Source organism: Podarcis gaigeae (genome assembly GCF_964106915.1).
Source record: "Podarcis gaigeae genome assembly, chromosome: 8".
NCBI classification, from domain to species: domain Eukaryota; kingdom Metazoa; phylum Chordata; class Lepidosauria; order Squamata; family Lacertidae; genus Podarcis; species Podarcis gaigeae.
Genome location: NC_139684.1, coordinates 61861174 through 61983069, shown reverse-complemented (window position 1 = coordinate 61983069; position 121896 = coordinate 61861174). Strand labels below are relative to the sequence as shown.

At 44.8% G+C, this 121896-nt stretch overlaps 2 protein-coding genes and 1 long non-coding RNA gene across 6 annotated transcripts in view; 2 read left to right on the top strand and 1 right to left on the bottom strand.

Annotated features, from left to right (window-relative positions):
- Nucleotides 1-529: 529 nt before the first annotated feature.
- On the top strand, nucleotides 530-73445 carry TFAP2E (transcription factor AP-2 epsilon). 4 transcript variants are annotated; one of them, XM_083751805.1, is made up of 8 exons: nucleotides 530-1245; nucleotides 10763-11218; nucleotides 14556-14607; nucleotides 34014-34103; nucleotides 61159-61387; nucleotides 62596-62714; nucleotides 69960-70101; nucleotides 71894-73445. In XM_083751805.1, exons 1-8 carry the CDS (start codon nucleotides 1198-1200, stop codon nucleotides 72180-72182), a joined length of 1425 nt encoding a protein of 474 aa, XP_083607931.1. In that variant the 5' UTR covers nucleotides 530-1197; the 3' UTR covers nucleotides 72183-73445. The 4 variants fall into 4 exon arrangements, with proteins under 4 accessions (XP_083607931.1, XP_083607933.1, XP_083607932.1 ...); XM_083751806.1 differs by lacking the exon at nucleotides 530-1245 and adding an exon at nucleotides 9344-9671; XM_083751807.1 differs by lacking the exon at nucleotides 34014-34103 and having other exon boundaries at nucleotides 584-1245.
- Nucleotides 73446-84210: 10765 nt separating this feature from the next.
- Nucleotides 84211-113525, bottom strand: PSMB2 (proteasome 20S subunit beta 2). The gene is made up of 6 exons (XM_083751948.1): nucleotides 113308-113525; nucleotides 109076-109198; nucleotides 107286-107356; nucleotides 88450-88612; nucleotides 85570-85619; nucleotides 84211-84434 (listed from the first exon to the last, which is right to left on the bottom strand). The coding sequence occupies exons 1-6, from the start codon at nucleotides 113396-113398 to the stop codon at nucleotides 84327-84329; spliced, it is 606 nt and encodes a 201-aa protein (XP_083608074.1). The 5' UTR covers nucleotides 113399-113525; the 3' UTR covers nucleotides 84211-84326.
- Nucleotides 113526-121668: 8143 nt separating this feature from the next.
- The window catches only part of LOC310850453, a 5012-nt gene continuing 4784 nt past the window's right edge, over nucleotides 121669-121896 (top strand). Inside the window, exon 1 of the long non-coding RNA XR_014567329.1 lies at nucleotides 121669-121896. This exon is cut by the window's right edge and continues 1196 nt beyond it. This is a non-coding gene — a long non-coding RNA (uncharacterized lncRNA).

The following is a 121896-nucleotide window of genomic DNA, read 5'->3' as shown; positions in this document are numbered from 1 at the left end:
AGCCAAGCCTCTCCATCTAGCCCTCAGGACTCTGCCGAGGCCACTCCAGCTACAGAACTACATCCCTCCCCAGTCCTACCTTGCACCCTCCTTGAGCGTTGTTGCCTTGCTGCAATGTGTCCTAGGAGCCTGTGATACTCCTTGCGCAATTACCCCTGGAGTGTGTGAACATAACCAGCCTACTATACAAACATGAAAGGAGGAGAGGGGGAGGCTTTATGTTCGGTGGGTGGGGAGGAACAGAACCTCAGTTAGTTATTTTTATTTATTTACTTCATTTAGGAAGGGCAGCTGCTCCCCTTGGCTGCGCCCATGAGGCTTTCAATGGCTACCAGCCATGCATAGTGACTCTGCTCTACCTCCACAGCAACGGGTCTGAATACCAGTTGCTGGAATCCACAGAGGGGGAGAGAGGCTCTTGTGTTCGAATCCCGCTTGCGTGTTTCCCCACAGGCCACTGTGAGAACAGGACGCTGGATTGGATGGGCCATTGGCTTGATCCAGCAGCTCTTCTTATGCTCTTAGGGAACTCACATGTATTGCTCTGCTCGTTTTTACACAAGGCCCCTGGAAGGCACCTAAACCCACCCAAGCCCACCCTCCCACCCCTCAGACATCTACTCCTGGCCTCTTGGCTTCCTCTTGGCTTTGTTAGGGTTTGTTTTCAACTTCCACAGCAGCAGCCGCCGCCCAAGAGAAAGGGTGGTGTAAGGAGAGCGAGAAGTCTGGATTGCACGATCGCCACGAAGACCGATCCGTCTCTCTGCTCCTTGCAGCCAGAAATCTCTCTCGCAAGTGTTGCTCCGAATTTGGGGAGGGGGGCGGCTGGCTGGGCTGGAAGAGCCAATATCCCCCCGCAGCACCCAGGAAGAAGGGCTTAAGAAGAAGAGGCCTCCGAGGTGCCAGAGCAGCTGCCGCCCCCTCGGGGTTCCGCGCAGCCTCTTGGACTCTCAGCGTCTTTCGTGGGGGGCTGCTCCGAATCGCCTCCAAGGTGCAACTTTCCTGGCCACTCAGACACACACACACACACACAGAGAGAGAGAGAGAGAGAGAGAGAGAGAGAGAGAGAGAGAGAGAGAGAGAGGCTCTCCCGAATCTCACAGGAGTGGCAAGACGGAAGGAAGGAGGCAGAGGAGAGCTGGGCTTGGGGGTGTCCCGTCTCCACCGCTTTGCGCTTCGCACCTTTGCACCGCAGGGATGCATTGGAAGTCGGGCAACATCAAAGAGGAGCGCTACTACCTGCAGGTAAGCAAGCAGGACGCATCCTGGCTGGGTGCAAAGCCCCCCTCTGCCTAGCCCAGCAGCCAAGCTGGCTGGACGCGCCAGGCAAGCGCGCCTGCGGCCGGTGCGAGTGGTGAGCGGCTTCCTCGAAAAGAAGGGGCGCAAAGCCTCCGGTGCGCTTGCTTCCTCGGAAGTAAAGCGCCGCTGCACGCAAGTCGGCTTTGATCTGGGCTGTTAAGGCTGGCGGTTTTCGTTCTATTTGCAGCGGAACTCTCATTTAACGCTCGTTGTCCTCCCTGGGGTTTTGCTTGTGAGTCAGCTCCACGTATGTTCGCGGGGGTTATTTCCACGCAAGGGTGCCAGCGCGTAGGCACGGTCCCTCGGGAGTAAATTCCCTTGAGGTCAGACGGACTTACTTCCAAGGAAACATGCACAGTCTCGGGTTGCTGCTCCAGATCCTGTACACGATTCCTCGGAAGTAAGTCCACTGAGCTCAAGGGGACTTTCTCACACGCAAGTGGGCATAAGATGAAGGTTGGAGGCCCGGCAACCTGCCATGGATTTACTCGAGAGTCACTGGCGCTTAAATTTAAGTGAGCCCAAAGCATCGAGGGAGATATTGAATAGAGTTACAAAAAAAATGTATTTTATTGTATTTATTCGCAATTAATGTAAGTTGCTAAAACAGTGTTTTATTTTTATTTGCCTAATTAAAGTATTTCCATTCAACTAATAAGACAGCTGGTGTGCGTGGCGCTGTAAGTTGCCCAGGAGTGCCGGGCCAAACTCTCTCCGCTTCAGCCCCGCATCTGTAACATGGACATCATAATATTTGCAGGGCTAAGATGGTGAGATGGTGCGCGGGAAGTATGTGGGACGCTGGAGCTGAACTATGAAAATGCTGCAGCTATCAGACGCAAAACGGCGTCCCTTTAAAGGCCTCGATCCAGCACAAGTTAGGCACCAGCTCCACGGAGGGAGGAACCCCTTGCACGTCAGCTAGGAGCAAGCTCAGGGACGCTGAAAGCGAACCGGATGAGGACCCCTGAACTTTACTTTGCCTCTGGCGGTCCTTTTAAGACCTCTTAAGCCTCTTCCTTTTCGATATTTCATCTAAAAGCAACCGACTTCAATCAGGGCAGGATCCGTTTCCTCCTGACGGCCAACAACCTTCCGGATCGGTTTCCCACCCGCCCACCGCACGCCCTGGTAATCCGAATTATGAGTTCCTATGCAAAAAACGTTCCCCCCGCTGGTTGAGGGGTGTCGTTGTTCTTGTCGATATTAGTGGCCTCGTGACGCTAACCATTAATAATAATAAAAAGACTATAGGTTCTCTGTCGTGGCAGTCATCACCTTTAAAGCAATAGCCAAACGGCACATAAAATAAATAAAAAATAAAAAATCGAAAAATATTCCCCATACTGAAAAACCCTGATCGAAATGCTGAAAGAATGCATTGTATTTTTATTTATTATTTTTAGTTTAGTGTTTATTTAAAGTTGCACCTCTCCATTTAGCTTCCTTAAGGCTCCGAAGGCAGCACAGGCTCCTGGAACAAATATGGTTTTGTTTGTTTATTGCCGTTTCTTATCATTATTGGCCACGATCCAGCCAAAGTCCGGCTTCCTTTCCCCCATCCTGATCCTATCTTTGCTTACTTGGAAATAATTCCCTCCTGTGCTGAGTGCGTCCTAGTCCCCGGTAAGGATGCCTAAAATTGCAGCTTTTGAACCCCGTTGGTTTGCAGGCACGTGCTTAAAATTCTCCGGGAAAAATTCATGGGACCTGGTGCCTGAACCTAGCCTCGTGCACGAAAGCGAAAATCCCTGGGGGCTTCCACCTTTTCTAAGCAAGTTTGCTGAGCATTGCACCTTAGCTAGGAGTGTTTCTAAATTTGACTGGAGCCTGTTGTGGTGGTTGTTGTTATTTCTTCTTCCCTCCCCCCTTGAAGGCTCTCCCCCTGTCTCCCCCTCCCTTCCCCTGCACCTGCCCCTTTCTCTCCCCCACCCCCCCTCGCCCAAATAAAAGGAACCAGCTGTAAGAAATGCCACGCGACCATGTCCTAAGGCTTCGCAGTGATTTATTGAAACGGTCTCTAAGAGATTCAGAAGCCACATCAAATGAATGAAGCCCACTTTAAGTGGCGGGAGTGGCACTGGCAGAGGAAGAAGCGGGGAGGGTGTGTGTTGTGTTCCTGCTGCGGGAGCCGCTTGCTGTGTTTTTCTGTTTCTTTTCCCCGCCTCCCCCTTTTAAAGATACAAATAGGTATCTCCACTGAGTATGCGTGGGCGCAATTCAATCCATAGTGAAGCACGGGTTCGGCCCGATCCTGTACATGATTGCCAGGAAGTCGATATTAGATTATGCGCCTGCGGCCCCAGGGATATTCATTCATTCATTCATTCTCCCTCCTTCCCTCCCTCTCTCTCTCTCTCTCTCTCTCTCTCTCTCACACACACACACACACAGATGCTTTTTTGCAAACCGCTTGCGCCACCCACCCCCCAAATAAGCGGTATATAAATGTTATCAAATAAATATATTAAGCACCTTTGCAAATAAATAAATAACAGCAACCAAGGAGGAAGTTTCCTTCCGTTTGCACAGGACTTACTTCGAAGAAAGCGTGCAGGCGCTGCAAGGCGACCCCTTTCCCCCTTTCGCTCTGCTGCAGTTCCTTCGATGTGCAAAGACTCGCTCGCCTAGACAGCAGAATCTTCCCCGCGCTGTCCTGAGCAGGGACAGGGTTCTCCCTCCCTAGGCAGAAGCAAATCTTCGCATGGGTTCAACCGGAGGCTTACACCCAAGGAAACCTGTATCGCCAGCCACCGCTTCTCCCACCATGAAATGGTTGAGATTTCAAAGCGGTCGCCTTGGGATGGATCGTGTCCAGAGAAGTTTTGGAGAGAGCGAGTCTTCGCAGGGACATGAAGAGAACTGCGCGCCCCACTTCCTTTTTCCCTTTTGAAAAGTTGCTTTTCCCTGTCCAGCTTTAGGACAGTCATTGCTCTGTCCACGCTGGTGGCGGAAGACAAATCCGCAAATATAAACTGATCCGAAAATGCTATCCTTCCAACCCAGCTTGTCTTCGCAGACCTGAATAAAAAACGAATATCTGTCCAGTCTTCCTCCTCCAAACGGGCGACACACGGCCTGGTTATGCTCTCCTCTTTTCCTCTTTGAACTTCCAAATAAACGGCGGCAGTCCTTGCCTTCAGGTATTGTGTCCATTATGACTTTTTAGAGCTTTTGGCAAATCCATTCCTAGATGCCCCGGTTCTTCTTTCTCTGTTCCAGCTGAAAGTGAGGCGGGTGGAATCGACTCCAGGTCTTTTCGGATTACTTCCAACTATCCACAAATCCCGGGGTCCTCTTCACTTCGTTTTTGAAAGAAAGCAAAAAAAATAATAATAATAAAAAATAGAGACAGAGAGGATATTGTAGATCTTGAGGGAAAGTTCAGAAAAGGGGCGGGGAAGAAACGTCCAAAGGGTTGGAACACCGAGGAAAGACTTGCGTTTCAGATCGTCACGTCTGCAGCTTTTTCATTTAGTGGAAAGAAACGGGCGAGTCAACAGCGCCAACTTTTCAGCGTGCTTCCCAAGAAGCAAGTCCTGCTAGGTTCAATGAGACTTAGTCCCAGGGTAGTCTGCACATACTTAACCTGAGAAGCCGTGACTTATACAGAAGTCTTTCAAGGACTGTTCAGCTATGGTAGCTCAATGGAACCTGCATGTACAGGACCAGTATACCTCTGAATGTCGGAGGCTGCTGGAGCAAAAGGACAAGGAAGGCCACGACTCCCCATCACCTCCTTTGTGCACACACCATATCGCACATTAAAAGCATGCATCTCAAAATTATCCTGGGAAATGTAGTTTAAGGGTGCTCTGTGGAGAACAAACTATAGTTCCCATGAACTATGGTGCTTCACATGTATGGTGCGCCTGTGCCAGGAACGGGCCGCTCTTGTAACGTCCTTGCTTTTCCACTCAATGGGTCTTTGGTCTCATCCTGCGAAGGTGGCTCTTCGGCTTTCACGGGTGCTCGTACTTTTCAATGCGTGTGTTGAGGTATGTAAAGACTTGGTGCTGAAGGAGACTAACTTTCTGCGCCTCCTGGAGGCACCTATGGGTGCCTGGGCGGCCAGGCAGCAGGACGTGTGTTGATGGGGAGACTAAACGGAGAGAAAGGTGGATGGGCTTGAAGAAAGCGCTCGGCAGTTCTTCAGTGAAATGACACATCACTCAGCTTATAGATGGGTAGGTAAACAAATTGTGCGCACATCGGAACGGGATCTTGTTGCACGGAAAAGGAGACAGATCGTAGCGAGGGGGACCTTTGAAGGGCCAGGTCGCTGGGTTGGATATTTGCTCGTATATTTCAATTTCCTTCTGAATATAGCTTAATGTTGGCTCTCGCGCCCCTCTATAATGTCTGGTTAACCCTCTCATTACTACATAGACATACATAGTTTTTCTGGACAGAGGCGACACATTTGTGTCTCTTTGAAGTACATGTAAAGAGGGACCCCATTCACGTTTACTAAATGGTAAGCTCCTCTAACTTCGGTGGTGTTTCACTCAGGAGCCAGTGTGAGCTGGGGCGCTCGCCTCTTGGGTACGCTGTATTAGGCCGGCTGTTAACCAGCGAGTTACGCGTGCGTTCAGTTCCATACGCAGCGTGTTCGCACGTTACACTGAACACAGGTACAAGCTGTCTTTACCCATGTGCAGGCGCTTGTGTGAAATTGTACACTTGCACACTTAGCTATTAGGCACGCAGACTGTTCACGACACTTCTTGAACGCACAGGTACGCAGATTGCGCAGTCCTAAAACGTTAATCGTGAGCGTCCCTCGTGCATGTGTGTGTGTGTGTGTGTGTGTGTGTGTGTGTGTGTAAAAACACGTTTGTATCTAGCTGAAGCGTCATAGATTCTACAGCGGGTGGGATGTCTCCAAGGGTTCTGGGATTCGGGCCCCAGCTGCTCTGTGCGGAGATAATTTCTGCATGCTGAGATACGTCTTTGGTACTAGTGATATTTCAGGCAGACCCTATTAACCAGCGCGCAGGGAAATGCGCTGTTTGCTAGTTGTGCTTTCTCAGGTATTTGCAAGATTGAAAAATGAGCTGGCCAATCATGCCACCTGCGACAGAAGGCGGGGATCTACCGGGACTTCCTCCTGTTTTCTTTTGGTCCTTAAGAAATAATAATCGTGGGCCTTCCCCCAGATTTGGCCTCAGGAACTAAGGACGACCTTCGCCAGCGTGGCGGCCTCCAGATATTTTGGACTACAATTCACACCAGCAGGGGCGTAGCCAGGGTTTATGTGTGGTGGGGCAGGCTTCATATTAAGGGGAGCAGAACCTCAGTTAGTTAAGTATTTTTTATTGATTTGCTTGATTTGGGGAGGGGTAGCTGCCCCTCTTTCCCCCTTGGCTACGCCCATGCCCATCAGCCCCAGGCAACATCTGGAGGGCGCCCGGCTGGCGAAGGTCGTCCAGGGAACTGCACTCCAATGTTATTCTAGCATTGATTTTGTTCTTGAGGTCAGAAATGTAAGCACCGTTTCGTAACTCTCTGGATGCGCAGCTTTTCAAAACAACCTGCCTTTGTATATATGGCAAACACAGGGACAAAATCCGGACTCAATGAAGAGAATTCTTAAGGCTGCAGTCCAGAGCACACTCACCGGGGAGCAAGTGCCACTGAATTCAATGGGACTTCCTTCTGAGTGAAGACGTTGCACTGTAAGGGTGCCATCCTGCGGGCACAGATTCCAGAGGCAAACCTTACAGCACTTAAAGTGTCACAGTCGCTTTTTGTATTATTGTGCAAAGACTCCAGTCCCCCACCCCACCCCTTAACTGCCCCCTGGAAGTCGATGAGACTACAAGGCCTGCACACATCTGACCTGAGCCCTAAGACGTTCCCTTAACTCAGCCCTTGCTAGGATCTGCCTTTGGGCGAATTGCTGCACTTCAAACCACAACCACCACCACGCAGCCCAATCCTCCCCCTCACCCCTTTCCTTCGCACCCACCTGAATAAAAAACGATGTTAAAATTCATTTTCGACGGGGGAACGAGGCGCGCCGCTAGGATTAAACCCATCACAATCCTATAGCAGGCGCGTCTCAATATCCAAATTGGGGCCTTGAGTTGCGAGTGTATGGGTCGTTTCCCCGGGGGCTGACCCCGTGGGATTTACTTCCGAGGAAACTTGCTGCAAAGCTCCGATGCTAAATACCCCCAGCAGCTCCAGCCTTTGCTTAATAATCACACTGAACTCAGCGGATAGCACGCTTGAATCTGCGGGGCTGAAAACGCGCCACGTGAAAAACAGTGGCCTTGGCTCCCACGTGCAATGCAATTAAAACGGCGACGAGAATTAATTTTTCAAACTTTTGACTGCGGGGGGGACGACTGTGAAAGGGAATATGGCCTGATTAAAACACAACCACCCACCTAACAGCAGCAACTTCAGGATGAATCAAAAGTGGAGGCTAGCTCCCTTCTCTCTCCTAGGGATGCCGTTTATCCATCGCCCTTCGTTTTTTAAGAAGGAGCCAGCCTTCCTTAAATAAATAAAAGAAAGCTCCAACTCCCCCCCCCTCCCGCTACTACGCGTCCTAAACTGCAGCGCTTTTTCAAGCGCAGCAAAGCCCTTGTCCATTTCAGCAGCCGCGGAAGTCGCGCTTCGCTTGAGAGTTTCTGCGAGCTAGCTGGGCGGATCGATGTTTTTCCATCGCTGCGGGGCCTTCGCTTTCCTTGCTGTCTTTCATACGGAAGAAGCAGCAGGAAGGGAGCGGGGAGGTGGGGGCAGAATTATCACCTTGTTGGGCCTAATAAAATTAAAGCTAAGAGCGGCACGGAGAAAGCCGCCTCTCTCCCCACCCGTCCACCAACAGCCAGGAAAGAGAGTCAGAGTCTTGGGGACCCCGCTCTTCTGCCATGCGCGTTCCCCCAGATGTCGGCTCACCCGGGACACGGCAGGCACTAGTGGGGCTCGGGTCCTTCTCTCCCATTCACCCCGTTCTTTCACAAATTTAAGTCGCTCTTTTGAAGTTTAATGAGAAATCGCCAAAACCAAATCTACCCGCCCTTACAAACGCAGAAGAGGATTTGAAGTTGTAGCCAACCAAATATACTCAGAGGACAGCCACCGAAATTAATGGACCTAACTTAGTGATGCTCATTGATTTCAATGGGACCACTCTGGGTAGGATACAATCCGCAGTATTGTCATAAAAAAGTCAATAATAATATAAAATGCCCCTTCTCCTCGAGGATGAAACATTGGCCATTTGTGAAAGCGGCACTTCCACACATCCAGATGTTTTAGGTTGCATGAAGTGGGAATGGAAGGGATGTGTAGCGAGAACAGACCGCTACTGAAGTTTCACCTTTTATTAAATATAAATCTTTTTTTCCCCATGGAGGTGGGAATAAAAGCTAAGAACGACAATCAAAGCAGGGTTTGAATTTCTGGCAAACAGTTGTGCCCCAGAGATAGGCAGATCTACTAGCAGGGCAAGCCTATACAAGTCTACTCGGAAGCAAGCCCCACTGAGCTCCATGGGACATGCTCTCAAGGAAGATTGTCCACAGGATTGCAGCCTTAAGTGATAATTAACTTAGCTTTACTGCTAAGCGAAACGCTGCAACTCTAAAGCTACTCGCCCGGAAGATGCGTCCCGAATCAAAGTCTGTTTAGTGAGATTTACTTTTAAGTAATTATGCCTAGGAATACAGCCCTGCCCCTCGATCCTATGTCTGTTACACTCTGAATTAAATCCCACTATATTCAGTATGGATCTATGTGCGGGTAGGATCGCAGCCCGATCCTGAAATGATTCCTCTGAGATAAATCTACACTCGGTTCAGCTTGGCTTATTCCTCCGCGTGCTCCCTGCCACTTATTTCCTAGTCACCACATTTGAGCTGCCATGCGCTGGGTCTCTCTTCTTCCCCGACCCTGCGCTTTCAGACGCCGTTTTGAAGTCGCTGCGGAAGCCGAATCTATCCTCGAAACACCCAAGGCGACGGCCGTGCGCTCTGTCTCTTTAACGCGCGCTCCCGGCGCTCTGGGCGCGCTCCCGCCTCTATAACTGGAGTCCATGGAGCTGCATTGGGCTCAGAGGGAGCAAGAACTCGGGAGCATAGGCTGTTAAAGGGAAAGGCTCGCGGGGAAAGAAGCAGCCACCATCCCACCGCGCCGCTCGCTGGGCTACCGGCGGGGAAGGCCATACATGGGAGCGCAGATCACCACCAGATTTTGACGGATTCTTTCGCCTGGGTTGGGGGCTGCTTTCGTCGTTGTTATTCTCATCCACCTCCAACAACAAACACCCCCCCCCCCGTTTGGGGGCATTTTCCTAGAAGATTTTCGTTGTTGCTTTTTTGGCTGCTGTCCAGATGTTGGTTCACACTTATTCCGCCATGGTGAGTTGGACTTTGTGTGCGTGCGCGCATTTGCGGGGGGGGGGGGGCGGGAGCCGGACGGGGGACGGTGGGAAGGAGGAAAAAGAGAAGAAAATACGCTTTCCGCTTTCTCTATCAAGCTCATTCGAAGAGAAAGTTAATTGAAGGAACCCTATACCTCCAAATTAAGAGAGATTTCACCCTTTAATGTTGGCCAGATGTCAGGGCTCCGCAGCGTCCCCAGTTGATGGTTTAATTCTTTCCTTTGGAGGATTGGGAGGGGGGGGGGACACGCCGAGGCGGCGGAGTCGATTACAAAAGCAGGGGGAGAGAGGAGGAGAAGCCAAGGAGACCTTTCCGACGTGCTGCTTCTGCTAGTTTGCAACTAGCAAATAAAAGACCCGCTGTCTACAGAGAGAAGGCTTTTTAAAAATTAGTATTTATGCAACGGCTGCGCATTGTTGGTTCTCTTCCCCCTCCCCGTTCGGATTTCACTATTTTTCTCCTTGCTGAAAGCAAAACGAGATGCGGGCGGGAAGGGGTTCAGTTGCTATTTGGGGAGGGGGAGATTACAGTAAACAAAGCAAGGACGATCTCCCCAATCGGGAGCGAAAAGGGCCGGGGGTGCCTTTGCCGGGCACCCGCAACAAACTCTCGTGCTTTTGTTGTGTCTTGGGTGCTTTCCCCCTCACAGTTTAAAAAGTTTGTTTCTAAGCGGAAAAGTCAGACCAGCTGCAAAGCGGAGATTGTTAGACGGTGGTTTCCCGCCCCTCGCCGTCGAATGCCCAAAGCGGTGCGCTTTTTGTCGAAGGCAGGAGCTGCGTTTTGGCGCAGAGGCTGCTCGGCTTGCCCTGGGGTGCGGGGAGGAGGGCTCGGCTGGCCGGAGATGCGCCTTGCCTGCGGCTCAGGTGTTTCTGAGGCAGGGGGCCCTCGGGGAACTGCGATCTTAGGCCCGGTAACGCGCCCTTCCCTGGCGACGCTGCGTCCCCGGAGGAGCCGTGCGCTCCCGGCAAAGAGGGAGGGCAGGAGGAACAGAGTCCCCGGCAGCGTGGCTTTCTCCAGTGACCTTTCTTTCTTTCTTCCCTTCTTCCTTCCTCTGCTCGCGTGTCTAGGACCGCTCCGATGGGCTGAGCGGGAGCTCCACCGGAGGCCGCCTCTCCCAGCTGTCGTCGCTCAACCAGGCGGCGGCGTACTCGTCGGCTCCCCCTCTGTGCCACACGCCGGCCTCGGACTTCCAGCCGCCTTACTTCCCGCCGCCTTACCCGCAGCCGCCGCTGCCCTACTCACAGAGCCAGGAGACCGGCTACCCGCAGCTGGGCGACCCCTACACCGCCATCAACCCCATCCACCAGCACCAGCAGAGCAGCTGGCACTCCCAGCGGGCGCGCCAAGAGGAAGCGGCCGCCGGCCTCCTATCGCAGACGCACCGCGCGCTCGGCCTGGACCCGCGCAGGGACTACCCCGGCGTGCCGCGCTTGCTCCACGGCCTGGCCGACGGGGCGCACGCCCTGAGCGACGGGCCGCTGGGACTGCACGCCCTGGGCCACCACAGCATCGAGGACATCCAGGTAGGCACGCGGTTGGCTCGGGCGGCTCATCAAAGGGGGGAATATCCGGGAAGGGGAAGAAAATTCGGGTCCTTGTGGCGGGCGCTCTCGTCGAGGGGCGCACAGTAAAAGGGACAGTGGCAACCACCTGGAGGAGGGGGGCTTTCAAGCCCCTTCTCCAGCAAATATTGCGGGCTGCTCGGAGCCTGTCGGTTGACGCAGAAAGAAGTCCCACCGAGTTCAATGCTCTCCTCCGCCCCTTGGGAATCTAGTGTGTGTGTCTGCTTACGTCGGTGGTTGGCTTGTCACTGACTTGGGAAGCCCCCTGGGAGAAAGAAAGGCAGGAGAAAAGGATGGGGTACAAGCAACGGAGCCTTCCACTCCTCGTCACACAGTTCAGGCCCGCCGTCCTGTCCCCGCGCCTATCGACGTCGAATTTCGATGAAACCTATTTCGAGTGAAAATAAACAAACGCCTCTCCTCTGCTGAGACTTTCCCGAGACGAGCCTCTCCAACCGCCGGGAATTGTAAAACGGTGGCGAATATATCAAACGAGGGTTTGATGTCAGCTTTAAACTTTAAATGCCTCCTAGGTGATCCCCCTCTTCTCTCCACCCCCTTTAAAAATAATAATAATCGTATTACATTGCCCATTTCTTCCTCCCCAAATCACTGCCTGCTTCAAGAGAGGCTGCGCGTCTTTCACAGTTCCTTTCTTTGAAAGCCATTTTACTAAATACCCCAAATCGTTATTGTTCTTAAAAGATGCAAGCTTCACTCCTGTCTTTACCCAAAACCTGATCAGATGCGTTTTATTTATTTTAAAATGAAGTGATGGGACGTATATTTCCAACACTTTCCAGTAAGAAAACGGCGATAGTAACTGTAGTTGGCGAAGATGAAAACTAAACACGGGGGCGGGGGGAGGGACACACAGAGAGGGAAAAATACCTCCCCAATGCTGAAGTCCTACCGGATAAGTTGAAATCGGTGGGACTTACTTCCAATGAGATAATGGTCAGGATTTGTTAGCTTTGCGCGACTGGGCAGTTTTTCAGAATATTCGACTCTCTTCCTTCCCTGGGAAAAATGGTTTCGCTCTTCTAGAGTCAAACCCAGAAGCCTCTTGTTGGCCATTGCGAATCCTTCGCTCGCCTTAACTGATTTTCTTTCTTTCCGCCCGTCCCACCCTCGGATCTAAAACGGCCAAGAATCGTTGGAAAGGCTAACAAACAAAAGGTCTTGATCCGGTTTCAAGCAGAACACACCGCTGCAAAAACAACACAACACAAAACAAAAAATACCGTTTCGGATTAGGCTGGACGGGACACATTAGACTGAGGGAAGCGTAGAAAAGGGGAATCCCGTTTTGGATCACGCACGATCCCTGATTCAAGAAGTGCATTAAATTAATTTAATCCTTTCCACCCATATTTGCCCACCCCCAACTTACCTGGCAATGTTTGCTCCCAAGTAAGGGACTTTGGCTGCGAGCCTAACCATGTCTGCTCAGAAGTAAGTCATGCTGAATTCAGTGGGGTTTACTCGTAGGTAAGTGGAGTTAGGATTGTAGGCTCAGGGTTTTTCCTTACTTTGCATTGCTGCTCCTTCAGACCTAACAAAGGGCTCCATCTCTAGCCGGAGTTGTTTTGCATCCCGTGGATTTCCATAGGAGGTTTCAGTAAAAACTGGTTTTTGTTTTTCACTCTCTCCCGTTGAATTCAACTGGATTTTAAAACGCTTCATTCCGAATGGCTCACCCCTAGCAATAAGAATCTCCCCCCTGCATTTTAAAAATACGTTTAAGGCTGAGAAGTTACTAAGGAAGGAATCTCATTGAACTCGGTGGCACCTACTTCTGAGTAATCCTGTGCAGGATCGTGCTATTCCTGCGTATTCGTGTGTGTGGACCTGAGGTTTTTTGCTGCTGCTGCCAGTAAATTTTGTTGTCTCGGACTAACTTATACCTAGAGTAGACGCATTTAAATCAATGCATCGAAGTTAGTCATGCCCATTCATTTCAATGGCTCTAAAGCGGTACACAACCCATAGCTCCCTGATTTATTTATATTCTTTTAAATAAGTGAAACGCTTAAAAATAATCATGGACTTTTCCCAATCATATGGTCGTTTTTGTCATTCTTATTTTCAACAATCTTTTCTCCTCGGGGCATTTTGCCATCTTTTTGTTGGCTACCGACTGAATATCTCAAAACTATTTGCAAGGAGAGATGACAGTCAAGGACCCGCGCAATTACTGGGCCGTTTTGGGTACATATCTACAGGCGGGGTGGGGGGGAGTTGCTGGCTTAGCTGAGGACTTTCTCTGCTAGGAACCAGTTTGAACAACTTGTCCAGAACCAAAAATGGGAAAATGACATTGTGGGGTGGCTTCTTAGGAAACCAAAACAAAAAACCTTTTAGGTTTAAAAACCAAACAAACAAAAGCCATAATTGCCGTACTGATGTCTCGAAGCAATCACTTTCTGAGTTTTGAAACATACTCAGAAAGTGCAAGGAAGGGAACTCCCAGTAATAGTTAACTGGAAGTAAGATGCGGGGAGGGAGCTCCTACTTGGGTTTTTGTTTTCCTCCTGAACACAGCAGTAATTTGGCTCCTGGTTCCAGCAAAAAACAATAATAAGCAAATACAATTCAAATGCTCATAGTTACTCCTGAATTCAAGTTTATTCAAATAAGGGCTTGCTCCAAAGCTTGAATCGCAGGCTTGGGTCCCAGATGTTTCCACGGGAGCTAAACAGTTGCATAAATCTCTCCCAATAGGGGCTTAATGGGGGCTCAATGGGGTTTAGAAGTGTTTGCCTTTAGCTGAATTATGCCATGTATCTTGAAAGAGCAGTCCTGGATTCTCTTGAGGTTTATTTCCCTCTAGAAACATGGTCTTCTTGGTGTGTGTTTGTTTGTTTTGCTTGCTTTTGAGTAATAAAAGGGGAAGGGCCTGCCAGGGGTTTTTTTTTTCTTTCCTTCTCTCTCCCTCTGAATTATGGAATAAAGTTTCTCAAAATATGAAAAAGTTCTTTAACTATTCCAACGCCTCTTTAAAACTCCTGTTTGAGAGAGATGTTGTAAGGAGATAGTTTCGTTTCCTCTTACAGATTTTTTTTTTTTTAAAACCATGTTTAATTTCTCTAGGAAACCCCTATATTTGATGGAGATGTGGGTTGGCTTCTTAATATCCCCCTATCCCTCCCACCAAGCCCCACACAGCTTAAATTTTATATTCCCATCTAGTGTCTCAGATGTTGAAAACGCTTCATGTGGATACTTGCAGTAATCCTTGCACAACAACTCTGCATGCTGAGGCCACGTAAATAATCTTTGCCCATTCTTCTTTCAGGCTGTGGATGAAACTGGCATGAATCTCTTGGACCAGTCTGTGATCAAGAAAGGTAAGGAAACTTGTCTCATTCAGGGATGGTTTCATGGTTTTGTTGTTTTTAATTTTTGAAGGGGGTGGGCATGGAAAGCTTGAAAATGGGAATTGACATTCAGAACAGGACGGGGTGCTTTGGCATAGCCAATTCGTGTTTGTTTGTGTTTGGATGTAGTAGAATCCAGGCTATTGAGACCATCCCTAAGACTTTGGCTTCTCTTCACATTCCCCATCTTTGCTCTTAGACGTAAGCCCATCGGCTTAGCGCCGTTTTTCAGATCTGGGATTTGACTGAAGCTCTGCTTTTGTTGAGGGATACAGGGGGACCCTAGGACAGCTCAATACTTTTTGGCACCTGAGGCAAACTTCACAATGGTGCCCAAGGAAGAAAGGGGTCAAGGAAGATCGACACCAGGAGCAAAGGTTGTGGGTGGGGGAGAAAGAAAGATTGGCATTGAGATCTGCTGCCCTGGTGGACCCTGTCACCTGACGCAGTTGCCTCACCTTGCCTCATGGGCAGCCTGGCCCTGGGGGGCCCCAACTTCCCCGCCCCCTGAACATAAGTACTTAGTTCAGGGAGCCTTGACCTGTGGCCCAATACATTCTCTAATGCTGCTAGATGTATATAAAATAACACTAACATGTGGACTTGTAGTGGGGGAGAGAAGAGGGGTGTGAGAGAAAGTGTATAAAATCTCCCCCCTTTCTCTTCCCTCTGCCCAGGTTTCCAACTGTGTCATATCAATGCCAGTTTAGGCACTCCTAATGGGAATGCCAGTTTTCAGATTTGGGGGCACTCCAGAAGAGAACAGACCCTGAGAGCTATTGATTTACCCTTATCTCTGCTGCTGTGTGGGAGATAAGGGCTTTGTGGTGATGGTGGTGGCTTTTAAGGCTTGGGTCTCTCTGTTTCTTTACCCCCCTCAAGGCATTTTTGGCTGGCCTCTGTCTGAGTGTACCCACCACCACCAGAGCTAAATGCGCCATAGTTACTGAGGCAAAGACATTTGGATTTTGGAGTAGAAAGCAAGCGAGGAGGCAGAGCTTTCCCGTCTAGTCTGAGATTGTTTCCTTGGCTCTTCCTGAATGCTCCTCTCAGATATATTAAATATATTATTCCCTGAGCAAATTGTTGATTTTGTTTGTTTATGCAAAGGCTTGCTCATCTCCAAATTGCAGAAATAGCTGTAGACCTGAAATGGTTTTGGAGAAGTGAGAAAAGGACTTGTAAGACCACTGGGAAATTGTGTGTGTGTGTGTGTGTGTGTGTGTGTAAGTAAGTAAAGCTAGTGCATTTTGTACAGCACACCTGTACACTGTCAAAATGATCATCGGAACAGATGCCACTTAATATCTCATGCAATAGTCTTCAATGTTTTTCAGACCATGGGACCCCCATTAGCCCAAACATGCGTTTGGAGACCCACTTCCTACATTTATTTATTTTTATTTATCCTACCACACATTTGTATGGTGTTAATGCTGCTGTCGCAACCCACCTTAGATTCAGTAATGCACTAGTGAAAACCAAATATCAAGAGGATAAAATTTGGTGACTTAACGAGACAGGGCTAAGTCCACACCATGTGTTTAAAGCACATTAAAAGCATACACCTACCTCCAGAATTCTGGGAATTATAGTCTACCCTTAACAAACTACAGTTTCCAGGATTCTTGGAGTGTGGGATGTGTCTTAAATTTATGGTGTGCACAGAGCTCAGGATGGAACCTTTTGTATTTATTTCAGTCATAGTGACACCAGCCTTGGGATGAAGCCCGCAGGACAATAGAGGGACCTTTTGAGTAAACATGTCTGAAGTCAGGCTGCACAAACAACAAAACGAAAGAGGAAAGAGAGTGATAGGCTCAACATTTTCATCAGTAAATTTGAGTGTTGTTTGTTTGTTTTTTTCCCTGGGTGGTGAGGGGAATTTGAACACTTCCTTCTCTTGACTAGAAAGCTCATTATTAGATCAAGCCATTGTTTAATGTGCTCTGGTGCTTCTCTGAAGGCCTGAGATAAGGATCTGTTGTTCCTTACCTATAAACCCCTAGCACATGGCAGGGACAGAACATGGCATTGTGTGTTATATAGGCTGGAACGTTTTATGTTCTAGGAAAGCATGATTAGTAAGCATAGTGATCTATGCTGCTTCTTAAGGTAATCAAACTCCTGGAATGGTGTGGTTTGAGTGGGGTGGTGGGAGCAACAGTAGAGTGATCAGCTAACTCTCCAATTGAAATCTCATCAAAGCAGACCTGGAGTCGAGAAAAACTCTGCTCAGCTCTTCAGTAAAAGTGAGTAGGTATGAGAAAAAACACCTGTAAGATCAAAATAGAGCCTTCAGGAGGTAGAATCTGGGTCCATACTTACCCAGCTATTTGTCTTTATTAGTGAACAGTTGTAATGTTATTTCGCAAACTTCTCCCGAACCGTGTGTGTGTTTTTGTGTATTACTTCTTTTAATAACACTGATCCTTAGCTTGCTTTTTTATTTATCATTTGACCCCACAACTCTATGATCCTATGAATTCAAGCTGCTAAGAAGGCCAGCAATGCACAGATTTGCAGTAAAACAAATAGCGTAAGATTAAACCGGCAGACTACAGTGGTGTTGCAAATCACAAAAGGAGACACAGTGTTAAAGCTGACTTTACAGCCAAAGGGAGAAAGTCATTCCCATCTTCTGAACGCTCTGAAAAGATCCAAATAGTCAAGAAGCCAACCCCCCCAAAAGTCTTGGTTCTGGCAGGTGTCACTCTAAACTTCCTAGGTCAGGGTTTGCTAGGTTGGTGCTTTCCAGATGTGTTGGACTGTAACTCTCATCAGCCCCAGGCAGCTGGGAGCTGTAGTCGAAAACATTTGGAAATACCAGGTAGGGGAAAATGTTCTAGAATCTGAATGATGGCACAGTTGATGGTGTAGTATCATGGCTAAGAGAGCTAACTGGAAATCCCTTGTTCATACTGTATGTCTGCCACAAATCACAGGCAACAGTCCTTTTGTAATATTGGAATAATAATACCAGCCAACAGACACCAGTGTGGTGTGGTGTGTACAGAGGACTGCATTTGGATACAAATCCCCACTCACCTGTGAAATTCTCAGCGTATGCATTCGCCCATACTAACCTACCTCATAGGGTTGTTGTGAGGACAACATAAGGATAAGTCAACATATCATGCACTGAATGCATTGGCAGAAGGACAGGGAAAAGATGAGATAGTTTGTTCAATGTACATGGAGATTGGGGGGGGGGGAGAGAACACTCTATAATTATTTAAAATTATTATCACATTTTGATAGGAAGACCCTAGTATAAGATTCCTGCACGTGACATAAATTATGAAGGGCAGAGGTGTTTCCAGACCAGCTTTCCCTTTTAAAATACATGGAAGAAGTGGACTTATACATTTCCTATTCTGTATAGGGTTTGGTTCACACGTAACACTAAACAGTGGTTTGTTAAAGGCTAAGCCATGGTTTGTTGAACAAACCACGAGTTGTCCCACAGACAATAAAAGAAATCATGGACTGTTCATTTTCCAGTTGCTCTAGCCTTGTGCCTTTGTGGTATTGCGAGTATGTCAGGTGGAGTGGTCAGGCAAACCATGGTTAAGGAAGGGTGCTGGGTTCGTACATAATGTAAACCATAGTTTAATAGCTTTCACTGTGAATCAGGTCTGTGTATTTGAAAGCGGAAAGGTACGACCTTCATAATGTGGTTTATGCTACACAGATGTATTCTTATCTGTGTTCTAGTACAAAATAGCACAAGTCTCTTGTGTGTACATGTGTAGATAGCAGAAGGGAGACATTTTAAAAGCTGAATTCCCCAGTCCAGCTATTGTTGCGATTTCATGTGAATTGCAGCAACCCATGACTTTTGGTAATGGCGCAAGATTTAACAATTTAAGTCAGGCCGTTAATCAACTGTTAAGTTAGTTGGTTGATAGGTCAGAACCTTTTTGAATAAGTGGGGCTGAGAGGCATCCTTTGAAGATATTTGTTTTTGCATTACTGTAGCATAGTACAAGGAAATGGGGCGAGGGGAAGAACAGAAATGGACAATGTGCAGCGGTTTTTCTTAACTTTCTCACACAATTAGTATTTAGTGATAGCGAAATTCGTTTACATTTAATCAACGGATTTAAAGGTAGATGACTAAGCAACTAAAATGTAAATGGTGAAATGTTCCCCACTGCCCCCCCCCCAAAGGCCCTGGGCTGATCTAACAGATCTTGTTGAAATACAAGAGAAATGTATACAAGCCATGCAGAAAACTAGTCCTATACTTGAGAATGTACAAGTACTTCAGTCCAATGTCTTTCTTTCTCCCAATTGTACCTAGTTTCTAAACTCCTAAACTGAACTTTCAGCCTAAGCCAGAATGATGGCAAAACACAGACATTCATCCTGCTACGCCCCAATTAAATAGCAGGGAACTGGAACTAGGTCTGTTTCCCAAATAAGCCAATATTTGCTGATTGATTAATCAATTTGCTAAAGCTGCACACTAGTCAATACAATAAGTCTGGAGAATAAAATCATACTACTTCTGTTTTGGATAATGCACAAGGTATTTCCTCTCGGGGGAAGGTGAAGGCTGCAATGGCCATGTACAGCTTTCAGAAGCAGTTGTATTTTAAAATAACAATTAAACTGCAGCTCAATTAACCAGGGTACTTTTTTAGTGGGTTGAAAGTGTTTCCCCTGCATCAGTTCATCTAATTGATTCAATGCTGCAGCCCTAATTAAACCCATTTCCTGCCCAATCCGATTCTGCTATTGAAGAGTAGGCCAGGCATCTCCCAAAAGAATGACACGCAGTCCAGTCTGAATGAAGGAGAAACGCAATCCGTTGTCAAGAAGCAAATTATATTTTGGGGAGGGGGAGGCAGACGAAGTGTTCTCAGAAGAATATTGCCCACCAGAGATCTGAAGTCCAAGAAATGGAATGAGCTTGGCTTTAAAACGTTTCTTTGGGAAAACTCCAGTTAGCTTGGCTTTTGGCAGGCAGGCTCTAAACCAACGCCCTTTTTCCAAGCATGGGAGAAACTGTTTTCCCGCCCCTTTGGAGAGAAAATATGTTTCAGGCCTGAATAAGTAGAACCTGTGGCAGAGAAGGGGGAATCTCAGGTTTGGGGGCCAAATGCAGACTTCTCTGGCCCTCAGGACACTACACAGATGAGCCACACCCCTGACCAGCCCTGCTTTGCAGCCCCCTGGGGTGTTTTGATCTAGTGGAAGGTGTCCTTGCGCTCCAATAATGCTGCTTGCTTGCCTGATTGAAGCATGGGTAGGTGAGGCCTCTCTCTCTCTCTCTCTCTCTCTCTCTCTCTGTGTGTGTGTGTGTGTGTGTGTGTGTGTAGATACTACTAGCCTCTTGTAGAAAGGTTAAAATGGGCATTCCCTGCTCTGTCCGCTCCTGCCTCTGGCCCCTCCCATCACCGACACATGGCCCTCAAAAGGTTATCCAGAAAGGAGTGTGGCCCTTGGGATGAAACAAATTTTCTCATCTGGGTCTATGGGCCATCATAAGCCAGGCAGGTTCTTGAGGGAGAGGATCTGGAGCGAGCCAAGGCAAAGAAATTTGTCACTGATAAAAAAACCTTGGCCTAAACTGTGTTTTTGCCACTTAATTCAAATACAACCTGGGTGCACCGAGTGGTGCAGCCCACCCAAATCCTGTGGTATTTATCCATCACATTCATATCCCACCTTTCTTTCATGACTTCAAGGTGGCGCACATGGTTCTCTCCCTCCCCATCCCCACAGTAACCCTGGTTGGGCTGAGACCCAGGCCGCCCGGTGACTTTCCTCTCTGAGTGGGGATTCGAACCCGCGTCTCTGCGGTGGAGCTAGAAGCTCTTCCCCTCCGTTGCCTTCGCCAATTGGTTGTGCTGGTGAGAGACAAAGGCACTCTTTGCCTATGCCAGCCTCCCCCAACCTAGCGCCCTGGAGATGGCTTCCACTACAGCTCCCAGCACAGCTGTAGTCCGGCATATTTAGTCTGGACATGCTTAACACCTTCTCATCATGACATTACTTCAGGCAGAATCCTCATACTGAAAGGTTCCTGAAGTGACTTGGCTCCACTGGAAACCCAGCTTGGAGTTGGGACATCTGCCTTCAGGTTTCTTGCTCTGCCCTGACTTTCCCTGGTAGGCCTTGGTTCAGCTCCCTTTCTGTAAAATGAGTACGATGAGTGATGGACCTGATCAAACTGAGATTATATTGATTACCATCTCTGGAACACGATGCCTTACGCTTTATAGCACAAGCCTGCCTCAGGTCCCTATTCCCAAAGATTTGACAGAGCATGGGGTTCCAATGCTGCTGCCTCCATTTGGCTGGATCGCGCTGCATCTTGTACAACAGTCAGCGAGGAAGAAGAGGAACGAGGAGACTCACATTTCGTTGTGCTAGGCAGACAGGCAGGCAGGCAAACTGATCGATCGCAGGCGAGGGCCTCCTTGGATGGGATCGACTCATGGGACCCCCTCCCTCGCCCCCCCCCCCGCGCCCAGATTTTTGCTGTGGCTCTCCTCCCCCACACTTTTCAAAGTCCTAAAATGCCCCAGAAAAAAATGCATCTTCCCCCTCCCCAAAATCTGTGGAGCAATTTCCTTGGCACGTCCAGGTGTTCGCCAAGCATTTATAGCCGAAGGGGAGATGGGTTTCAAAAATAATAATCAAAGATGACAGGCAATGCCTTTTAAACGTCTTCACCGCGCCGGGAAAGGCGGGGGGAGATCCCCTCGCTTCTATAAATAAAAGTTAGGGTACACTCCAAAACGGTCTCTTTTCCTCCCCTTCTGCCCAAGCTTACTCACGAGTAAATGTGCCCAGGATCGTAGCCATTCGTTTTGAATGGGTGAGGTTTTGTTTTTTAAAAAAATGTTTGTATTAAAATATTTTAATGGATGAGAGTTTTAAAGTTTCAACCGTGGGCACGCTTACCTGAGAGTAAGACCTGTTGCACTTGTCAGGACTCAGATATGCGTAGGAATTGCGCGGTGAGGCTGCGATTCTATTGAATTTGACACGTGTGAGTCGCCAGAGTCGGAAGTGAAAAGCTCGATACTATATTGTATTGGTTTGCTTGCATTTTCAGGAAGTCCGAAACGATTCGACTTTCGAAAATGTTACGGAATTAAGCTGAAAACTCGCACCGGGTTTGGGGTTGTGTTGTTCTTTCTTTTTCTTTCTTTCTTTCTTTCTTTTTTTGCTGAGTGAAATAGTTGGAGAGGGTGTTTTCTCTTCTTTTCTTTTTACACAGGATGGTTGAAAAGATGACAGTTAAAAGTGTCATAGAGCATTTACATCTTTAGAGAAGTATTCGGAGTCCCCGGTAGAAAACTTAGTGAAGAGTCACCGATTAGTAGGAGACGCCCTGCAATCAAATGAGTGTCTTTTAGTTTAGTCATCTCAACGAGTCTACTCGGAGTAGGGCTTTAATGGTGGCTGACACCCTTAAGACAAGGAAGGAAAGGCAGAAATTGAGAAATGCCATCACCAAAATAGAAAATTCATAAAAAGTTCCGAGGTAACTATTATCTCGAAAGAAAAAGGAGAAAACGCACACATATTTTCCATAGAGAAACTGAACCTTTCGATTGCCCCCTAGACTGACAACCCATTTGGTCTTGAAGTATTGGTTTATTTATTAAATTTGTCAGTCGCTTTATCTCGCCTAGGGCAACTTGCCCAGCGACTTACAAGTGATTTCAGTGGAGAATTCGCCATGGGGAATGTCGAGGGGGTGTCAGGCAGCCTCTGAATCTCCCTGTCTCTCTCTGCTGTGGGTTGTTGGATCTGTTAGAAGGGAATCAAACAAACCAGAGAAAATGGTAGAAGTGGAACGGATTTAAACACAGGGTGAAATTTACCAGCAGTGTTCATAATCGTAGTGGCGAGAGGCGCAGAGCGGGCGACCTCGGGATTCTTCTCCTTGTATCTGAAGCTAAGCTGCTCTGCGTCTTTGAGCGCGCGGCGGCGGCGGCTGAGTCTCTTCTCCGCCTCTTCTCTGCCAGGAGAACCCCGATCGGATATATAATAGAATCGCAGATTTGCAGAGCTGGAAGGGACTCATGTGCGTAGCCAGCGGGGTGCGGTGGGAGCAACCGCCCCCCTAAATCAAGTAAATAAATACAAATACTTAACTAGCTGACCAACTGCATCACAGATAACTCGGTTCTGTCTCCCCCCAAACATAAAGCCTGCTCCGCTAAAATAAATCCTTGCTACGCCCAAAGGCCATCTATTGCAACCCCTTACAATGCAGGAATCACAGCCGAAGAATCCCTGGCAGATGGCCATCCAACTTCTTTTTAAAAACCTCCAAGGAAGGAGAGTCCCCGACCTTTCGAGGGAGGCCGTTCCTCTGTCTGATCAGGGCCATTTCCCCATCTCAACCGCCACTTTTACTCAGCCAGAGCGAAGTTCCACGGGGTTTACTCCCAAGGAAGTCTGCGATTTTTGCTCCGTTTATCTGGGATTAAGCCCCATGGAATGCAGTGGGGCTTTTCATAGACGTGACTAGGAGGATTGGGCTCTAAGCGTGCCTCGAGGGGTTGTTTCCAGCACTGTCATACTCGGAGTAGCCCCACTGAAATAAATGGATATCTTAGGTCCTTTCATTTCAATGGGTTGTATCTAAGTTTTACTCAGAGTAAGCCCACCGAAATTAATGAAACAAAGTCAAACGTGTCTGTTAATTGCAATGGATCTACTCTGAGAGGTCTTGCATTGGCTGCAACCCGTACAGTGTGTAACCCCTATACATGTGTTCTCAGGAGTAAGCCTCATTCAGTTTTTCATTGGATACAGAATCCCAGCCTGAGAAGTATTTCTTTCTTTGCATCAAATGCTTTCAAAGTCTCTCACTTTTCCAATCTGCATACCCAATTTGGGGTGGGGGTGGGGGACTCAGGATTAACTCTCCTGGGAACCAACCCCATGGATTATATGGATCCTGATTCTCTGCAGCTCTACTCTAAAGCAAGCTGTCCTATTGACTTAAGTGAGGGATCATTCCCATTTTATGATTGCACTGCCTACAAGTCTAGACACATTAACTTGGAATTTAAGTCCCAGTGAAACCAAGCAAGTTCACAGTTCTGTACACACATATATCTGAGTCTTCAACTAGCCCTCATCTGTGGATAGGATTTTACTGTAAATGTGGTTAAGCTCAGACTCCAGTACTTAGTTTGCATTAGTTTGGGGGTAAACTCAACTGAAGAAAATGAGGCTTGCTTGTGAGTAAACATGCTTTGACTATAGCTCAGGTAACTGTTTGTGGATTGGGAGCTGTGCTTTAGTTTCCTAACCCTCCAGTCAAAGCCAAGCCCCACCTCCCTTCTTGAATAAGCATTATTTTGCAGATGTAATCCCTGGATGTATTGAGAGACAACTGTGTTGCAATCTTCCTTTCATCATTTCTTACCCTGGCCTCTCTTCTACAGGGTGGTTGAAAGAAGTCTCAAATCATATACGGATCGATATCCTTGCTTTTTCAAAAAAAGAGAAAAAGATGCCACACACCCCAAAACTGCCCTACCGAGATTGGGTGCGGCATAAAATATCTGTCTTCCTGCCCCCCGCCCCCCGCAAATGGTAGTGAATAAACTGGGTGAGATGGGACGGAATGCGTGGGAAGATGAAAAGCTTCCAGAAAAGTTTACGATTGTTAATATTGTTTTAAATTTATGTCGTGTGAGTTGCCTCCAAAATTTTGGCTGAGAGATGTAACATAAATATATATTTAAAATATATATATTTAGGTGTGTGTGAGAAAGAGAGAGAGAAAGTTTGTCTTTTTAACTTGTTTGATGCTGTCTTCCTGCATCAATATAACCAAGAAACCCATCTTGGGGAAATATTAATTGAAAATGGCCTGGACGACTAAAAGGGATGCAACCCTCCAGTGGTTAACCATAAGAGGTTCATGTTTAATAGCTTTTTCCAAGCAGCTGGTTGCTTGACTCTTGGAAAGAAGCAATTCAGGGGTGTATCTCCAAGGCGGAGGAGGGTGCCTACATTTGCCATATGACAGGCCTAAGTGGTACTATTATTTTTTAAATTTAAAATGGACACAAGCAATATTTGTCTATTTGTGCTGTGTTTTAAAAATAACTTGCACGTGGGCAGTAAAAATTAGTCATGCTGTAGGACGGCCAGATTATAAAACTTGCAAAAAGCAGGGGGAGGGGGGAGAGAGAAAGTTCATGCTATTTCATCTGTTGCACATCAGAGAATGGGCTGCTCCCTCTTCTTGCTCATGAGATTCTGCAAAGCACCTTGTATACTGGGGGCACTACGTAGAATCAGAATTGTAGAATGGGAAGGCTTCCCAGGGGTCATCTAGCCCAACCCCTTTCAACGCAGGAATCACAGCTAACAAATCCCTGACAGATGACCATCCACCCTTTGTTTAAAACCCTCCAGTGAAGGAGAGGCTACCATGTTCTGAGGTCTTCTGTTCCATGTTGAGCAGCTCTTACCATCTGACAGTTCTCCCCTCTGTTTAGTCAGAACAATCTCCTTTCTTGTAATTTGAATCCATTGGTTTGGGTCCTACGTCCTGCAACACAGGAAGAATTTGGTTTTCTGCTGTTTGCAAAATGAATTGCAATTTGGGTTGTCAAGAATCATTGTGTAGTGATTTCTGTAAAAACATGAATTTTCAGTCCCACCTTAACCACATTAATATACACAAGTGGGACACGTGAAAATGACTGTTTTTTTATTCATTAAAAATATTTATATACCCCTATTCACCGACAGTTCATTAGCAGATATCCTTTTCAAAAATCTGGTCTGGGTGAGGCTCGCCTAAGGGGCATAATTTAGCAGATTTAGGCTTTGCATATGTACCATTCTCACACAGAATCCTGGGAACTGCAGTTTGCTTAGAGTGCTGGGAATTTAGATCAGTGAGGGGTAAACTACAGTTTCCAGGATTCTTTGGGGGAAGTCAGGTGCTTTAAATGTATGATGTATATGTAGCCCCAGAACCCTGGGCAACACATGTCTACCCATTGGTAAATAGCCTGATTTCAACAGGACTTACTCTCAGGTAAGTGTGTACAGGTCAGGCATCCAGCCCTAGGCATGCTATACAGCACTTGTGCACGTAATAGGGCGCCAGATCTTAGCCACTGGATAAATGAAACTAGAAATTGTAGCAAAAGAAAGGGGGCAGAATAGGTGAATGAAAACAGGCGTTGCAGGCTTGTGTGTCTGTGTGCATGAAACAATGTTCATGATGAAGAAAGTCTTTAAGCCTTTTTTGTCTTAAAAGATGACAGGAGAGACAGGACAAAGCATGTGTCATGCTTTGAACACTTGAAAGAGCACAAATGTTCAGAATTATTAATATTGGGTGGGTGGAGGTGCTCAAACACAGAATATTGAAATAGGTGGAGAACTAATAAGGACATAATATTAGTGGATTTAACTACAGAAGCACAAACATCACAAGCAAAACTCAGCATTAACTGGGCCTTTAAAACAGAGTTACTGACAGGTAAAACGTCAGTATTCTTTTTATGGAAACATTTATGTGTGGGGACGTAGATGGTAAACTGTCAACAAAATGCCAATCTACTCTATTAGTTCCCTAATCCTTTCAAAAGAGCACTTTATGCTAGCAGCCATCCCAATGCCTTGTGGCAGGAAGTTCCAGAGACTTAATTGCACAGCTCGTTAATCTATGCCTTCTGTCTGTCTTGAAGTTAAACCTGCTTACCTGTCCATTTCAGCCGCACATTAAAAAGAGGCAATGTGTGACTTCACTATCTCAACTGCACCTTTGAACCTGTAAGCCTTTATCTTGTCTTCCCAAATCCCAGACCTGGGAACTGCCTCTAGACAGCACCTTCATGTTATCAGTATGGGGGCTCTCATCTGGACAATTCCTGCTTCTAGGCACTGATCCACATACACATATCCTCTCCTGATTCAGGTGGAGTGGAGAGCAAGCGAGGTGGGAGCTACCTGCATAAATTGAAGACTCCATGCTCCAAATGCAAAGGGCACAGTGCTTGCACCTTCAAGCCCACAGAGAGCACTGCTGGGGCGGCGGCAGCAGCACTGAGCACTACTGAGAGGTTGAGCAGAATTCGTAGGGTAGCACTCCTCTTCTCTCCCACTTAAAGTAACCAGTCAGGGTGGCCAGTGCTCCAGACCAGAGAATCCAGGTGCATTTGCAGTTGATAGCATTTGATTATGCAGGGCCACCTCCTCCCTGGCTGCAATCGCTTGCACAATCCTTTTTACCACTGTTACTTCAGGCAGATTAAACAACAGCTGTTTCACATCACACAATTGGAAGATGTACAAAGGCTGCTAGTGAAACATCTCCCATTGTATAGAACAATGAAACTGGCATGTTAGGTGTATGTGCAATATCCGTACCTGTGCATGCCAGATTCCCACAGTCATCCCAGCTCCCTCCCCCTGCCCACCAAAAGTGTGGGAGGACCATAAGAATGAAGCATCCCTCTCATACAGGTGTGCACATCAAATGTGTGGATCAGAAGACAGAATGCACAGGCACATAAACCATCACATAAACAGGGTTGCATGCATCCCATGGTGTCTCTTGCATGAGCAGAAGAGATTTCCACTCATGCAATGAGAATTCGCCTTCCTTTCTTGCCCCCTCCAGTCACCTGCACACCCTCAAACTCTGCTCTAGGAGGCTGGGGAACTCTCCAGAGCATATTTTGGGGGTGCACACAAACTGCACCAAGAGGAGAGAAAGCTACAATTCAGTTGCACGACTGGAAGTTCTGCTCATGCATTGTTGGATTCTGTCCACCGTTTTTCTGGCCGTTTGGACCAGCATTAGGAAACTGAGGGCGGGTGGGGAGAAGCCGTGCTTGAGCATCTAACTGAGGTGGATTTCCAAGGCTGCATGCACACCAGACATTTTAAAAAACAAAGCACCCCTCTGCCAAATTGTGGAAATTGTAGTTAGTTAAGGGTGCTGGGAATTAAAGCTCTATGAGGGGTAAACCAGGATTTTGGGTGGGTGGGTGCTTTAAATGTATGGTGTGTACACAGACCAAGCAACATTAAAATAGAGTGTATCTAACAGTGTAAAAAGTGCTGCTTAATGTTCACTTAAATGAAATGGAAAGATAGTGTGTTTTGTTATATAGATGCAGCCCAGCACATTGCAATGAAAACACAAGAAATGCAACAAACAAAAAACAGGCATCAATAAAGCCCACACAAATAAAGCCCACTAATTGAAACAGAGAGCAAGGAGATGAAAGCACAGAGCCTGATCAGTTGGGAGGGGGGCATCCAGCTTATTCGTCCTTAGCATGAGAAAAGGGTTCTCTTTTAGGAAAGGTCAGGTGTATATCTCACCTACTCCACATGCAGATGGTCCCTGCCAGCATCTCCAAGGAGGGCTGGGGAAGACGTAGGGAGCTGCCCCCTGTTAGTGGTGTCACTTTAGTTGTATAACTTTGGCTATGATTTTATAGATTTTGGAATCTGTCTCTTGTATTTTCCCATGCCTTGCCTTGCTTTTCTGGTACAGCCTTCCCCAACCTGGTGCCCTCCAGAGATTTTGTGCTGCAACACTCATCAGCCTCCAGACTTTGGCCAGGCTGCCAGGGCCCAACAGGAACTGTAACCCCAAATATTTGGGGAGCACCAGTAGTGCCTTTAAGGAGTTATACTTGATATGCCCCCCGATGAGCAAAGACCAGGTGAAGAGGGTGGGAAGGCACATGGGCTAAGCGCACACCCCACCATGGACGGGCGCCACAGCCATGCCTCTCACTGCTGACACACATGGCAGAAACACTTTCCTGCCGTCCAAAGGTTTGGGTGTTGCGGGGAAAGGTGCTCTCAGAGTACTGAAATCTGTGGGGAGAGTTCCTTCATGGGTCCCTCCGTAGGTGAACAAGATGCTTTGACTCGGTATGAGGCAAGTTTCTCTGTTCCTCTGTTCTCTTATTCATTCACATCGCCCTCACTTGCCCTCAATGATATCCTCATTCAGATTGGCTACTTAGCACTGTGATGTCATCCTGTTCACTACGTGGTCCCTGTTGGGGTGGGATCAGCTAGGATGTGACGAAAACGAGCAGCACCTGGGATAAAATGACACTGACGCCACAACAGCAGCCCAGGACCAAAGTGGAGTGGGAGAAAAGTTGAGCATTTTACACAATCTCAGAAAATACTCTGTCCACAAGAACTGCTAGTTTCATCTCCCAAAAATGAAAACTGAGAATGATGAACATGTAGCTGTACAATCTCAAGTACACCCAGCATGCATTGCTTCTTTCATTTTGCTTTCTGAGAAGCTTGGGAAAACTGACAGCGATCTCCGTTTTCCAGTTAAGGGCAGGTTATAAATATTTGCTGCTGTGCAAGAATTCTGAGGGATGACAGTCTATATAGGCAGAGCAAGCAGGATGAACATCTGGGGCATGGCTGCATGCTCCTATTCACCCTCTGCTCTCTGCGGCTGCTTGTTTTGCAGCAATCTGCTTAAAGCGGTGCCCAGCCCCATCCTTGGAGTGGCTCACCTCTCTGTAAAATATTTACCCTATTTCTTAAAAAATACTTTTATTGAACCATCGTTGGGGAGGGAGTTAAGGTGGAGGATTGGTTTATGCTGCAGCACGAGGAGAATAGCAGGCATGAAATATTTGAGCCCTGCCTTGGGTTTCCCATCAGCGGTTTTGAAGATGGCAAATACACAAATATCTGCAGGGAGCCAGTGTGGTGTAGTGGTTAGAGGGCTGGACTCCAACCTGGGAGACCAGGGTTCAAATCCGCCCTCGACCATGAAGCCCCCTGGGTAACCTTGGGCCAGTCACTGTTTCTAACCCAATCTTGTAGGGTTCCTGTGAGGACGAAATGGAGAGAGGGAGCACCATGTCTGCCACTTGTGAGTTCATCAAGGGAAAGATGGGATATAAATGTGAGATACACACCCACACACTAGACTCTTAAAGCTTCAAACAACACTCCAGACAAGTTTGTGCTAGATCCCAGAAGGATGCCATTAATCACCACAACCATCTATTTATGCCGATGACTAACATAACAGAAATATTAAAGTCTTAAAGCAAAACAAAATGTTTTCCTCTGTGTCTTTACTTGCTATATCTCTCTTATGTTAGTCACTGTAATAAATACATGTGGGTAATATATATATGTAGCCACAGGCTGGCATAAATCACAGAACTGGGAACAATGTCCTGCAGATCACTTTGTGCCCCCCACAGGCTAACCAGTTCACACTTTGTACATTAGATGTGTCTGTTGCATGTAAGTGACATGTCTCCTAGTGAGAGGCATAATGTGTGAGGGGAAGAAGTGTGTGCAGTGGTAACTCAAGAGAACAGGTACATAGTGTGCTCAGGGGAGCCACCCTTAGTCACGGCTGCCTGGCATGGTATTGTTATAGATATGTGTCTTTCCCCCCTGCTGTTTATTGTGTCGAAACACTGGTGCATGTGCAGCAAAAATATTTGCCCCCTAAGTTGTAGGTTGTCTGCTTTCTCGGGTAAATGTCTGCTATCAGGGTGCTGCCTACTCCTTAAATCCCCCCCCCCCCGTAATTACAATGCCATGCCAAGAAATCCTGAATCCCATCAGTTGCACAGATTTTGAAATTTGATTTTATTTGCATCATTCTGAACAATTTATTCCAGTTTGGCTAGTTGGGTGGGAGCAGGTGAGCCAAGGAGCTATGCAGGCCACTCTTTGGACTACTGGATATCATGGTCAGGTGCCCCCTTTGACCTTGGAGGTTTCAGGCATACCTTGGCAGCCCTAAAGCCTAGAAACTTGTGCTTTTTGAAAGAAAGAAAATTGTTGAGGCTCTCAGAAGGGTGAAACCTGGGCATCTTTTCCCGCCCTCTTCCTGCAAGGTAGTGACACGCCTTCTACGAGGCTGTGTCTATGATAGAAGCAATTTTGTGACTTACCACAACAACCAGCTCCATTCTTGAACTGCTCTGCAGCTTGGAAGCTTCCACCTCCCCAACACTTAACCTCCCCAACACATCATCTTGTCATTTAAACCCCGGGCTCTGTGTCCTGCGATCCCCAGTGGATACCGTAAAAGATAGCCCTCCTCCTTCTTTCTGACATTCTTTTAAATATTTCATAGCTATCAACATGCCCCCTACCCAAATTCCACCCTCTCCCCGGGCTGAACAGACTGATTTCTTCTACATTTCCTCCTAGGACAATATCTTCCAGCCCTTTTAATCATCCTCCTTTGAGCGTTTTCCAATTTGTCTTAAGACTTAGCAATCTCAAAGTGGACACACAAGATCTCTCACAGGGAGTCTTGCCGAAGCTGAGTGAAATGGCTGTTTATCATAGCCAGAGGTTGGCTTTATTTTAAAATTTTCATGTAATAATATTCATATACTGTTTAGCATTAGTGAATCATCTCATAGAGGTCTACAAGATTAAAAATGGCAAAACTGATTCATAGGGGGAAAGGGGGGGGGGGAACCCTCATATTATTGCATTTATTAAACTTATACTGTACTGTACTCTTCTTCTTAAAGGAGCCCTATACAGGGCGATTGTGTTAGCGCTAATGGTCAGGGGAAGGCTGATCAAACAGGTGGTTCCCCCCCTTTTAATCATAAATTTTATTGACTTTTCCATATTTAATTACATTTCATTACACAGATCTACATCATAAAGCATTGCTCCAACAAGAGCATCGACTTCCCCCTCCCTCTTTCTGACTTCCCAACATCTTTTAACAAATTCTTCGTATTTCTATAGATACTTTTTTACCTTATATCTTCTTATTATTATTTTAAAATCACCTCCTTATATGTAAATCGGTTCCATATTTTCTCATTACAAAGCATTTCATTATTCAAATTAAGCTCAAAATAGTCCTTCAATGTCTTTTGTGCCTTTTCCAGTATTAGTTGATTGTCCAGTAATCCATCATTCATCCCCCACCTAAATATAGTCTCTTCTTTCCCTTTCAATTCCATTATTAACACATTATGGTCTGAAATACTTTTAGGAAGAATTTCTGTTTTTGTTACTCTTGTTGCCAACTCACAATGGCAATGCCCAATGGTTGGTTATGATGATTAAGTTCATGCTTATCAGCAGGAGTATTGTCCTTTCAACCATAGATGTCTGTATAAGGAGATTAGACAAAATCATGGAGGCTATTGATGACTACTAAGCATGGTGGCTATGTTGTACCTCTACTGTTGGAGGCAGTATGTATGCTTTGGAATACCAGTTGCATATCCCAAGCATATTCTGCATCCTGATTCAGATTCCAGAGTCCCAGGCCTTCAGCCTTCTCCACAGGGCAGGTGGGGTGGGGAAGGCGCCCTAGAGAAGGTTGGGGAATTTCATAGCAGAAGGACCTCAAGCTAATAGTGGTGAATGACGGGGAGTCATTGCGGAGGCTGCTCAGGTTCTGTGATCCTTGCGGAGGGAGAGAAAGATGAGTTTAATACTTTGGATGTTCCTCCAGGCAATAGAACTGGAGCGGGCCATACGTCACAAGTTCACGTGCAAGAGTGACAACTTGGGAGGGTTTCTTCAGGAACCTGAGGAGAGATTGGCAGCAGCGCAGCACTCTGTATGCCGGGGGGGAGGGGTACTTGGAGAGGAGGGGCTTCTCCTCACCCCTTTTCAGTCCCACCAGTGCCTGGAGTTGCCCTCTGGCCGACCTCAAAACAACGTGGTGGGGGATGCTAGAACAAGGCCCTTGGGAGCAGGGTGTCAACAACTCCTCCTGTTTGTGCAGTATCAAGCAATGCACTGGATTTCGTGGAGGAAAAGGCTATCCATGGCTACTAGCTTGGATGGCCATGTTGCACCTCATTGTTGGAGGCAGTAAGCCTCTCTGGATACAAGACAGTAATCAAAGTAGTGGACTGAACATGGATTAGAATCTACTGTAAATCTGATGTGACTAGTACAGTAGAAATAATAGTGTTCAGAATGAGAAGAAAAAGTAGTATTGGTCTGATAGTGGGCAGGCTGGCTTACCATAACTGATGTCCCTCCCTGTAAGGTAAAGGGACCCCTGACCATTAGGTCCAGTCATGGCCGACTCTGGGGTTGCGACACTCATCTCACTTTATTGGCCGAAGGAGCCGGTGAGCAGCTTCCGGGTCATGTGGCCAGCATGACTAAGGCGCTTCTGGCGAACCAGAGCAGCGCACGGAAACTCCATTTACCTTCCCGCCGGAGCGGTACCTATTTATCTACTTGCACTTTGACGTGCTTTTGAACTGCTAGGTTGGCAGGAGCAGGGACCGAGCAACGGGAGCTCACCCCATCATGGGGATTCAAACCGCCAATCTTCTGATCGGCAAGCCCTAGGCTCTGTGGTTTAATCCACAGCGCCACCCGCGTCCCGTCCCTTCCTGAGGAACCCCCATATAAGTTTCCAAAGAGCTGCATATTCCACGGAGCACAGCTTGAAAATCACAGTGTTCTGGTTGATTCAGGAAGGGAGTATAACAACATTCAAATTAGATTAATTTGCATAATTTAGACAGGATGCAGACATCAGCCTTTCCTGATGCAGAATCCACATGACTTTAGTGCAGGGGTTTGATGTCTGGGTTTTGTGGCACAAGAAGGCGCCCTTCCTGCTTCATGCCAACTCCTTTTTCCTAGTTTGCACTGCAATGTGCAAACTTGTTCCTCACCTGGAGTAAATTCATGAGCCCTCTAGGGGTTATGTGGAGCAGGGCTGTCTCACCTGGGGACTTCGCCTCAAACTTTGTTAGCAATGCTGATCAATCCATTGGCCTGCGAGGAGGAACCTTGCAGTAAAGGGAGTGTTCCAGAAAGTCCCAAGTTTATTGAGAACAGGATGGCAAATTTACAGGGCTAATTTTGTTCATTTTTCTAATTGTAGTGCATTCATACTTACACAAGCACGCTTCTTTGGGGGGGGGGGAGGGGAGCAGCCCCAAGTGTAGCTTCTTAGTCTTTGGTTGGGATGGAGTAGAAATCTTTTTATATTCTTCATAGCCTCAAATGGGTCATGTTGTTCTCTAGACCCAAAGTTCTTAGCAATCTTTATTCTGGGATTTTCTGTGGGTCAGGTTTCTGGGTTAGGAAATATCTTCCCATCCACTGAGTTCGTAAACCCCTCTAGCTGGTTTATCAGACAGATGGCTGCACCTTAACACATAGTTGTTTCCCTGTGGTCACCATTGGCTCCTATGGACCGTTTGTCTGTGGTGTCCATTATCCTTGCATTCTAGGTGATGTCGTTGGTTTCTTCACTGGCAGCGCAGCGACTCTTAACCTCTTTCCCTTTGGCCTTATTAAAGAAAAAAATGCCACAGACTTGCCAATTCATACTCTCACTCTGTTTCTTTAATGCTATAATCGTTTTTCATGTGTCAACATCATTCCAGACCAACACCCGCTGATGATGCAGGAAACTTGCTGCTGTTGCATCCCTGCTAGGTGGCCTTCCAGCCTCTGCTTAAAAACCTCCAAGGAAGGTAGGAGAGCCCACCACCTTCCCTGGCTGCCTGCTCCACTCTCAAACATGTCATGCCACCAGGAAGTTCCTCCTCCTAACATTTAGTCAAAATCCCCTTCCTTGTAATAGGAACCATTGCTTCCTGGTCCTCCTGCCCTCTGGAGCAACAGAAAAGAAATCTGCACCATCATTTTTGTGTAACAACCCTTCAGATATTTAGATGAGGACCTGGCTGGCTTCAAGCTAGCAGGTTCTAATTCACCACTGTTGTATTTATTAGAACCCACTGACTGGAGGCAGAGAAAAAAATGGTGGCTCAATGGGAAAGAGCCAGTTACCAGTAGATACTGCACCACATGAGTGATGTGCACTTGGGGTGACCAGCATATACCAGTATACCGTACATCTATGTGTGAGTTCCTAGAGGTCAGGGATTAAAATGAGACACTCTAAAGCTAGCCAAAGACTGAGGTTGTTGTGACCTGTTTATTGTGCATTATCGTCCTGATTTGCTTGCACAAAAAGTTTTTGGAGAAGTTAGATGATGTCTGCTATTTATTATTTGCAGGGAGGTTATATGACATTGCATCAATCTAGTGTTACCTTGCCAGTGCATTTTCCTGTCACTTTCCTTATTGCAAAAATTTCAGTTTTTGCAAGAGAAGTGGGTTTGTTCCGCAAGATTGCCAAATCCCCATTTTATTTGTGCAACCTGAATTGGCCTGATATGTGATTAAATCCCATCTGAAAACAGGGACAGTGACTTGAGTGAAAGGCAACTGGTGAAAACTCAGAATTAAGAGACAAGGGTATCTCTAGGTATCGGTGAAAATAACATACGAGATGGAAATTGCTTTGCAAAAATATTAGAAGAAATTTGCAAACTGATGTGGAAATGTGGAAGAGAAAGTAAGACTGGAAAAGTGAAAATCGAAATTGACCTCTGCCCATTCCTAGTCCCAGAGCTGAGCTGACTATCTTTCTTTGGCCACTTCAAGACTGGCACTACTTGACAACAGTCAAGTATGACAGCATGATGAATTCATATGCCAGTAAATTTAATGTTGATTTTAGTGTTCTGATACAACAAGCCCGCTTCCAAAACAAACAAACAAACAACATTTTTGTGGTAAGAAAATTGATGGGAAAATGTCCTGGAAAGTGTGGGATAATGACAACATCATATGTCCTTCTTATGAACAAATCAGAATGGATCCTCAAGAAACAGCAATCTGTAATAACCTCAGTGCAATTTTTTGTGCAAACACATCAGGAGGAATGCTCATCTGGAAGCACCCTTCATTTCAGCAGTCTTAGCTGCTGTGTATTTGCGTGTGTCAGAAACTTCTGCTGTTCTGCTGTGGATCACCCAGTTGATCTTGATCTGCCCCTGTACTGCTTCAGATGTTTGCAGGAAAAGTGGGTATTCCCTGCTTCTCCATAAGGAACTAGCGTGAGGCAAGCCTTCCATAACTCCAGAGAACTGCTGTGAAAGATCAGGCTGAAATCCATTTAGTCCAGAAAACACTTTCCAGAGGCTCACTAGTAAGACATGAAGATGATGTCCTCCTTGTTTGTCCCCAGTACACTTCTCTCTACGAAGTGTAGTCAACAACCTGGATGGCTTCAAAAGAGTGTCAGACAAATTCATGGAGGATAAGGCTATGATTCTGTGATCTCTTAAGCCAGCATCTTCACCCCCCAACCTTAGACATTTTCACACCAGGAAGGGAAAACCCCATCCCTGTACACTTAAAAAATGAAGTAGAAATATGACGCCACAGTGGATGTTGGAGGCACAGAGAAATAAGACGAAATTGCTGTTGTCATTTTGCTCAGCCTTTTCTGGTTACACAGGGAAATTGTTTTTCTTGCAGATTAAAAAAAAAATCATTATGTTACATTAAAAAAAAAGACTAGAAAGGGGGGGAAAGCAAGCTGAGTGCTAACAACCGTAATGATTTTTGCTTTAATTAGAACATAACAGGCTTTTTATTAAATACTGCTGAATAAGAAATGCTTTACCAGCCGGGTACACAATGTGGGGTTTTGTGCATTCATTACATGCCACTGTTTGCTTATTTCTGCATGTGTGCCAAGCGAGCAAGAGATAATATGTAGAAAATGTGCTCCAGCAATATATTTATTTTTTATTACAAGGCTGGAAAATTTGGCTGTAATCACAATGTTGGGGTTTGTCTTTTGGTTCAAATCCTTGTCAAAATTTGCAATTTTGTAGAAAATCAACCCACCCATTATTCCATCAGATGAGGCTATGATCCATTATCACATGTCTCGAGGATTTATTTATTTTTTGGCACAGTCTTTGTTTAAAGAACTGTATGTTTAGCGAGCACAGGGATAAGTGCCTGTTTGGCTTCTCTGCCATTTCTGTGTGTTTTTAAACATTTGCTATTTTTAGACTAAGTAAGTTCTCAACAGGAGGGATTCTGTCAATTTCTTTTTTCTCTTTGTTTCTCATTTTTCCAGCCTTAAGTTCAGTTCTTCAGCTTTCAGCACCAGTTTTGGGATTATTATTCTTTTAATTCTCATGAAAATGTGTCCTAATTTTAGTGCACAGTACAGCAAGGGATTTTTATGAATATAATGTATTTTATATGTTCTTTTCATGAACAGTTTTATGTACAATTTTCCCCAATTGGGTTTTAGCTGCGTTTTTTTCTACACTTTCTGTTGTATGCTGTTTAGAGAGCACTTTGATCAAGCAGTTTATAAATCTTTTATTTATTTCAGAGAATTTATATGCTGCTTAGTTGTAAAAAGAAAACCTGCAAAGAGGATATTAAATTTATACTGATATAATACATACTGCTTTATATATTGTATTGATTAACAAATGTATTATATATTACACTCCCATGACCCCTCTATGAGACTTTGGTGGATGGAAATGGTGGAATCCTCCTCTGTTTTTGCCAAGTCTCTTTCCCCCCTCCCCACATTCCATGGCAGTAGAAAGAGATCTGTCCCAATCAAGTTAGACAGCATTTATATCAAGAGAAAACACGGCTCTCACTTCTGACCAAATCTGGGATGCCTTTTGCCTAGGCTGCTGAGATTCCTATTTATGCTGTACTTCCAGCCAAGGCTCCCAGAAAATGTGAACAGAGAGACGGAGCATTAATTGGCAGTGTGCAGAATTAATTCCCTCGCAGTCACGTTTATTTTGGTGTAGGATTGCATCATTCTTCCCTTCCTTGCTCATCTCCACCTACACGTTAGAAGCATTGTCCAAAAGAGCTGCTGCTACACTTTCCCTAAGGGGATGGAAGCCAATTCTTGAAGGGATTTGGGGGTGGGAACGGGGTCAGAAGCAGGCACACGGGAAATTAACTGAGGATGACTACAGCCTAGTGGAGCTGCTGCCTGTCGGACTCCAGTGAACCAGCCACTTTTAGCTGGTGGGTTGAGCAGCTGATCGTGTCCGCAGGTGAGGAAAAGCTTGATGGTCAACTGACTTAGGTGCCTGGGTGGCTCACATTAGAAGCCAGATAGCAAAACTGAAGAGTTTGCAAATTTACTCCTTGACCATTGGGAGTTCAGCGACACCTGGAGGTTCTCCACCTTGAGCATCCTTAGTCTTCTCCTATTTTAACAGCCACATCAGGGCAGGCAGCTGATCCTTGACAATGATGGGAATTGAGACATGGTGCAGTCCTCTTACTAGTTTTATAAAATGTTGGAGGGTTTGCAAAGTAGGAGGGTTCTGCAGTCCCCACACAGGAGCATTCCAGCAGGTGAATTATTACAATTGCATTTTTATAACTTTTGATTTTTATGTTATGTTATGTATTGGCATTTAAGTTCTGGGCCCTGTGGTCTTTTGACAAAGAACACCATACAAATTCAATAAAATAAATACATAAATGACTGCAGAAGAGGTTGCAGTGTGTGTGTGTGTGCAAGGAGAGAGGCTTGAAACTTGCTGTCCCAGCCAAGTTCGTCTTTCCTCCCTCACTACAGCTCCATCTCCTCTGTTGCCGATTGCTGATGGTTGAAATCTCCCTTCCTGCCCATCCCTGTTCCTCCCTTTGTCAAGCAAGCCTAGCCGAGGACTTTTATTTTAAAGGGTGGATAAATATCTGCCAGGGATGAATGATGTATAATTAATTAATTCTGTTTCTGCATAGGCAGGAGGAGGCAGGCGATGTCATGAGAGCACTGCACTCCGAGCAGGTCTCCAAAATGAGAGAGGAACCAAGGGAGAAGGGGGTCTGTATCGGTTTAGTCACAATCTTGCACTCTTTTAAAAAGCCAGCCTTGCAAATTGGAATTGCTGACTCTGGACTCCAGAGGCTTTTTTTCTTTTTTAAAAGAAAAGGTTACGACTGTCGCCTCCCTAGTAACTGAGGTGCCTGAAAGATGGCTGCCTTTCAAGCCAGAGAGGCATTTATTGCAGCAACAGCTAGGAAGAATGGGTACTCTCCATTACTGACCTCTGAGCAAGCTTGTAAACAAGAAGACCTGCCTGGCTGCGAGTCCCCGGGGTATATTATTCCCCATCTCTTTAGTACAGCGCTGTAATTATAGATCTGGTTGGAGCGGATCCATATTCCCATTGCACAAATTGATACTTACACTGAGTCAGTGAGTATTTAACACAATCTGTTTAGCAATGGAGTAATTGAACTGTGAGGCAGCCGTGGAAGGCTGGAGAGGTGGAGCTGCCAGCGACTTGCTTAAAGGCCTTGTAACAGAAAAGTCAGTTCCAGGCCTTGCAGTGAGCCCGGCAGAGTCTATTGCAGATCACTGTCACAACTTCCCCCAGTTCCTAGTTATGCTGCCTGTTCTCTCAGCTCTTCATACAGGCTGCTGGCCTGCGCATTCTTGACCTTGTGCCTAATACTGGAGCATCTTCTAATCTACAGCAATACCTACTTGGACCCTGCTAGACTTTCCAAACTGAAATGCACTTTCATAGCAATCTGTAATTTTGTAATCTCATCCCCACCTCAGACATGGGATTTCATAATCTTCCACGTTTTGTTCAGTTAGCTTTCATCGTTTAGCCTGTGGCCATGACAAAACTCCTCACCTTTTGAAAAAAAATTCACAGATCTTTGCTACCAAAAACCCTGAGTTTTATGGGAGGTAAGGGACGCAGGTGGCACTGTGGGTTAAAGCCTCAGCGCCTAGGACTTGCCGATCGAAAGGTCGGCGGTTCGAATCCCTGCGGCGAGGTGCGCTCCCGCTGCTCTGTCCCAGCGCCAGCCAACCTAGCAGTTCGAAAGCACCTCCGGGTGCAAGTAGATAAATAGGGACCGCTTACCAGCGGGAAGGTAAACGGCGTTTCCGTGTGCAGCTCTGGCTCGCCAGAGCAGCGATGTCACGCTGGCCACGTGACCCGGAAGTGTCTCCGGACAGCGCTGGCCCCTGGCCTCTTAAGTGAGATGGGCGCACAACCCCAGAGTCTGTCAAGACTGGCCCGTACGGGCAGGGGTACCTTTACCTTTACCTTTAAGGAAACGATGCCTTTTGAAGGTTTCTTTCATGGGTTCTGTGCTTTGTAACAAGACGCCCTTGGCAGGAGTTTGGTGAAGCAATAGAGCGGAAGAGGCGTAGCTCAGTGGCAAAGCATCTGCTTAACATGCAGAACATCCCAGGTTCAATCCCTGCATCTCCAGTTAGGGTTGGGAGGGAACCCGGCCTGAAGCCCCGGACAGCTGCTGCCAGTCAGCAACACCAAGGTAGATGGATCAGTGGTCTGACACTGTCTAAGGCTAGTTCCTATGTGCAACTTGCTTGCTACCCCCTTGTGAGTTATTCCTTCCATGCAGGCTCAAACAAGACAAGGCATAGTTGTGGGTAAAGCAAGGACTTCTTGGTAGTGGAGGGAAGGTGGAGGTCTTACTACAAGGCTAGAACTATCACACTCCAAAACTTCCTTCTTGCAGTCTGTATTTCCCCTTGAATTTAACACTGAAAAATGAGAAACCAAAATCATCAGACCCACCCATCCTTGGTTCAGAGTTAAGGAATTTGAGCATCAGACTGTCAGGAAGTAAGCTATAGAATGGGAAACCCTTTGCCCTCTGTGCTTAAAATTCAGCCTTTGTCTAAAAGAAAATGCTACTTCTTTAAATTTGTCAGGTATTGGAGGGTACGTCGCATTCTTGGGTTGTTTAATTCTCTGAGAGTTTCCCAAGACAGAATGGAGACTACGACCATCTTGTGCCTTATACTGGGTTTCTTTAAAATTCCCCGCACCACAAAATATAGTGGTTGTTATGTACTGCTGAAACATGAGAAAACGTGGCTTCTTAGAGATCCAAAATGTTTGTAGTTATAATATAATAAACTATTGTACTTGAGCTATAGTCTTTTGCAGGATCTGACACCAAGGTGGAATCTACACACATAAAAAAAACACTGTGAAAAACACTGTGCTTTTTAAAAAAAAACGTTTCGGGGGGGGGGGGTTGAATTTGCCATAGCTCACCATCGCCATCTACTGTCACATTTGCATATTGCACTTTATGGATGCAACAAGGAAGCGACCACTGTACAGCGCTTCCGCTTCTGCCGGGGAACAGACGAAATCCTGGACATTTTCTATTAAATTGAAAATTCCTGCCGGGCACCAATTTAGCCTCCTCCCCACCCCCAACATTACCGGAATTTTCTGATATATATGGCAACCCTACTTATTCAAAACAACAAATGAATTTGTTGCAATTCTTTCCTCATTTTACAGTTAAGGAGACTGAAATGTAAGAACAAGGATCAAGGCAGCAAATAGAAAACTGAAGCTATGTTTTCTCACCCATATCATGTGCAAACCACAATACCACACCACACCACACCACCACACAAACTTGCCACCAAATTATTCATCCTCCACAGAGCTACAATTCTCAGAGTTCCCTGGGAAGATTGTTGCACCACTCTGAGAATTGTAGCTCTGTGAGAGGAACAGGGCCTCCTACCTACTTTGAGCGCCTTAACAAACAAACCACAGTCCCCATGATTCTTTGGTGGAAGCCATGGCTCTTTAAAGTGGTATGATACTGCTCTAAATGCATGGTGCAGATGGGGCCTCTGTCTCAAGATTTAGTCACCTACAACTTGAAGGGATGTGGGTGAGGGGTGTTAAAGGGCTTAATTACGAGTTGTCCTGTTTCCATTCAAAACTGAGCACTGTTCCATATGTAACGCAACTCTCTTCATCTCCCTCTCATGCATATTTTGCTGCAGTAACTCTGTATAAAATTACCTAATCAGCAAAACAAAGGAAAAACTTAAAAGAGAGTTTACTGCCCCAGGCTAAGCTAAGCCCCAACAGCAGTCCCTTTCTTTAAAATGATATTTATAATGCTTAATTAAGGAGAGTGTAGAATCAAGGTGTGTGTGTGTGTGTGTGTGTGTGTGTGTGTGTGTGTGTGTGATAAAGCACTCTGGGCCATGTGGAAGGCTGTGAGCTTTTCCTCTGCCCTTGCCACGCCTGCAAGGCACCAGTTATCGCAAAGTTCCACATACTTTGTTACGACTTGCCTAATTAGAGGTGTGTGTGTGTCAATGAATCTGGGTGGCTGGGGGGTTTTTTTGCTGCAGGTACAGCAGATTTTTTAAAACAGTTTTGCTGTTGGGGCGCAGACTCTCATTTGTTTTCCTTTGTGCAACGCAGGCGATTCTCATCTGTTTGGCAAAATGGGGTCTCTGGCGTTGCGGTGCTTCAGGGGGGGCGGAACATGTTTTCTTTGTGAGGGGCAAAAATCCCGACAGTTCGGTTCTCGCCTCTTACGTGCGTCTTCATTACTCCAGTGAACTTGTGTGTTTGCGTGACAACTTTGGGCCAAATTCATTACAGTGTGAGAATCCCTTCTCATTACTGTGAGTGTTAATGGTTGTAGGGAAGCCATTAAGCCGTCACAAAACGAGCTCCCTAAAAATTGTCCAGTGCAAAGGTTGGGGGCAAAGCACGCTGCAACACCCCCACACTCCTCCAAGTGTGTGTGTGTGTGTGCATTGTACCCTAATGGAAGGATATGTTTTGGTTCTCTGTTTCTCATTTTTGCAATCTTAAATACAGTTCTCCACATTCTGCAGCAATTGGGGGGGGGGGAAGTGTTTTACATCCCCATGAAAATCCACCAGCATTTTAGTGAGAATTTCTCCTAATAAACACATTTTTATAACCAATTCCCCTTAACATAATGCATTTTCTGAGTGTTAGCTTTCACTAATACCTTCATTTTTATGCACACGTTCTTCTACTGTGTGCGTTTTTGTAAGCGTTGGTTGGAGAACTGCATTGCAGAATGCAGATAAACGCATATTTCGAAAAACATCTGCGTTATGCATACTGTTTGGGAAAGTGCAAATTTGATAGATTTGGCTTCGGATGTGAACTGAATAGAATTTCTCCTCCATCCCTACTTGAAAGTCAGACTTATAGGAATTTCTAACCTACATGATTTTACTTGGATCTCAAAAGTTAAGGTTAAGCCTTTAGAAGTTGTTCTTCTTGGATGGCGGGAATTGCAGCTGTTATGGGAGTTGTGGTGTTGCAGCCACATCTTGCTTGTGGGCTTCTCATTGGGAATCTGGTTGTACACTGTGAAAATAGAATATCGGACTAGATGGGCTTTTGGCTGTTCTAATGACTAACAGCAATGCTGGGGGGCAGATACTTTTGCCAGAATTGTGGCAGAAAGTATGAGTTAACTTCCTCCTGTTAGTGCTGTCCCAATCCTGCTCATCTGTTCCCCTGCCCCCGGCACCCATTTTTAAAGAAAAATAGCAGTTTAGGATTATTAGGGGCCTAATCCAGATCCCCCTCTGGTTTCACTTCTGATTCTACTGTATTCATTTGCCATTAATGCAATGCTTTTCTTTTGCAAACTCTGTTATAATCTTTATTGCGTTTGCCCTCAAAACAACCCTACGATTTAGGTGACTGTTGTTGCCATTTTGCAGATAAGAACAGCCTGAGGACTTGGTTTAAATGCGAGCCCTGATTTAAATGTGACCCTGCGGCGTGAGTAAAAAAGGTATCCGTGCAGAGCAACATGTGCCTGGCATCACATCTAAACCAAGTTGCTGGCTGCTGCAATTGTGTATAAAGTTGGCATACTAGTAGAACACCTGCCTAGGGATGGGCAAATATCTTGGTTTCAGTTTCTCATTCTTCCAATCTTAACATTAATTCTCCATATTTCCACGTCACTTTGTGATTTATATTTCTAAGTCTTCATGTAAATTCACCAGCATTTCAGTGCAAATTTCTTTTACACGTCTGTATACAATTCCATCTAATATACACATTTTTGCAAAACGATTTCACCTAATATAACCCATTTTTATGCACATTATCCTAGTAATGTGTATCTTTTTATGCACACTCTGTCTTAATAATGTGCATCTTTTACACGTTACTTGGGTGGAGAACAGATTGCAAAATTTGGAGGAGTGTGAATTTCAAAAGATGGCTGTGTGTTTTGGAAACTGCAAATTAGGTAGGTTTGCCTTTAAATGTGAACTGAATTGAATTTTCACCTCATAGCTTATATCTGCTCACAACACAAACCTGTGGCATGCTAAGCCTGCTCAGGCAGCTGCCAGAAACCTGGATTAGACAGGACACTGAGAATGCAGGACTCTGCATGGGTAGGTTTCTTTGCACCTACCCAGCATTATTAGCTATGATTGGGGGTTTTAAAATAAATTTTAATTTATTTTTTGATGTGTTTATCACCCTGGGCTTCTTTGGAAGGAAGGGAGGAGTAGGAATTCAATTAATTGATATTTAACGAATGTTAATAATTCACCTAGGGTTGCCATATTTCAAAAAGTGAAAATCTGAACACAAACACATTATTGAACCATTATTTTCCAACATTGAGAACAGCACACCAACTTCTTTTGAACAGCAGAACTCCAAGACTTCCCTGTTTTTGTTGTTGTTGTCATCATGGCAACCTTAGGGCCAAGGAACACCAGCCATAAGGATATAAGTCCCATCTGTCTCTGCATTTTGTTTCCACCAAGAAAAGGCAAAAGGTATAATGGCAAAAGCCTTCTCCCACTGTTGCTGCCCCGCATCTGGCATTTGGCTTCTGAAAATGGAGGCTCCGTTTATCTATCATGCCTACTAGCCATGTAACAGACCCATCTTTTCACAGACTGGGCGAATCCCCTATTGAATTCAGCTATCCCACAGAGTATCTGCACCCTCATCGTAGCCGCAGGAGGCATGGCTGGCTCCCAGGCTCTGGCGTTGCTCTGAGGAATGAGGTTCGTCCAGAAAGACACTTCATCCCAGGAAACTCCCTTCAGCTACTGGAAGCCACCTTGCATACCCTTTGACATACCTGTTTGCCTTTGGTGTCAGACTGTCTGAACTAGTCCTCCCTTGCCACTGTTTATAGCGCTGCTTACCATTTTTAATTTGCCAAGCGTTTGCAAGTCTCCGTGCATCTGCCTCACCTCGGTGGCTCCCATTTCACAGGCACAGACCTGAAGCTGCAAGACTCTTGTCTAGGGCCAGACTGTGAGTCCTACCTAGTAGCAAATCTGAGTGCTGTTCGTGCATCTATAGGAGGGCAGGATCAGGCCAAAACAGGCCCATCTAGTCCAGCATCCTTTTCTCAGAGTGGCCAACCAAATGCAGGATCTGAATGCAAAGGAAATTCTCCCCAATCAGGTTCCCCAGCAACTTGTATTTAGAAACATACTGACACTGGAGATAGTAACAGCCACCATACTAGGATTCATTGATGGTGCTATCCTCTATGAATTTATCTAATCCTCTTTGAGAAGCATCCAGGCTGATGACCACCATTACATTTTGTGGTAGTACATCTTTTGTACACGTTTCTTATACATTTGTATCTTGCTTTTCCTTCCAAGGCTGTGTACATTGCCTTTTCCTCCGCCCCACCTTATCTTCACAACAACCCTTTGAGGTAGGCTAGGCTGAGAGTTGTGAAACCGCACCTATTTATAGTATTTCTTGCTTGTTGTTATTTATCAGAGTTAGCAAATTTTGCTGGTGCTTTGGCTTAAATATCAGGACTCTGAAAAATTGCTGTTAAAGCAATTTCTGGCATTTCCTAGCTTTGTGCATGTTTGTTCATGCTTTTCATACGGGAGTTGTTCCAGCTCCATGATTGTTTTGGTTGCCCTTTTCTGAAACTTTCCCAGCTTAATAGGGGGGCGGGAGAGACAAATAATTTAAAATACAGGCTAAAATGCAATTTAAAATGCAGCCTCAATTTACATTTACTCCAGCATATGATCTACAAATCAGAACTGATCCGTGGTTTGAAAACAAACTTTGATGTAAACAAGGCTCTGGATTACACTCCTCCCAAACTGCTTCCTCCAGAATAATCACACTGAAGGCATTAGGATAACTAGGGTGCAGTCCTGCAAAAAGAAAGTTATGGATTGCAGTTCAGATGGTTTTGCAACTTCTGTCCAAGGTCTTTAGCCTGGAGTTAATTTCAGCCAAGAATTTCCAAAATGGCAGGTGGAAATTCACATTTTGCATTCTGCCCGCAGAAAAGTATTGTTATGGTTGCTGCCGTTATTATTTGCCAAGCCTAATCTCTGCTGCAGGGCCTCTTGGCCCCGAGAAATCAAAATATGTTTGAACAAATGGAGAGTGACACTACCATGGCTTGCGCAGAACACAGAGCCTCCCCCAAAGAACAGCGGGACTTTGTTCCCTGCTGTCGAGGTTCATGTACACCCAAAGCCAAACAAATCTAGGCCTTTCTGCAAAGAAAACAGAATGTCTCGAGCACACGATTTGTAAAATGGATTATACTGTTGAGCAGCCACATAAAGAGTCCTCCTATATACCTTGCCAAGAGGCACCTGGCTCTTTTGCAAGACTGAATGACTCAGCTCAGCAAACTGGAAGCTCTCAGAAAGAAATGTAGGAAGAGCTTGGCTGCTGGATCAGACCAGAACCCCATCTAGTCCTGCATCTTGTTCCCCCAGTGGCCAAACATGGGTGCCTTTGTAAAACCCACAGCAGTCCCTGCTCCCATTCCCCAGCAATTGGCATTCAGGGCCATACTGCCTCTGATACTAGGGTAAAACATTATAGCCAGGTTTAATGCTCTGTGTGGGGCTACCATTGGGCCTCCAGCTGGTACAAAATGCTGCAGCTAAACCATTGATGAGGTTGCTAGCATATAGCCCTGGCGCTTGAAAGCTTGCACAGCCCTCCCATAGCCTACAGGGCCAGGTTCAAGGTGCTTGCATGAATTTACAAAGCACTTAACAATTTGGGTCCAGGATACCTCAAGGACCACCTGAATCATTATAATCCTGCCCTGTCTAAAGTAGGACACAGGGCCACACTGAAAGTGATAATCTGCAGGCTTTATTGATTACTTGTGCCTCTAGCCTGCCTTTCGATGAATAGCGCTAGGTCTTTGTTTTGAAAGCAAAAAAACACAATTGAAACAGGCTTTGCTTGAGAGTTGTATACTTTATTCTATGTTGGGTGACTCGGGGTTGAGACAAGGAAATTTGAGTGGCTGAGGGGGCTTCCAGTCTGTTTTCGGGTGGGATTCATTCTACCACATACTGGCAAATTCGGATGCTGCTATTATAGTTGATTGGGAGGTCTTGCGGAGCAAACCCACTTTTTCCTCAAGATCAGACCTTTAGCAAGAAGGGAAGTAACAGGAATCTTGTACCATTTGTTACGATGACTGGTAACTGTAGCTTTGTGAGGAGTCAACTACAGTTTCCATGATTGTTTGGAGGAAGCCACATGCTGTAAATGTGCTTTAAATGTATGGTGTGTGCGCGCGCAGCCTTGCTTTGACGCAGTAATATCATCTCTCCATAGTTGGGGTGAATGCTCAGTTCACAGGTTGGCTGGAAGTGCTCTGACTGGTTCCAAAAGAGCTATGGGGCAGCCCCCCCTTTGAGGCTGCGTAGCACTTTCCTGTCACCTCAGGAGTGTATAGTGAAGGGGGATCATGGGAAATAGATATTCCTTTTCTTTGCGGTTGTAGGTTTTTATAACAAAAATTGTTATACAAAATGAAAACACACATTTAGCCCTAATCTAAAAACGAAACAAAAAGATATGTAAGTTTGTAAAGGGAATAATTAAGTAAGACAGTAAATAAATGTTTAAATGATTAATAATTAAATAAATGAATAAGCAGTGGCAAAAACATTTTGCTTAAATAACTACTTAATTAAGAAAAGTGTCTATAGGCACTTGTGTTTGATATTACACATTTGGGAAATGGGATTAGTGGGGGGTAGCAGTTGTGGGAGAGGGGTTGAAGTTTCCTTTATGCATACAGTGTTATGGTCTGGGTAGTTTATGTCATCTTCTGGGTATATATTTGGGTTTGTTTTCATTTGGTTCTGTTTATAAATGTAACTTTTAGGAAAAAAATCAATGTACAGTGGTGCCTTGGTTTAAGAACAGCTTAGTTTAGGAACAAATGCTGCAAACCTGCAAGTAGGTGTTTTGGTTTGTGAACTTTGCCTTGGAATAAGAACATGTTCCGCTTCCTGTTGAGTGTGTTCCATTTGTAAATTGAGTCCCCCGCTGCTATGGGAAAGCACGCCTTGGTTTAAGAATGCTTGGTTTAAGAACGGACTTCCTGAACGGATTTAGTTTGTAAACCATGGTACCACTGTGTAATATTAGGGGGAAATGGAAGAAAAAGCTGTATTTTTCCCTGCATTCCATTTGGCACAAGGGAGGAGGAGTCTTTTGTGGCAGCTGGGCCTTCAAAAGATCCCAGTGCATCACTTCAGCAGCTAAGGTCTATGTCAACCTTCCCCAACCTGGTGCCCTCCAGATAGTTTGGATGACAACTCCTGTCAGCCCCAGTCAACAAAGAGTTACAAAAACATTACAACCAAATTGTCAGTCAGTCAATTTAGCATCTTTGTTTCAGCCACAGAACAAAAGTAGTAATAATTGCAACAAAAGGAAATATTCACAATAGCAATATAGTCTAACTTTATTTATCATATGACTGAGAAGGTAGTAAATTGGGCCAAATTTTAAATTGCTGCAGAGGCAAATCCTGCAACAGCTAAAAGGGACGACCTTTCATGAGAATCCAGCAGGAAATGGTTTTTTTATATAGTATTTACCTGGATTTTTATATAGTAAAAAGCAGATAGATTAAACACTCCAGCAGAGCAAATGTGCAGGAAAAAACAGCTTCATAGCACACTGCTAGCCATTTTGAGCTCAGGTCACTGGAGAAAGACAAGAATGGAAACATAGTTCAGTAAATAAAAGGCCAGCTTGACCTCAGGGAAAATTCCAGCTTGACCCCAAACAGAGTGATCAGTTAGCCCTAAACATTGTAGCAAAACTTGTTTGACCAGGTTCTCCCCCTCTGCAAGGGAAAATTCCCCCTGATCTTTTACCCAAGTCTTCTTCATCTGATAACCTTGTGTCCAGACCAGTTGTGATTATTCCTGGTGTCAAAGAAAAGACCCAAACTCATATACCTGCCTACTTAACAGTAAGTCCCCCTGATTTCAATGGGATTACCAGGCAAATGTGTACAGGATTGCAATCCTAATTTATTATTTGTTTTCACTCTCTTCTTGTTGATTTGGGAGCTGCTCTGAGGATGTTTGTACTGGTGAGAATGTTAAATCTATCTGCCTATAATATATACAGTATTTCCTGGGCTGGTCCTGCTAATAGGCAGAATGAGGCAGCCGCCTCAGGTGGCAGATGCTGTGGGGCAGGAAGCAGCAGTGAAATGTCGGACGGAGCTTTGTGTGCGTCACATGGCCTCTCCTGAATTGCCCAAGCTAGCAGGATTTTTAAATTTATTTTATTTTTATTTGTCAATATTTATATACCACTTAATCAACAAAGTGGTTTTACATAAAACAACGCCAAGTGTGGTGGCTTTCACCAACATGGATGGAACCTCTGTAATTTGCACTTTCCGAAATATTATGTGAAGTGAAATGCAGCCATCCTTTGAAATTCACATTCAAATTTTGCAGTACAGTTCTTCAGCCAGGCAAGGCATACAAAAATGGACATACTGTACTAGGGTATGGTGCATATGCATGTATTAGTGAAAATAACATACTAGGCAAAAATCCCACTAAAATGTTGATGAATTTTCATGAAGTAAAATGAATAAATATGAAAGTTAATGTGGAGGACTGTACTTAGAGGAACCAAAGATGACAGATTTGCAAATCTCTAGTCACCCATATTGAAATAAGATTCAATGGCTGGTCCAGTCAGCCTCTATACGTGGAATCTGAAGATGGGGAATGGGGGTGTCTCATCTTGCCCTTCTCAGGCAGCAAAATGCCTTGGGCCAGCCACGATATTTAGGAACAGAATTTTGAACATAGTCCAGGGGGTACTAACTGCAGTTTCTCTGCATTTTGTACACTCACAATTTGCACACCTGTGGAGTCACCGCTTTTCATTACCTGCATACGTGCTACAACTTAATTCGTTACTCAGGAGCAATTGTTATGGAGGAATTTTGTAACGTGTCATGAAGCAAGCTGCGTCACACACTTCCTCCTTCACCTGGTGACATTTATATTTTGTTTTCCCTCCTCCGTACACCTGAATGACAGAGCAGAATGTGGGGTGATTTTAAAGATTCTGGAAGAATCTAAGCAGCCCCTTCATTTCAAAGGCTTGTGGTACCTGAGAGATCTCTTTGACACAAAGGCCTTGCTCAGGTTGCGCATTCAAGATAAGACAGAATACCTGAGAAATCCCCTCGGGGAACAAAGCTAATGACAGAGGACACCTTTGAAATATAGCTGAGGGCTCTGACCTCCTCTGCGGGTGCTGCCATAAATACCTTCTATCATGGATCACAATTTGAACTCTGAAGCACCTTTGGATTGAAAAAAGAAGCTACTGGAGTTATTGAGAGGAGTATATGCCCCGTGGGGAACCCGTGGCACCTTCCTACAACACTTCTGTAATGGTCCTGGCTAATCTCCCAACCAGAGATGCAGGTGGCGCTGTGGGTTAAAGCCTCAGCGCCTAGGACTTGCCGATCGAAAGGTCGGCGGTTCGAATCCCTGCGGCGGGGTGCGCTCCCGCTGCTCGGTCCCAGCGCCTGCCAACCTAGCAGTTCGAAAGCACCTCCGGGTGCAAGTAGATAAATAGGGACCGCTTACCAGCGGGAAGGTAAACGGCGTTTCCGTGTGCGGCTCTGGCTCGCCAGAGCAGCGATGTCACGCTGGCCACGTGACCCGGAAGTGTCTCCAGACAGCGCTGGCCCCTGGCCTCTTAAGTGAGATGGGCGCACAACCCCAGAGTCTGTCAAGACTGGCCCGTACGGGCAGGGGTACCTTTACCTTTACCTTTAATCTCCCAACCCGCCCGTTTTCTTTCAGGAACAGAATATTAGTGACTGAGAGGCTAACTATACAGTGGTATCTTGGGTTAAGTACTTAATTCTTTCTGGAGGTCTGTTCTTAACCTGAAACTGTTCTTAACCTGAAGCACCACTTTAGCTAATGGGGCCTCCTGCTGCCGCCGTGCCGCTGGAGCACGATTTCTGTTCTCATCCTGAAGCAAAGCTCTTAACCTGAAGCACTATTTCTGGGTTAGCGGAGTCTGTAACCTGAAGCGTATGTAACCTGAGGTACCACTGTACATACATATGGCATAAAAGAAAGTCATTCTGTGGATTTTGGTTTTAAATGAGAAACTCTTTTGGGAGAAGGAAATTTTGAGCTGAGAAGCAGCACCAGGCTGTGTATGAGAGAGGTAATACTTAAAACTTTCCTGTCACTTGTGGCCAGAATCGGCACCTGGCAGCTTGGGGCAGCTGCCAGAGTGCCAACTTCCTGACAGGGCCACTTTTTACATATTTTGTTCTAACATAGAGCTCTGAGTAGCACCAAGCAGCTGGATCTAACATCATTTTTTATTTTCCACAAGACCCCTACACAATGCCCACCTGAAGCATTGTGGGAAATTAAAAACCACAGTTAGGCCCAGCTGCCTGACATTGCCTGGAGCATTGTGGTTCTTTGCTACCATCAGATAAACCCAGCGGGACTCACCCAAGGGAGGAGGGGGCCTCCCTTTTTGCCAAGGACCACCTCAAACTTGGAACCACCACTGTATGCTGGTGCTGGCCCTGCCTGGACCTTAAGACTGAGCTCTCCCTCAGAGGAGCGGGACCAGCTGGAGCCTTCGGACCAGGTCCAGAGCTAGCCCCACAGAGAGAACGTTGCAACTATGGAGCCTTGAGGTTACCGTTGCATGAATCATTGCGGCCAGACTGTCGCTGTCCAAGAATGTAATCAGCATACCAGCCATAGCTGGTAAAAGTATCTGGCTGGTGACACATGATGCTAGATGGGAAGGAGGGGAGAATGTATGGCTGACAGCCAGGCAGGATTAGACCCTCCAGAGCCTATATTAGTACCCAGTCTGACCAGCTGAGCTAGCAGTTCTTATCCCAGTTCCAAGCTCCAGCCACCCCGACGTAGTGAAAGAGACACTCACCCCCTGGCCTACGCCACGTTGCCCACCAAGAGACTATTATTATACAGGAACATAGGAATGTTCCTTAGATTGAGTCAGGCTATTGGTTCACCTAGTTCAATATTGTCTACAATTACTGGCTGTGGCTCTCTGGGTTTCAGGCAGGGGTCCCTCCAGGAGATGTCAGGGATTGAACCTGGGACCTTCTGGGTGGCAAGGCAGATGCTCTCCCACTGAGCTACAGCCACAGCAGCTCCAGAGGGAGATTTGGAGTGGAGAAGTGGTGTGACTTACTGCCATCCATGCAGAATCTCTGTGTTCCAGATTCTCCTCTCCCAAAGCACTTTCTCATTTTGTAAAATGGCACTGAGGCTCTCTGACGTTTTGGCATGTGACATGTCACTAGTCCCCTTAGGATGTCTTTGTTAAAAGAAACAAGGGCTTATTTGCAAATTGGATGTGAACAAAGATGTCTAGCACCAAGAACAGTTGTGCAAGTGAAGGAATGATGTAATAGTGGCAAAATTCTCTCAGTTATGTACTGGTAAGGAAGGCAGACGCGGGACACGGGTGGCGCTGTGGTCTAAACCACAGAGCCTAGGACTTGCTGATCAGAAGGTTGGCTCTTCGAATCCCCACAACAGGGTGAACTCCCGTTGCTCGGTCCCTGCTCCTGCCAACCGAACAATTCGAAAGCATGTCAAAGTGCTAGTAGATAAATAGGTACCGCTCCGGAGGGAAGGTAAACGGCGTTTCTGTGCGCTGCTCTGGTTCACCAGAAGCGACTTAGTCATGCTGGCCACATGACCCGGAAGCTGTACGCTGGCTCCCTCAGCCAGTAAAGCAAGATGAGCGAGTCGTCCACGACTGGACCTAATGGTCAGGGGTCCCTTTACCTTTACCTTAAGGAAGGCAGACAGAAAAGAAATAATATATATTTACTTTTAAAAAGGGTTTTCTGGAGATTGCACTGACATTCCAAGAAACTGAAGTTTTCTACGATTGAAACTGAAGAGTGTAAGGCTCTTCTATGTTTGTTTGTTTGGTTGGTTAGGTGTGTGTTTGTTTTTTGAAAGAAAACTCAATCCAAAACTAGTAATTTTGCAGAGAATTGGGGTTAATTGATGGGATTTTCAGTACAGAAAACTGTTGAGCTAAATTGTTGTTGTTGATTATTGTTAATGTTAGTATTTATTGTAATCTGCTTAGAAGTGTGTGTGTTTTTACAATCAAGTAGCTTAAAAAATTTGCTAAATAAATAAACAAATTTGTATCCCCCAGAGCAGCTTGCAAATGGCAATAGGAAGACAGTCCCTGCCCTCAGGCTAACAATCTAAAAGTCACAGTACAAAAGGAAAAGTAATTGGGAGGGAGGAAGAAAAAAGAAAACCCCAGACACTATTTCTTAGTTATGCATTTTCTTGTCATGATCAGCAGGAATGGAAATATTTCAAGAAGAGATCAAGCCAAAAAATTGCTGGTCTTTTAGCAGAGCTGATGGAAAGGCCCTGCAGTCCCATCTTATTCACTCTCCTACGGCTGGATGGAACAGCCCTGTTGGTCTTCCATTGGAGAGTCAAGGCCCACAAATAGGGTAGGTCCTGACATCAGAAGAATTGCACCATTAGCTGGTTTAGACAACTCGCTGCCATTATTTAATCATTATTTTTCATTGGTCTTAAAAATTAAGTTGGACAAAGATTGGGAAAGAGGAAGTCAGACCAAGACTGCATTCACACAGCAGTTTATTCTGTTTCCGTGACATTTGCCTAACTGTTAATTTCTGCATTGTATTTGAGCTTTCACGTGACGTAAAAGCCCATTCCATAAATATAGGATTAGGGTACAATTGGATCAACTTAAATCTACTCTATGTTTCAGAAAGCTGTCTGTTCACCTCTTAAGATAGCATAAGCAACTATAGCATGTTGGCTCGTGACATCAAGGAGCAGGTTTTTTTTGTCTCTGTCTGTATACAACTGGATGCCATTTTGAATCAGGCTGGTGGACTGAACCTTTTGAAACCACCAGTTTTGAAACTGCAGCGATTTGAGGGTTCCTTGGACTTCTCAAGCAATGCCAAGTATGAGGCTGCTGTTAATAAATAAAATAAATAAGTGGTGGGAAGACTGTGCCCCTCCAAGTCTAGGCAGCATCAAGTCTAGGCAGGATTACCAATGGTTAGGGTCAAGGATCTGGAAAGCCAAAGTTTCCCTATCATTGTTATATAAAGAACCGATGTGGTAGAGTTTAAAGCTGACAGTGGTAAAACCAGAGAGGCAGGTGAGCCTCCTATTGCATCCTTCAAATGAAGCCACCACTATGACCATTGCAGCCTGGGGCCCCAATGATAGAGAAATAAGCATAGCTTTGTGGCGCTGTGGGTTAAAGCCTCAGCGCCTAGGACTTGCCGATCGAAAGGTCGGCGGTTCGAATCCCTGTGGCGGGGTGCGCTCCCGCTGCTCGGTCCCAGTGCCTGCCAACCTAGCAGTTCGAAAGCACCTCCGGGTGCAAGTAGATAAATAGGGACCGCTTACCAGCGGGAAGGTAAACGGCGTTTCCGTGTGCGGCTCTGGCTTGCCAGAGCAGCGATGTCACGCTGGCCACGTGACCCGGAAGTGTCTCCGGACAGCGCTGGCCCCTGGCCTCTTGAGTGAGATGGGCGCACAACCCCAGAGTCTGTCAAGACTGGCCCGTACGGGCAGGGGTACCTTTACCCCTTTACCATGTTACCATGTTACCTTTACCATGTTAATTCTCCACCTTTGCAGCTAGCTGTACTGCAAAAGACCCCTCCTTCAGACCTTGGACTATACCTTGCTAGATGGACCAGTGGTCTGACTCAGGAATAAACAGCTTCAGAAATCCACTGAGTGAAATGTGTTTGATGCTCTGGACTGCTTTAGATCATGCAGGAAATGGCTAAGACACAGGGATGACCTGTATATATGCATGTTAAGTAAGCTGGGTAAGAGCATGAAACGTGTTCCCACATGCTGATTAGATTAGTAAAGTTCCTTTTTAATAACACTAAGTACAGTATAGGAAAATGCAAGCCAATGCCGGCAGTGCTTCCTAGTGTCAGGACTGAATCAGTGCAGATTCTGAAGTCCCACAACCCCAGAACACTCTAGACTGCCTTTCTCAAGCCTCTCTTTCCTGCATCTAAAATAGTCAGTAAAAAACAGCAACTCCTTTTGACTCCCACCCCAACTGCCTGGGACCTTGGGGTCCTCCAAACTGGTGTTTTTTTGTGGGTGTGTTCTGCAACACGTTATTGATGCGATACAAGTGCCATTTGTGGTGGATTTAAAGTGGACCATCCATGCATCATTCGGCTTTATTGCTCTTTGTTGCTTCCCCAAATGCTACCCTTTCAAAACTGCTTCCAGGAAGTGATGTGCTGTGCCTTTTGGGGGGACTCTGCAAGCAGAAAAAGATGGCCATCCCATGTACCTTTGGTAACAGCCATCTTTGGGCTAACCTAAGGGCTAAGAGAATGAGTTACAAATAGGGAAATCTTATGTCTATCATGAGTTTACTAGGTGGCCTTAGGCAAGTTACTCCTCTATTCAGCAGCCCCTCTATTTATATGATAATAATAGTATAGTATAATAAATATACATACATGCGTACATACATACATACATACTCTACCATTCCATTTGTTACCATCTACAAAGTGGCTTAACAGTAGCACAAAATGATATAATTAAAATCATGACAAGACAAATTGTCACTGTACAGGAATAAACAGCACTGCAGAGCCAAACAGGACACAGGGATGATTATCAGCTATTGTTCCCAAATGCTCTCTGACTAAGCGCAGTCTAAAACTTACTTCTGATGTTACTTAATGAAACAGACAGCCATGTTTCCCTTGAAGTTTTAATAGTTCAATATAAAGAAGTTATCTCACAATGGTTGTTCTATTATTGCTATTGGTTGTCTCTTTTGTTTTATGTTTTAAATGTATTTCAGTATATTGCATGTTGTCAGTGCTGTTGTATGTTTTGTGTTCTGTGATTTTTAACAAAGGGTGGGATAGTAATTAATTGTGAACATTCAGGTTTATGCATTGCTAACAGTTGCTGTCCCAGAGGCATATGCAACCATTTAAAAAGCTGTTTCAGTTCAGTCCAGCCTTAGAATGGCAGCCCTCATCTACTGAACATTAGTAATATTTTAGTCTCTTCCCTTTTCCAATAAAAAGTACAGGGAGGGACGACAGCTCAGTGGTAGTGGTACTGATTTGCATGCGGATGGTCTCAGGTTCAGTCCCCAGAATAGAATTGGAAGGCACCCATAAGGCTCATCAAGTCCAACCTCCTGCAATGCAGGAATCTTTCACCCAGCCTTTTGCACCAGGTAACTTCTTTGCATTAAGAATATTTTCCATTTCAGTGGTTTGAGACCCCATATGCCCATTCATTTTTTTGCATCTCACTTCTATGCCTTTATAAAAGAGGGCCTATCCAACTTAGCATCTTCTTTCTTTTGATATAGAAAAGGAGGGTGATTCCTGACCCTGGACTTCGTTTAATTTGCTTAGACAACTTAAGGCAGAAACAAAAGTAGTTCCCAATGCTCTCTGGCAACACGTGATGCCCAGGCATCCAATCACCCATTACAAAAACAACTTACATAACTCAGGAGTTCATAGACAGCAACTAGCAACTGATGAGTTCGTGACTAACCGGAATTGCCCATTTGCAGCTACCAAAGTAGTCAATTGTGAATTCATGAGCACCTAATGAATAGTGATTTATGAATTAAGAATTCAGGGAGGACCCCGCCTGCACAATGCCATTTTCTATTTCTTTTCTATTAAGATTGATTACATTAGTAGTAGTGAACTGAGTCATAACAGCAACCCTGGACTCTTCTTTATAGCGATGCCTGACCTTTCCGGGTCAACTATCTGTGGATGTGATTTCTGGATTGGCTCTCATACCTGGTGGCTCAAATCAGATTATCTTGGATTAATTCAAATTATCATTAGTATCAGAAAACAGTTTGGGTGCTTAACCAGAGCTGATCTGAATCAATTCAAACCCCATTGCTCCTCTGATCCATGCAATCTGGTGTGATTCATACAGCCTTTCCAGCCAGCAAGCGGCCAGCCCCCCCCCAAACCTCCCTCCCTTCCCACCCAGTTACCTTCTGCTGCTCCATAGAAAGTAACTGTGAGAGAGGAAAGAAGGAAGGGGGCTTCATTTGCTCTCCCCTTTAGAAAGTAGACCTGGGAAATGTAATTTCCCCATGGGCTTCTAGATGTTCATAACCCTTGGGCATATTGCATTTTCCAAGTTTAATGCCCGCTACACTGCAACAATTCTTTGGGCAGAGCTATGGGCCCCTCCCCCTCTTCTGCACCCATTGGCCAGATGCAGTAGAAAAGTATGCCTCATAGTCCTTGAATCTGGAAGCGAGAACTGTGGTCACCAGCTGCTTTTGAGCGACTCTGCCAGCTCTACTCTTTGGTGAGATCTCAAGCTGAGTAAGAACTCCATACTTAGGGATCTGAACAAAGTTAGCATTTTAAAAAATTTAGTACGAAATGACACATAATTGGCCATGTTGTGCCCTCATCGAAGTGCGTGGACGTTGAGCACAATTCTGTGACAGTTTGTGGGATTACAATGCCCTGGACTGTTTATATATATATATATATATATATAGATGAACTTTTTTCATAACAACAAACCCTGCTAACATTAGTTTTATTTTTCACAAGTCATCTCCTTTCCACGTACACATCTATCATAGGTCTGTGGAAAAATCACACAAACCAAAACCTGTTATCCATGCTCCAAACACGTTTTGAAAACAATCACGAAATCTTAAGAAACAGCTTCAAAATGCCAAGAAGCTGCAAAATGGGGTGGGCTCAACAATGCACAAAAAATGAATGAAGTGGGACGAAATCACCAGTTACATCACTGCTCGCTGCTCCTCAGCTGACTTGCATTCATCTCTTAGCCCCGAAAGCATTTGCCCGTTTTTATGTAACATGTGCTGGCTTTTTATAGTTCTGCTAACAAGTTGGGGAGCTGCTGTTTCACAATGTACCGATTGTCATGGCCCCCTTAATGGGTTCCCGCTGCTTTGCCTTTTCCAGTTGAGTTTTGAGGCTACTCTTTCCAATTTGAGCATTTGCATTTCCCTTATTAAATGTGGTGATTGTGGTTGATCTGCCCATTAAGCCTGGCAATGTTCTGGAGCAGTTGCTACGTAGCAAACTGGAATGAATGCCAAGGCTTCGATAACCAGGAGCAGCTACCCGAGGCATAGCGTTTGGGGTGCCGTGAGGGCCATGGCCATGGGCGCAACTTTCAGAGGGGGTGCAAACAGGCACCCCCACAGCAGGCTCCTTCATTGAGAGAGCAGCCCTCCTTGGCCGTGGCGAAGTGCGCCCGGCTGCAGCAGCTCCGCTGCCAGGTCAGACCTGACCCGGTTGGTGTGCCGCTGGCATCTACGTTTGCAGCCAGCAAGGATGCTTTTGAAAACCTGCACTGAAATTAGGCCAGATTTCCAAACAGATCTTGGCATCAGTCTTCCATTCTGGCTTTAACATTTCTTGGTAGTGCCTGAAAAGGCTTAAAAAAACAAAACGCGAAAGGGGAGAAAGAAATGAGCTGGTGTCATCACACATGCAACATTCAGCTGCCAAATCTTTCGATTTAATTGAAAGTCTTGTGATTTTAGGAGTTTCTCAAAAGCGAAAACCACAAGGGTCAAAGACAGAAGTGTCAGAAAGTTAAAACGGCGGTTGAAGAAAAGTGATCCAGCGTGACCCTGTTTGGCCCACCTGGGAGGGGCTGGATTTTCATTTCATTCTCCCTTTCCCCATTTGTACATTGGGAATTAAACCAACCTACCTTATAAAGTTCTTGTTAGGATGAATGCAAGATAACATGATAAAGCTAAAATGAAAAGAGCTGTGTACTTGTTGTTAGTGCTAAAAATCAAGTGTCTTGGAGGGAACAGGGGATGTAAGTGTAATAATAAGATAAAAAGAAGAGAACTGATCTAAGCATGTTGAACCCCTCCACATAATGACCAAATGGTTGCTGCACAAGCATCATGGTAACCCCCTTCACGTGCTCTTTGACTGCATAGGAAAGCGATGAAACCCACCTGCTCCTGCTGTTGTTAGAATACTTGAGAATACTTTTGTTTGTATCATTTAATTCAACTTGGTTCTATTCTAGTATTTACGTTTATTGACTGCTGAGCATTTAACAATGCCATAGCCAGGTACAAAATTAAAAGAAAATACAACAAAATGTGTAAAATATGGTTCTCATAAAACAGTATCAACATATACTGTTAGTGAATAGACTTCTCTCTCTGCAGAAAAATCTCAAAGTCTTTAACTGATGACGAAAAGTCATGACTGTCAGTGCCTGTTTGATTGTGATACGGACGTGGTTGCTGTGTTTTGAATTGTATAGTAGCAATTCTGATTCTGCCGGTCCGCAATTGTTTAGGCATTGTGATTTTGCATATTTGTGTGCCATGCCACAATAAAATGTTGCAGTCCCTTGTCACATCCAGACAGTGGTGACTGGTGCCCAGTGGAACTGGGAAGGAAGAAGACAACAGGAGAGGAGGCGAAGCCAAAGACAGGCAGGTCTACCTGATAAGGGGTCATGAGAAAGAAGACAGGCATATGGGGGTTGGCTAAGGACAGACTGAGGTTGGTGGGGCAGTGCCCCATTCATCCTAATGGATCAACCTCTACTGCGTTCAGCCATTCAGTGCAAGCACGTCATTCTACCCGTTTTCAGTTTCTAATGGAAGTGCAGCATTATGTGGTTACTGATCATGCGCGGTCATCATCAGGCTGTTTTGTGTCTGTGTTTGGGTTGTTGTTGTTTTTAAAATTAATAAACGAGTACTTCAGTAAATTTTTGGAGTTTCCCTCAAGCATGCTGATATACCTCCCTCATGTTTGTGACTTGCCAAGTGTTGTCTCCAGTCCCATTGGCTGGAATGCACCACCTGAGTTTGCTATTAGAAATGACACTATGCTAGAGGCTATTTATCCACCAAGTTTCTCCTCACTTTTCTCTATAAAACCTCTCTTGAGTCCCCCTTCCCCCACCATCACCTCTCTTTCAGTGGGCTTAATTAGAAGTTCAGTCAATGTTATGTCTTGTTTTGATAATCGTAAACACCTTTCCCCAACACTCCTTGATTATTTTTCAGCGTCACCACATCTGTAAGAACCAGATTTCTTGTGGCATCTTAAAGAATAACCATTTTTCTGGCAGAACCTTTTCTTTGGACTAGAGCCCACTGTGTCAGATGCATGAAGTCTCATTCTCAGTTGGCAGATAAACCTTTGCATTTCATGGTGTTTTGGTCCCATGGTTTAAAATTCTTTATGCCCATCTGCTAACCAAAAACAAGGCTTCATGATGCATCTGACCAAGTAGACTCTAGCCCACAAAAGTTTCCTTCACAATAAATTTGTTAGTCTTTGAGACTTCTTGTTTTTGCTGCAGCACACTCATTTAGCTACTAAGGGTTGACTCTGGGTTTTACCATCCCTCCCACCCTGGCAAAATGTCCTTCCCACAATTCCCCCGGGTGGGCTTAACTGCTGCTAGCAGCAGCAAACAACAGCATTGTGATATGTGGTGAGCAGCTGTGAGTTGCCCACCATTTTCCCTTCCCACAATGCCCTCAGCTTAGGGTGGCTCCAGTGCATTGTGGATAATTAAAATGGAAGGCTTGATGCTGGGTGTTAATACTAGTCTCAATGGCTGCTCCTCTGGAGCTGGTCACAGCTTACCGGTATAATAGACATTCTTGAGTAGGGATGCGGAAGAAATTTGACGCAGTCAGCATTGAAAAGTGAATCTGTCTGTCGTATTTTCCAAAACAATATGAGATCCAAAACACAGCTGTTCTTTGAAGTTTGCACTTATCCAAATTTTGTGATGCAGTTCTCAAACCAACCATTATAATATGTGTGTGTGTGTGTGTGTCAGAATAATAATAATAATAATAAATTTTATTTATATCCCGCCCTCCCCAGCCGAAGCTGGGCTCAGGGCGGCTAACAACAATCAAAATAGTCCAACATTCTAAAAACATTCATTATAAAATTAATTAAAATCAAATTAAGATCAAATTAGTGAATAAAATGAATACCAGGCAGAGGGAGGGCCTTCTTGGTAGTGGCACCCTCCTTGTGGAACACCTCCCATCAGATGTCAAGGAAATAAACAATGATCTGATTTTTAGAAGACATCTGAAGGCAGCCCTGTTTAGGGAAGTTTTTAATGTCTGATGTTTTATTGTATTTTAAATATTTTGTTGGAAGCCACCCAGAGTGGGCAGGGTATAAATAACTTATTATTATTATTATTATTAGTGAAAATAGCATATAGAATACATTATTTGGGGAAGCTGTTTTCAAAAATGTTTACATTAATCAAAAAGGATTTTTCTTATTTTTGTTATAAAAATGCTTCATAAATTTGGAGAAACGGGAAACTGGAGAAAACAGAAAGTCACAGATACTTGAGATACAATTCTTGTTTTTTGGCTCCACGCCTCTTCACTCTCTCATGAATGTGCTTTTCTTCCTTCCTTCTAGTGCCCATCCCATCGAAAGCCAATGGCACCACCATCTCCGCCCTTTCTATGAACAAAGACACCCTGATTGGAGGGGTGACAAACCCCAATGAAGTCTTCTGCTCTGTGCCTGGCCGTCTGTCTCTCCTCAGCTCCACCTCAAAGTATAAAGTGACCGTTGGTGAGGTCCAGAGGCGACTCTCGCCCCCTGAATGTCTAAACGCTTCTCTTCTTGGCGGAGTCCTCCGGAGGTGAGAAACCAAAAAAAACTGATCCAGTTCATTACGGATCTGGAACGAGTTCACTCATTTCTGTAACTCCATTCATTTTTGTTTATTGTTGATTCCCATAGCAGACCCCACCCATATCTTGCTGCCTGTAACATCAATGTTTCCTGACCTACTGGCATGGATTTTTTCAGATAACCTTTTAATGGGCAGTTTAAGAAAGATCTATATCCCATAAGCTTCCCAATGCCTTTAGTGGGAAAACCAGCTCTCTGATGGCATTTGAATACTTTTCGTAAGTCTCTGCCCCTTGAACTATGTGAGGAAAGCCTGGGGAGAAATATTTTAACGAAATAAGAAGGAAAACAACCCATATCACTTGTCAGTCCCAAGTGGGGTTTGGACTCTCCACAGGATCCAGCCCCTGACTCCCTTGATCATGGCCCCCTCCTCTGGTTCAGACATTTATTGGGGCTCCAATACTGCTAGGAGTCATCTAAGCTCCAACAGCCTGATCTCTTCCCAGTCCTCAGGATCTGAACATCCCCTCCACAGCATCTCCACAAGGCTTATAAGAGTGGTTTACATAATATTATTACAAGGATCAGCATCAATTTTATTTCTTTTTTAAAGTCACAATGGAAATGTTGGCTTTAAAAGGCTATTACGGCTTGCTTCCTCTCATTCCAATCAGGGCAAGAGGGTCTTCAGGCTCCCCTGTGGTGGCAATTGGAGGAGGGAAGGACCACTGTGGGAGGTGGATGATGGCAATTGAAGGAATTGTTTATTCTCCCCTTCCCTCTCACAGCAAGAGTTGCAATCCAAAACATCTGGAAGGCACCAAGCTGGGGAAGGTAGGGATAGGGTGAGTGGTGGTTTCGGCATGTGAGAACAGTTGCAGAGCTTACATCCACGCTGAACATTTAAGGCATGTTTAAAGCCATGGCTTCCCCCAAAGAATCATGGGAGCTGTTATTTATTTCTCACAGAGCTACAGTTCCCAGCACCCTTAAAAACTATAGTTCCCAGAATTATTTGGGAGAGGCCGTGCGCTTTAAATGTATGGTGTAGCCTTTTAGTGTCTTTGCATCTTGAAATAGACTTCTGAATTGCCCTGTGGTTGTAGAAGAACAATTAATAATAATAATGTATGGTTTCTCCCCATATGCCCACACCACTTTTTTCTTTCCCATCCGCTCAAGTTGTCTTATCTCTCTGCTTTCCTCTTCTAGGGCAAAATCTAAAAATGGTGGAAGGTGTTTAAGGGAAAGGTTGGAGAAGATAGGATTAAATCTACCTGCTGGGAGGCGTAAAGCAGCTAATGTCACCTTGCTAACGTCACTGGTGGAAGGTAAGGCTCCTTCAGTCCGGGAGCTCAGTGGATTTCTTGGAGGATGCAACGGGGTATTTAGTGCTCAAAATATCCTCTCCTGTTAGACACGAGAGGGCTTCATATTATTTGTCTTCGATACCCTGTCTGTGGGATTTGCGGGGTGCTGCATTTATATGCTTCTTTAAAACACATGTTGTGCCTTAGCCATTAAAACTCCCCCAAGGTGGCTTATAACAAGATTTAAAATCTAATATAAAACCAGCAGTAAATATTATTGGCTTTAGCTACATCATCATCATCATCATCATCATCATCATTTATTTATACCCTGCCCATCTGGCTGGGTTTCCCCAGCCACTCTGGGCAGTTTCCAACAGAATATTAAAATACAATAGTCTTTTAAACATTAAAAGCTTCCCTGAGTTCTACTCAGAGTGGAATCATTGAAATGAATGGACCTAAGCTGGTCACATCAATTATTTCCAATGGGTCTGTCCTGAGTAAGAATAGCATTGGAGACAACTCTAAAAATGAAAGCACAAAAGTAACAAATACAGAGGATAAAGCCTCAAACAGCAGGAGAGAAACTCAGTTAATGTCAAAGACCTGGCAAAATAAAAATTTAACATTTGCCCAAAGGCCAGCGAAAAGGGACCCAAGTGAGTCTCTCTAGAGAGGGAATTCCATATTCTGGATGTCACAGCTGAAAAAGCCATGTCACACATCCCAGTCAGCTGAGTCTTAGGAGCAAGGCCTTGGAAGATGAATATGCAACTGGTGGCTGTTCTCGTGGTCCCTCGGATATCCTGTGAGGGATTTGTAGGTAATAATCAGAACTCTGAATTGAGTCTGGAAGCGAGTTTCAAAGTCTACCTGAAATACCTTGATTCTGAAATGGGCCTGAAATGGTCATATTTCTATGAAACAGCAGTATATAATTTTTTTAATAAATAAAGACCCAGGACCTTATTTGAGGCCTCTTGGCTCCTGCACATCATCTCCACTCAAGTTATGGGGATGGTACCAAGATCCAGAGGCCTGTGAGCTGACTGCATCTCTCTCCCAGTGAAGATCAGCTTCTCCACAACATCATTTTCCCAAAGAAGATTTCCTAGGGTGGGGATGGGCTAGGCAGTGGGGGAGGACCTGATGTATGCCAGGGAGGCTGCAGCAGCCTTGAAGGCCTTTGGGCCCTGGTATGAACCCAGCGACATCATTGGAATAATGCTGAGGCCTAGAGCTGTCTATTCTAGGATTTGGGACTGATGGGAGCTGCGGTCCAAAACATCTGTAAGGCAACAGGTTAGCAAAGGCTACTTTGTACATCCACTGTCTCTCCAAACATGGGCAAAATCCTGGCTGCAAGGAGGATGCCACACACCTTTTCCTTACAGAGGGCAGTTCTCTAAAAGAAGAGACGTCAGAGGACGGTCCTCTACTTGTCAGGGCGAAGTCCAGTTTAAAGATAAAGGGCATTTAAGACAGATGACTTCCCCCAAAGAATTCTGGGAACTGCAATTTACACCTCACAGAGCTACAATTCTAAGCAAGTTTAACAAACAGCAGTTCCCAGGATTCCCTGGGGGAAGCCATGTGCTTTAAATGTGTGTTACGGTGAGATGTGTTGGATTCCTAATTGAATTATAGACATTTCCCCCAAAATTTGCACCTATACGTTAGATTAGAGGTAAAGGTAAAGGGACCCCTGACCATTAGGTCCAGTCGTGACCGACTCTGGGGTTGCGGCGCTCATCTCGCTTTATTGGCCGAGGGAGCCGGCATACAGCTTCCAGGTCATGTGGCCAGCATGACTAAGCCACTTCTGGCGAGCCAGAACAGTGCACAGAAATGCCGTTTACCTTTCCGCCGGAGCGATACCTATTTATCTACTTGCACTTTGACGTGCTTTCGAACTGCTAGGTTGGCAGGAGCAGGGACCGAACAACAGGAGCTCACCCCATCGTGGGGATTCAAACCGCCGACCTTCTGATCGGCAAGTCCTAGGCTAGGTGGTTTCACCCACAGCGCCACCTGCATCCCTTATACATTAGCTTATGTCAGTGTTAATGCAAATACGTGTCCTCCCCTGCTTCACACATCTTACCAGGTACAGTGGTACCTCGGGTTAAGAACTTCATTTGTTCTGGAGGTCCATTCTTAACCTGAAACTATTCTTAACCTGCGGTACCACTTTAACTAATGGGGCATCCCGCTGCCAGCGTGCCGCCGCCACACAATTGCTGTTCTCATCCTGAAGCAAAGTTCTTAACCCAAGATACTATTTCTGGGTTAGCAGAGTCTGTAACCTGAAGCGTCTAACCCGAGGTACCACTGTATAAGTAGAGGTGGCGTGGGGAGAAGCCTTTGACATCATCACCCTGCACAGAAATGGGCCCTGAGGCTAAGCCCATCTGTGATTAATATGGGCAAAAGATTAACTATCAGGCACCTGAAGGGGACTGAGGAGGCAGGATGGGGTTATTCTCTGGCCTTCATGGTAAATGAGAGAGGTTGTCTTCCCGGCAACCTCGACTTGAGAAGTGTGCGTGTGTGCGTGTGTGTGTGTGTGTGTGTGCGCGTGCGCACACACACACACAACACACACAACACACACACACAACACACACAACACACACAGAGTGACAGGAGTTTTTGGACTGTGCATTTGCTTTGCTCTGAAATCCATTGTGGCCCAAAAGGCAGCTGCCAAGGAGGAATAGCCCATCTCTTTTGTTGGCAGCAAATGAAACGAACAGGTCTGTGAGGCAGCGGTTGTTCCCCAGGCAGTTGGGCCTGGCTCCTTTGAATGGTTGATTACCATCAGAAGAAAAGGAGGACAGGGAAAGACACATTTTTGACTCAGCCCAGACAGCTGGGAGCTGTCACTGGCTGCTGTTCAGGGGGTCGGAGTAAATTACAGATGATGGCATGTTTGACCAAGGAACAAGGCTAGCCCTACATATCGAAAGGGCTAGCCTTACATTTCAACCAAGCCCTGAGAGATTCAGGGTCCTGGCTGTACTACTTCTTCACATTTGTTACTCACTTTTTCCCCCACGAAAACTTACCCAAAGCGACTTACAAAGTGCAGAGTCTGTCTTTTGATTTTTTTGCATGAATTTCTGTTTTTGGCTCCTCTCCTTCCAGTTGAGGTGGGCTCCACTAAGGGTGCATCATTCTTACTATGGCACACTCTAAAAATAAATCCTGTTTTGGCTATGAAAGGCAAGGATACCGCCCCGCCTTAAATGAGAGAAAACAAGCAGGAATTTTTTTAAAAAAATTAACTATATCTCACTTTCTCCTTTGATAGATAGTATTATTTAAAACAGCAATATACATCAATGTATGGGTGACCGTGGGACTCACAGGCCAGTTGCATCCTACAGAGCCTTTGGGTCTGGCCCATGGTCTCCCCTCCTTGCCCCCTATCCCACCCAACATTCACGCTTAGCAGGAAAAGGTCCCTTTCATGCATATAAGACATTTCTCCTAGACCTGTCTGACATGTAGAGCAGATAGATTTTCAAAGGGGGCAGTTGGGGAAAGAAGGCACAAACTGCTCACATGCTGCCATCCTCTCCATTGCAGTCCCTGTGTGGCAATTTGACATTCTAAAAATGCCACTTTAGCTAATGGGGCCTCCTGCTGCCGCCGAGCCACCAGAGCACAATTTCTGTTCTCATCCTGAAGCAAAGTTCTTAACCGGAGGTACTATTTCTGGGTTAGCGGCGTCTGTAACCTGAAGCATCTGTAACCCGAGGTACCACTGTAGCAGCAAAGCTGTTTGGGAGCCAAGCTGGGCCACTCAACAATAACAAAGAGCTTTCTACATATTGGGGGGGGGGACCATAGGCAGAATTTAGGAATTTCTATATTAAATGATAAATAAATTTGTAAACCCCCTACGAAACATCCTGACGATGACCTGTGAGCCTGCAGGACAGGGTTAAATTATAGTCATTATTTCTCAATTTGCAGCTATATATGCAAATTAGCATGGCCATATATATGCAGTGCTATTTTTCTAGAAAAAGAGGTGCTGGAACTCACTGTGAACACCTCCCTTGTTCCTTTATAATGACAATGGTGGCCACCTGAGAGGTGCTGGAACTGAGTTCTGGCTTTGAACTCATGTATGTTTTTAATCCATTTCCTTTTTTCTCTTGGTTTTAATGTATCTATGTGGAGATTTTGTCTGTCTGTCTGTCTGTTTGGTTGGTTATAAGTTGCTTTGGGTTGCCCTGGGCAAGATAAAGCAACTAACAAATTCAATAAATAATAATAATAATAATAATAATAATAATAATATGCAGAGGTTCCTCAAATCCTCTCTCTGTTTGGGTGGCATGTAAAGCTCTACTCCACCCCCTTTCCCAGCTGTGTTGCAACCCCAGATCAACCATAGAGTAGTGTGTTTTTCTTTTTGCTGTGGTTGGGTAGGAGGGTCCACATCTGATGGCTTTTCACATGGAAGGCAAGAGGAGTAAGAGAAAGAGACGGCCCTGTCTGCATTGTCTGTGATGAGCACTGAGGCTTCCTTAGGGCATGGCGCTCAGGCTGGGGTATTCCATCATTCCATGGAAATGCCCTCTCATCGGTGAAATTGATCCATCTTCAGGCATCCCTGCGGAAGTAATCAGAGCTGATGGCAATTGATCATGCTCAGCTTCTGAAACCCTGGTTAGACAGACAGAGTTAATTCATCTGCGCTCCCCTGCTGATTGCTGGATTATGCCATCCATCCCAAGTGCATTAACCTAGTTGCCAGAGCATTGCTTCCACCCTGCTTGTGCTGGGAAGCCAGGCTGCTCTTTAGCCATTCTAAGCAGAATCTGCTCTTGGATACCCAAGCAGAACCAGCTTTTTTAAGTTGTTTAAAAACTTTCTCAAGTTTCTAGTTCTCATGGCTGTGTGCACATTTGAACCAAAAGAGGACGCTTGGCAGTTCTGTCCTATACTTTAGGAATTTTGCATCCTTTCATCATTCAGTTAAGTTATTTTATGCATTGTACCCTGCTCTGATATTCTAATGGATTAGAAGTGGGTTATAAATGTTCAAAAAAAATAAAATGTACTCCACTGTAGGGAGACATGTCCAAGCAACACAATAGGGAACCATCTGTATCAGTTCTGGCACCTAAGTGCTCCTTTCTGCAGTGGGGCAGTGGGCGTGGGGCTGTATTCAGGCTTCCAGCCACTCCTTTCGATTCTACATCCCCTGGTTTCTCCTATAACTGCTGAGCATACTCAGTTGTCATTGGGCGCTCTTACAGTCACGCCGCTGTAGATTTTCTGTATTTCTGCAAACCTTTGAGTTCCAGTATTTATTATTTATTATTATTAAAATTTATAAACTGCCCTTCATCTAAGGATCATTGGGTGTTTCAACAGCATAAAACCACAAAATACATAATATAATAAGCAGCAAAACAATTGCCCCATGCTCCCACAAGAGGTGGTGGATTCTCCTTCCCCAGTTGACAATCCTGCATTGCAGGGGGTTGGACTAGATGACCCTCAGAGTCCCTTCCAACTCTACAATTCTACAATTCTCCCCCTCGTTCCAAGGCTTTCCTTGTGTGCGCACCAATAATAATAATAATAATAATAATATTTGTATACCACCCTTCATCTGAAGATCACAGGGCGGTTCACAACATAAATATACAAAATGCGAAACACAAAATACATAACATGAACAAGAAAAAAACCCCAAACCAATACAGTTGGTACCTCGGGTATGCTTCAGGTTACAGACTCCGCTAACCCAGAAATAGTACCTCGGGTTAAGAACTTTGCTTCAGGATGAGAACAGAAATTGCTCGGTGGCAGCACGCTGGCAGCAGGAAGCCCCATTAGCTAAAGTGGTACCTCAGGTTAAGAACAGTTTCAGGTTAATAATGGACCTCCAGAACGAATTAAGTTCTTAACCCGAGGTACCACTATAACCCCCATCCCACCAACACATTTAAAAGGATATAGAATGTTAATCAAACAAAGATCTGGTTAAAGAGAAATGTTTTTGCCTGGCACTTAAAGATATGTAATGAAGGCATCAGGCAAGCCTCCCTGAGGAGAGCATTCCCCAAAAAATGGAGCCACTGCAGAAAAGGACCATTTTTGTGTTGCCACCTTCCAGACTTTTCATGGATGAGGCACACAAAGGGCCTCAGATGATGAGCACAGTATCTGGCAGTCCTGAGCCATTTAAGGCTTTATAGCTCAAAACCAGCACTTTGACCTATACTTTGTGTGTGTGTGTGTGTGTTTGTGTGTATACAGTATATTGCTGTTTGGAGTACATAAGAACCAGCAATATATATACTATTAGTATATCTGCTTTTAAAACATTACCAATAACTTTTCTTCTAACAATAAGCAGCAGCTTTTGTTTTCTAAATTGTGATCTTATTTACTAAATTTTGGCACCTATGTTGAGGCTTTCATAATACAATTGCTTTGCTCAGTCAGATCAATCAAAGGGCAGGAGATTTATACTTAGCTGATAGCCCTGCTTATTCATGCTGTTGAAAAGTCCAGAGACCCACACATAGGGATGGGCAGAAATTAAATTCAGTTCACATTTTAAGGCAAATTTACTTAATCTTCACTTTCCAAAACAAGATGTGAATTGAAACACAGCCATCCTTTGAAATTCATGCTTCTCCAGATTTTGCAATGCAGTTCTCCATTCAAGTAATATGTGCAAAAATGCATCTTCGTGTTAAATGTGCATAAAAATGCATGTTTTAGTGAACATAACGTAAAAAATGAATTTATGTAGGGAAGAATTGCTTTGCGAAAAATGTGTACTATGGGCAAAACTGTATCCAGACGTGTATATTAGGATAAAAACGCACTAGACTGCTGATGTGTTTTCATGAAGATTTTCTTTAAAACAACAACCAAGTGATGTGAAAATTTGGAGGACTGAGCTTCAGAGTCGAAAAACAAGAAACTGAGAAACTGAAATTAACATATTTCACCCATGCTTTTAAGAGTCTGCTTCTCCAAAGGCTACTCTGCTTTATATAGAACTCTCCTGATCACAAGCAAAATGCCCAAAGAGAGATATTGCCAAGCAACTTTGACTTTCTCACCATGAGATAGTGATAAGTTGGGAGTTTGGCTTAGAAAAATCAGAAACTGAGAGAAACTGAAATTGCCATCCCTATGAGCTCCACCCCATGCACAGTTGATTATGCTGAGTATCAGTAGCAGACAAGACCATACATGCTCATGAATATATTTCTTTTGCAGGTGAGGCTGTTCACCTCGCCCGAGATTTCGGTTATGTGTGCGAAACAGAGTTTCCGGCTAAGGCTGCAGCGGAGTACCTCTGCCGCCAGCACTCCGACCCTGGTGAGCTTCATGCTCGGAAGAACATGCTATTAGCAACCAAGTGAGTATAGAGTCCATACAATTACTCTTCCCCCTTTTGCCTTAAAAGGAAGAGTCTCCAAAAAAGGGAGAGCCACAGTTGTGAAAATTAATTTTGGACTACAGCTGGGGCTGTTGGGAACTCTAGTTTAGGACACCTGAAAGGTTGGTGAAGTCTGGCTTAAATGAACATTTCCCTGTTATAATGTCAGAATTCAAACGTGACTTTCTTTTGGAAATTGAATTTTTAAATGTGGAATTCAACTCTGTGAAGGATAATGTTAATCTTAGGCCATGCAGAGAGATTTTAAGGTAATAATTTTAAACATCAGCTTTGAACATTTAATATTTTTATACTTGAAACAGCTTCCAAATTCTCCCTGGAATCTTTTGCAGCTCTTATGTTTACTTATTTAAACATTATTTACAATTCCCTGGTTTCTATTTTTGTTTGCAGTTCTGTTATGATGGTTGTGAACTATTTAGGCTGCAAAGCTACAAACAATTATCTGAGAGTAGGCCCTACTGAACTTAGTGGGACATATTTATGAGTAGACATTTATAAATAGGATTGTACTGTTAACTAGTTAGTAGTTGAAGGCTGGGGAACCTTTGACTCTCCAGATGTTGCTCATCTGCAACTCTCCCATCATCTCTCACCATTGCTTACGCTGGCTGGGGTTGATGGGACTGGAGTCCTACAGCTCCAAAGATTCCAAAGAAGCTTTGTAGTTCTCACACAGACATACCAAACATACCTCTTTATCTGCCTTCATTGTATACAGATTCCCAGGTGGAAAGATCCCCAAATGCACTGAACAATTTTCTGGGCAGGACTGTATTTCAGTGTTTAGTTTGGTGTTCCAAATTCTGTAAGACAGATCCCATCACAAGACAGCTTCCAGGCAATTTCTCTGCCCACCAAACTCTCAAAAGCAATCAGAAAATTGTTGTTTCATAAAATCACCAAATGAATTGTAGGCTTCAAATTATAAATTTGCAGACTCTCCTATTGGAGAAGTCAGATTCACCAGCTATGAATTATACTGGTTACAAGTACACACAAAAAAAATACTCTGTGAAGAGTCCAAGCTGTTAGTTCTCAAAGGCAGGAGAGAGCAGACTTTAGCTTTGTGGGCTCTAATTTGTTTTTCACTGGTACCCCAACATTCACCAACTGAAGGCAGAGGAGTTATCAGAACTGGACAAATTCCACCTAGGCAAAAGTTATTGGCTGTGAAGCCAGGCCAAGAGAGACTTCTGAGGGGCCAAACAGAAAGGTTTGGAGGGCCACATTTATTTGGCCTTTGGTACCCCACCCCTGCCCTAAGGTTTCTTGATTTCAGCAGTCTCATTTCAGTGGGGCTTTTTGGATTTGCTATCAGTGAACCACTGGGAATCAGAAACACTTGTTAATTTACTGCAATCCCTAAGAACATAGGAAGAGTCTTGCTGGGTCAGGCCAATGGCCCATCTGGTCCAGTTTCCTGTTTTCACAGTGGCCAACCAGATACCTGTGGGAAACCAGTAAGCAGGACTAGAGCACAAGAGCAATCTCCGCTCCTGTGGTTTCTATCTGTAGAGCCTTCTACTCACCTCTGTTCTAAGGCACAATTTAGCTAAAATGTATACTTGTTGCTATGTGTAGATGCGATGCCAGATGTGCTGCTGCCATGTGAGCCTGGGACATGGCGGGGGCTCCTGCCACAGAGGGGAAGCAATCCCCAGCCCAGTGGAGCTGCCAAGCTACACCTGCTTGTGTCATTTTTTGTCTTGTTTTGTTTAAGGTTATATCTCCCCCTCTCTCATTCTAGGCAAATCTGCAAAGAGTTTGCCGATCTGATGGCCCAAGATCGCTCTCCGCTTGGAAACAGCCGCCCTTCCCTCATTCTGGAACCCGGAGTTCAGAGTTGCTTGACCCACTTCAGCTTAATAACTCATGGTTTTGGGGGGCCGGCAATCTGCGCGGCACTTACAGCGTTCCAAAACTACTTGGTGGAGTCGCTCAAAGGGCTCGATAAAATGTTCATGAACAGCACAGGCAACGGCCACCCGGTTGGCGACTCCAAAACATCAGAAAAGGAAGTGAAGCATCGGAAATGACGCCACAGTTCCCCAGCCTGCCCAGTCAGAGGGTTTTTCCCCTTTCCCAGTTCATGAGATAGGAGGCTTGGGTCTTATCAACGTTGGGAAAAGAAAAGCAGCAACAGCGAAGACCCCCCCCCCCTTTTCTCTTGCCATGTTTTCTGAACTGTGACAGATGCATCTCTGAAACTAACTCAACAAAATGTGACTGGAGGAAGAGGAACATCCACATGGGCCTCACAGAGATGGAAGTAAAATCAAGAGCAGTTGGTGGTTGCTGTTGACACTTTGGGTATTCAGTAGTGGATACCAAAAGCCAGGTTACATGTGCAATTACTTTTTCTTAAAAAACAACAAACCATTTTCTTTGAAAAGCCCATAATCATGCAGTGTTGAGCTGTTCCAAGAGAGAAGTGAGCAATGTAAAATGAAGAGGTCTTACTGGTATCAAGAAGGGCAGGGGGATGTTTTTAATTTGCCTCATGGGACAGGCCCAGAGAGATGAGGCAGAAAGAGCAAGCGAGGTGTCTGCTGATGTTCACCTCCATTGCAGACTTATGGGTCAAGGAAGAAGGAACCTCACCTGTTCCACTGCCACTGAGCAGCTCTGCGACTTCATTTGCACATTTTGACCAATTGGAAATCACAGTGGGTTTTGTCTGATTTAGACCAGACGCACCAATACACATCTTTCAGCAGTTTCCCCCCTAAAAGGAACAGAGTCCCTTGCAAACGCTCTGTTCTGTCGAGTTGGCATTCAGCTGACCTGGACCCCGATGAGTGAGATTACACCACCAGCCTCCACTCCTTGAGTTTTCAAATTTTTTAGTAATATTAAATAATGAATAAATGATTATACTTATAATAATAAATTAATAAACGATTAAAGCACAAGAAAGAACTTGAAGGAGGCCAAACCGAACTGTTTTGAAATCTGTATATATTTATTTATGTGTAATTAAATCAAAGTTTTAAAATGTCCAGTGCGCGTTATTTATATCCAATTAAGTTGGGACTTCTTTTAAAAAAAAACTTTTTGAAAACTCAGTTAGTCTTTGGAATTTTCTGGAATGAAGTTTTGGATACAGAACCTGGTAGCATGGACAATAGCCTGTGACGCTAATGATTAGAGACATTTAGCCCGGTTTCGTTTTTTATTTTTCTTTTGTACTTGCTGTTGTCTCTCTTAAAAAGCTGCAATAGATGTACAATGCCACCACCACAACAAACAAAAACATGTCAGTCATTATCTTAATAAAACCTCTTTTTATTTGGAAACAAGCCCCCTCCATCCCTGTGTTTGTAATGTTGATGATGGAATAGTCAGAGTTGGATCTATGAGAACAAAAATGAAAAGCCCAAAAGCAAGCACTCTGGGATGAGTTGACATATTTGGGGGGAAATGTTTACTGCATTGATTTCATCATTACGTATTGAAAAAGGTGATATCTATATTCTCTGGGGCCAAATCTCTATGGCGATACCTGAGTTATCCATCCACCTTATCCTTCTGCTGAACAGTTCCTTTGGAGCCCACAAGAAAGGGAGGAAGAGAGGGATAGCCCAATCCTGTTACAAACAGCAGTAAAGAAAAGGCTTTCTCAATGCAGTGTTAAGGGGCTGTTGTCACATCAGCAGCAATGTGCAAGAAATGTGATTTTGTCTGCAATTAAATGAGAAACTACCTAATTCACACTTCGCAAACCAAAAACATAGCTATCCTTCAAAATTCATATTTCTCCAAATTTTGAGATGCAGTTCTCTTATCAACTTGCATGTACAAAGATGCATATAGGGAAATTGTGCATAAAAATTTGGGCAAAACATAAAAATTCATTATTTTAGGGAGAATTGTGTGAATTAGAACTGCAAACAAATGTTTTTATTAGGAGAAAATTGCACTAAAATGCTGGTAAATTTTCATGAGTATATATATATTTACAAATTGCTGTGGAAATGTGAAGAAATGACTAAGACTAGAATAATAGGATACAGAGAAGCCACAATTGACACCAGGAATCCTTTCACCCTGGTTTGCATGGTCTAGAACTCTGAGCTATATCTTGCTTCTGAATTCAAAATTTCTACCATTTAGTTGATCTCCCACTAGCAATACGCCCAATAGACCTACATGGGCATAAATACTGCTATGGTTACAAAACCATAGAGAAGCAACGTGGAAGGGTATGTTAACAACTTCAGCCCTTTATTGTGAAATAATCTATTCCTTTCCATTTTCACAGATACTATCTTCATCATCTAATTGTATGTCATTCCCCCAGAAAATTATGCCCAAAGTGGCTCACAGCATATGAAACGAACAGTAAGCATAACAATTCAAAACATATTATGATTATTTATAACCGTTTCTAATATCAGTAAGTCCTTAAAAAAAAAAAATCAATCCACACAACATTGTTGAAAACTATGGGCCAGATTCAACGAAGTTGCCATACCAGCAGGAATCAGTGCAACCTGTCCTGCTAGTGCAATGGGACTTCTCTTTTCCCTGTGCCCCCTGTCCCCCAGTTCCTTGTGAGGGTTGGATAATCCCCCACAACAGAGCATGCGGGGTGGGGAAGAGAGGAAATTGTTCCACCAGGCAAATGGAAATGCTTGCACTGATGAAACAATTGGAAGAAAGCAGTGTGGAATCCCTCCCAATACAAATAAGCCAACATAATTAGGTAACTGAGACTTCAAAAATGGAATAATCAAGTACAGAACATCACCCTGCTCCAAAAGGCGAACCAGTGGTTTGCTTCCAAGACTCAATTGTTAACATCCAAAAACTCCACCAGGGGTACAGCAGGCTCTCACCCAGAGGGGCCTTTGTCTGCCATTATTGTGGGCTCTCAAGTGATCTCACCATAGTTCAGATATGTCTGGAGGCAACCACTTAAGGGAAGCGGAACTGTATCAGAAGCTGTCATTGAGTGCTATCTTCTCATGCATGACATCTATGTGTACAACCACCACAGTTCTTGTGTTTAGGTAATTACGCCTTGCAAGACTCATTCATTATGGTGTCCACAAGATTGAACTTTAAGACATCAGTTGAACACATTTGAAAGAACTGATCATTGTCTTCCCAGGTCACCATGAGCATAAATTTGGCAGCCTTTTGTTTTGTTTTGTTATTAAAAAAACCATACACAAAAGACCTCTTGGTTTAATTGCCTTAATATTTTTTGGAAGCAAATGAGATATGGAAGGGGACTAGGGAGGCAACTGCCTTACTAAAACCATTGGCAGTGGTTAACCTCAAATCTTTAGCCAGCTGAAGCAAATATTTGGGGGATTTATCCATTCAGTGATTCATCCTAGTCACATTTTCATGTCCAATTTGCCTGCTGTTCCTTCAATGCTTGGAAAGGAAACACTGAGGTAAATATGAATGCTCAAGTGCAGGAATATCAAATATACTCAAATACAAAAAAAATCTAAGCTGGGGTAGGTGGGGGCATACATTTTTATTTCACCTGTAAAAACAGGTTTTGTACTTTATAAAGAAAACAGGTGTAATTGGCCTTTAAGGGAGCCGAATCCTGCCCCCCCATAATAACCTTGAATCCTCTCATTAATTGGAAAGCAACATTAAACACCTTGTTAGAAATTTGCGGCATTTGTAACCACAAAAAAATTCAAACGCATGGCTATATAAACTAGGAATATTTTTGTTTCCACATGTATTTCCCCCTCCTTAACTTGGTAATAGCTACCCCAAACCTAAATTGGTTTGCCCATTTTCCTTTCAGACAGTTGTACCACCTCCTCTCAAATAGTGGTGGTGGCAAAAGTGTGTCTAAAATCATGTAAGAAAAGGGTATGGATATTTTAGTCAAAACAGAAATGTCATACTTTTTGGGGGGGGGATTATTTCAGAGGCATATAAAGAATGATTAAGGGCTGAGCTAGACATTATCTCAGCAGCTCAAGTGGATTTTCTCATCCAGCACCTGCTTTGAAACATTTGCGTCGACTACCAATTTGCTTTGTCTACCATTGCTTCACAATGTAGGTTATACCCTTTAAAGCCGTGGTGACTGGCCTCTGGTCCTGCAGATGTTGTTGGATTCTGTCAATCTGCAGTTCCAGGATTCTTTGAGAGAAACCATGACTGTTTAAAAGTAGTGTGATACTGCTTTAAATCGTAGAGCAGATGGGGCCTAAAAGCAGCAGTCTTGTGTTGTTGGGAGCTAAGTGTTCAGCACCATCGTGTTTGCTTTTGTGTGTTTACGTTCACAATTGGGCACGCTGAGCGTTGCCCCAGTGTGGGAGAAGAGACAATTTAAATGTGTATGAGTAAATGGATGGGGAGGGAAGACCTACAGATGTCTGCCTGTATTAAGTTTGCCAGAATCGGAGGGCTTCCCTCCCCTTCCTGTAAGTTCTTAACCTCAGCTGCTCCTGCTGTTGCTCTCCTGTCAGAGCCGGCAAGTAGCTATTTAGCAATTAGCTTGGCTTATTTACCTGCTTCTCCCCTGGTACGAGGCACCTGTCTGGAAAACAGACTGAGCCTTATTAAGGGATCTTTTACACAACAGGAGGGAGAGGAATCCAGGCAGCCTCAGTTGCACAGACTGGGCCAGGCCCCAGCTTCTCACCCCTGCTACAAAGTTTTTATGACTGATGCAGAAGAGGGGTTTGTTTTCCCAGCCACAATGGGAGATGTCAGAGGGCTGAGATTCACTCCTCTGCAGCATAAAAGATAGCAGCTCCCAAGTCCTCAGTATCTAGCCCTCAAAACTCTCTCCCTCTCCCCCAGGCCACTCCCCCTCTCCACAGAAACATCTTAAATTAAATAACCAAGCCAAAAATATGTCTGAGTTACAGGAGGTCCAAGTTTCTTCAAGCAAGTGTTAATAAAGGAAATAAATACAAACGAATCAGTGCTGAAAGTATATTTTTTTGTAAGTCTTGTTCGTCAAAGCCAAGCCCATATCATTCCATTTGCAGATAGTGTATCTGCCTAGGTCTTTCACTGCTGCCACAAGAATCTGGTTTATCAGATTATTACAAGAGAGATCCTTGCCGCACCCTCTGAATAACGAGAGCAAATTAATCCTGGTTCCATTTCAGTATCTCTGAGAAGGATGGGTGCATCCATCCAAGACTTTTGCAACTTACTAAGAGTATACCTATTGAAATCAATGGGCAGGACACAGAGTCATCAGAAGCTGCCGTATACGGAGACATAACTTTGGTCCATCTAGCTCAGTATTGTCTGCACTGACCAGAAGTGGCTCTCCAGGATTTCAGGCAGGATAAATCACCCAGCTCTGCCTGGAGAAGCCAAGGATTGGACCTGGGGCTTAAGCTTGCTCAGTGGCGGACTTTAGGGTCGAAAATTTGGCAGCACACCGTCCAATGCCAAAATTTGCAACATGAGTTCCAGCCATGTCAGTGATAACACATTTTGGTTTACGGAATTTTACTGCAAAAATGTTTGTGTATGTGTAAAGCAGATTACTTGCATAACTGAAGCTAACATAGGATTTATTACTATTTCCCCCCAAAATTATTATTTCATAATTAATACGGCCCAGACACTGGCAGAGGAAGAGGAGTGCGGGGGGGAGCGCACTGCCCCCAGCAGCGCAATGCTGGTGGGGTTCCATTGTGGGTGGACCCCCCCCCCACTGCACTGGGCTCCATGCCCCCGGGACGCGTGCCAGTCCCGTCCCCGCCTGCTCTCTGCCCCCCCCCCCCGGTGCCAGAACATGAAGCTCCGCCACTGGGCTCAGAGCCTCATAATCCCGAGACCACTCATGGAATCTCAATCCATGTGCACCCACCTCAACGAGGGCACGAGATAGCAAATGACGTGGTATTTCGGAAGCAACTTTGAAAGACACAAGCTTCATTCACATCCCTATGCTCTGCTTGAAACATGAAGTGGAACAGTCCATTATTTTAATTTATTGAGATCTAACTCCTGGTTCTGAGTGCTGCCCACACAATTGGACCACTGTTAACCATTAAAACAAATGTAGCCGTCTTCCAAAATGGGAACTGACATTTTAAGGCATTTGGTTCGGTGCTAATGTGCCATTAGGTAGTTATCCAATAAGTGCATTCATGTCGCTTAACTCGAGCCAGCTGTCTGTGGAGCAGAGGAAACTCTCGAATGCGCTAGCTTTATTTATTTATTTTTTCCTTGCTCATTTTAAAAAGTAAAAACAATACAAAAACAAAGCAGAAACCTATACTGAAATTATGGGTATTTGCTACTTCCCAAGCAACCGCTTTTCTTAACAGAGCTCTGGACAAGACAGGGCCGTTGTTCATGATGCAAATCAAAAACCTTTTTGACCCATGCAAATCCAGGCAGGAAGGCTGCAGCCACAGGGGGCTAATGGGGGCTTGAAGCCCCAAGGGGAAATCAGACCCCCTCCTGGAAAGATCTGGTTTCATTAATGAAGATCCTTCTAAGACTTTTACTTATGGAAACTTAAGGGAAAGCATGCAAATGTTCTACTCCAGCCTCCACTGGTCCAGTGACCTCCTTTGAACTACAACTCCCATAAGCCTCAGCCAGCACAGCTGTAGGCCATGGAGCCACCATTTGCACTAAGGTATACAGCCCCTGACATCTAGCCCCATATATTGTGGTTGCTTGAATTATGTTTGGGGCACAAAGCTCAGCCCCCTTGCCACTGGAGGGGATATACAGCCCCTCTGACTTCTGAGCTTTCATCACACACTTTCAAGCTTGTGCCTATGGGCATAAGGACTAGAAACTATTTTTAGAAAACAAAAACAGCTGATTTTCAGATGCTGAATGCTGCACCCAGCACTAAATCTCATGCTCAGGCTTCTCAACAAGTGGAAGTGGAAGGATCTGGGCATGGGGGACAGGAGGGAGTTGAGCTATAGCTTTGGGGCTCAGTCCTAGGACTCCACTGCTGCCAAGCTACATACTGAAATTATACACCAGGAGTGGGGAAGCTGTGGTCCTCTAGATCAGGGTAGCCCAACTTTTCGTCCAAAGTGGGTTGCTAGAGTACTTAGACATGGAACCTGCAGGCCGCACACTGCCTTGTCCCAGAGCGAGGCCAAAGTTTGATGCCCCTCCATGCTGCCTTCCCAAATCCAGCTGAGAAACACATCAGGCTGTGGGAAGGAGGTGTGAGGGCTCTGGCAAGGTCCTGGAGCCCTTCCACCTCCTTCCCAAAGCTGGGAAAGTGCTAACTAAGCTTTGAGAAGCAGGTGGGAAGCCTCTGGGACCCTGTCAGAGCCCCCATGCCTCCATCCCAAAGCCCAGCACCTCATTTACCCCAAGCTTTGATAAGGGCTGGGAGGGATGTAAAATGGTGCTGAGGGCCACTAGAAAAGGCCTCAAGGCCCTGCTGCCTTGGGCTGATGGGAGTTGGGAGTCCAACAATATTGGGGGGGGGGGCGGCACAGGTTCCTCAGGACTGTTTTACATGTCATTTATTTTATCTTTAAAATCAACCCATGCATGGTCTTTTTATTTTTCATTTTCTTCCCCCTTAGGTTTATAAACTTATTGTTTATAAAAACACCACCACCACTGAAAGCTAATCAGTTTGGGGGGGGGATGAGAAAACCCAGGTACTTCATTTGAATTCTTCCTAAAAATATAAATATAAAATAACAAATGATGAAGCTCCTAGAAAAAGTGTCCCACTGATGACTCTGTTTTGAAAACCCCACCCCCTCTGCAAACTCTTTTGTTCTGTGGCTTAAATGGGACCCCTTTTCATTTTATTCCAGAGGCTGCCACTCTGCCCTCTTCCAACCCAGCCTCTCCTATCTCCCCTGTCAGTGGGGATTCAGTGCTTGTTCCTGTGCCCCGAGGCAGAACATATGCTCCCTTCTAACCCAACTCCAACCAGTCTGTTTGGGGGCGGAATCATTAATAAACATACAACTATCACCTGCCTGTGGAGGACGACTAAGCATCAAAAAACATATATATGTATTCCATGCACATCCATTCTGCTGGTGATAGTTTGCAGTGTAAAAACCATCCTAGGGTTTTCATTTATGTATGTTGTAGGGATGACTGGATCTGTCAATTTCAGTTTCTCCTTTTTCAACTTCTAAGTTCTCCACATTTACAATTTTTTAAAAAAAACATGTCCTCATAATAACTAAGCAGCATTTTAGTGCAGATTTCTTAGTATGCAATTTTGCCTATGCTATGCAAATTTTTGCAATGCAATTTCCCCTTACATAATACATTTTTGAATTCTGTTTTCACAGAACATGCATTTTTATGCACACTTAACCCTGGTATATACAATTTTGTTCCCATTTCTAGGTTAGAGAACTGCATTACAACACTCAGAGAAGTATGAATTTCAAAGGATGGCTGTGCTTCAATGCACGATGCACGTGTTGTCTCAGAAAGTGCAAATTAGGGAGGTTCACTTCTAAATGCAAATGGAATCAAATTTGGGGTCAAGGCCCAGCTCCCCCAAGCTGCAGGTGGCAGGAACAGAGCCAGGGACCTTCAGCACACTTTGGGTCCTCCCCTAAGACGAGGGCTCCATTTGAGCACATGGGCTCCTCTGGGAATCGAGTCCTGACCATAAACCAACTAAGACTTTACCGTGCGCGTTTTGCTTTAGGGCAGAGATGGGCAGTTGGCAGATCAGGGCCAGGCCTGTCCCATGTGTTATGGACCACCAGTGTCCACTTTCTGCCCTCTCCTGTTTGGTCTGCCTGTTTCCTTGCCTGATGCAGCCTTCAGGCAGGACACATCACTTTACAATGATAGACAGGCAGTAAATTCAAGACAGGCGAAAGACATCTCTCTTCGCACAGTTCATAGCTAACCTGCGGATGTAGAGATGGCTACCACTAGCTCAGATGCCTTTAAAACAGAACTAGACAAATTCATGGAGAGAGACTCTCAAGTTCTGAGAAACTGGACCAGGTTGGACTTTGGTTTTTTCAGGTTTGCTCCTTCTTATGCAAGACACTAAAAATACAAAACACATATGCAGTACTAAAGAATCTCCCTCACTTGGTACCCAACATGGGGGAGATGTACAAGTGAGTAGGTGGCCCAGGGAAGTTAGGGACACCTTAGGGTTCCAATGTCAGCCAACATCTTCACAGTCCAGGGTCTCCATCTATAGATATCCTACAGGGGATTCCACAAAGGAAAGGCAGTTCTGATCAGACAGGCAGCCTGTTGTCTACTCATAAGCACATCAAGCCTTATACCAAGTCAGATCATTGATCCATCTAGCCCATGATTGTCAGAAGTGACTGACAGCAGCTCACCAGGATATCAGACATCACTAGTTCTTACCTGGAGATGCCTGTGACTTTCTGCTTGCCCTTCTCAAATGAAAGGGTTCTGTTTACACATCTCAAATTCCCATGTGGCTCTTAGCTCTCAGGTTGGCTCCACCCTGTCTTTGGCCAAGTGTCCAATAAGGCTCCTGTCACTTTCTATCAGCCATGCTGGTCCTCTGCTGTATGGGCAGAGAGTTCTCCTCAACCCTGAAGCCACTGGTACATCTCTCAATCAAGAGGTGGGATGACTTTGGCTGCACTCAATGCAACCCAAGCACCACATAAAAACCCATCACAGCTACTCCTAAGAAACTAATTGAACATATGCCCCAGATTCATAAGGAACTAGGCCACTGGCCTAGTATTTGCCCACTCAGATTGGAAGCAGCTTTCCTCATGTTCAGACCGACATCTATTCTACCTACCTGCTTGCCCCAATAAACACTTAAAATACTCCCAGCAGCTGATCTGATAACATGCTTTGGCCAGCCTCCAGGGGGCAGCACTCCATGAAATTGCCAAGACACCCAACTAACCCAATCCACTCTCCCTTCCCTCTCCATCCTGGTTTTATGTATTGCTAAGGTTGCATTTGTTATACTGATTTAAGCAAACAAAAAAACCCAACAAACTGCAATAAACTAATTTTAAGCTGCAATAAAATAATTTCTAAAAATGGGAAAAAACTTTTGTAAAACAACTTGAGCCCAAGCAGGATCATAGGAAGCTGCCTTATAGTGAGTTAAAACAACTCAGCCCACCTACTCCACAACGACTGGATGTAGCTCTTACCCCGCCCTACCTCAAGATTTCACATTTCCCAAGTTTTCCAACATTAATTTGAACCAGCACTGGGGTGGATCTAAATAACAAACCAGTAACTACTGAAATCTTAACACACCATCAGCCCAGTGTAGCAGCTTCTACTATTTTCAGGCTGTTATCCAGCATGTTAAGGGTTAAACAACACCATTGCCATCCCCCTTCCTAGATTTTACACTTCGTTGTGATAAAAGTCTTCCAGGAGCACCTCCTCAGGTTGGGGAGCTGTATGTTTGAATGCTCCCTCTTAGAAAACTAATGAAGTCATCCCTGCATGCAGAAAATCTAGAACAAAGCCTTTCCCCCCGAAGCTGCTTGTACATACTATATATAGGAGTGGTAGGAAACTTGTGCCCCTCCAGGTACTTCTAGACTGCAACTCCCATCAGCCCCAGCCAGGCCAGTTTATCTGGGATAAGGGGAGTTTGTTTTCTGAACCCCTGGCTTACCTGGCAAGTCAGTACACCAAGCCCAAAGGTCTGGAAACGAGGTTTAGGGTCAATCCAAGTAGGCCAAAGTCCCGCAGTCAGGATGCAGTCAAACCTGAAGCACTGTCCCACAGAGGTCCAGGAACACCCAAATCAAGATCCACCAACATGGGCAGTTGAGCAGAAATAGCACCTCAGCTCTGCTTCCCTTTTGTACTTGGCTGCTGATTGTAGCATCTGGGCTTGATGAGGCAGCTGACCCTCACTTGTTCCTACTCCAGCTGAGAAATCACAGCCATCTCCCAGAGCTAGCGAGCCCCACCTGGCCAGCTAGGGAGTTGGGCTGTGGGCCCTTGCCTGCCTCAGCCTCCTGGAGAACTGCTTTCTATACCTCAAAGCCCACCGTGTTCATGGAGACAGGGGCCTCTCTGGCTCTGGGTCCTGTGCACTGACCATCTTCTCTTCATTCTCCACCCCACCCCCGTGAGAACTTCCTACACCAACCTCTCCTTCCCCATCCCCAGCTAGCCCCAGTGTGTCCTAGTGCTGGCTACCATGACCTTCTTCCCCCTCCCCATTGTCCTGCCAGTTCATGACCACTTGAGTCCAATACTGACTTAGGTGGATCAATGGTCTGATGTGGCGCAAGCCAGATTCTTCTTCTTCCTGTTCTCTGAATATGTATCTAGAAGACAGGAAAAGAAGATAAAAAAGGGAGAACCAAGCTCTCAATAATATCCATTTTGAAAACACTGCAAGCCAGCCTTCCCCAACCTGGCATCCTCCAGAGGTTTGGGACCTCAGCATGCTGGCTGGGCCTGATGGGAGTTGTAGTCAAAAACCTATGGAGGGCACTAGGTTGGGGAAGGCTGCTGTAAGGGAGCAACTGAGGAGCATTTTTGCTGACAGTGTTTTCAAAAATGATGTTTTAGGAAACCTAAAAGGAATGCCTGTTCTGGCCAAAACAAGTTGAGCATTAGTAAAAAGTCCTAATATTCCTTTTTTTGGCATCTTGAGATTGGTTCTCTCCCCCCCGTTTTTGTATTTTTCACCTGATGCTGCCCATTTTGTGTGTATGAATATGTATCTGCCTTTTGAGCAACATGGAGCACCATCAACACTTTGGTTTGCATTGGATAAAATATAGTTTTGGAAAAAAGCTTTTCAAAAAGCACATAAGCAAGCCAAGCCTGTGAACTAACACTCTCTCTCTCTCTCTCTCTCTCTCTCTCTCTCTCTCTCTCTCACACACACACACACACACACACCAGTGAGCCAATACAACCTTCTATAGTGGGTGGAGAAAGGAAACTACAATGGAACCTTGCAAAAGAGCCATTTGAATGGCATTTCTCAATGAAACTCATCTGCTGCCAGGTAAAATCCCCAACCTGTGGCTCAAGCCGTGGGCAGACAGCACAGCCAAGACCGGTGATGGGAGGAGGAGATAAAAAGGTACTATTCACTGAAGAGGTATATCGCCCCTCAATTTGTTCATTTCGGAGAGAATGGAGAGAGAATTATAACAGAAGATCTTTATTTGTATTTGCAAAAGTGCAGTAAATGAACTCTGGATTTCAAACAAGTAAAAAACAAAAAAAGCCAAATGGAGGCAGGGAGAGGAAAGTCTGGGCATTTAGGCCTCTGCTGTCAAGAGTGGTATATTAGTCACATCGTGGATGCCATCTTTATCGATGAATCGAGCATTGAATGAAGGCAAGTTCAGGATGAAGCGTTTCTGAAGCTGTGGGAAACAAAGAGTTGTGTTTACGTTAATTTTTTTTAGAAAGTCACCTAAATGTTTGCAAGAACTCTCAGCAGCCCAGCACTGTCTCATTTCCTCTGCGTGAGCAGCTGGCAATAACAAGCACCCAACTAAGAAATCCAAAAAGTTTGAGCAAAATGTTCCCTGTGAAAGTTTACTCCTATTCTTAGGGAGCTATCATCTATTGCGGGGAGAGGCAGAAGTCAGGCAGAGATCACCATGTGATTTGCAATAGATTGCAAGGGTTTTTGGCTTCCAATAATTAAAGCATTAACAAGTAAATAAATAGACATTTTATTACCATAAATCTGTATTTAGGGCCATTAACCCAGAAGGAGGGCAATACCACACGGAACGTCCTCACTCTCAATGAGAAGGGGCAAACAACAGACTTCAGAATAATGGCTCCTGTCCCCATCTTCTCTCCTTCCCCTCAGCCACTCAGGCAAACAACAGGTCTCAAAATTGTCCATTCTCAACCCTTACATGAATGTTACCCGAACGGATTTTTTTTTGCTGGAGGGGTTGGGATCCATGCCATTGCTCACCTTACAATAATCTCTTATCTCTTAGCTTCAGTGCTCCTCACCTGTAAAATATGGGTACTAGTTGCCTGCCTTTGTGCATCTCTTACGTTAAGAGTTGCATGTTAGAATCAATGATCTATATAGTAACTCTAACGCAGATCTGTCGCCCCTGGAAGGTTGTTCAGAAGGAAATGTGGCCCTCAGGCTGATAAAAGTTTTCTTCCTCTAGTAATGATGATACCATTAAATGTATGAATTGGACAAAGAGCAAAACCTCCCCCAAAAGGGGCAGAAGGATGGATTATCAATATTAATTGTGGAAGAACCAGAAATTTAAAATGTCAATAATTCTAAACTTTACTAGCTAACCATGAAGTAAACTAAGAAGGTTGGGGTGGGGAGAGCAAGGAATGCTTATTCGCCACTAACCAATTTCACATCTGGCTGCTCTGTATTTATTTCCCCTTGTGGCAAGAATAATTTTTTTAGCGGGGGAGATGCAGCAGGAGAAGGAAGGGGGAGAGTTAAATCACTGGCCAAACAAAGGCAACCAAACATTAGTCTCCTGGGCAAGGCAGGTCACTCACCTCCTCCAGACATTTCTTGAGAACCTCCAATGCTTCTTCACGGGTGATACCTGCAGGAGGAAAAGAGAGCACCACAGACAGCTTTAATTAGCCGCCAAGTCTCCTGGCCTCCTAAAAATCTCTCTGATGAAGTCCGAACAGCTTTTCAGTTGTGCACAAAGGAACGAAAGGCTCTTTCCCAGCTCTGAGAAAACTCGTTCCACATGTATGAAGGATCACCTGTGGCCCAGCTCCCTTGCCCAACGAGCCGTCAAAAATCGATTTGTTCCACCCTAACGGGAAGCTGGGCAGAATCCTGCCTCCCACGGCCAGGGGCTCAGGCGCTGGAAGAGCTGGGCCACCTCAGCCTTCTTGAGCTTATTACCACATTAAATCAGCTCCATCTGTCCACAGCCAGTTGCAAATCACTCAAAGGAGTGTGTGTGCATGTGCAGGGGGGGGGTCAGGAAGGCTGGGCTTTAAGTGCTACGTTCCCTGTTGGGTACTGATTTTTAACAATGGAAATGGCACGTGTGAGAAGTGCCCCAGCTCTTCTCACACATTAGAAGAAATGGTTTGCCCATGCTTTTGGGTGGGGTGGGCAGGAAAGAGACAGCAAACTGTCAACATGTTAGGCTGGGGGGACATAATTCTGCTGCCACCATTCATGGGGGGTAAGTGGAAGGAGACCCGTTTAAAATGAAATTTTAAGGAAGCAGAGAATCAAAAGGCAGAATTTGCACACGACCTGCTTCTTCAAGGTTGGTCTCCAATCAACAGCTGGTCACAAATATTATTTATTAAATTTGTATCCCACCCTTCTTCCCAAAGGAGCCCAAGGTGGCAAACATCAACATATTAAGACAAGGCAATTTAAAATAAAATAAAAACATATTTTAAAAATCTAAAACATGTAGTGCATCTAAAAAGATAAAAATATTAGCAAATATTTTCAAAGTTTGTCAGAATTTCCATTTTGCCCTCTAAAGTTTGAATACAAAGCTGCCTCTGCTGTCAGAGGAAGTAAGTAATTGTCAGTTGCTGGGAACTGCAGAGGGGAGAGTTGCATTTGCAATCATGTCCCGCTTGCAGGCTTCCCATAAAGACATCTGGCTGGCCGTTGTAAGGACCGGATGCTGGAGCAGATAGGCCTTTGGGCTTGATCCCGCAGGGATCTTCTTATCTTCAAATTCAGATCTGCAGCATGAACTCAAAATTCTAACTCAAAGTTTTGGAATCAGAGTGCATTAAACTTGCTGCCTTTACAGACGTTGGCTATGTAACAACTGTCCACTCTCAAACACATTCCGTGCTACTACAGGTTAACCACTAGCTAAATGGTCATTCTCTTTCCCACTTCAGATGTTGCAGAGATCAATGACAATGATCTCCAGGGCAATCTGTTGGTCTTCAGCGTTGTGCAATTGGGTTTTTTTGTTGGTTTGTTTTAAATGAGAGATTGATTTTGTTTCTTCCAGCTTGAGAAAAAGCTCAAGGGTACAAATGCTTTAAATGAAATAAATGAATAAAGTCAGATACTAAATACCACTGCATGTCAACAATCAAACACTATCAAATACTAAAATCAAACATCTTAAGATATCTAGTGGAAATAAGAAAATATTCAACATCAAAAGTTGTAGTAAAATGGTGTTAAGTTGGGGGAGCAAATTAGTATCAGAACCACTCAAATTCTATTAATTGCCAAGGAGGAGATACTGAAACCCTCATCAAAAGATATTATGTGTTTTTGTGCATCTGCACACTCATTACAGAAGTACCTGATATCTGGATTTTAGAAAATCTGAGCTTCTAGCCCTCATGCAGTTTGGAAATGAATACTGGTAGCATCCATAGAAGACTGAAAATACAGGGAGGGGGCTAGGAAAGGGTTTGGGCAGTTAGGAAGATCCGACCATTGCATCTCTTCCTCCCTCCTTATCAAGACTGATCCAGAGATTTTTGGTGTTCCAGGCAAATTCAAATTTTGCCACTACCTACCGAAACAAATCTCACTGCATGCCTGATCATCAAGTGTCAACAGAAGATCTATAAAATTTCTGTAACTTAACTATCATATGTTGTTGCTGGGGTGATGCTGCAAAGCTGCCCTTCCAACACCAGTGCTGCCACAACTTACTGGGATGGCACTGGGGTGGTGGCAAGGTCAGGACTGTGTGGGCACACTGGCAGGAGCACTAGATTGGCTCCTCCAAAGCTCCAGCACTGGGCTGACCTTGCTACTGCCCTGCATCTTCACCGTTAGTGGGAGCAATGCCGGTGCTAGGAGGACAGCTCTGCACTACCACTCTACTGCACCAGCTGCTCCTATCATATTGTGACCTGATTTTTTAAAAAATACTGTAAGCTGCTCTGTGACACCCATATGAAGGGTAATATTTCAGCAACAGCAACAACACATCATCCCCCAGATTCTTGGACACCAGAAATCTGGTTACAATCTGCATTTGAGCTACGAGCTGAAAAAGCAAATAAATCTCTCTTTCCTCAGGGTGCTTCCCTAGCTAAGGCAGGCTGCCTCATTTGCCTGTACCACCAAGGATGGCCATGCTGCGAGTGATGAGGTTCCTATTATAGTGGGGGGGGGGCATGGGTTAAATCCAGACTAACTTAGTTGTTCCTTACTCCCACTGATATCTGGAGGGACTTCGGTTTGTCATAACTAATTTTTCATATTGACTGTATTGATTATAAAGCTGTTGTCTCCAATGGTATTTCGTGATATGACCAAACGGTGTTTGATTATATGGTATGTAACTTGCTGCATCTTATATTGGGTACACAGTTTTGTGAAAGCTACGCCCTAAAAGGCAGCCTAGAAATACAACCATGGGTGGGTATACTACCAACCCCAATAATTTACGATTTTGGTGTGCTTACCTGGTCTATAGTAGCGATCAAGGATGCTGAGCGTCAGGAAAGCCCCATAACCGTGGGCTGCAAAGGGAGCTTTAGCCAAAGAGGCCAGGTAATCCATGTAGTAAAGGGCAGGCCCATCTTGTTCATCAAAGCCTGCCAGCAGGAGGTTGACATGATAAGGAGTCTGTAAAAGAAGCAAAAGAAGCTGTTAGAACACTCATCTGGATATCATAGAATGACTTCTCAATATTCTGCATTTTTTCAAAGCACAAAAGGGAGTGCCACAAAGGGCTAACTATATTGTCACCAAACTGTGTTTATGATGTTATTCAACTCTCTGCAGTCATCAGATCAAACATTTATGAATGTGAACTAGTCATTGGTTTTAGTTTTTTTAAAACAACAACGTATAAAGATGAATACATTAGCTAAGTGCGCTGTGTCAAGAGTAACATCACAGGCAAAAGAGCTGCAAACACCACAGCGTCGTCTTCAATTGCTCCCCCCACAGAATGCAACCATATTTTCTGTTGTACATGATTTAGAAACTAAGGCATTAAGTAATACAAAACTATTAAATCAAATAAAATCAAGGACAAGACCTCTGCCGACAACTACAAACCGCTGTTGAGCTGTCACAGAGAAAGTTTGTGGGCCCCACCCAGCACAAATCGTCCAGGTCAGTTCTTAAGTACCGTCTTAAGACAAAATTGGAGCAGTAGACAGAGATATATAAAATAAAAGGGATCAATTTAATTGCTTTAGAATTCAGGAACATAGCAGGTAAGTAATAATGATTCAGGCTTTTCCTATTCAAACTGTGTTTTTATTCTGTGTTCTACCGTGCAATATATATGAAAGCATGGTTTATAAATATTCAAATAAATAAATAGAGGGAAAGAATGACTGGGATTCACTTTCAATATGTCAAATCACAGCTTTTGATTATTCTGTTCTAGTTCTGGTTCCCACTCTGCACACTACCAGATGGATGCTTATAAAAGTATCAGGAAGGAAACCTCCATACAAGCAAAGGAATTTTTTAAAAGAAGAACACGGAAGAATGTCAGAAGGGTTTCCGAGATTGCAAGTTGCTCCCCAGCTCCAGCAACATTGATTTAATTAGCCCATGTTAACACTCCTTATTTACGCCGAAGCATGTTGCACATACAGAAGCTGGCAAATCAAAGCTACCTCGTAATTGGAGAGTCGGGTTCCGGGCACAAACGTGGCTTCTAAACACCGACTTCTACCCGAGTCTGTGTCAGATGTCAAAGCATACATACATAAATGATGTGCAAACTAATTAGACCCGGACAGCTGTGCAGCACTTTTCTTGGGAATGCTTTTTTGACACAGGCAACTACAGAAGACATTTCAAGCCCCTTGCTTTAAAAAGTCACATTCCCTCTTCCCTTACTTTTGGTTTTTTTTGGGGGGGGGGCAGCTGTGAGTGTATGCAGGGAACTACACACTGCAAGAGAGAGATCAGTCACTGAATGTAGTGGCATCACACTCCAAATACAAGCTCAATTTACCCAAGGTCCTGCTATTAGGCTGTCTGCCTTTCCACGGACTCACTGTTAAGGCACAAATGCGTCAGTCACTCCTGAATGATGTGCTGGGACACACGAACAACACTTGCAAGAAAACCTAACTTGCTGCTAGGTAAAGTTAGTTGCTACGGACACAAGAAGAGTGATGGATGAGGCACATGGCTCATCTAGTCCAGCATCCTGTTCTCATGGGGGTTAACTGGATGCTTGTGAGAAGCCTGCAAACACGACCTGAGCACAACATTGTCCCCCTGCAACTGGTGTTCAGAGAGAGACTGCCTCAAGCAGTAGATGGAGCGCAATACACAACAATTATGGCTAGTAGACGCTGATATCCTCCATGAATTTGCCTCATCCTCTTTTAAAACCATCTAAGAACAGGAGGGCGGGGGGCATCTCCAGGTCATAATGTGTCATACACTTGATTGTAGTTCCAACCTTTCTCCTCAAAGGTTCTGTTCAGGTCGCACATAAAGCTCTGTTGTGCACCAATAGTGCCCAAAGTCTTGCAAAGAGCAAAATCAGCATGCTGTCTTTATAAAATGGAAGGAAACACACCACTGCATTTACCCAGAAACGAAGTGCAGATAAATAGAAGCAGTTTCATCAAGGATCCAACAAGCACAAAGTACTGAGACATTGAGACAGGGCAACCGGCGACATCTCTGTAGGATTTGACACCACAGCCAGGCCTCCCTTTCCTGGGCGTGGAGGAGGAACTGTGGTATGATCTTTGACTCATTTGGTACACACAATTACCCTGTGAGATGGGCCCAGCCAAGACCACAGCTGCTCCAGCAAGTGTTGTGATGGAGCATGAATTTGAACGTACATTAAGTACAGTCGTCACCTATCTATGGGCACCTTGCACAAAACATTCCAAGGCTTACGTGGATTTTAGACTCAAGGTAGGCAACCTGTTGTGGATGACAACTCCCATCACCACATCAGCTACCCCCGTTGCACTCCCCCCACAATAAAACATTGTTTTTTTCGCTTCTTTTCTGAAAGTACACTTCAGAAAGTTCAGCTTAAGGGAAGGCTGGTTAGGAAGAGTCAAACAAGAGTGCATAAAAAGCAACAACAATGCCAACTTGGAGGAGTGGGATTCTTGCCTCTCTACTGCTGGATTTAAAATAACTGCAGTGATTAGGAAGAGCGTGAAATCCTTCAGAATTTACAGCTGAAGGGAAGAGTGGTGACAACCACACCAAAACGTGCGCGCACACACAACACAAAATCAGCAATGAGAGGTTGGAGCGGGAGTGGCGGTGTGACATCTGGCGGAAGCCAAAGTCGCCATGGAGGGGAGGGGGACGCAGTGGGCGCGAGGAAGGCATCCTACTAAGCGTGGACAACGAGAGAGGAACTGACAGCCTCTCTTTGGACCCAGGCCAGGCAGTGCCACCTATAATTAAATGTATCTTCGTACGGAGCAGCACTTTAACGGGGAAGTGTATAAATGCCTGCCTGCGGGTGGAGGGAGAGAAGCTTTCATTCTGTGCACAAACACAGCAGTCTTTGCATTCCCAGAAGGTGAAGGGGAGGGGGGCGGCAACAAGAGGATCAAGAAACCTTGTTCTGTATCATGTAAAATTGCAGCATTATGTCCTAGAGCTCCTTTGGCCCTTGGAAGCACCTTTCTGGTTTGAGGCCAGGAGCCCCACAGCCCCACAGCCCTGGACTTTGTTTCCCTGTGCTCAAAGCGGGAACTGAACTCAGTTGAGGAACCCTTCATTTTGAGATGAAGTGAGATGAAGTGTTTGCTTTATGGTGGCCCACTGCTACATGCAAAGGCATCAAGTGACTGCACGTGCTGAAGAAGGCAACAGTGTCCTGTGACCAACAGCGGCCAGCCAGGCACCTCCATGTTCTGTGAGCCTCCAGGGGCAAGAGCCTTTCCCTTTGACTTGCCCTCCAGCCAACTAGCATTCAGAGCTACACAGCCTCCAATCTGGAGGTGCAGATAAGCTGTCATGGGACAAGCACAGGGTGAAATGCATCCCTTAGAATTCATGGAGTTGTATCTTATGCTAGCTTTACTCAGAGTAGACCTGCTGAAGCTAATGGACATTTAGGTCTAAGTCAATGTCAATGGGTCTCCTCTGCTGCGGGAGACTGATCAAATCCAGTAGAGTTTAGTTTCTCTGTCTGGTTCTTGAGACCCTCTCAGGTTCACACCCCTCAACCATTCTGCTTTGCATCCTCCATTAGCTTGACTGGAAATGGGTCCTTGAAATTTTGATGCCTCTTGCTTGCCTGGATGGAGTCCAGGGAGGTTGTATACAAACTAGCCTACTGTATAAAATTTATGTTTGTTGCTCCGCTCACTTTTGCCTCTGGCCCCCTCTTGCCAATTCCAAGGTAAACAGCAGGCTGAAAATGGTTCCTTACCCCACTTCACTCCTCTGAGCTTGTAGTGGGAAGAAACAATTGTGGTTTGTTTCACTCCCAACAAACTGATTTGTAGCCAAGGCTTATTCTTGGCTTACTGATTATGGTTAGTCATGAGATGCTAGTTGGGCCACAGTAGGGTAATGAAGTGTAACATGATCACACTGCAGCAAAAATTCCCAATTTCACATATATAAACACTGACAGGGTTTAAAGTAGCAACTAATCTGAAAACTGATTTGGAGGTCATGGTGGATAGCTCAACAGAAAATATGAAGTGTCAGTCCTTTAATTTGAATGTCACATTTTTCTTCACTTATAAAAGAGAGCTACATTTGGATCCCTTCCAATCGGGATTCAGGCCTCATCATGGGACTGAAACTGCCTTGGTCGCGCTGGTCGATGATCTCCGGTGGGCTAGGGACAAAGGGGAGAGCTGTTTCCTAGTTCTGCTGGATCTCTCAGTGGCTTTTGATATCATCAACCATAACACCCTCCTGGAACGGCTAGAGGGGCAGGGAGCTGGGGGCACCATTATACAGTGGTCCCGCTCCTTCCTCCTGGGCCATGTTCAGAAAGTGGTGTGGGGGGTGAGTGAATCCAGGAAGATTGTTATTTCAGGGCTCTACCATCGCCATCGATCCCCGGCATTGAATGTGTTGGCCTAGTGTGGGGCTCCGAGGAGAGCTTGGCTGTCTGGCTGGTGTACCAGCCACCTAGCGCACCAGCAGCCACCCTGTCAGGCCTGCTGTAGGCGGTGGCCGGCTGGGCCTTGGAGTTCCCTAACCGATTGGTATTGGGGGACTTCAACATCCATGCTGATGCCACTCCCTCCTCACAGGCTCTGGACCTGGTGTCTTCCATGGCGACACTAGGGCTCTCCCAGTTTGTTTCAGGCCCCACACATCAAGCAGGCCACATGCTGGATTTGATCTTTGGCGTCAGTATAGATGTGATCATGTTTCCTTCGATGAAGGTGCCATGGTCTGATCACTACGCTCTGAAAGCCAGGATTGACGTTCCACCCCCACCCTGCTTAGGTGGCGAGCCGATTTGGGCTCGCCCGCAGAGGCTGATGGACTCTGATAGATTTCGTCAAGCCTTGCGGGACCTTTCTCCCCCTGGCGACTCATTGACTGAGCTTGTTGAGGGCTGGAATACCCAGCTCCTGGCAGCCATGAATGAGATCGCACCTAAGCGCCCTCTGCGACCCCGTAGAAACTGGGCTCCCTGGTTTACAGAGGAGCTCCGGGAAATGAAGCGGGACCTCAGACGGCTAGAGTGAGTATGGCGGGGTGCCCGTGATGAAGAACATCTTATAGGGTTTTTATGAAAATCTACGAGATGGCAGTGAAGGCCGCTATGAAGTCCTACTTCTCAGCCTCCATTGCATCCGCTAGCTCACGCCCGGTGCAATTATTTAGTATAATTCGGTCTTTAACATCCCTCGAAGGACAGCCAAATTTAAATAACAATTTGACACACAGCTGTGAGGCATTTGCGAACTTTTTTGCGGAGAAGGTCCTGTTGCTCCGCCATGACCTCCCTGCCAATCTGGATACAATAAAGGAACTGGAGGCCCCTCGACTGTCCTCGGGTCCAGTATTGGACCACTTTGACCGGATATCCCCAGCCGATGTGGACAGACTCCTCCGAGCTGGAAAGCCCACCACTTGTCCTCTTGACCCGTGCCCGTCCTGGCTGATTAGAACGTGTCCAGACGAGGTGCGGTCCCCCCTGGGGGATATAATCAATTTGTCCCTTGGCACCGGGACATTCCCAGGGGAACTGAAGGAGGCAGTGGTGCACCCGCTTTTAAAGAAAACATCATTAGATCCCTTAGATCTATCCAATTACTGCCCGGTTTCGAATCTTCCATTCCTGGGTAAGGTGATTGAGAGAGCGGTTGCTGAACAGCTTGGTAGGTTTCTGGATGAAACATCGGCTCTGGATCCATTCCAGTCCGGCTTCTGTGCTGGTCATGGGACCGAGACGGCTCTAGTCGCCCTAACAGATGATCTCCGCAGGCAGCTGGATCGAGGCAGGTCGGGGCTGCTGATTCTTCTAGACCTGTCAGCAGCCTTCGACATGGTCGATCACGAACTCCTGGACCACCGCCTTGCCGACGTGGGGATCCAGGGCATAGTCCTTCAATGGCTGAGCTCATTTCTCTCTGGTTGGGGACAGAGGGTGGCGCTTGGGGGGGAATTGTCATCCCGCCACTCCTTGGTGTGTGGAGTGCCCCAGGGTGCGATACTCTCCCTGATGCTTTTTAACATCTTTATGCGCCCCCTCGCCCAGCTTGTCCGGAGTTTTGGGCTGGGCTGCCATCAGTATGCTGACGCCCAACTCTATCTGTTGATGGATGGCCATTCTGACTCGGCCCCAGACACACTGATCAGATGCTTGGAAGCTGTGGCTGGATGGTTACGTGGGAGCCGGTTGAAGTTAAATCCTTCGAAGACAGAGGTCCTCTGGCTGGGACGGGACGATATGGGATTGAGGGGGCAACTCCCATCTCTTGCGGGGGTGCAATTAGTGCCAGCACCGTCCGTTAAGAGTTTGGGTGTAATCTTCGATACCTCCCTCTCCATGGAGGCGCAGATTGCAGCTATAACAAAGGTGGCATTTTTTCATCTCCGCCAAGCTAAGCAGTTGGCTCCTTACCTCTCTCGCCCTGACCTAGCCACTGTGATCCACGTGACGGTCACCTCCAGACTGGATTACTGTAACTCGCTCTACGTGGGGCTGCTCTTGAGACTGACCCAGAAACTCCAGCGAGTGCAGAATGCTGCAGCGAGACTCCTTACGGGGTCTTCGCTGCGAGATCACATTCATGCGGTGCTATATCAGCTGCACTGGCTCCCGGTGGAGTACAGGATCAGGTTTAAGGTGCTGGTTTTAACCTTTAAAGCCCTATACAGCCTAGGACCCTCTTACCTATGGGACCGCCTCTCCTGGTATGCCCCACAGAGGAACTTACAGTCTTCAAATAAAAACATCTTGAAGGTCCCAGGCCACAGAGAGGTTAGGCTGACCTCAACTAGAGCCAGGGCTTTTTCGGCTGCGGCTCCAACCTGGTGGAACACTCTGTCACAAGAGAGAAGGGCCCTGCAGGACTTGACATCTTTCCGCAGGGCCTGCAAGACAGAGCTGTTCCACCAGGCCTTTGGTCAGGGCGCAGCCTGACTCCCTCCTTGGCAATCTTTACAAAACTTTAGTTTATGGTTGCCATCAATTTTGATTTCAATTAATTTTTATAATGTTTTTATAATGTTGCACTGTTTTAGTGTTGTTATCCGCCCTGAGCCCGGCTTCAGCCGGGGGGCGGGATATAAATAAAATTTATTTTTATTATTATTATTCAGACCCCTGGGCTCTCACTTGTGGGGTGCCTCAGGGTTCTGTCCTCTCCCCCATGCTTTTCCACATCTACATGCAGCCGCTGGGAGAGATCATCAGGGGGTTTGGGTTGGGTGTTCATCAATATGCAGATGATACCCAGCTCTACCTCTCTTTCAAATCAAAGAAGATTTAGATCTCTTTGTATCTCATCATTGACAGACCTGCCCTCCACAAATTTGTTTAACCCCCTTTTAAATGTGCAACCACATCATGTGGCAGTGAATTCTGGGCTATAAGGAAGAGCTGCGGAAAACTACCTCCTTTTGCCATGCCAGAACCTTTAAGCCCAGGGTGGGGAACCTTTCACAGCCTGAGGGCCACATTTCCTCCTGGGCAACCTTATGAGGGCCACCCAGTGGTGGGCAGGAACAGAGGCAAAAGTCAGCAGAGTAACAAGTATAAATGCTATCTTTGTATAGTAGCCAACACATCCCTCTCTATCCTCCATTTAGACAAGCAACAGGTGTTATCAGGGTTCAAGGACACATTCCAGCTAGGCAAAAAGAAAGACAGGGTACAATGCAGGGCCAGGGAAAAGTGCAGCCTGGGACAGTTGCAGGCAGCAGACAAAGAGACCTGGAGGGCTGCCTTTGGCCCGAGGCCGGAAATCCCATTCCCTTGCTGCATCTGACCAATTTCACCAGATGACCCTAAACTGTAGAATGAGAGAGGGTGAAACCATTTTCTGTCCATAGCACACATTGCCTGGTAAGCCTCTCTCATGCCCTTCCTTTTTAATCATTTCTCTCATTTTTTCTTTCAAACTAAAAAAGAAAAAGAAAAAAAAGCCACAAACACTTTGGATTTTCCTCGCTGGGAATGTGCTCCAATCTGCCGAACATTCCCACTCCCTGGCATCAGCTCCAGATTGCTCTCTGTTCTTCTCATTAGAGCAGCAGTTGCCCGCTGTAATTAAAACCACTTCCAAATTTAATGACTTAAGCAGCAACATGACACAGATGCCTTATTATACCAGATAGTTAACACAGTATTCATTTTCCCAGCCAATTTCACTTGCTAATCTAAAACATTGCCACTACCTTATAATCAAGGTCTGCAAGGGGGCACGCAATGGTGCCGTCAGGGCAGGACTTTGGGGCTGTTGTCCAGGGCCCCCCCCACTCAGTAGAATGAGCAGGAGGGTTCCCCAAATGCAGCAGGGCTGGCTTACCATATTTTGAAGTAATATACATTACGATCTAAAGAGGGGGCCCCCATAAGACCATTAAGTCCAGGTTTATGGGTACCTCAAACTTTTCCCAAATGGGTTATCCCAAACACCTGTTTGCCCCATCCAAACCATGGGCAGCCAATGTCATTTTCACAGTGCAGTAACACAACCACAGGACCCTGCAGCACCGTGGGTTGTGTTATAATGGCAGGCTCATCGCAGTGCAGCCTTGGTCAGGTGTTGGAGGTTTTTTTAAATAGGCTCCTACTCCCAAAGCTTAATGTTCTATTCAACAGCTTCATATTATTCAGCAGCAGGAACATGAGAAGCTGCCACATACAGAGTCATAGTATTAATCCTAGCTCAGTATTGTGTACATCCGTGGTTCTCAAAGGGTGTGGCACACTACCAATGGTGAGGTAGGAGAGGATGGCAAGTGTGGCAGGAAGATTCAAGGACAGTCAAAGAAACATTTAAGCATTTCAGTGTAGTATAGTACAGTATAGTACAGTATAGTATCTATATATATATTTGCAGAATATGAATATTTTGGGAACAATTCATGTTTGCATGTAACTGCTTTGCTTTATACCTTCTGGATGTCTGGTGAGCATATTATAAAGTATTTGATTTATATATCAGTCTTCATCACAAAATCTCAGGGAGGTTCACAAGATAAAAATACGAAGTAAAAAGCACAAATAAACAAGGTAAAAGCACAAATGGTTAAAACAGAAACAACAAAATAATAACCCCTCTCACATTTAAAAAGCTATAGAATGTTAATCAGCCAAAGGTCTGGTTGAAGAGAAATGTTTTCACCTGGCACCCAAAGATTTATAATGAAGGTATCAGACAAACTTCCTCATAGTAGATGTGTTCTATGTTATAAATCAAGCACTGCTAGTTGTAGTTTATTTCTGTTTCCCAAGGTATTTCTTACCAATTAAAAAAATGGTGTGGCACAAGCAAATTTTTATTCTGAAAGTGTGGCCCAGAGAAAAAGGTTTGAGAACCACTGGTCCACAATCAAGGGTGGGAAATCTGTGGTCCTCCAGATGTTGCTGGACTACAACTCCCATTATGCTCTCGGGGCCGACAGGCATTGAAATCCAACATCTGGAGGGCTCCACGTCTCCCCACCCTTCTCCATCTACACTGAAAGACAGCAGTTCTTCAGGGTTTCAGACCGGAGTCTTTCCAGTCGTACCTGATCCTGGGACGCCTGCCGGCAAAGCAGCCGTTTTACCACTGAGCTGCGGCCCCTCCCCATTTCCCAACTTCTGCGTGCAGCTTTGCTTCTTGGCAAACTCAACCCTGCAGGGCCAAAATGGCTCCAGGTTTCACAGAACAAAAGCAGCTGTGTTCATATTTTTAAATATTAGTGCGTGTTATTTAAAGGAGCTATCAACTGAGCCCAACCTAGGAGACAAATTCTAACCCAGCCCCCAGATTTGGTGATTTTATGCCTGCAGGAATTGGAAGCGTAACATGTGCCTCCCCCTCCCCAAGAGGCAAACACTGCTAGGGTTTATACAGCCCCACGTCATCAGAGACCCCATATCTTCTGGGGCCCATCTCTTTCGACTTGTGCACAAAGGGAGAAAATAGGACATTGCCCTTCTGACTGCTGAGCCCTGAGGACAAGCGTTTGTGAGCCCATTTTAAAATGTCTTCTGATTAGAATCACACGATTAGAGAGGGGTCTGGTTAGCAGCAGGAAAAAGGGGGGAAGGGGAGAACAGGGTGTCATTGATCTATGGCAGCTAGCAGAGCCAGCAATGCCACTGGATGGAATAGGCCTGCCCACCCAGAACAGTAGCCACTGCTCTTTCATCCTAGAGAGTCAGATGTGTGCATACTCTGCGTGTGCGCACACACCATAACAGCGTTTATACAAACCTTTCCCACTGTTGTTTCAGAGAGCTTTTTGGCACACACTGTCACTATATGATTATTTGGCTCAAGAATTGTAGAGATGGAAGGGACCCCGAGGGTCATCTAGTCCAATCCCCTGTAATGCAGGAATCACAACTAGATCATACATGGCAGGTAGCCATCCAACCTCTGCGGAAAGAGAGTTCACCACCTCTTGTGGGAGTCTGTTCCATTGTCGAACAGCTCTTACTTTCGGAATGTTTAATCGGAATATCCTTTCTTGCAGCAATTTTCTGCTTAGGGGGGCCATATTTGTTTGATTAAAACTTTGTTTTATCCATTTGCAATTGCTGTATTATATTATTATTATTATTATTATTATTATTATTATTATTACCCCACCCATCTGGCTGGGTTTCCCCAACCACTCTGGGCAGCTCCCAAAAGAATTAAAAGCACAATAAACCACCAAACATTAAAAACTTCCCTAAACAGTCTTCTAAAAGTCAGACAGTTGTTTATTTCTTTGACATCTATGGGAGGGCGTTCCACTGGGCGGGCACCGCTACCAAGAAGGCCCTCTGCATGTAGAGGTGATAAGATGGAAGCAAGCACTTCCTAAACTACAAGAGGAAATGGCTACAATAACTGTTTGCCACCCCATACTGAAAGAACAGAATAAGAAAAGCAGCCCAGAAATGAAAGCATGTTCCTCAAAGTGACCAGGAGATGCTCACTCTGGTGCCAAGAGCTGCAGAGTCCCATTGAAAGACTGTTTGCTTTTCATGCAAAAGAAGGGTAGGGAAATAATTCAGAAAGCAAGGAGTCACCCCACCCCCCTTACCCCCCTGCCCGAAGTGGCACAACCGCGGTGTCAAAGTGCACTGTTTGCTGGAAGGCACTGCCATCTGCAAGAGCGCAACATTTCATCTCCGGTAAATAAACACATCTGCTTCTGCCAGTGTCCTCCCTGCTGTGTGGCCCATCTGGAGCAGGTAAGCTGGGAGGCAAGCGTGGGCACGGAGGGAGAGGAACAGGCAGGATCAGGCCTCAAGGGACCTGGCACGCAGAGGGAGGAGGCAGAGTCCCGCCCTGTCGCATCCTGCTACCCCCTCTTCGCCAAGTGGCATGTTAAATTGCCCTCGTTAGTGAGGATGCTCCAAGCCAGTGTCACCTGGGCCATCTGTTCCAAAGGTCACATGACCTTGCAGAGCAATGCAAGAAGGGAACACTCAGTAACCAGGACAGTTTGGGAAGGAAAACCCAGTTATTGCGGTGTTTGTTTCTTTCTCTCAAGGAGTCCCCTACAGGCTGGTAAGGGAAAACTAGAAATCCATATACAGTGGTACCTCGGTTACAAACTTAATTTGTTCCGGAGGTTCATTCTTAACCCGAACCAGTTGTTAACCTGAGGCACACTTTTGCTAATGGGGCCTCCCGCCGCCACGTGATTTCTATTCTCATCCTGGGGCAAAGTTCTCAACCTGAGGCACTACTTCCAGGGTAGTGGAGATTGTAACCCGAAGCATTTGTAACCGAAGGTACCAGTGTGTGTGTGTGTGTGTGTGTGTGTGTGTGTGTGTACGTACATGTACACACACACACACACACACACACACACGGGAACTGGCCCAAAAAGCATTCCCTATTTAACCTGCTATACTCAATATCCAAATATACTATTATTTTGCAACCTGGTTTTCTACAGACTGGTGCAGACAATATCACACCACGTCAACCAGGGTTAGCTGCTCATTCAAGAACCAGGAGGTTGCCCAGGATGGTGGGGAAGGATGGGAGAAAGACTAGTCAGTTGAGCAGCCAAATACTGCCAAAATATAAGTCATGCATTAATTCAAGTATTAACCTTGTAAAACTATAACACAGACAGAAAGATCTACGTAGAAGTACAACACTGGAAGATTTACACAGTGGACAAAAATAGTGATGAAACAATGAAATAAAACACTATTATAAACCATCATATACACCCAGCAATGCTATGTACATTTAAATACACATCAACAATATTCAAGAGACTGAGTGGCTTTGGGGGCTTTTATTGAGAACCGCCAAAACAACACATCTAATTGCAGGGAGACAGCAGAGAAAGTTGCAGCCACCCCAAGGCCCAGTTCTGACATACTAGTGAAGCCATGGAATGGCAGTCACAAATGGTCTTTGCATTCACATGCTCCCTTCTCACCAGGTTTGAGAAAGCTATCTCAAAACCAGAAATGGAGTTCTAACCTGGTTGGTCTAAACTCGAGAAAGTGCATGACCCTGACACAGTGCAGACAGCCAGACCATGGTTTCCTCAGGTGGTATGAGTCAGGCAAGGGTCAGTGCCCAGGAGCCTGGAGTGCTAGGAAGCAAGAAGGCCCCACTGTTTCCTTTGTGAGTAGAGACACAAGAAAAGGCTGCCTCCCACATAAGAATATCTCACCATAGTCACAATATTATACAGTGGTACCTCAGGTTAAGAACTTAATTTGTTCTGGAGGTCCGTTCTTAACCTGAAGCTGTTCTTAAACTGACGTACCACTTTAACTAATGGGGCCTCCCGCTGCCACTGCACCCCTGCCGTGCAATTTCTGTTCTTATCCTGAAGCAAAGTTCTTAGCCCGAGGTACTATTTCTGGGTTAGTGGAGTCTGTGACCTGAAGTGTTTGTAACCCGAGGTACCACCGTACAACCAGTTGACAAGGTGTCCCACCAGGACCCTAAGAACATAAGAAAAGCCCGCTGGATCATTCAGTGGTCCATCTAGCCCAGCGTCCTGTTCTCATGAGCAGAACCTGAAATCAAGAACACACTGTCCTCCTGCCATTTCCAGCAAATGGTATTTAGAGGTGTACACTGAGGAATAACATAGCCATCTGGGCTAGTAGCTATTGACAGCCTTCTCCTCCATGAATTTTCTAGTCCTCTTTTAAAGCTACCCAAGTTGGTGGCCATCATTACCTCTTGTCTTCTGTCTTTCATGAACCTTTCAACGTTCAGCTTCATCGGGAGTCCATGAGTTCTAGTGGTATGAAAAAATTCTCTGCCTACTTTCTCCATACCATGCATAGTCTTTTCCATTATGTCCCCTCTTCGTAGCCTTTTCTCTACACTAAAAAGCCCCCAACGCTGCAACCTTTCCTCCATCCCCATCATCATTCTGGTTGTCCTTTTACTGAACCCTTTCCAACTCTACAATATCCTTTCTCAGGTCAGACCAGAATTGTACACAGTATTCCAACTGCATCTGCACCATAGATTGGTAAAATGGCATTAGGATAGCAACATGTCTTCTTTTCTTTTAGAGATGCATCTGGTGCCATTTGATGGCCAGAAAACAGATGAAGGAGATAACAAGCAGAAGCGAGAGGAGGAGGGAACTGCGTTCATGTTCCTGTGCTGGAAAAGACAGCTGAGGAAGGAGAACTTTCTTCAGTTTCTTGCAAAAGGACCATGAAAAGCTCAGTAATGGAATTAGGGGGAGAGGGAGAGAGAGAGAGAATGCGCACATGTGCGCACACAGCTCAGCTTCATATGATATTTACTCAAAGCTTCATGTTCAGTTTTGACAAAAAGCACTTGTTTGGCTCAGCACATCAAACAGCTTTGCTCCATTAATCTTTCTCTCAAAACAATTTAAACAGAATCTGCGCATTTGCATGAGAAGTGAAGTCCTTATCAGTAGGTTGTTTTTTTAAAGGGCTTAATTCCTTTCTGCTGTCTGTGGCTGCTTGAGAGAAAAACAATTCTTCACTCTGGAAACTGAAAAAGTTAATACCACGACCGCTGCAAAGAACTGCCTATCACAAGTCTGTCCAACTTGCAATTCTCAAAGCCAAATGCAGTAAGACTCCTGGAGTTTGCTTCTTAAGTAGAACTGGAGGATGGGAAGGCACTTGGCAGGAGACAATTCATAATTTATGCGTGTGTGTTACATTTGGCTCACTAGATTACAAATTGTGCAGACCTGGCCTATTAACCAGTATTTTGTTATAGTCTGTCAATCTCTTCAACTCAATCTGGGCCAAGGCTCTTGCTTGTCAGGATGGAAGGTGGAGCCTTGCATGGGGTGTTTGTACATGTAGAAACTGATTTCAACATGCCTGAACATCACCTACTGAACAAAGATAAAAGCAACATTTATTGCTCCACCCACTTTTGCCTCTGGTTTTGCCCCGCAATGGTATGCGGCCCCCAGGAGTTTGCCTATAAGCCTTACGGTATAATACTTAGTCTGATCCAGCATCTGAGTCCCAAGTTCTGAAAGGGAAGGTTCTGAACTGAGAACACCCCAGCTAAACCAATAACATCTGGGTGCTATAAAGCCTCTAGCTGCAGAATGAAATCAAGGGATCTCAGACCCATTGGGCTGTATGTAGCCAATGTTAGTCCTACTTGGAGTAGATCCACTGAAATTAATGGACATGGGTAACTCAGGCCCATTAATTGAAATGGGTCTACTCTGAATGGGAAATCCCCAACCCACTGAAGTTACATGACTTCTAGTATAGTAAGCCAATTTTACTTCTGAAGATGTCTACTGCACTAAGTCATACATTTCCCCAAAATTCAATTCAGGAAGTCTCAACAATCTTCCTACTAATATATTTTGTCACTAAAAGGCGCTCTCTCTCTCAAGTCTGAGTTCAGACTTCTGTGAATATGTACTTTCAGATTTGGTGCAATATCTGGAATAAGCGCAGGCAAAGGTGTCTGCCTCACTTGTGAGTATCCAGATATCAAGTGGTATATGGATGGTTGCAAAGCTCACACCGCAATAAGAAATAATTTTTTTATCATGGCGGCACCTACACCTTGGAACTCTCTGCCTTCGCTGTATTCTTTTTGGCACCTGTTTAGGCAAGTCTATACTGACAAGTTGTAGTACACCTACCTTATTTTTTAACAACAACACCAATTTTATTTGTACCCCACCTATCTGACTGGGTTTTTAGCTACTGTTGATTCTAAAACTCTTTCAGATGTTTTAAAATACCTGTTTTTAACTGTATTCTATCAAGAGTTTTCATATTTTATTTTATATATTTTAAAGTTTTTTTCAAGTGATATATAAATTTTGTTGAATAAATAATGTTCGTGGTAGATGTAATTCTGTTATCTGCATGTTTCTACGGTCACAAATATGGTTTCAGCTCTTGCAAGGCACCTTTTTGTGAAATGCCTTTGCCCCATAGCAAAAAGATACCAAAGCCAGTTTGGAGAACACTCAGTTATTAACTGCTTGCTGCTACCCCAACAACAACCATGGTGAAAAAAGCAGCTGTCTGTTTCTAAAGAAGAGGCTGGTCACATGCGATCTCCATTTTTATGTGGTGCGTTCTGCCCTGCAGCACTCAGTCATGAGTAGGCACATGTCTGCAATTTTACGTTTTTAAAGCAAAGAACAAATGTCATATCAGAAAGACCTGGAGAAGAAATACTGCAATGATAAAGAGCTGCAACAGAAGAAAAAAGGAAAACAGGAATGATTTCTTTGCTTTTCTGTGAAGGCCTGATTAACCTTAATGCTCATTGGCTCACAGCAGGTGTAGAGTAGTAGCTACAAGTCAGGATCTGCAGGTCTGAATCATACCTATGCTATCATCTCACTAGCCAGGCGTAAGATAATCACTGCCTGAACATCACATCTGCATTATGAGTACAGTGGTACCTCGGGTTACATACGCTTCAGGTTACATACGTGTCAGGGAACTGCCATCAGAGCGAGAAACGGAGGCAGGGCTACCCAGCGATGCTGGAGAGGGGACGAGCAGGGGGGAAGGATTTCAGCGTAACACCCACAGAGAAGAGAGGGAGATGGAGGTATTGGTGACAGGGCTCCAAGACCCTTCCCCCGACACTAGTGGAGAGAGCCTTCCCCTTACTTGCGCAGACGCGTTCCGCGCAGAGAACATAGGAGGAGACTCGGGGTCAAACAGCTTTTATGCTGGAAGAGGTTCAAGAGACGTCCACTCTCGGATTCTGCAAGTGACTAACAGGTCACGGAAGGCGAGCTCCGACCCTAGGCATGGTTGGGGCAAGCAAACTAACTGAACTGAAGTAAGGTTACGCACAAGTAACCCCTCACAACCATTACAATACGCTTCAGGTTACACACTCTGCTAACCTAGAAATAGTGCTTCAGGTTAACAACTTTGCTTCAAGATAAGAACAGAAATCAGGCTCTGGTGGCGCGGCGGCAGCAGGAGGCCCCATTAGCTAAAGTGATGCTTCAGGTTAAGAACAGTTTCAGGTTAAGTATGGACCTCTGGAACGAATTAAGTACCTAACCCGAGGTACCACTGTATACTACTGTCCTACCTTACAGGGCTGTTGTGAAAATGTACAAGGTGATTATTATTATTTATTATTATTATTATTATTATTATTATTATTATTATTATTATTATTATTATTTTCATTTTCATTTATGAATTGTGTCCTATACTATTACAATACAGCAGTGTAAGAAGGTTGCATATATAAACAGTTTTAAACACTGCATATATAAAACAAGCAGCTGTGTTTGGATGTCACAACAAACTGAGCACAAGGGAAGGAAAGTACAAGTTTCTGTTCAGTTAGGAACAAATCAAGTTTCCCTTGTTTGGAGCATGGCTTGTTGAGACATTTGGATGTAGCCCACTGCATGTTAAGAACTTTAACAATTAAACACATTGTATAAATACTAAGTATGATGCAGTTTCATGTAAACTCTGGGGTACAGCCCTTCCTCTATTAACCTTGGCATAGGGTTTCAAATTTAGTTTAGTTTAGTGATGGGGGTCCAAGCAGGCTCCCTTTGGGAAGCTTTCACATATGACACCAAATAAACATTTTGGCACTTGTGTTTGCAAATATGTAGCACACTGGTCTTCAGCTGGCAGGTTGGGTTGAGGCCTGATCCAAGGTGGGTCACAACAGGACCACTACCACCATGCATATAAAAGGCAAAGGATTAAGATATGGATCCCCAAATGCATATTTGGTTAAAAAGTGGGTCATAGAACATAAATGAGGAGAAAGGCTATTTTCAATTAAAATATATCACTCAGTACCGTAACCACTTAAGAACCATTTGAAATGGCACATGATTTCCCATCCCTGTGAAGCAACACAGACTCAGCAATGCCTGCTACGTGTTCCCAACCGCAACCTTCACTAAAAGGTAAACGCAGCACTCAAAAATTCCTCTTAGGAATTCCTATTAATAGTCATTACAAAAGCATCAGGAGAAGTGAGTTGTTTTTTTTTTTTTTTTAATACATTCAAATATCCTGATTATATTCGCCTTATTCCCTGGATCATTGCCTGTATGGCAGTGGCATGTTCAGGGCCGTGCTATTAGATTGGCTCCCAACTTTGCACCTGCTTTTCCCAGAGCAACTGTATGTACTATGTGCCATTATCTGTAAGAGAAAGTCAACATGCAAGCTCCTGTATGTTTGGCAGAGTGGTCCCACTGCATAGCTGACAGGGTGGATTTGATTTAAATCAAATCAATTTAAATCACGATTTAAATCACTAGTCAGTAAGACTTGATTTAAACCATTTTGTTTAACAGAAAGACTCGTTCTTGCTGGTATAATCTTAATATTTACAACCAGATGAAGGTTTCATCTTTGGAATAATAAATTTTCAGAGTAGTTTTTACAGTTATATCAAAAATTACTGATTTGGTTATACTATTAGAAATACATTAACAGATAATTATGAAATTATTCTGAGGTTTAATAAGTTAACTATTTATATTTGGACAACTTTTCTGCTGTACTTTATTGAAAGGAGAGAAATTATCATTTCCTTAATAACAATTTAAACAATTTATTTAACTAAAACAATAACATTATAGCATATGTATCCATGTTTGTTAATTGATGTGGTTAAATGGTTAAAAAAACCCCACCTTAGGCTGAGTTTTAGCACACATGAAAAACTTAAAACAAATCCTCATTTCCTGATAGCCTTTGGTCTATAATGTAACTTAAATAGAAAATGATCTTTAGAAAGAGTTTTCCTCCAAAAGCATTTTATTTTAAAAATCCACTTTAAATAAAAGAAATCTGATTATTTTGATCATTATTTTTTAAAACATTTGATTATTATCCACCCTGATAGCTGATATGCCACTGCCCTACAATTCATACTGTACATGAGCAGCGTTCACAAAATCTCGCACTGCCAATAGAATTGAGGCAACTATGTTTGCCACTTTGAAATCATTATTTAACAAAATCAATGGACTAGAGCTTAAGTTTGCAGAAGGAAAATTTCCCCTTCACCACTCTGAACATGGGGCAGGGGCTGCTGGTGGAGAGGAGTGCTGCCCAACCTTCTTGTGGACGATTCTCCCCTCTTCCAGAAGCCCCCATGACCCATAGCATACTGAAAGGTCGAGGGGACCTCCTGAACAGAGAGAAAGAACAACTTCTGAAAGCTGCCTTACTCACCCTACTCCGCAGATAGTCAGCCAGATTTCGGCGTGTGAAATTGGCAGCTGCAGTCGGAGACAATTCATACCCTGTTAAGAAAAGGAAATCATCATCTGCTATATATTTTGGCAATTTGTTTGCTGTTCATTTGGACACCTCTTGAGATATCACAGAGGCTTTCAGCTGTTTAGATGTAAGTGGAAAACATTTTGAATCAAGATGGCAAACTGAACTTTTCAAAACTACACTGATTTTAAACGCTGATTTCAAAGCTGCACTAATATTTTGATTTCTTGGAATTCCTAAGCGCCAGGTACAAGGCTGCTAATAAACAGGTGAGTGGAAATTCATTTTAGGAGAATACCTAACATATGTACAGCGACATCTTCAGCTGGTTTGCAAAGAAAAGAACAATATCTGTTTAAAAAAATCATGGAACAAATACTAAAGTGGAGCAATGATACTCCACCCTCTTGCAGTCAGGACCAGAAGCCTTCCTCAACAGATGAGTTGGGGCAGAGAATGTCAGCAGCCTTGTCACCTGGGCATCTAATATTACTTCCTTTGCAGGTCTATGGAGGGAGAGAACAGCTAGAATTGTAGACAGAAGGGACCCAAAGGGCCATCTAGTCCAATGCCCCTGCAATGCAGAAATCACAGCTTGCATGCGGCAACTTCTAGACAGTTGCTGGTTTCAGGTGAAATTGAATTATATAACGGCAAATTCCGCTTTTGTGCAATTGTAGTTGATTAGGTCTGTGATCACATAGACTGAAGTAAGGGAGCATGGGCACCAAGGGTGTATGGAAGACTTGTGAGTTAATCCAAGGATGCAGAATTATCTAGTACCACTCTGTTAGGACTTTCCCTCCCCAAACTGTGGGTGGGTGGATAGGAAATCAATATTTTGAATGAATCCTCAAGTAAAAAAACTCCATCCCCTTAGAAAATGTGTGTATTTATCCTATTCTTTTCTATTCTTGAAGTACTAGTCTCCTAAAGACAGAGAGTTTGCTTGCTCTTTGAATACAGATGGAGGAAATTAACTATAGGATCCCACCCCAAACCTTGACCTTGAAGTAAAACACCCCAGTTATGCTATTGTTCCGGATGTGCAGACTGACTCTTAAGAGTTGAAAAGAACTGCAAGCATGTAAATTTCCCCCCAAGTTGGCAGAAGTGCTCTGTAGACCAGTCTTTTTCAACCTTTTTTGGGCAAAGGCACACTTGTTTCATGAAAAAAATCACGAGGCACACCACCATTAGAAAATGTTAAAAAAATTAACTCTGTGCCTATATTGACTATATATAAAGTAATTCTCTTGAATAGGAATAAAATAAACACAAAGAAAGTATTTTATAATTACTTTATTATGAAATCGTAAGTAAACAGAAATATGAAAAATTATAAAATACTTTATTTTTAAATCTTTCAAATTTTTCAATTTTTCCCACGGCACACCAGGCAATATCTCGCGGCACACTAGTGTGCCGCCGAATAGTGGTTGAAAAACACTGCTGTAGACTCTCAGCAGTGTCATTCATGAGAAGTGGGGAAAGAAGACTGCTAGAGTGACAAATTTGAGACATAGAGTGGAGGGGGCACAGATCCATTCTCTGCAACTGAGCCAAATCAAGGTGCATGCCAAATCTGGGGTGAGAGAGAGTTATCAGCCTGGATCTAACATAATCACAATTCTTGTGATTTTGTCTGCAGTGTTTAGATAGCATACAGCTTACCAATGCCAATCCTAGACTTCTTTATTCTACTCTATACATTCAGTGGCACAGCACCACACAGTACTCACCATTCCTCATCTTGTAGAGCTGGACATTTTTCTGGATATACTCTGCAAACTGGACAGTGTCCCCAGCCTCCCCAACACATAGAAGCAAGATTTTCTCACTCATCTTGAACATCTTATCATGATCTAAATCAAGAGGATGGAGGAAAAACACACCAGTCAGAAATAAGGACAAGCTACAGTGAAGTGTTTCATTTTGAGAGACAGAGTGAGAGCAAAATGAGCAGAGTCTTCTGATTAATACAAGGGCTATTTCCCCTTCATGGGCAAAGTCAAAACATTAGTAACTTATTGAATAAACAAGACTTGCACACTTGTGGATTAATTACAGAATCAGATCTGAAGAACTTAAATAAGTTTTTTTAAAATCTTTAAACAGCCACCCATACCAACATTTTCATAATATAAATGTTTACAATTACTAGATCAATCAGTGACAGACAGATGATTAATTTGTTGGCAGCAGTAAAAAAACAATAAGGAAAAGAAGTCTGAAAGCACTATGCAGAGTTTAGGAAGTGCTAAAAGTAATGGGGAGGGAGAGGGGTAGAAAGTAATGAAAATCACTGAGATGAATTTTCCTCTGGAAATAAAATTTTGAAAAAATAAGTGTGTTTTTTTTTAAAGAAAAAGACTTTACTATTACTACAACCAATCAGAGGAAGAATGCTTTCATATGCCACTAATAGTTCTGCAATCTCATCTTACCCTCAGCCTGCATTAACTAGATGATAGATAAATGTATTAAATTCATTTCCCAGAAGCCCCTTGTGTCTTTGGGAAAAGCAACATTCTATGTATTTAGGATCCCCTCCACAGAAGAGTCTAAATCTCCGTATCAGAACCTCTCCATCATTTGCTGTTTACTGCTGAATAATCTTCCCTGGAGGACATGTTTAAGAGTTTCTGATACGTTCCATCCTTTAACAGGATTAGCAGAGTATTTTGCAGCTGTTAAAATAATTTAAAACACAACACACAGACACACACACACACACAGAGAGAGAGAGAGAGAGAGAGAGAGAGAGAGACTTCTGCACATGGGAGTTTAGGAAAACTAACTGCAGAGATTTTCCCTGGGATCTGAATGGGATGGGAAGGAAAGCTAACAAAATGTCAAGAGAGTCTTTGTCACCAGTTCTCAAAAGCAAAAGGTGGCAAAGGCTCAATGTGGTGCCCTCCAGATGTGTTGGGCTATAAGCCCCATCAGCTTCAGTACAGCTGGCCTGATGAGAGTTGTGGTTCAACACATCTGAAGAGTTCTAGGTTGGCAAAGGCTGCTCTGCATAAGGCACTAACAAAGAATGTTGCCCATGGGGCTACTGCAGTACAAACAAATCACTCCAGCATTCGAAATTCACTGGGTCCAAGGAGGGTGGACCTCCTGAAAAAACCCTTGACTTCTGAGCATGCTCAGTGGCCACTGAATGCTGGCTGACATGGTAGGGGGTTTTTTAGAATGGGGATATACAGTAATTGAAAAAGGGGGAAAGTTTTGTAGTACTTTATATGGGAAGCTGAAATCTTGAAAAGAAGCACTACACAATGCAACATTTGGTGGCAGGTTCCACCTGCAACAATAAACGTAATCTATAGAAGAGTGGGAAATTGCAAAACTCCAGATGTTGCTGGACTTATCATCTCTAACCATTGGTCATGCTGGCTGGGGCTGATGGGAGTTGACCTAGAGCACTGGTATCCAACTTTTGGGTTGAGACTTACAAGTGATGAGTTTTCCAATAATCAACAAATTAAAAAAACACACCAATTGCCATAAAAGTGTGGTACTCTGATTGTAAGTAGTATGTTACATTAGTTTTATATGCTATATAACTCTCAAAAAAAGTTTTTCCAATAGCTAAATGTAGCTGGAAGTACTGAAATAATATGGAAAAAATGATGAAGTGCACTTAGTACAATTTAAAATGGTGCATTAAAACAAATTCAAGACTTTACTTGGAACAGCAACTCAATAGCACACACTCCCCTTACATTATTTAAACTTTGGGGGGAGGGAAATGAAAGTCCTACAAGCTATTAACAGACCTATTTTACCACACTTGAATTGCTGCACATAGTATTGTATTCATTCCAGTTGCTCAATTTAACTTGCATCACATTAATTACACTGCAGACCGACAGAGCAATCTAAACCCCTGATCTGTCATGCGCAGGAGGTTTGAATGAGACAGTGTCCCTCTGCCCAGCCTTGCTGGCCTCCACTCTGCTGCCCTGCTGATAAGAAGCACCACAATGCACCTGGTGAAGCAGCTGTCAGTGGACACCCCCAAAATGGCGTGTTTTGGGGACAGCATAGAAATGGGTGGATCCTGAGCTGCTGAGCTTCTTTCTTGCACGAGCCTTGGAGCTGGCACAGTGAAGAGGCATTTTTTTACCCTCTCCCCTTTCAACATGAACACCAGGACTGTGGATATAGTAGTAGTGGTCCTCCCACTCCATCAAGCCCTGCCACTGCAGGCCAGGCATTTGGACTGCCCTCTCATTTTATGAAACTATGCATTTCTAAATAAAATATACAGGAAAATAAGGCATTAGAATTTTTTCTACCCTATATCACTAGCTTTATTTGAAGATGATATACAGCAATTTCATCACTTCTGTTTTCTATTTTATTCAGGACTCGTTTATAGAAAGAGAACGACCAAATGCAAAGGAGGTCATGGCTCCTACGTCTTTTAATAGTTGTGAAGAAGAAGGAATTCTGATAAATGCATGTTTGCTCATCCTCACCATTACAAACTGTTCCATCAACACTTCTATGCAACAGTTCAAGTTAACAGAGCCCACCTAACCCCACTTTGGACATGGGCAGCCTATGGGCATTTAAATAAGAAATGGATCTCATGTTGTAAAGTTTGGCGTAAGTGTCAGTGGATTTTTCTGTGGCAAGACAGCTCAACTCTGGTGCTCAACAAATATTCTTCAACTCAAAATCCATTCATTTTGAGTAGAAATATAGGAAGCTGCCTTACGCCGAGCTGGACCATTGGGCCATCTGACCCAGCACTGTCTACCAGGAGCTCACTAGGGCATGAGACGGAACCGACAAACTTCTACATGCAGAGCCCATCCTCTGCCACTGAGTTAAAGCTCTTGCATGTCTTTTGCACAAGCTTATGGCTGGTAAATAAAAAAGTGGATCCTGAAAGTCCATCCCAATCTAACTGCTAGGAATATAGGAAGCAAGATCAGCCAAGTTGCCTTTCTAGCCCAGTACTATCTGACAGGAGCTCTCCAAGATAAAGGAACTTTCCCATCACCCGCTACATGGACCTTTTAACTGAATATTGAACCTCAGATCTTCTGCATGCAAAGCATGTGCTCTTCCACTGAGCTATGCCCATTCCCATGAAAAAAATACAGGAAGAAAGGAAGCTGCTTTATACCTAGACCTACAACCACAACTATGACCAGTTGTGACTTTCCGGGATTTCCCAGACCCCTCCTGCATACTCATCTATATTCTACAGATATGTTTTTGCATCACCCTTCTCCTTAAAGTGAAGATTGCAAAAACCGAACCTGGTACTCCCTGCCATGGCTGTCAACTTTTCCCTTTTCCTGCGAGGAATCCTATTCGGAATAAGGGAATTTCCCTTTACAAAAGGGAAACGTTGACAGCTATGCTCCCTGCACAGAAAGCACGTGTTCTGGTACTGAGCTGCACTCCCTCCTCTAAGTTGTGGAACCCTCTCCGCACCGAAGTGCGCCTGGGATCTTCATTACACAGCTTTCGAGAAGCCGCACCTCTTCACCTTGGGGTGCCCACCCTATTATTGCAACTATCATCTGTTTCATACTATTTGCAATGCTGTAGCCCACCTTGGTAAGACAGGAGTGTCTGGCGTGCTCTGGTCCATGGGGTCACGAGGAGTCGGACACGACTAAACGACTAAACAACAAGCCCACCTTGGGGCCTTATGGCGAAGGAAACCGAACTATAACTACCAGGTTGGAATGCAGGTCCTGCGTGGAAAGTTAATTACTACTAGGCCAAATCCCACCGATTCCACCAACGGGAACTCGAATGAGACTAATTAAGCCTGGATTCAGTTTCGTTTTCGAAGAAACGGAGACGCCAGGGATAGATCTCACCAACGCTACGCGTGCGAAGCAAGCGCTCGGCCCGCTGACGGCCCCCCGCCCGCTCTGAGGGGCCCCTGCCCTCACTTTTCTCCACCCCACCGCCCGCCCCCCGCTTCCCAGGGACTGACCGCGCTTCATCTGGACGACGCTGGAGGCGGCGATGGTGTCAGCGGCCACCAGCACGAAGTCGGGCCCTTGAATGCCGATGAGGTACTCCATCGGGCCCGGCCGGCAGCGACTAAAGCAGGAGTGGGCAACTGAACTTAGGCGGCCGAAGGGAGAGAGCGCGGAACAGTGACACAGCTAGACGGCGGAGAAAGAGCCGGCGCGGCGCAGGAAAATGACGTCTACGGGGTGCTTTTTGAGCTTCTCGCGAGAAACGGGTGCTTCTAGGCATTCAAGACTCTATGGTCCCTGCTCGCTCAGCCTTTCTCCCGCTCTCTGACGTGCGCAGATGAGCCCCGCCCACGGAGTCCCCTTCGAGCCCACGTGATGTTTCCCGCCCCCCTTTCCCTTGTTCCGCCTGTCCGCTTTCGCGTTCTAGGGGGCGGCGGCTCAACGAGCACCTGTCCTGCAAAGCGCTTTCAAAACGGTCCAGATCATTAAAACGCGCTGGTTTTTGCAGATGTCAGAGAAAGCCACCAGGGAGGGAGATCACTTATAAGCATCTCTTTAGTCTTAAGGGCTGAATAGAGCCTCCACGTGCAGGAACAGTATACCGAGGACAAACCGGGTAGGTGGGTGAAGAGGCGTTACCCCGTTTCTCTGCTTTGTGGGCTTCCTAGAGGGATCTTGCTCTGTGGGAAACACGGACTACTAGGTCCAAATACTCAATTATTTTGTTACTAATACTCTTAAATTGCACCTTTTCATTTTTGTTTCTTACAAAGAAACACTGGGAACATAAATGTATGCTGAAGGTGTGGATTATAAATAATGTAAATAGAATATCACTAGCAAAGCCTTTCCTGTGGTTCTTAAACTGGCTACCATTCCAACAGGTACCTAGTTAGTTCCAGAGGTGGCAAAGAAAGACCAATGCCCATCTTTGATCCCTTTTTGCATCTTCAAGCATCTCCGTACGTATTTTAGGCATTCCATTTACATATTCTAGTACAGGGGTCAGCAGACTTTTTCAGCAGGGGGCCGGTCCACTGTCCCTCAGACCTTGTGGGGGGCCAGACTCTATTTGGGGGGGGGAATGAACAAATTCCTATGCCCCACAAATAGCCCAGAGATGCATTTTAAATAAAAGGACACATTCTACTCATGTAAAAACACGCTGATTCCCGGACCCTCCGTGGGGCGGATTTAGAAGGTGATTGGGCCGGATCCGGGCCCCGGGCCTTAGTTTGCCCACCTATGTTCTAGTACTTCTGCCTCCTTTAAAGCTTCCTGATTTACCTGCTGTCTCTTGGACACCTCTCTTATGAACTGTGATTGACTCACCTTTGGCAAACACACACAAAAACCCACTCAAGGATATCAGAAGAGGGACCAGTGGCTCCCACTTCCCTGTGTGTTTACTTAAGTCGTCTGCTTTCTCCATCTCTATTCTGGAGAGTTTCAGGATTCTCAGAAGTGAGAGTGGTTTCTACCTGTAGCCTAAGCAGATCTGTAGGCAGGAGTCTGCAATTGCACTAACTACTCACCATGGTGAGTGAAATTCTGCCCTTTTGGTAGCATGACAAGCCAGCTACTATCTCTCAGCCGAACCTACCCCACAGGGCTGTTGTGAGAATAAGGTATTCTGCTGAACTGAACTTCTGATCTTATGGTTTAGTAGTTGTTGAACTGGTTTAGTTATCAGATTCAGGTAGGTAGCTGTGCTGGTCTGACACAGTCAAAATAAAAATAAAAATAATAAAAAAAATTGTCCAGTAGCACCTTATAGACCAACTAAGTTTGTTCTGGTGTAAGCTTTCCTGTGCATGCACACTTAAGAAGAAGTGTGCATGCACACAAAAGCTTATACCAGAACAAATTTAGTTGGTCTATAAGGTGCTACTGGTCAATTTTTTATTTTGGTTTTGGTTTAGTTGTCATGGCTTGTTTTATTGCATATTTTAATTAACAACTTTGAATTGCCCTAGTGGAATTGCTGTTGTTTATTTTAATTTAATCTGGATTTTACCATTGATTTTATAGTTGCAAACCACTTAGAAGCCATTTTGGCATACAGTGGCATCTCGGGTTAAGTACTTAATTCGTTCCGGAGGTCCATTCTTAACCTGAAACTGTTCTTAACCTGAAGCACCACTTTAGCTAATGGGGCCTCCCGCTGCTGCCACGCTGCCGGAGCACGATTTCTGTTCTCATCCTGAAGCAAAGTTCTCAACCTGAGGTACTATTTCTGGGTTAGTGTTGTCTGTAACCTGAAGCGTATGTAACCTGAATCGTATGTAACCTGAGGTACCACTGTATAGGCAATATATAAATAAATAATAAAGTAGTGGAGGAGTTATGAGCTTCTTGGAGGAAGAGTGGACTATAAATGTAATAAATAAAAATATATAATAAAGAGAATCTGAAAATGCTGTGCTCTGACCTACCCTGATAGCCCCCTTAATTTCTTGTTCCTTCTTCATCCCTTCCCTAGCACCCACTACTCTTATATTGTGCTTTCATCTCACCTGCTTCCGCTCCCCCTCCAGGATTATAATACTCCAGGGGTGACAAGCATGGCACCCATGGGGACCCTCTTGAGGTCTTTCCCTGGTGTCCACAAAGTCGCTGTGTACTGCTCCAGCTGTCATGAAGTTGGTTTAGAGTTGAAGGAGGAAGTTGGAAGAATGGCGCTTTTCCCCACTTCCTATTTCAGCTTAATGAGCTTCTCAAGAGTTGAATTTACCCGGTAATTCTATGGGATACAACTTTTACCCAGGTCCCTTAGAAAAAGTAAAATGTATGTGCGTGGGTACACACACACTTTCTTCCTGTCTCAGAGAAGCGTAGCTCACCCGGGAGAGGGAAGTGACCAGAGGGGGTGGCACGCCCGCAACAGTCATTCAAAAATCTGAATGTGCCCACAGATCTAAAAAGACTGGTGACCTCTGATGTAACCTACCTGCCTTGTGCTACCTGTTAGTGGGTTGCACTTGGATTACATATGTTGTGTCTAGGCCTGCAAAATACACCAGGCAAGAGGCAGGCCTGTAGCTTTAAAAACATGCCAGAAGAATGAGTGATGGGGGTGGGAGATGGGGGGCCCACAACAGCAACAAATTGTCTTTAAGAAACTGTATAAATGAGAGTAAGGCGCGTATTCACCATTTTGACTGTTTTCCAATCGCCCACAGCTACACTTGTTAAATTGAGCACCGCATGTGTAAATCAAAACAGGATGTTTTCCTTTACTGAACAATGGCAGAGCCCCATGCCAGTTTTTTAAGTGTGTGGATCCAATTTGGATTTTTAAAACAGGTTTTCCCTGTAGATTGTGAAGCATAGTGCTCGCTACACACAAAGCCAGGCTGCCTAACTTAGGGGTTTGTATTATTTTATTTCCAAAAGAAGTTAACCAAAACCAGGGGGGCACACTAACCAGCAGCTATCATCCTTGCCGATTTTTATTGTGCCCTAGGGTACAATTAAATGCTAAGGTTGTTATTGAATTGTCTTGACAGATTGAATTTTCAAAAGAGAGGCGAATCAGAAAGAAGGTAGGGAAAACATATAGACTGAATTTTCAAAAGGAAGGAAGAAAAATAAAGATTTATACGTTCTAAGCCCTGTACGTCAAGAAGCTCAGTCCAAAGCTAATTATGTATTACCAAACAGGACTGGAAAATTCTGAGGCGCCAATTTGACCTGGTGCCATAGGATATGGTATTAGTGCACCTGGTAATTTGAACTACAGGCAGCAACTGCTTTGCGACCATTCAATTGATGTGCAACCGCCAATGCATGGGTTGTTTTGGACCTGGAAGAGCGTGGAATGGGTCAGAATGGGCTTTGTGCTCCACCGGCATGCACGAATGCCTGGAACGGAAATGGGTAGCTGTATTTTGTCAGCTTTGTGCAAAGCTCAGACCCAGCGCCACACTTCTCCATATTTTGCAATGCTGTTCTCCAGCCAAGTAATGTGTACCAAAATTTCTATTCTAGCGTAAAGTGTGCATAAATACATATATTACTGAAAATAACACACATAATGATAAGGAAAAAAATGCTTTCAAAAATGTGTATGTTAGTCAGAATTTACCCAACAATGTTGCAGTGAGCCTCTAGAAAAGCAGGGATTAGACTAGATGGTATTTTAGTTCCTTCCTTTGGAAGTTAGTGTGGGGACAGACACATCCATGGCTTTTACGTCGTAACACCCTCCACAGTGGCACCCAATGGGTTAATGGAGCCAGCTTCTTTCCTGGGAATGGTTGCCTTTTGCCTCTCACCAATCATCAGAAATGGTGTTTACTCTCCACCTGAGATGGGGGAATCGATTGATGTGCACAGGTGAAAATGGATTGCAGCCCACTTGTCCAGTAGTGTCAATGGAGGTGATTAGCACTTGTGTCCATTTCCAGCTGATTGATAGCGCAGGTGAGAATCACTGCAAGGTCAGCCAGGACCACATCAGCGTGGTGCCCCCTCGCTTGGCGGAGAGTTCCTGTCAGTTGTCAATATGGACAAAGACATGTTGGAAGAAGACAAGCACTTTGCCTGAATTCAAAGATGCTCGGGACAGTCAGACGTCTGGGCACAGTAAGTTCAGTTCAGAGACACCAAAGAAATTACTTAAGCTAATATATAATTAGCTCTGAAATAACTCTGAATAGATGAAGTTAAGACTTTTCAGAGTCTTGGTCTACATGTGGAAAAACATTGAGGTTTTAGTAGACCATGGGCAGGATTCAGCTGATTCCCACTACCAGAAGCCAATGGAAGAGCTACCCATAGCACAATAGGGCTTCTTCTCTCTTCTACCATGATCCACCCCCTACAGCTCCTGAAATTGGCCCAGCGGGGTTGGAAGTCCCGAAACAGCATGCTAGTGGTGGTAAGATTGCCATGTGTGTTCAGCAGTGTAGCTAAAAAGGCCAATGCAGTTCCAGGGTGCATGCAGCAACAAAAGAACCTAGTGCTAGACTACAATCCCCGTCAACCCTGACAAGTGGCCATTCTGGCTGTGCCAGATGGGAGTTAAAGTCCCAGCAACATCCAGTGAGCCACAGATTCCCTTCTGCTTAGGATACGTCTGCTGCTCACTACAGTTTCTCCAAGTCTTGGCTTGTGTTCAGGAGATAGTAGCTCTAGAGTCACAGAGTGATGCAAGGGACAGGCAGGCAAGCGTGGTTTTGGGGAAATGACCCAATGGGGCAAATTTTACTTCTGGTGGTCCAAAGTTAGCTCATGAGCCAAGTTTCTCTGCCCCTGCTTTAGTGCCTGATAATAGAAATGGCTCAGCTAAAGCCTCTCCTGCTGTTCACACTGGGAGAGAAAGGTTTAAAAGCCCTCTGCTGACCTTGGGAGAGAGTAGGTGTGGTCTACATAATACTGGTAGGGAGGTGTGTCTACTTCAGAGGTGCGGAGCCTGTGACCCTCCAGATATTGTTGGGACTCCAGCTCCCATCAACAGTAGCCCAGTGGTCAGGGATGATAGGGGTTGTGATCCAGCAATATCTGGATGGCCACATGTTCTCCATCTTTGGCCTTTTTTCTTGTTGATAATCTGTGCTTTAATGGTGGTGCATGCTCTAGTTATCTCCCGCTTGGACTACTGCAATGCGCTCTACGTGGGGCTACCTTTGAAGGTGACCTGGAAACTGCAATTAATCCAGAATGCGGCAGCTAGATTGGTGACTGGGAGTGGCCGCTGGGACCACATAACACCGGTCCTGAGAGATCTGCATTGGCTCCCATTTCGTTTCCGAGCACAATTCAAAGTGTTGGTGCTGACCTTTAAAGCCCTAAACGGCCTCGGTCCTGTATACCTGAAGGAGTGTCTCCACCCCCATCATTCAGCCTGGACACTGAGATCCAGTACCGAGGGCCTTCTGGCAGTTCCCTCATTGTGAGAAGTGAGGTTACAGGGAACCAGACAGAGGGCCTTCTCGGTAGTGGCGGCCGCCCTGTGGAACACCCTCCCTTCAGATGTGAAGGAAATAAGCAGCTATCTTCTTTTTAAAAGACATATGAAGGCAAGTTTTTAATATTTAATGCTGTATTGTTTTTAACACTTGATTGGAAGCTGCCTAGAGTGGCTGGGGAAACTCAGCCAGATGGGCGGGGTATAAATAATAAATTATTATTATTATTATTATTATTATTATTATTATTATTATTATTATTATTTTGCACCAAGGCTCTATTGCCTTATTACTAAAAACTGTTTTAAACAGTAGGAATGTTGGAGCAAACTGGGGTGTGGGGAGATAAACATTTTGATAACATAGCTTCTGGGAAAGCAGCGGAGTGCAATTGGATGGGGCTTTCAGTCCTTTATTAAATTAGCAATCTAACACTTTTTTCACTAGAACAGTTACTGTATGAACATTTTCCTATTTATTTAAAAATTACTGCCCCCAAAGTGTATTTGCCCTAATTAAAAGATCATGAAACTGAAAAGGAAATATCAACAAAGTAGCACGATCAGAATGATAATAGGGAAAGTAGACTGAGTGACAGACAGAGTCTTCTGCCCAGGACTTCACTGTACATGTCAAATTAGGCTGCCACTACTTTGCAGTAATGAATCAATCATACCAGCAAATTTAGGTTGTGTAGTTAAAGTGGATTATGGTGCTCTTGTGCAATAAGCGTGCCCTCCCCAACTTTTTTTGAAAAGAAAGTGACAGAAGAATGCACCGGAAAGGTGAATGCAAACAAATCAGAATGTATGCTCAATAAATCTCCATACTTTTTTTGTATGAAAAGAAATCAGGATGAATCCCCAATAAGGTGATTGTCTGGATGAGCCCCAGGACCTTTGGAAAAGGTGGAAGAGTAGTGCAAATACTTTCTACATCTCCAAAGACTGTGCTGCTTCTGTATATTTAAAAAAGAAAGAAAGAAAAGGAGGTGGATTTTCTGTGGTCTGAGAAAAGATAGAAGAGCCACAGAGAAAACATAGGATGTGAAGATGAATGTGTGTAGATGCCCCATGAAAGTGACTGAATGAAGCATAAGAACATATCACAGATTGCCAGATCAGGCCATTGACCCATCTAGTCCAACATCCTGTTCTGACAGTCGCCAACCAGATACCAGTGGGAAATCTGAAGGCAGGACAATAACAGAAGAGCACTGTCCCTTCCTGCGGTTTCCAGCAAGTGGCATTCAGAAGCATTACTGCCTTTGACAATGGAGGCCAAGCATAGACATCATGCCTAGTAGCTACCGATAGCCTTATTCTCCATGAATCTTAAGAGTCATCCAGTTTGACAGCTGTCACTGTCTTCTGTAGGAGTGAGTGCCATAGTTCAGCTATGCTCTGTGTAGAAGCAGCCCTAACAGGAAAAAAAAAAACACATTGGGGTCTGGCTTTGCTCCCAACTTCCAGTGACTTATCCCTAGACCAGAAATGTGGAACCTGTGGCCCTCAGCTCCCACCTTCCCTGACCATTGACCATGCTGGCTGGAGCTAATGGGAGTTGGAGTTAAACATCAGGTCCCCCACCCCTGCCTTAGACAGGGGAAGGAGATAAACTGGGGAGGAAAAGGAGTTAATGGGATATTTTTAGAACTGGTGGCGGCACACGTCAGTCCATGCGGAAAAAAGAAACACTGTGCTCCACAGGTCATGGGATGCCTGTAATGATGACCCTGAGTGGATGGAAACGCCACGTCTTGAAACAAATCCTATCTGACAGTTTTTACAGTACGTTCGTTCAGAGCAAAAATGCCCTGTCCCCTGTCACCCAGATTGAAATTATTAAGGAAGACAGACATTTCACTGACAACGCTAGCCCCAGGCGAGAAAATATTCCTTCTGTTCCTCTCTGAAGGTCAGAGCTCACATCATGCAAAACACTTAAAAACACACATGCACAGGCACAATCATGCATGCACTTACACATGCAGGGCCAAAACTTCATCACTGCAAACAGCCTTAGATTTGTTTATTTTTTTAAGAAGCAAGGGATTTATTTCATATTTAGCAAATAATTCTATCTATAGGATTCTATTCCCTGATTTATTTGGGGGGGGGCTGTTTCCCAACTATATAATGCCCTTTCTTCTTACTTGATGCTTCTCTGTCCATCCGTGTACCTCACCCCCACTCATCCATCCATCCAGTCCCTTCCCCTCCAACTCGGGATGGGCAAATCTGTCCATTTCAGTTTCTGATTTTCCCAACCTTAAGTTCAGTTCTCTACATTTTCATATCAGCTTGCAGATTTGTTTTTGTTTTTAAGTGCTCTCAGAAATTCATCCACATTTTCGTGTGAATTTCTTTTAATATATACTGTTTGTGGTGGGAATGCGGTTTTGTCTCATATACATATTTTTGCAAAGTGATTCCCTCTAAAATAATGCACGTTTGCATGTTATTTTCATAGATATATGTATTTTTATGGACACTTAAAAATACTCATGAAAATTAATCCAGCATTTTAGTGTCTTTCTCCTAATACACATATTCATATATAATTTTGTCTAATACAGTTGTACCTCCGCTTACATAGCCTCCACTTACGTAAACTTCGGGATACGTAAGCAGCAAAGCCGGAAGTATATTTCTGGGTTTTTGCCGTGCGTGCATGCGCAGAAGCGGT

Coding starts and splice junctions, on each gene's coding strand:
- TFAP2E (XM_083751805.1), top strand. CDS start 1,198: ATGCATTGGAAGTCGGGCAACATCAAAGAGGAGCGCTACTACCTGCAG. Junction 1,246..10,762: donor AGGAGCGCTACTACCTGCAG/GTAAGCAAGCAG, acceptor TCGCGTGTCTAG/GACCGCTCCGATGGGCTGAG. Junction 62,715..69,959: donor GCTAACGTCACTGGTGGAAG/GTAAGGCTCCTT, acceptor TTTCTTTTGCAG/GTGAGGCTGTTCACCTCGCC.
- PSMB2 (XM_083751948.1), bottom strand. CDS start 113,398: ATGGAGTACCTCATCGGCATTCAAGGGCCCGACTTCGTGCTGGTGGCC. Junction 107,357..109,075: donor GCTCTACAAGATGAGGAATG/GTGAGTACTGTG, acceptor TTTTCTTAACAG/GGTATGAATTGTCTCCGACT. Junction 84,435..85,569: donor TCAAGAAATGTCTGGAGGAG/GTGAGTGACCTG, acceptor TGTTTCCCACAG/CTTCAGAAACGCTTCATCCT.